The sequence below is a fragment of the Tachypleus tridentatus genome, chromosome 3 (assembly GCF_004210375.1).
Source record: "Tachypleus tridentatus isolate NWPU-2018 chromosome 3, ASM421037v1, whole genome shotgun sequence".
Lineage (NCBI taxonomy): Eukaryota > Metazoa > Arthropoda > Merostomata > Xiphosura > Limulidae > Tachypleus > Tachypleus tridentatus.
This window is the reverse complement of record NC_134827.1, coordinates 107,610,712-107,754,890: the sequence shown is the minus strand read 5'-3', so window position 1 is coordinate 107,754,890 and position 144,179 is coordinate 107,610,712. Positions and strand designations below refer to the sequence as shown.

The 144,179-nt window shown below is 34.9% G+C and overlaps 2 protein-coding genes and 1 long non-coding RNA gene across 10 annotated transcripts; 1 reads left to right on the top strand and 2 right to left on the bottom strand.

Moving 5' to 3' along the window:
* Positions 1–32,229: 32,229 nt before the first annotated feature.
* LOC143247697 (uncharacterized) lies at positions 32,230–49,385 on the bottom strand. 5 transcript variants are annotated; one of them, XM_076496099.1, is made up of 7 exons: positions 49,338–49,385; positions 48,728–48,789; positions 47,271–47,359; positions 42,688–42,771; positions 39,869–40,052; positions 33,437–34,061; positions 32,230–32,376 (listed from the first exon to the last, which is right to left on the bottom strand). In XM_076496099.1, the coding sequence occupies exons 3-7, from the start codon at positions 47,355–47,357 to the stop codon at positions 32,364–32,366; spliced, it is 993 nt and encodes a 330-aa protein (XP_076352214.1). In that variant the 5' UTR covers positions 47,358–47,359; positions 48,728–48,789; positions 49,338–49,385; the 3' UTR covers positions 32,230–32,363. The 5 variants fall into 5 exon arrangements, with proteins under 5 accessions (XP_076352214.1, XP_076352215.1, XP_076352216.1 ...); XM_076496100.1 differs by lacking the exon at positions 48,728–48,789 and having other exon boundaries at positions 47,271–47,357; positions 49,338–49,375; XM_076496101.1 differs by lacking the exon at positions 48,728–48,789 and having other exon boundaries at positions 47,271–47,357; positions 49,212–49,341.
* Positions 49,386–55,001: 5,616 nt separating this feature from the next.
* On the bottom strand, positions 55,002–93,012 carry LOC143247699 (transforming growth factor-beta-induced protein ig-h3-like). 3 transcript variants are annotated; one of them, XR_013026668.1, is made up of 11 exons: positions 92,570–92,944; positions 75,221–75,319; positions 72,490–72,554; positions 72,027–72,175; positions 70,706–70,882; positions 67,763–68,063; positions 62,614–62,823; positions 60,567–60,877; positions 57,751–57,887; positions 56,639–56,821; positions 55,002–56,180 (listed from the first exon to the last, which is right to left on the bottom strand). XR_013026668.1 is itself a non-coding variant. In XM_076496104.1 (11 exons), exons 1-11 carry the CDS (start codon positions 92,686–92,688, stop codon positions 55,947–55,949), a joined length of 1,974 nt encoding a protein of 657 aa, XP_076352219.1. In that variant the 5' UTR covers positions 92,689–93,012; the 3' UTR covers positions 55,002–55,946. The 3 variants fall into 3 exon arrangements, 2 of the variants coding, with proteins under 2 accessions (XP_076352219.1, XP_076352221.1); XM_076496104.1 differs by having other exon boundaries at positions 56,639–56,810; positions 92,570–93,012; XM_076496106.1 differs by lacking the exon at positions 70,706–70,882 and having other exon boundaries at positions 56,639–56,810.
* A 14,720-nt stretch (positions 93,013–107,732) lies between these two features.
* Positions 107,733–119,863, top strand: LOC143247700 (uncharacterized). 2 transcript variants are annotated; one of them, XR_013026669.1, is made up of 3 exons: positions 107,733–108,601; positions 118,383–118,459; positions 119,391–119,863. It is a non-coding gene; the product is annotated as an uncharacterized LOC143247700 (long non-coding RNA). The 2 variants fall into 2 exon arrangements; XR_013026670.1 differs by lacking the exon at positions 107,733–108,601 and adding an exon at positions 111,977–112,113.
* The last annotated feature ends 24,316 nt before the right edge of the window (positions 119,864–144,179 follow it).

The window sequence follows — 144,179 nt, the reverse complement described above, 5'->3', positions numbered from 1 at the left end:
TCAACAGGTATCGAAATCCGAATTTTTGGCGTCTTAATCCTGCAGATTTACTGTTGAGTCACTAGAGGTTGCCTGTAGAAGCAGTGTGGTTTTTGAACAGTTAGAATGAAACTGGTACAAATATTATAGTTTTCTCACAGTTAATCTGCAATGAGAAATAGGTACATTAAACCGACAGGTGGTCTTTCGACCGATCGAAAGTACATTATGCAGTTTCGGTCTAGAGAAAGTGTAGCTGCTCGAAGTAGCAGCGGCAATCTGAACTCCACTGTCTTCTCGTTGGAGGTCAACAACCCTAGAGATGTTGAGAAACCACATATTTGAAACTTTCACGTCATCTATTTATAGATATGATGTACCCGATAGTTTCATGATTCCAAAGCAAGTCCAACAAGCAGTAGATAAAGGACATAATTCTTGGTTAAATGTAGAAGTTCAAATAAAACACGACCATCTCCTAACAACGTTAATCACAGGTCAATGTAAATCGAACCTAAGAAAGAAAACTACAACTTGAAAACACATCCTTAAGACGTTACGTCACGACCAATAGTGTCCGATACTAGATTTTTATTAATTCTGATCTTGTAGCAATAGGTTCTCCTTCACTTCGATTAAGGAGTAATGGTATATAATACGAGATATTAATTCACTGTGATTGAGGTCATCCTGAGGAGAACTCAGGAATCCATGAACTACATTCGAGCATTTCAGGTCAATAACCCATTGACCAGCGATGCAGGTCTTGTACTGAAGCGTTCGTGAACATGCAGACAAATTAACCACGTGGCAAATATGAGTAAAACACAGGGTTGCATAGATTGTGTTATAAACACTAAAAGCATGCGTAACAAACGTATACGTAAGTATAACAATTATCTCTGTGTTTATACGTATATATGACCACTAAGAAGAGGCTAAATTAAGGCTTACTGCTATAATATTTCCAAGGTTTGGTTACTTATCTGAAATAATCTGCTGTCAGGCTGGGCCAATCAGACTACACGATTGTATTAATTTATTTATTTATCTTTTGTTTGAAGTTATTTATTGTCAGGCCGGGACAATTAAAATTATACGTTTTGTTTTTCAACCTATCTGAAGGTATTTATTATCAGGACGGAGCCAAATATATTATATTGTACGATTTATTTAGACACGTTCAGTGTTGCTTCACGTAATATATTGAAGACATTTATAGAAATCCAAGGTCATACGTTTCGCAGACTCTGACACCACTGTCAAGTTTGGAACATAGTAAGAGCCAGAAGGCCATCCTCTCTCTTGCTTTTCTTATGTTAAAGAAACAATGAATCGTACACCTAACACATTATGCAAAACACTTCCATTCCGAAAATATTCATGAATTGTAAATTTAAAAACCACTAAATTTTACCAATGTATACTGAACTTAAAAGTTGCTTTGAACCTTCTGTGGATGTCTGATTTAAGACATCACAGCCTCATTTAATATAGGAGTTTATTATGTGTTTATTTAATAAAATAAATTTTGGACTTAAAATATGTTTTCCAACTCTTTTCATCCTTTCTTTGTTATGTAGAGACAAAATAACAACCAAATCCAGACACTGGGTACAGTGAAAACCATCAGTGTTATAAAGTATTCTTCCTGTGTGAAAATACAACAACCTGTGTTTTATTTGTAGAAGCAGCCCGGCATGGCTAAGTATGTTGAGGCGTTCGACTCGAAATCCGAGGGTCGCGGGTTCGAATCCCGCTCGCACCAAACATGCTCGCCCTTTCAGCCGTGGAGACGTTATTATGTGACAATCAATCCCACTAATCGTTGGTAAAAGAGAAGCCCTAGAGTTGGCGGTGGGTGGTGATGACTAGTTGCCTTCCCTCTAGTCTTACACTGCTAAATTAGGAACGGCTAGCACTGATAGCACTCGAGTAGCTTTGTGCGAAATTCAAAACAAACAAACAAACAAACAATTTGTAGAAACAATGAGGCAAATACTGTCCTCGCGACTATCTATTGACGACAGACTAATATTACTTATTCCTAATATATATAAAGGCAAACAGAGGTCGCCTAAAATAATTGAAACGTTGTGTTTGACATTAGGCCTATATTTAGCTATGGAGTTAGTGTTGAACAGTTTTTCTTTTTGTATCTTTAGTCCTACAACTCGTGTCAACGTGAACGTAGTCTGCTGTAGATATTTTATAGAAGAAAAAACAATCTAACAACTCTTATCAGCATTCTGTAACATTCAAGATCTAAGTCTGAACAAGTAAACTACCAAGTAAGAAACTTCCATTTAAGTTGGGTTGGTTTTGGTCGAGCTGCTTAAATATACATCTGTGTGAAACGCTGTACAATTAACTGTCATAACTAACACTATACACTACCTTGCATTTTAGTTTCTACGAAAAACATGTTTTCAGAAAATAATATGTATGTCGATAGTTTATACACGTATTTATGTGCAAGCTATGCTTTTAATGTTTTAATTTAAATGTTCGCTAGAGGGCAATCTACAATTATATAGCTTTCATTATTTTACAGATAGCAGTTGAGTTTGGATAAATGATTTATTTGACGAGGAGATACTAGAATGGTTCTGTGTTATCCAATTCTTTAACGAGATGCTGTTTATCAATTAGTATTATCTACATTAAGTTGTACTTAACGTTAGGCCTACGTTTAGCTATGGAGTTAATGTTGAAACGCTTTGTTTTTGCACATTTTAGGCCTACAACTTACGTCAACGTGAATGTAGCCTGCTGTAGAAACGGACGTTGATACTCAATCTTTATGTTTACGTAGACTGATTATCGCAATACTTTCACGAAATAATTTAAAATAATTCGTCCCAAGAAATAACATGTTACAAATGTACATGTCTTGTCAAAAGAATTAAGACAATTAATAAAATATTAATATTATGACATATCAACACAGGGCCTACAAACATTATATTTGTGGTTTAATTTATAAATAGTCCAGTTCATCATAAACAAAAACTGACCTGAAGGAAGGCGTCTCAACCATCTTACGTACAGTTTCTTTTATTAAAATAAGGTCAACCAGCTGTAACGCAAATTTCTCCTTTTTAAAATTAAAAGTGACTGATTTCACCTGCAAAATATGACAACACGGAAGTCGTTGGAGCTTCGACTATTTAAAACGGAAAAAAAAGAATCACCCAATCATGATGCGCGTACACAGCATGACCTTGAAAACTTTGCTTAATCACGTGAGAACTTGGCTCACGTACGCACCGACCTTGAAACGATGACCAAGACTTCGGTCTTGCAAAAGCGAAAACTAAATGCTCAAGTATTGTGTTTGAAATATTAGAATTCTGTTTAAACGCAGTTCTATCTTTTTCAAACATTGTTCTTACAAGAACAATGGATTATACGGAGCAACTGTCAAACAGACAGAAAGTTTGACGTTTGAATAGACTTGAAGAAAACAAAAAACATGAGATGGCTTTACTTTTCAGTTTCGTAACCTGTAAAATTAACCCATGATTTAGCGTAGTAGGCTACTACACATATCAACTTGGAAACTTAATCCAGGATTTAGTGAGGCTAATTTATTCACCAGTTGGGTGCTCCGCTGTTCGGTCATCACTTTAAAACAGGAGTTTCAACCGTTGTCCTTTAGTTAGCTGTGAAGCGGTGGTTACGAGGTTCGCTTCCCTTTACTATTAAAAATAAACGAGAAATTGCACTCAGCATTTTAGGGCCACGAGTACATTACAAGAGAGTTTTTTAAATCCCACTGGTTGGTGGTGTTCATTAACTGCCTTCCCTCTTGTCTTTCAAAACTAGACACGGCTAGCTTAGGTAGTCCTAGTGGAGCTTTGTACGAAATCCTACAAATAATAAAATAAACACAAACTATATTCTCATTAACCCTAAAACTATGAATAGGATATGGAGCGCAAAAGGACTTTGTTTTTTAACACGCATTTTATCAAACAATTTGTCACCAAACTGCTTGTGGGTACATGGCTTTCTTGAATGAATCATACACATAACGTAAACAACATGGTCAGGTATTCTTATTGTTTAGAATCCCAATTATTTACACCAAATATTGTAAATATATGAATATTGATTTAATATCATGTGATATGTGAGCTCTTCTATTAGTGAATGATTTATAAGGGAATCAATAATTGAAGGCATAAGGAAGTTACCGAAATAATGATTAAATTCCCTATTTAGGGTCGCGGGTTCGAATCCCCGTTGCACCAGACATGCTCGTCCTTTTAGCTGTGGGGGCGTTATATGTTATGATCAATCCCACTATTCGTTGGTAAAAGAGAAGCCCAAGAGTTGGCGGTGGGTGGTGATGACTAGCTGCCTTCCTTCTAGCCCTACACTGCTAAATTAGAGACGGCTAGCGCAGATAGCCCTCGTGTAGCTTTGCGCGAAATTCAAAAAACAAACAAACAAACAAACAAAATCTTACTGGGAAGATATGAGTCGGTTGTTTAATGGCGGGATATTTGTTTTCTGCTGAGTGTATTTAATCGTTATAAGCCTCAAAAATACCGCTTTAGCAATAGAGTATATGGTATTAGTAGCAGTAATGTGTGTATAGTATATAACGTCATTAGAAATATACATGAGCATCAGCTGGGGGATGGAGAAGTAAGATAATACCCCCTACAAAACATATTTAAAACATCTGATATCCCCACAATGCACCAAGTGAAACCTACGCATATTTCCGAACCCCACGTGTGGCTTCACCACACGTTTACTCTTCCTTCGAATAATAGTAAAAAAAAGAGCGCTCTGCGCTTTGGGGCTGTGCGTGTGTTATAAGGGTAACGGTCAAATCCCAATAGTCGGTCTGACAACAGTAACCTAAAAGTTGGTTTTTGTTAACTGTCTTTTCACTACTTTATCAGTTCAACATAAGGGTCGGCAGATAGCGCAGGCAGACAACTTTCGAGTAGCTTTGTGTGAAAACCAGAAAGACAAACACGCCACCTTTACACAAACAAATCCTGATTGACCTGTATCGAACTAGTTCGAGATTTTCACCCAACAAATCAGATTCGCTATTTTAAGCAACCTGACGGATACTACGTTTAAATACCTAGTAAACCTAAGTATCTAAACATATCTTTCATAAATATTATTATTAAAGATAATAAGATTATTTACTGATTCTATGAAGACTCTAGACCATGTTTTGGGATATAGTCTGTGTTTGTTTGTCATTAGTGCTTCCAAAACAGTAGACACGTTTGTTTCTTGTTTTCACTTATTCTTCATACTGTGTATTATTTTAGAAGGAGAACCTCTCATTGTCCACAGAATAATCTCCAAGAACTTTCAGCGAATGGTATGACTTTAAATGTAAGGGCTGGAAGTTTGCTGGTAATTCGGTAACGGTAGCTTTACATAATAATTACTTGTACAGACTACGTTTTGTCATTCGTTCGCCGCAGGGTTTACCTGTAATCCACTCTCCTATTAACTTTGTAAATTACTTACAGAATACAGAGAAAACTAAATCGCATTCCACATGTAAGCACAGCCTGTGTTCTCCGGGTTGTTCCTTTCTTAATGACAACAAATAAAGGATTTAATAAGATAAACCTTTTACATCGTAACTCAAAAGGCAAACTGCTTATATTTCCCGACATTGAACTAATTGTCTGCTGAGGTTTCACATTTCCATAATATCGTTTTCAAAATATTTATCAGATTAATACGTACAGTTGGCATTCAAAATGTGCTGGTGCACTACAGTAGACCAGAATATCGCAAAAAAAAGAAAAGATAACAACAAGCGTTTGTGTGTTTTTTTTATATCAAAGCCACACCGGGCTATCTGCTGAGCCCACCGAGGGGAATCGAACCCCTGATTTTAGCGTTGTAAATCCGTAGACACACCGCTGTTCTAGCGGGGGGCGGATAACAACAGAAAGAAAGTTATAAATTTTCCACTGTCTTCAAAGAACTATAATACATTCAAAATTAATATAAAATATGCAAAGTTTATAACTCTAACATTTTAAGTAGTTATAATAAACTTTATTTGATGGGTGGTAAACTTCTGGTAGAATCAGGTTGTTCTACAATTTTTCTTCAAAAGTAACTAAGGTGACACTGGTTGCAAGATTTTGCATCTGGAAAAAGAGGCCCAGTGATGTGTGTCCTCGCAGACTCAGTACTAAAATGGGACCCGAACCATCACTTCAACTACTGTAGGGAACTCAGTTATTTTTTATGCGGGTGATAATCTTCTGTTGTCATACCAATGGATCAGGATACGAGTTCATGAACATACAGCCAACGTGTAAGTCTTAACTAACTCTTAACTGTAAAATCAAGTGTATAATCACTGCTGTGAAACTGCTAACAAGAGAAATGTCGTTTCATTAAAACAGAAAATATTTATTTTCAAGTTTCGTCTGCTTAATTACAAATTTTCTAGATTCTTTGAAAAACAAACAAAGGAGATTCTGATCCCATGTATCTTTTAAGGTTTTATATAAAAAAAACAACAAATAAATAATTAACTTTCTTTCAAAACGCTGTCATCATATATTTTCATTATTACCTTCGCTGCTTTCTTCTGATTGTGATGGCCCTACTACTGCTGGGCTTAGTTTTACCAAAACTATTATTTAATTCGATTAATCCGCTGGATGCTATTCTTTTTAACATTTGGCGTGTGCACGCGCTGACCAGTTCTACGACCATCATTTATATGGCATTTGGTCAACTCTTTCTTCTATTCTTACGGTTAGGTGAACGACTGACCCGGCGAGAGCACGCAGACATCAAATAGCCCGAAGGAACATAAACGTTACTTAGGCTGCGAAAGTATGGAAGAACCAGCAACGGGTTCAACGAACTTCGCAAACTCAATCAACCAGTCAGTTCAGAAGACACGGGTTTTACACATTTAGAAACATCGCAGCCTGTGTATCTACAAACGGTTTACAAACATCGCACGAGTTAAAAAGAGAGAATTAAGTAAAAACTTCCTAAATCTAACGTCATCACCCATAAACGTGGATTGAAGTGACCACAAATTGCCAGTTTTATAGATAAAGATGTTTCTGTTACCAAAACCCAAGCACAGATAACCCATTGTGTATCTTTGAGCTTAATTCAAAACAAGAACAACAAAACCCAACACACAATATTTTCCAGCAATTAATTTTTACCCGAGGAAAGAAAACCCAGCGCAGTAAAGTTCAAACATCCATAAAATTCTATTGATAAATTAGTTTAACCGATTTGCCATAAACTGTGGCAAGTGCACTGACTTTGATGACACATATTCCGAATTTAATACATGGTTTGGTTGTTGTTAAACGCAAAGCTATATAGTGGGCTATCTGGGTTCTTCTCACCACGGGTATTGCAACTCGATTTTTTAATAGATATCTTAAACATTCTGCTAACAAGTAATTATTTGAACAACATTTAAAAACAATTAAAAGGAGCGAATAACTCGCTGACGTCTCAAACATTTCAGTTCTGTCGGAACGTCTGTGAAACAACACAATATTCGTTTCCACTTCTACATGCTGCCCTCTGGACTTATAATCTGCACTTAACAACAAGTAAACAATTTCACATCTTCTCTAATAACAGTTTTAATACCTCACTAATAAACTCAGATCTAAGTTGCATGTCATGATTTAGTCTCAAATACCACTCATGAAAATCGGAATCATGATGAATTATGTCACTAATGACTCCAATGATTTGTCTGTCTGTCTGTTTTTGTTGTTTCTTTTTTTAATTTCGCGCAAAGGCACATGGGGCCTATCTGCGCTGGCCGTCCATAATTTAAGTAATAGAATAGAGGGAGAGGCAGCTGGAAAACACCACCCACTGTCAACTCTTGAGCCACTCTTACACTAACAAAAAGTGGGATAAACCGGTACATAATAGCTTCCTCACAGTCGAATGGGCGATCAAGGCCGATGACTAGTTTCGAACTCGCGACTGCAAATTATAAACAAATAAATTCACTTCTGTTCGATTAACATTAATGCGCTATTTTCACCAGAATTTTGGTAAAGGTTATATTACTTTACGTATCATTTTATTTTAGTGACAAAAAAACTACATTGATTACGTATCAAATCGAATTATTAGAAAAAAAAGCTGAAATTATCTTGATAATTCTATTTTTCTGCGGTACGTTATTTTCAAAATGGTGTCTTTCAAAACAGTGCGGTTCCAACGTTCTCGAAACTATTTTCATCGTTTACATATCTCTGAATATTATTATAAACGCATATTTTCCCTTAAATGTGTAAAGGAAAGATGGCGACGTTGCTCACATGGCACAAATTGGGAGAACGCTTTTTTATATCAAGTTTTTAATTTACCACTGAGCAGTTAGGAATGTATACACTTTACACATCAAATATTATTCCCATATACAGAAATAGGTTTACATTACGAAGCAAGTCAATAATAATAACTTATTCTTACCTTGTAAGGAATTTGTCTAAAAATATATCTTAAAAATATCGTGGCTTTCACGACTAATACAAATGTCTTGGATCGGATTTGGAATTTCGGAGTGAAAGACCTCCCTCCAAGAACAGAAATCGAATTCCTTTTCATCCATCTTCAGAATTTATTTGAAGCGGAGGGTGTGAATTTTCCGATTTGTCAGAACCAATCACAGTGGGAATAAAAACATCATACACAGAGATGTAGGCCCGGCATGGCCAGATGGATAAAGCACTCGACTCGTAATCTGAGGGTCGCGGATTCGAATCCCCTTCACACCAAACATGCTCGCCCTTTCAGCCGTGAGGACGTTATAATGTGACGGTCAATCCTACTACTCGTTGGTAAAAGAAGCCCAAGAGCTAACGATGGGTGGTGATGACTAGCTGCCTTCCCTCTAGCCTTGCACTGCTAAATTAGAGGCAGTTAGCACAGATGGACCTTCGTGTAGTTTTATGCGAAATAAAAAAACAACAACCAACAAACACGCAGATACGATAGAACAGCCAGTTTCGAATTGTATAAATCTATTAAAAAACGTCCGATAAAATCAGCATTGTTCGATTACGTGCTATGAAAAATATCCCTAGCAGAGACTCTAGTAATTATTTTTGACATAATTTTTGATTTAATTAATAATGTTTGAAATTAAAACGATGCTATCTGGAGGCATATTAGGTTCCACCCAATTTATTGAGTGGGAGGACGGTAGAAGATAAAAATAGTAACTCCCCCTTATGGGCCTGACATGGCCTAGCGCGTAAGGCGTGCGACTCGTAATCCGAGGGTCGCGGGTTCGCGCCCGCGTCGTGCCAAAACATGCTCGCCCTCCCAGCCGTAGGGGCGTTATAATGTTACGGTCAATCCCACTATTCGTTGGTACAAGAGTAGCCCAAGAGTTGGCGGTGGGTGGTGATGACTAGCTGCTTTCCCTCTAGTCTTATACTGCTAAATTAGGGACGGCTAGCGCAGATAGCCCTCGAGTAGCTTTGTGCGAAATTCCAAAAACCAACCATCCCCCTTATGACCCCTTCCTGGAGATAATTTTTAAAATGCTCTTTTGTTCCCCCTCATCCAATTCTTAGAAAAAATACGATGACGGCAGACACTTCTTTATAAGGTCATTGACGCTAAAAAAACCCCAACAAAAACTCACCTTCAATAATACTTGTTTACCTCGCCACGTCGAATTTTTGATCCTAAACTAACAGACATCCTGATAAGTGGACAGTGAGATACGTTGTGGAAGTTACCCGTGGACGTATTATGACAACATCTTGTACACAGTTGACGTATTTTTCAAGCATTGATTGCGATATGTTAAATATATATACATAAACAAATGCTTTAAAACTCGCCACCAATACTTGTAATAACAATTTCGCTCTTTTTACCGACCTGAATCGTTCGTTTCATATCACGAATTTTGAAGGTGGAGTTTGCCCTATGACGTACAACTACGTCATGACAATATTATGCGCATGCCTAAACTCTTGACCAGGAATGCACTCAGTGATTGTATTACGCGGATCACATGCCAGTATTCAAATTATAAATTTGATTTCAACACTGCTTGTACTTATTTTTAATTAATGTTGCTTAAATTTTATTATTTGACAGTAAACTTTTGTCTTTATTAAAAGGATTAAATGCGTGAAATTTTCTGAAAGAAATTCTAAAATATAACAGTAATCCTGTGTAATAGAACGTAAGCAATTGCAAAATATTGACGTACAACCTTATGGATTAGAATGTAGATTTCTTGTTTATAGGATTTCACGCCAAGCCACTAGAGGGACACGTGCGTTTGCCTCTCCAGCGATACACTGAAGAAAAAGTAGCTAGTCAATAACCAATCACCGCCAACTCTTGAGCTACCCTACAAAACGTTCAAAGTTATAACAGTGAGATTTTCATGTGTTTAAAATACGTAGAAAGATCGCAACACTTTTTAGCCGCGGCATAATGGTTCGTAGAACGGCTCTGAGTTTGTTTATCCAAGGACAAACCTTTTGCTCGTACCTTCGTCGTATCTTGGCCGATCTCAGAGCTAATTACAGTTTTGGACTCGGGAGGTCAAACCATTTCGATTTTTTGTATTTGACCATACCGAAAGTCTTGTAGATTAATTTGTTCTAATCCTGTCCAAGAGCGTTTCAATTTGAGGGTAGGTTGGTAGAGATCCTGATGATTAGTAAAACTAATTCAGGTATAAGCACTCCCCACACTTGATGCTTCTGATGCACAAAACTATGGCTAATAAATATGTCAGATTAATTTGTTCTAATCCTGCCTAAAATAATTTCAAGTGCCGCAGCACTAAAGAATTTCTGTTCGTAAAGTAACATCAGACCGCGAAGACATTCAACCAGAAAGATGAGATTTCGTGAGGCCTTTTTCAAAGATATAAAATAAATAGATATATATATTAATCATGTTAAATTTGATTTTCAAGCACAAGGTAACTCTGTGGTATATCTACTCTCTTTCCACCGTGGGTTAAATGAACTCTTAGATTGTAACGATTTAAGTCAACAAACTTTCCGATGACCCACCGTCAAGTTCATTGTAATTGAAATTATTTTACTGACACGTGATTTAACGTTTCGTGTTAGGCTTCTGTTGCACTTTTTCACTCTGTCTGTTTCCCCCCCCCCCTCTATATCTTTTTAATCCGAAAATTTCTTTTCCGAATAACGTATTTCTGATTTCGGTAACTTCTAGATTGTTTACAGTGAATTATGTTTGAATTTATAGTTCTCTAAAAATAATTGTTGTTTCCAAGACTCCTGGTCAATGTTTGTTTGTTTGTTTTGGAATTTCGCACAAAGCTACTCGAGGGCTATCTGTGCTAGCCGTCCCTAATTTAGTAGTGTAAGACTAGAGGGAAGACAGCTAGTCATCACCACCCACCGCCAACTCTTGGGCTACTCTTTTACCAACGAATAGTGGGATTGACCGTCACATTATACGCCCCCACGGCTGGGAGGGCGAGCATGTTTAGCGCGACGCGGGCGCGAACCCGCGACCCTCGGATTACGAGTCACACGCCTTACGCACTTGGCCATGCCAGGCCCCTGGACAATGATTTCCTTAAAAAGCAGCCCTTTACCATGAACATAATACAACACGTTGACACCAGGCGGCCTGAAAACAAAACCTTCTTCAGATTGTCTGTTTGTAGATAACCACAAAACTACACTATGGGATATCTGTGCTCTAGCCAATCACGGGTATCGAAATCCGGTGATGACTAGTTGCCTTCCCTCTAGTCTTACACTGCTACGTTTAGGGCAGCTAGTGCAAATAGCCCTCGAGTAGCTTTGCGCGAAACTAAAACAAACAAACAAACAAACAAAGTCTTAAAACGCTCCCTAGTGGCACAGTTGTATGTTTACGGACTTACAACGCTAGAAACTGGGTTTCGATTCCCGGGTAGAATGGTGTTTAACTGCGACCAAACCCTTCTCTCAAAAGTTATGTATAATTTGGTTAAGATCTTACAGTCCACCAGTACGTCCCACCAGATTTAGGTTGGTTTTGATTGTTTCATTTATTACACATCTTGTATGGTTTAATTTCTGTCAACGTAAAAATATTACACATTCCCGTGGAAAATACCACGTGCAACTCGAAGTTCTGCAACTCCAGTCGTGTGGAACAGTTCGGTGACTCAGCGTTAAGTCTGAGGAATTTTCAAACTTCTTAAGAAATGGGGTTTCGACACACTCGACGGGTTTTGTTTGTTTTTGAATTTCGCACAAAGCTACTCGAGGACTATCTGTCCCTAATTTAGCAGTGTAAGACTAGAGGGAAGGCAGCTAGTCATCACCACCCACCGCCAACTTTTGGGCTATTCTTTTACCAACGAATAGTGGGATTGACCGTAACATAATAACACACCTAGAGCTAAAAGGACGAGCATGTTTGGTGTGATAGAGGTTCCAACTCGCGACCCTCAAATTACGAGTCGCACGCCTTAACACGCTTGGCCATGCCGGGCCTCACTTTACGGGTAGAGCACAGATAGTCCATTACGTAGCTTTGCGTTTAACAAACGAATCGCGTCTTATCCGACGCATTGCAAGAACGGTCTGATGATAAAGGTATTGATTTGTCATCCTCCGTTCTGTAAGTAGATTATTAAAATTACAGTGAAATTTTCTTATTATATATAAAGGTCATTTAACACGAGATGTGACGCTGTTTTACCTACAGCTAAACGAATTGTATTCAGAGAAGTTGCTTTTCATATCAGTAGCAACGCAACAGTTTGGAAAAATACCAGATGCTTGTCTATCTGACTTGAAAATGGCTGACGAAGCAGGTTTGGTTTGTTTCGAATTTCGCGCATAGTTACAAGAGAGCTATCTGCACTAGCCGTTCCTAATTTATCAGTGTAAGAAATAGATGGAAAGCAGCTAAGTCATCATTACCCACCCTTAACCCTTGGGCTTTTCGTTTTACCAACAAATAGTGGGATTGCCCATGAGATTATAACGCCCCTTTCCCCCACGGCTAAAAGGGGGAACTTCTTTGGTGAGGCTTAGCGTACAAGAAGAAGAGGTTTTTTTATATGTCTGTAGCTTTGGCTGTATCCTACGTATCAGGGAAATTCAATTTTTTTTACGCAAGTTATTCCAGTTTTATGATTGCTCCATTCGCGAGTTGTCACTCAAAAAAAAAAATCGCACAAAATAAAATAAAATAAGCGAATCGCTCTGTCCTCCTGTGGAACAGCGATTATTCTTTGAATTTACAACGCTAAATTCAGGGAGTTCGATGCCCCTTGTTGAACACAAGAGATCGTCCGATCTGGCTTAGCTCGCTCTAAGAAACCACACACACACACACACTCCAGTGTCCTTCTGACATCAGTTGTAGTTTTGCTTCGCGTGGGGTGCCAGAATCCAAATAATGACCGATTTTTTCAAACGCATGCTGACCTCTGGAAAGCAGTCTTAACCACAGATTGTAAATTTTAAGGTCCTCACAGAAGGGTTTCGAAAACTGCGCCGAAAATAACGAACGAACTGGACCAACTGCGCATGTGCAGTTTGTTTCTGCTGTTCATCATGTAATTCCACAGCCAATCGTAATTACAGAGTCGTGTGACGTCATTATTAAAGTGTCGTATTTACCGTATCAAACGCCATCTTCAGAGGTGATTTTCGCTTTAGCTTACGTTTGATTGTTACATTTTTCTGCTTTAGTAATTTATGAAATTTACGTTTCGCAACAAGTAATGTTTATCGAAAACATTCTTTACCTTTCGTGTTTATTTATTCGTTCTTTATAACACTGTGATCTGCAAATCAACATTTTGAGCGAATTTGAGCGAATGATATCCATCACGTGCAGGTTTTACAAAAGTGAATCATTTTCATTGAAACCGAGATACACTTTATTTCTGCATGACAACCACTGGCTATAGGTTTCTCTGGACCAATCGCGACGTGAGAGTCTTATCGATTGTTCTATATAGCCCACGAGAAACTCACCGCTAGTATACTAGTGGTCAATTGGCCACATGACGTGCCATTTCTAGATAGTGTTTGTTTGCGCGTGACCTTTGACATTAGTCTTTTCTTTCCAATATTATGCAATTGTCGCTTTGGCAACAAAGATTGCGTAAGTGATCTGAACATATTCTGTTATATTTGTGGCAAAGTTGTCGTAAAGAAACAAAGGCAAAACATTACTGGATTCATCAATAAAACGTATTACGCATGTTTTGGATAAAATTTAGGGGCAAATCATGAACTTCGCACGAAATTTGGACCATCGAAGAATTGAGACATTAGACTAAAGGTAAGAAAAAGTCTTTGCCTTTTGGACTTCAGTGGTCTGGTGTGAATCTAGAAACTACAGAGATGACTGCTGTTTTTGTAACGCACAAGTCTACAACACTCGACATATAAAAGACATTTCTTATCCGAAACTTCAGTCTGCTATAAGACCTGATATACCTCCACCTGATCCACCAGAGACATGTGGTACAGTTTCATCTGATGCCAATAGATATGATGATAGTGACTGTTTTCAACCTGAAACTCCAGGAAATACTTCATCAAAACATCAAGTGAAATGAAGAGAATGTATCAGAGAAGGTGGAACACCAGAAAAAAACTGATTACTGGAAGGTGGAACACCACTATAATGGCTGATTACAGGAAGGTGGAACACCAGTATACTGGCTGTTTACAGGTAGGTGGAACAGCAGTATACTGGCTGTTTACAGGACGGTGAAACACCAGTATAATGGCTGATTACTGGAAGGTGGAACACCTGTATAATGACTTATTACTGGTAGGTGGAACACCTGTATAATGACGGGTTACTGAAAGGTGGAACACCTGTATAATTACTGATTACTGGAAGGTGGAACACCTGTATAATGACTGATTACTGGAATGTGGAACACCTGTATAATGACTGGTTACTGAAAGGTGGAACACCTGTATAATGACTGGTTACTGAAAGGTGGAACACCTGTATAATGACTGATTACTGGAAGGTGGAACACCTGTATAATGACTGGTTACTGAAAGGTGGAACACCTGTATAATGACTGGTTACTGAAAGGTGGAACACCTTTATAATGACTGATTACTGGAAGGTGAAACACCTGTATAATGACTGATTACTGGAAGGTGGAACACCTTTATAATGACTGATTACTGAAAGGTGAAACACCTGTATAATGACTGGTTACTGAAAGGTGGAACACCTGTATAATGACTGATTACTGAAAGGTGGAACACCTTTATAATTACTGATTACTGGAAGGTGAAACACCTGTATAATGACTGATTACTGGAAGGTGGAACACCTGTATAATGACTGGTTACTGAAAGGTGGAACACCTGTATAATGACTGGTTACTGCAAGGTGGAACACCTGTATAATGACTGGTTACTGAAAGGAGGAACATCTGTATAATGACTGGTTACTGAAAGGTGGAACACCACTATAATGACTGGTTACTGAAAGGAGGAACACCTGTATAATGACTGGTTACTGAAATGTGGAATATCTGTATAATGACTGGTTACTGAAAGGTGGAACACCTGTATAATTACTGATTACTGCAAGGTGGAACACCTGTATAATGACTGGTTACTGAAAGGTGGAACACCACTGTAATGACTGGTTACTGAAAGGAGGAACACCTGTATAATGACTGGTTACTGCAAGGTGGAACACCTGTATAATGACTGGTTACTGAAAGGTGGAACACCACTATACTGACTGGTTACTGCAAGGTGGAACACCTGTATAATGACGGGTTACTGAAAGGTGGAACACCTGTATAATTACTGATTACTGGAAGGTGGAACACCTGTATAATGACTGATTACTGGAATGTGGAACACCTGTATAATGACTGGTTACTGAAAGGTGGAACACCTGTATAATGACTGATTACTGGAAGGTGGAACACCTGTATAATGACTGATTACTGGAAGGTGGAACACCTGTATAATGACGGGTTACTGAAAGGAGGAACACCTGTATAATTACTGATTACTGCAAGGTGGAACACCTGTATAATGACTGGTTACTGGAAGGTGGAACATCTGTATAATTACTGATTACTGCAAGGTGGAACACCTGTATAATGACTGGTTACTGGAAGGTGGAACATCTGTATAATGACTGATTACTGGACAGTTGAACACCAGTACAATGGCTGATTACTGGACAGTTGAACACCAGTACAATGGCTGATTACTGGAAGGTGGAACACCAGTACAATGGCTGATTACTGGACAGTGGAACACCAGTATAATGACTGAATACTACTGGTCATTGAAACATGATGCTAGAGACATAAAATAAATACAACAACACGTAGTTTTGAGACTACAAGACGTAGATTCCACAAAACAAACCAAGATAAATGAAGATAAGTATTTGTTTAACATCAATGTTCTTCCCTTCAGTTTGTTTGTACTTTTGTTAAGAAATATAAAAATAAAAAATGTTCATTATTGGAAAGAAGATAATAATTTGATCTATGCACGAGTGTTTTACTTCCCAATTTGTAAAATATCCTTACGTGACAGAAATTTTTTTTTTCGATTGTTTGTTTTTGAATTTTGCGCAAAGCTACACGAGGACTATCTGCAATAGCCGTCCATACTTTTACAGCATAACTTCTCTGTGAATACTCAGACTTTTACTCAATAACCAATACATGCGTGTAGACAACAGCATTCATAGTTTGTTTGGTTCATTTTGAATTTCGCGCAAAGCTACTCGAGGGCTATCTGCGCTCGCCGTCCATAATTTAGCAGTGTAAAACAAGAGGAAAGGCAGCTAGTCATCACCACCCACCGCCAACTCTCCGGCTACTCTTTTACCAACAAATAGTGGTATTAACCGTCACATTATAACGCCCTCACGGCTGAAAGTGAAAGCATGTTTGGTATGAAAGGGATTCGAACCCGAGATCCTCACATTACGATTATTTTCAAAATCTGTGTAGTTGAATTATGGAAAGTCCATTATTAAAACGAAAACAACTTTTTATGAGGTTGAAATTCGCAGGCCTGTGAATTAAGTTGACACAGAATTAATATGCTAACGTTAACACTAGAGGGTTATATTGTGTCTGTTAAGCCTCTGTGACGTAGAAAGTGACATATATCGACAGTAACACCATTTCTTCAGAATACGTTCCATGATATTTAAACCAGCACATGATCTGTACAACATCTTCAGCACTATAGTATATTAAATAAACACTGGTGTCGGCGGAGTGTTTACGTGCTTAACAACTGTTGTGCACTAAAAAAATAAAAAAAATGCTACCTGTGTGTCGCTCTTTCTAATATTAAACTTATAGGTTAAGGAGGAAGGAGGCAGATAATCACTAGCATTCCCGGCCAACTATAACCGTTTCTAATCAGACAGTGCAATTTGACCTCATATCTGGTCACTGATATTGTTGTGACATATTCTATCGTTGTGCTGATTCTTTGTGGGCATTTGGTGAAACTAATGAGAAGTCTAGTAGACGTGACAATAATAAGTTACTTATATAGTAACGTATAAATAGGCTATAGGCTATGTTCACTGCTACCGTGGTATGGCTAATTTCAAACACGAAAACTGTTCCACGCGTAATTTACTTATAAAACTGATTGTAAAATTCCTGTTTTAAATTATTGATAACAAACACACTGACTAAAGAATTACGGAAAAACAGACACTGGTTAAGTGACACTTATATGAATAATTTATTAACTCATCAAACTGAAAAAAGAACACAATTAAATAATCTACCGAGTCTGTTATTTATGTCCTAACCCTATTTCTGAGTGACGGATCGTGATTTTATGACTAGCTCCCTCTAGTAGGCAAACATCGAAAATATATATATAATTTAACAAACTAAAATTTTCCTTTTCTTCACACTCTAAACAACAATTCCCGTAAATAAGTGAATCTGTGGTAAAAATGACGTTTTCTGATGATACCAGTCCATTTTCTATATGTGCAAGGGGCTAACGTCTGTCTGTCCAAAACGTTTCTCAAGTTTTAAGTCCAATTTGGACGAAACTCCGGACAATTTTTCAACATCATAAGGGGTGGTACCTAACAAAGGTTCACCACAACTGAGTTTCTGATAATGAAAAACAAATATTATTTAGTGCATAAGACACAATAATGTAACAGCACCTTTATATCGCACCAAAATGAAGAATGTTTTAAAACGGACTCTCACTAAAATTAAACAAATTACACGATCTTACTTTATAACCATTTTATCGGAATGGTACTTTTCCTTTTTAATAATATATATTAATTTTTTACCTTTAATAATTTCTTATTAAAACTTCTAACATCGTAAGTTCCCCTAGTGGAGAATTATTGTAATATTTCAGAATGTAAATGACTTTTTATGCTGAAGAATCCGACCGTTCGTCTTGAATGGAATCGTTTTGTGACTAAATAAATCTATCTCCTTCAGTTGGTTTGTTTTGGAATTTCGCACAAAGCTACTCGAGGGCTGTCTGCGCTAGCCGTCCCTAATTTAGCAGTGTAAAACTAGAGAGAAGGCAGCTAGTCACCACCACCCACCGCCAACTCTTGGGCTACTCTTTTACCAACGAATAGTGGGATTGACTTTCACCTTATAACGCCCCCACGGCTGAAATGGCGAGCATGTTTGGTGCGACTGGGATTGCTCACCGTGTTACGAGGCAACATCCAGTGAGAAGCCGACGAGAGAAAAAAACTCGAAATACACATGCATATGATTTTTTTTCTTTCCAAGATGCAGTTAAAATGAGATAGAAACAATTTTGTAGCCAAAAAACACACAGAACAGTTCACTATTTTCTGGTGGGTAACGATAAAAGGACCACGCGTTGAATCGATTTGCATTAAATCAGGGTGGACATACGTGTCCAAGAAGAAAACGAATTCGATTCAGATAAAATCCCCTCGAAATTTCATTACACATCATCTCTGGTATTTCTTATGAAGACCGCAATAGAAATAGATTAAAATTAAACAATAATCTATCAGCCATTTTTATTATAATAAGTTTAACTGTAGCATTACCACGTGACAACACTGGTGCGGTCGTCATAGTTACGCCTTGAAAATGTAATAGGACATCTTTCTCCGTATCGTTTTTGGAACAATGAAATTCTACCACAAATAACTTTGAGAAAATAAAATAGAAAGACTCGGGCTGCATGTTTCCTAATTTCTGGTTCTCTTTGGATAGACATTGATTAAAGTACCAATGTTTTACAGAAGTGTCATCGGTTTCCGTGAAAACATGGGAGAAGTAATCTTCTTGTACTCAAACACATAATTTCAGGGTTTTCTGTACCCGTAACAAGACCACAGCATATTAAATATATTAAAGGAAGTAATCTAAACCAATGTTGTTAATTTATTTCTTATATTCCAACCTTTATGTCCTGAAAAAGAGACACATCATGAATAAGGAAATATAAAGAAAAAAAATTAATATCGTCGGTGCTGCCATCTACCGTTACTTTTATTACTTAAACAGTAACGACGAATTGTCACGTGACAATCAGTCAAACTTCGAATAAACATCCGTTAATAAATAGTACACTTTTGGGTGACCTTGAAAAACAGTCGCCTAGTGATTCTTGCTTATAGTTGCTTAGTAACTTATTCACAAAATAATGTTGTCGGTCGACCAGGTGTTTTGGACAGAAAAATAACAAGCTGATGTACCATAAACCAAGAAGTGGGGCAAGTGATCATTTGTTTTCTACTGTCCCCACCTCACAAAATAATGTAACATTTGGGATTTTTAATTTTACTTTCTTTCACGAGTATGACAAAAGCGTAGTACTACTTACCGATTTAAACACTAGATGACGCTTTTAAAAGGCAATTTTCACCACTGATAATAAAATACTTGCTCCATGCAAGTTTAGTGTTTAAAGGGTTATTTGGTCGGTACTTCGAAGCGTACGTTTCGTAACCGGTTAGTGCGGTAAATTTATGGTTCAGTTCCAATTAACAGTACGAGCAGTTTTTAATATAAAAGGCGAATGGTCACGTAACCAACAGTAAAGCTTCGAATAAACGTCTGTTAATAACCACTGCTCTCTTGGTGACCTTGCAAACAGTTGCCCAGTAGCCAATCAAATGCAATAAAAAAAACATTTTCCGCCTCTTAAATTTCAAAAGGCAATTACATAACACAGCCATATTTATGTTCGTTTGTTGTTAAACACAAAGCCACACAATTAGCTAGCTACTTGTACCTTGCCCACAGCGAGTATCTAAACCCACTTTTTAGCGTTATAAGCTCTTAGACATACTGCTGAACCACCAGAGGGTACTTTATACTTGCGATAAAGCCAATAAATAATACGTTTTTGAAACAAATAGCTGCCGAGGGCACATGTATTTATGTGTATTTACTACACAATTAATCAACGTATATCCACATGTCACATTCAGAAATGGGGCTGTACTGGTATATCTAACAGTCGGTGACGAATATTTGACCATCAAGTTCTTGATGGAAGAACAATTCATCACCAGCACCTTCCCACTAATAATGTTACACAAGTAAAATAATCACCAAAACGTAACACTAATTAAATAAAGCCATGTTTCCGATTGTTTTGCATAATATTACAGCACTTGTCTCACGGATACGGGAACCTTTAATCGACTGTAGTGGTTTCAAGATAGGGTCTTTCATAAGTTGCAGTATCAGACGGAGATCCTAATAACTGTTGTTTGGTGTCCAACAAATGGTGCTGTGTCAGGTAGGCCCCTGAGTTAGCCGCCCAGCCTATATGTACTCCACAACCCATGAGTGTCCACAGATATTTTTCAGGGAAAGCAAAACAGTTTGAAGTTATGAAGTGAATTAGAAATTCATACACAGTTTTGATTTGTAACTTACAATAAACTCACCTCTTTCTAATACAATAATGTGATAATCCAGTCTGTTGTTAAGTGCAAATCTAAACAATGGGTAATCTGTGCTTTGCCCACTATAAGTAGGAAAACTGTTATAAGCCTATAGACTTACTGTTGAGCCATGGAGAAATAACTCAGTTGTGTGTTACCACACAGTACAAAACAATCATCAACTGAGTTATATTAGCATGTTACTACACAAAGCTACTCCAATACACTTATTTAAAATAACCGGGCTGTTCTCTGTTGGAGAGATACTAGCACCTACTTCATATCAAAATCTTGAATTTATTGTGAAATAAGAAAGAAAGCTGCATCTTTTCATATATTTTACTTGATCTATGTTAACCACACACTTAATACAGAGAAAAACACAGAATCTTACAGAATGTGTAAATTTTTTATACTGTCCACACACTTAATACAGAGCAAAACAAAAATCTTACAGAATGTGTAAATTTTTTATACTGTCCACACACTTAATACAGAGCAAAACAAAGAATCTTACAGAATGTGTGGATTTTTTATACTGTCCACAAGCTTAATACAGAGCAAAACACAGAATCTTACAGAATGTGTGGATTTTTTATACTGTCCACACACTTAATACAGAGCAAAACACAGAATCTTACAAAATGTGTGAATTTTTTATACTGTCCACAAGCTTATTACAGAGCAAAACACAGAATCTTACAAAATGTGTGAATTTTTTATACTGTCCACAAGCTTATTACAGAGCAAAACACAGAATCTTACAGAATATGTAAATTTTTTATACTGTCCACACACTTAATACAGAGCAAAACACAAAATCTTACAGAATGTGTGGATTTTTTATACTGTCCACACACTTAATACAGAGCAAAACACAGGAATCTTACAGAATGTGTGGATTTTTTATACTGTCCACACACTTAATACAGAGCAAAACACGGAATCTTACAGAATGTGTGGATTTTTTATACTGTCCACACACTTAATACAGAGCAAAACACGGAATCTTACAGAATGTGTGGATTTTTTATACTGCCCAGAAGTTTCATGTAGAGCAAAACACAGATTCTTACAGAATGTGTGGATTTTTTATTCTGTCCACACATTTAATACAGAGCAAAACACAGAATCTTACAGAATGTGTGGATTTTTATACTGTCCTCAAGTTTAATGTAGAGTAAAATACAGAATCTTACAGAATGTGTGGATTTCTTATTCTGTCCACAAGGTCAATGCACAGGAGAACACAGAATCTTAGAGAAAGTTGTAAATATTTTATGCTTTGAATTTCACCTGTTTTCAGCTAATGAGTGCTAGTGCTGGGTGTAAGATCCACAGAGACACCTGGTGTCAATAATGTTGAAATAAAAATGCTGTAAGTGAAATCTTTTTGGGTAGTTTACAACTCCAGTGGAACCCCTCTAAAGCAGCTACCTTCTGGACTGAGACAAACTGGCCTGATTAGAGGGGTTCCTCTGTACATAATTAGGGATTATGTAAACAACAAGGGACTGTGATTGAATGACCACACATTCACCAAGGGGTGACCAAATCTGAGGCATAGCTGCTTAGAGTGGTTCCACTGTAGAGTCAAATGCATGTGTTGTAAGAAATTCACTCATGAGAATGAACAAAACAGTTTCACTGCACAAAATCAAAGAAAGATTTTATAATGAAGTAGGGCACATACTTATTTCTATAATATGACAGTTGGCTCTTTGAAAGATGCCTTTTTCAAGTAACAGAAGTGTGAGAGAACAGAGGCAGAACTATCATTTATAATGGCTAGGACTGTGCTGAAACTAATAAAAACAGTTGTATCGAAACACTATGAACTGTATAGAATATCCTAAGGGATATATGAACATAATACTGTTTCATTTTTGTAAAGCCTGCTCGGTAATCATTCCAAGCCTACTGAGTCAATATCAAACAATCTTGTCAGTTTGATAGTTTAGACTGTGTTGAAAGAGATTCAAGGTCAAAGTATGAAAGTCCTGGACTGTTTCTCCAACAATCATAGTTTTCTCATGGTTAATGACATGCAGGTTTGGTTCACCTCCAAATCTTTACTTGTTGGTAGATAGAAAGCAAATTGTAAATGTTATTATATATCTTTTAAATATATTATTGGTGTTAATCTTACATTGTTTTAATTAAATATAAATAAATCCCATCAGTTGATGGTTACTTCAACTTGTATCTAATAAATATGGCAGAATTACTGATCTCTATCTAGTTAATGAACCCAATTAAAATAGAAGTAACTTTAACAAATCTGTTGGACCCAAAATTACTCATTTTTAACATGTCCATTGGCTAAAGTGACCTATCTTCAGTAAATGAATCTAATCAGAAAGAAAAACATGTAAGAGATGTCCAACAAGCAAGCACTAATCTTGAACGATTGTTCCCAATAAAAAAATGACCAACCCTTTAAAAGTATGCCCAATAAAAACTGATCAATTTTGAATAAGCGTGTCCAGTCAAAGATGGATTACCTTCTGACAAATGAGGTAATAAGTTCTTGTGTTAAGTGAAGCTCTACTGGTTCAAATGAAGAACAGTCTCAGACAAACAGAATTTTCCATCTCCTTCTTTAAAACTCCAGACACATACATTGCTAATCCAGTCAAGAAGTCCATTATGGAAATTATTTTATTCACTCTTGAAAGCAGTTAAATTTGTAGAAAATTTTAAAATTCATATCAAACTTAGCAATTTCCTTTTCTTTTAAAATGAATTTCCAGTATTTAGTATTTTGATTGGTTGTGTTTTGAATTCCAATAAACAATATTACATTTTGCTTCCATAAATGAGTTAGGCTGAGTATTCACAAAAAACAAACAGTGGTGAATGGGTGCCAGCTGCCTTGTTTAGAGAGACACTTGTAATGAGTCCTGAAGGACTAACACACAATAGTAGTTCAGAAAGAAAGGGTGATATGTTTCAAAAAGCTTCCATCTTCTGAAGAAGGATGACTTTCAAAACATCCTTTATTCCTATGTTCAAATAATTTATGATATAAATAGCATTTAATCACAACTGTGTCTGCCGTATCCTGATCTATCCGATATGTCTTGGTGTTGGGTGATCTTTTAAACATTACATATAAATATACAGTGTGGCTGATGGTTCATTATTTTCAGTTACAAGTTATTATAATTGATACCATGCTGCCATTAGTAACAATTCTCCTAAATCGTAATGTGTCGTACATGAGATATAATTTTAAAGCAGCTTTATCATTTAAAAACACAAACTGATGTTTATATACGATACTGATGACCAAAAGCACGATTATACGTACACTGAATTCATATACAAACAAGTAAAACTTTTCAAAAAGGAAGTTAATAAAAGGTTGGCTGATATCAATCCTTGAAAAACAATGTAACATAATAGTACAGGTAATAATTAACATATACATATATAACTATCCAATCACACCAGAGTTTTATCTATCAACATTCTACTACACTGTGTGTCTGTCCTATTATGTAGGGATAACAAATGTTACCCATACGATCTTGTTTGCACTGTTTTTGATGGATTGATATCAGCCATCCCTTTACTTACCATATAGAAAAACGTCTTTAATTATTTCCTTGTATTTTTGATGCAGTGTTTCAACAGACATAGGAAGATTGTATTTATAACCAAGTTCTAAGGTTGCAACTGTATTATTTATTGTTTATCTACTTACTGACTTGTAAATTCTGTTTCACCCTCTACTAAAGTTTTTCTAAAGGAACACCACCTATCTGTAAGAAAGCTATCTTCAAGGGTTAAATGATAACATGATTTACACTAGTGTTACGATTTTTTTAAAAAATGAATACCAGTTATTAATAATACTTATAAAATATGATACTGTAAAAATAATTCATCTCATGAAAACTGACCGATAGCATTGTTTTGGTTTTTAAGTTATAGTGATAAAAACAAAGAAATTCAAAAGTTTTGCTATAATATTTACAGACCTCCCCAGAACTTGTAATTCAGTTATTTAGGTAGATATTGTTATAAAACAAATCGTGTATCATATTATAATGTTCTGATGACCTATTGAGGAGATATTTAAAATAGTATTCTGATCCATCCTTATATAGTTGTACAACTACTATCTGTCTGATAATGCAACTTTTGGTAAGCCTACTTACCTAATCAATGTAACATTTCTGTTTGTAGGCTTAGAATACTATTTATTGAAAACTATGTACATCTAAACTAATATGTTCTTCACATAGATATTAAGGTGTTGGAATAATTTTATAATAATGTGTGATGCATTATCCTTTACTTACACTTTAAAACATTTATGCCTGATGTATTGTGTACATAAGCATACACTGTATTTTAATCTCTGAACTGCCAAGTAAAATGAGTTAAGTTTGTTTGGGTAATATTACTGACCACTACTGACCACTACATTACACTTCGACTAATACTGACCACTACATTACACTTCGACTAATATGGACTGATTATATATCAAATAATTGTATACATTTATTTCAAAATAGTAATTTGAACAATAAAATCGTTTGACATTAAACTTGTTTAAAATGAATAAACTGAAACATCATTTTCTGTGTAAGCATTATTTATTTATTCAAAGTGGCACATTTTTCAACAAAAGCACAAGAAATAGGAAAGTATATGTTAAAGAGTACAAAACATGGTATTTTTACTAAATCAACCTTTACAGTTGTTCTAGAATGAAAAAAACTAAGCGCACTTTTATCAAGAGAAACTGGTTTTATCAAACTTTCATATATAAAACCCATAAACCATTGGCTGTCTAGTTGACACTATTAGAAACTAACTCAAACTGTTTGAATATATCTTATCAATATTTTGAGGATGGCAACTCTTAGAATTTCAAAGAAAAAAAGAAATTCATTGATTAAAACTTAAAACATTGATCGATTTTTGTAAATATATTTTAGATTTTTTCTTCTTCCTTTTAAGAATTTTTTTCTCTAATAGCATATGCAAATGAGTCAATACTTAATAGTCTCATGACTGTTACGCCTGACCATCATAGTTGATTGGATTTATTACAGTCCTCAGAGAACACATATCACAAAAAAAATTCAAAACATTTTCTACAAACGAAATACTCGAAGTCCTGACAATAAAAACATTGTGAATGGAACTTCGTAAAGTCCCTGCAGTCCTTTTTAACAATAATAATGTTACCAATATTGTAAATAAAATTATACAACACACTTCTATAAAATAGTAATTAAAATACAACAAACACACACGTTCATTTCAAATCAAACAAAAAATGTCACAATCACGTTACCCAGTTTTCATAAGCTGGCTTACTAGATGAAATTACAAGTAAACTCCGTCTCGGATATTTAGCAGTTCTTGTCGAGACAAAACAAAAGGGCAAACACACTGAACACAAAATATTCAGTGTAGACACTTCTAAATTATTTAAAATAGTAATACATATCTTCTATATATTTTGGGCACCGACACTGAATGGTAGCTGAACATATACCAAAAGAGGGATGTTGAGTAGATTTTTTAAAGTTGCCACTGTACCAAAGTTATGACTAGCTGACAAATATTTCTTATTCTGTAACAAAATACAATTTATTGAAATATGGATATCGGTACTATTAGCTTAAACAAAATGCTCATTACGTCAGAATCACAAGATAAAGGATTGAGAAAAAAAAGACATTTTGTTTCATAAAAAACATTTAATCATCCTGGAAAGACATATCTTGTGTCTACAGTGATGACGTTACGCTAGTAAGAATTTTCAAAGGAAAAAAACAACAAACAAAAACCAGTAACACATAGGAACAAATTGTGTTGGTGCACATGAAGTATATACAAGTCAGTATACTTTTTATAATAAACTATCTACAGAATAACTGACAAAACAAATCTGATAAAACACCTCAAAGCCAAAGGTAAAATTAATAAATATTGGTGTAAAAACAGTAAAACCTATGTTGAGATTAGGGCCTCAAAGTACAAATTAACAACAACACAAAACTAGAAGTTATCACAGCAGTGGATGCATTTTAAGAGGTAATATAGTTAGTTCACTGGAACACAACACCAAGAGCTGAAAACACATCAAGAAATAAATATATTTCAATAGTTACAACATCTTCAAAAAGTTGCTAATCTGACAATAATGACCTAATTTCGAGATAGCACACTAAAGATGCAACAGAACATATGGATTACCGAGACTTAACTGAGAGCCATTTTCACCTTAAATGTTTTATCATAACTACTGAATAGACGGTTATATGGTTTACCATACACGGTGCACATAAAGGATTAGATGGTTTATCATAACCAGTGAACACAAAATGTTACATATTTTGGCCATCAAGTTCAGTCTAAGATTCTAAGACATAAGTACTTCTTTCACAGCTTTACACATAGAACTATTCAAAGCAACTACAGGATTTTATATATACATAAGTATCTCTGCATGGTTGTATAATATTCTGAAGTTTCTTCATCTCTTTCATCTGTTCAAACATTCTCTTATTTTCTTTCTATTTTTAGGAGATACTTTAAAACATAAATAACTTTACATAAGCCTAAATATGTTATACAAGCTAAACCTTCTAACTGTTTACAGACTCGGTTTTCATGAACGACACGGTAAAACGTACATATTATTTATGTTTTTCCTTTACCAATTATGGTGGCAGAGAAAAATAAAACCAATCGCTCCACTTAAAGACAAGAAATACAAGTTCAAGTCATTTTAAAATCTACAACATTTAAATAAATATTAAAGCAAATCATAGATTAGCAGAAAACAATCAAACCATTTACATTTTTAGGTTTGAGCATAAAGCTTCCCAATAAACTACTTTAAGCTGCTCTCACCTTTGGGATCAAACCCTGAATTTTACCATTACAGGTTCTCAAGCCAGTGTGGGACTCAGAAGGAGAAGAAACAGTTTTATTATACCATTTTTCAATATAATTTACTATTCATGCAAACAGAAACGTTTTTATCGTTGACAAGAATTTCTTTTGAGTTCTGTGTTGTTGAAAAAGAGGATTCCTTACACAGGTGTGCGGATCGTGTTGTAGGATATAAGAGGATCGACAATAACCATAAATACGTAAAACACATTATGGTACATATATATATATATAAAAAACAACATATTTTGTATGATATAAACTTTTTTTTAAATATATTAGTTCAACACTGAATTTCATGAAGTGATTATTTATATTTTCATACAACATTTATCTTCATTACTATAAAATGTCTGAAGTTGAAACTAACAAAAGAGTTACTATAACTTAATGTATCAGTGTTAACTACATCAGTAATATGCAAATGACTGTTATAACTTTTAAGTACCGCATAACGTACAGAAGATGGAAATTATAGAAAAACATAAAAACAGAAGTAAAACACTGTATTACTTAAACATATGTTAGTTATATTTTGTTATTTCCAGGTAAGGTTACCAACGTTCTGGAATTTCTTAGGACTGTATGGATTTTACTTCCAGTCCAAAGGACAGAAAATATTGTTTTTAAAGTCAGACACGAAGCTACACAATAGATTATCTTTGTTGTGCTTGCTTCGGGTATTGAAGACTAGTTTTTAGTATTACAAGTCCATGAACTTATTACTGTGCCACTGGAGGGCAAAATGGAAAAATGAATACCACTCAGTGTTATGTTAGGAAATATAAGAGAAATATATTTATTGTTATTTATGGAAAGCTGAGTTGTTAGGGTAAAAATAAACAACTACTTTCATTCTAACAATTTCACACTCCTAAACACAGACCCAAACAAAACCTCTAACACCAATGTTAAATCCTTGTGGAAGAACAGCAAAAGCCTTCTAAATGAGCTCCATTAGGGGTTATGAGCACTTACCTGCCATGTCTGTATGGACTTATTACACTGCACAAAAAAACATCTCCACCAGAGTTCTATTTTTCTATACTAACCAATTATCGCTGAAAGTCCATAATAGTTTCTAAAATCTAATTGGTTTTAAAACCTAAGTTTAGAATAAAAACACTCTGGAGCTTGTAGAAAAAATGAAAAATGTCAAAACTGTTTCCTTTGTCCGTGATGTAGCGGATAGAGGAACCATGTTCAAACACAGAATTTAAAAACAGCCACTTGCTCAGATCAGAACTTGTGACGACCACACGCATAAACAAAATGATGGGTTAGCTGTGGACGCCCCTCCTTTGCTTGCAGAAGTTTTCATGGATAATTTAGAGACAGGATTGTTCACTGATGGAAATAATATAAAACACAAAATATTGGTACAGATATCCTGATGACATGACTTGTCTTTGGACAGGATCCAAATGTCAGCTAATACATTCTTCTAAATTCACCAAATTTACCATGAAGTTTGGTGAAAATGGATGAACTATACAGAAGAAAGCTTCTCATATTACACATTGAACAAAGAAACCTCTCGGATAGGCTTACTTGTACTGTAAAAACAACTTAGGAAATACAATGTGCAACATAACCAAAGGCAGAGCAACACTGGTGTTTACCAATTAACTGTAACAGTCTACACCTAGGTCAAACATAATGTTCCACAGAAACAAGGGTTAAAGTCTACACATAGGTCGAACATAATGTTCAACAGAAACAAGGGTTAAAGTCTACACATAGGTCGAACATAATGTTCCACAGAAACAAGGGTTTAAGTCTACACATAGATCGAACATAATGTTCCACAGAAACAAGGATTTAAGTCTACACATAGATCGAACATAATGTTCCACAGAAACAAGGGTTAAAGTCTACACATAGGTTAAACATAATGTTCCACAGAAACAAGGGTTAAAGTCTACACATAGGTCGAACATAATGTTCCACAGAAACAAGGGTTAAAGTCTACACATAGGTCGAACATAATGTTCCACAGAAACAAGGGTTAAAGTCTACACATAGGTCGAACATAATGTTCCACAGAAACAAGGGTTGAAGAAGATTACAAAAGCTGGAAATTAAGGTTTATTTTGAATTTTGTACAAAGCTACTCAAAGGCTATCTGTGCTAGCCGTCCCTAATTTAGTAGTGTAAGACTAGAGGGAAGGCAGCTAGTCATCACCACCCACCGCCAACTCTTGGGCTACTCTTTTACCAACGAATAGTGGGATTGACCGTCACAATATAACGCCTCCACGGCTAAAAGGGCGAGCATGTTTGGTGCGACAGGGATTCGAACCCGAGACCCTCAGATTACGAGTCGCACGCCTTAACACGCTTGGCCATGCCGGGTCTGGAAATTTAAACACCAATTTCATAAAAGAAAAAACTGCCAAATTTTAAAGATCTGTGGAAAAAATGAAATATTCTTGAAAATTTATAAATACCTAGGTATCTCAAAAAAATTTATAAAAAGTTCAGAATGTCCAACCTAACGTAACTTCCTCCCTACTTGTCTCAAAGTGAATGTCAGGGTTACTTTAAAAGTCTTTGGTTGAACATATGTCTGCTAACAAATTATTTCAATGTGTACCTGATGCTCCAGTTGTTAATAAATAAAGTATTTGTAAGACGTACAACTGTCGAAAGGTAGTTGCCATTACTGCAGTCTTCACTAGGAGCCCTCCTTTGTTGAACTTCCATTTTATTTCATTTAACTGTTACAAAACAGTGTACTTTATCACCACTCACTATGCCAACTTTAGGCTTACTGACTGATGAAAATTATAGAATTAATTAGTAACTAGTTTTAGTTAAGCCACATATTGTAATTATAAAACAAAAATATAACTGAATTATTAAGGGGGTCTGGAGAGATTCCCTCCCATCAATCATCCCCACCAACCCTAAAATACCAGTTTTAAGTTGGTAACCTTCTGCACCAGGAATAATATACAAGTATATTGTATTTTGTAAAACAGTAAGACAAGAAAACCTTAAAAATACATTTTGTTGTAAATTATACTGTACTACCCTGAATAAACTTCAACACTATCCAACTGTCAAAATAACTTTTGACCACTTTTCATTCACATCATGTTAACTAAAACATGTATGGAAGGATGCAAATTGACATGAAAAAATTCTGATGTAAATCAGGCTAGTTAAATTTGCTTTCAAGACTATTTACTAAGCCTAAATCAGGCTAGTAAATTTGCTTTTGAGTCTATTTACTAAGCCTAAATTAGGCTAGTAAATTTGCTTTGAGTCTATTTACTAAGCCTAAATCAGGCTAGTAAATTTGCTTTTGAGTTTATTTACTAAGCCTAACAGACTACTTGAGAGAACACTATTACTCAAATACAGACACCATTCAAGGTTTGTACGACTTACAAACACGTGACAAACAACAGTAAAAATAGCTCTCCATCTACTACACTGCACCAGCAATAAAAAGAAATGCAAGCTTATATTTCTCATATTCAAAGCTATAATGCTTTAAAATGTTTTCTTCCTATCACCTCAGTTTTCTGTATGCAGATGCATCAAGTTTTCTTGTTTTATATTAATCAAGTAATAACAGTAAAGCAGTATACTGAAATTGTGTCTTCTTCACTATTTGCATGGCCTTACATGAACAGTTCTTTTACAACCACTGTGCAAAAAAAAAAAAATAATAAAGGTACGTATTAACAGAAACTTAATAATAACAAATGAATTTCCCCATGCACAAACTGTCACGTTTGTGATAAACTTCTGACAGTCTTACAGGAACCTTGGGTGAATTTGACCAAAACAGGAATGTCTACACAACATTTTTTTCAACCTTCTAATACCCACATCCAGACAATTTTTTTACGATTTTTTGTAAACTGTTCAATCTTTCGACAGAAAATTAGGAACGTTAACACTTTGTTAACCTTCCCAGGAGTCGAAATTTACAGCTAGACTGTGACCTGTATAAATACTTTCTCGTAACAACTGCGATACTTACCATCTACTTCCAAAATGTTTTGTTGAAAATCATTTACGCCAGTGAAACACAAGAAAAATACGGTGTATAACTTTTTTTTAAGAAACAAAAACTGAGATTTGTTTTTCACCATATTCTCAACAATTGGCCATAATGAGAGAGAGAGGAAAAAAAACCCAAAAAAACCTGAACTGGAAGCACATTTTTTTCTTTTCCTTTTGTGGTACAATTTCTTGGTAATACTGTGGAAAGTAAGGCTATTCAGAACTTCTTCAGGTTAAGAAAAAAAATATGAAAACTTCACGAAAACTTGCAACACTGGTGATCTCTCCTCTCTTGAGATTCGTTTAACGTTGACGGAACTTCGGTAGAGCAGCCATTGTAGTGAGAACTTGTCATTACTGCTTCACGGGTAAGTTGAGTGGCTATTTCCATGAACAGTTTGTCTACATTGTCAGCTTCCTTTGCTGATGTTTCAACGAAGTACATGTCGTTAGCTGTTGCAAAATCTTCTCCTACGAGACTCGGCACTTCTCGGTCTTCTCTGTCAATTTTGTTTCCTGAAAATATTGTGAAATTAATGTTGCACGTCTTGCACAGTTAACAGCTGTTAAAAACAACAAATCTCTGCACTGGTAAAAAATAAATTAAGGGACAAACAATTCTTTTGTATACATATTCTTCTCGGACCGTTGTCAAATTCTAATTACTTAATACTGACACATTTTATCTTTTACTTAATTTCAAAACTCAGAGAGTATTTTATTATTGCTGCAACATTGTTTTATCACCTGGAAGTTCTTTTAAATTATCTAGTGAAAATAATTCAATGTAACAAAGACAAGTTTATTTTTCTTTAAACATTAGAACTAAGTTAACAAATAACATTCATATGGAAATACCTCACTAATAATTGTAATTTTTTGTTTACCTCAAGTTGACATTAGAAGGTCAAAACTTTGTTCTCTGCTTTATCAATAAAAATGCTAATACCCATACCAGCCTTTTTGAGATACATTTTTATTTCAAGTGGGTTTCTACTAATTAAGAAACCCCTCACCAACTGGTACTACAATAACAAAAATAAACTTCTACACTTTCATGACTCAATGAATGAATTCAATAAGTAATAATTCCGATAATATATTAAATGCTTCATGGAACTAAATGACCACTGTGTACTGATCCTCATACTGATAACCTAGTCTCATCTCTCAGTACCTCTTAAAGTTACTAGATTTTTATGACATCAAATTTACAAGTTTCTAGACTTACTAAAACCTACTTGGTCTTAATATCGTGGACCACCTCTTGTTAACATTTGAATTAAAACATTAAAAACACTGCTTATAATAGTGTATTTTAATAAATACTATTAAGAATAGCTTATTTAAAGTTATAAATATTAATAAAGAAGAGGAAAAAATATTAAAATAAATACTGTGATCTTCCACACCATCACAGATTTTCTAATGGGATAAAAAATGGTTCCTCGTGCATCACAATGTTACACTTGTGCTATAACTCTGTTATCAGTGTGTAATTCTTTTTCTTGTTTATTATTCAGACAGGAGAAGTTATGTCTGGTCTTCGATTATCTACTTGTTATGGAATAGTTACTGGTCGATGATGTCTGTGGATGGTTCCTGGTCGATGATGTCCGTGGATGGTTCCTGGTCGATGATGTCCGTGGTTGGTTCCTGGTCGATGATGGCCGTGGTTGGTTCCTGGTCGATGATGGCCGTGGTTGGTTCCTGGTCGATGATGGCCGTGGTTGGTTCCTGGTCGATGATGGCCGTGGATGGTTCCTGGTCGATGATGGCCGTGGTTGGTTCCTGGTCGATGATGTCCGTGGTTGGTTCCTGGTCGATGATGGCCGTGGATAGTTCCTGGTCAATGATGTCTGTGGATAGTTCCTGGTCAATGATGTCTGTGGATAGTTCCTGGTCAATGATGTCTGTGGATAGTTCCTGGTCTATGATGTCCGTGGATAGTTCCTGGTCAATGATGTCTGTGGATAGTTCCTGGTCAATGATGTCTGTTAGTAGTTCCTGGTCAATGATGTCTGTTAGTAGTTCCTGGTCAATGATGTCTGTGGATAGTTCCTGGTCAATGATGTCTATGGATAGTTCCTGGTCAATAATGTCTGTGGATAGTTCATGGTAAATGTCTGTGGATAGTTCCTGGTCAATGATGTCTATGGATAGTTCCTGGTAAATGTCTATGGATAGATCCTGGTCAATGCCTAAAGAGCACACACTGTGATCTTGAAATTTTTAACACTAGTTTTAACAAACGTGCACTTCATGATCATTGGCATGAAGAAATACAGAATAAACGTGTTATTACACTACACATTTTAAAAAGTTGCTAAATATGCAAGTTCAAAGTGAATTGGTAAAAGCAATGCTACCAAAGATCTTTTAAAATAAATATAATTAGTTTCAGTAAATTCAGTGCAAAAAGTGAGAAACTCAACTGATAAGTGAAGACACTGGGAAATGTAAACTTTACAATCTGCAGTGTTAGGCTACAACATTACAGTTTATTTATTTTACAATTAATGCAATATTAGTTGTATCATCAGGACAAAACTATTTATAAAAAAGACCAGTTCAGAAACTACATCTTTAAGATCTTTATCTCCTTGACATAAAATCTCAGTCCTCACCAAAACATAATTCTTACATAACTGACACCTTTCTAAACCAAGTTCTGTTCATTTTTTACAAGCCAAATGTGTTTTGGATGCGACAAGTTTTGATTGAGACTTTAATTTCAAAATTAAAATTGATAACTATGGAACATTTTCTTGATAAATTGGACATTGAACAAATCAGTTGTCAATTACTGTGGATACTTAACTAGCCAACAAATCTGTCAAACCTATCCATTTATTATAAACTTCCAGAACAGAAGTTTATACTGCAAGTTGTACAAAAACAATACTGTCAGTCTCATAAGTGTGTCTCGAGAAGAGCACTACACCATGCCAGCTCTGAACCTCAGGACTGACTGGTTAGGCTTAATGTGTTCTAATTACAAAAACAATACTGTCAGTCTCATAAGTGTGTCTCGAGAAGAGCACTACACCATGCCAGCTCTGAACCTCAGGACTGACTGGTTAGGCTTAATGTGTTCTAATTACAAAAACAATACTGTCAGTCTCATAAGTGTGTCTGGAGAAGAGCACTACACCATGCCAGCTCTGAACCTCAGGACTGACTGGTTAGGCTTAATGTGTTCTAATTACAAAAACAATACTGTCAGTCTCATAAGTGTGTCTCGAGAAGAGCACTACACCATGCCAGCTCTGAACCTCAGGGCTGACTGGTTAGGCTTAATGTGATCTAATTAGTTTTTTGGAGGACTATATTCCCATAACTATTTTATCATAAACGTAATTTTAAATGCAGTTAAATACCTGTTTAACTCTTTGATTATTCAGCCTCAACTGTACAAATATTATATTTACTGAATGATCAGTTCTTTCAATAAACATGTTAATTAAGCAAGTTAATATTCTTCATTATTCGTTTACTCAACAAAAATTAGTAATGAAAAAAAATTAGTAATGAAAACTAACTTGTTTTATGTGTATAGAGGTACAGTACCTTACCTACTAAAACCTGAAAACTGTAACTTGTTTTTATGTGTCTAGAGGTACAGTACCTTACCTACTAAAACCTGAAAACTGTAACTTGTTTTTATGTGTCTAGAGGTACAGTACCTTACCTACTAAAACCTGAAAACTGTAACTTGTTTTTATGTGTATAGAGGTACAGTACCTTACCTACTAAAACCTGTAACTTGTTTTTTATGTATAGAGGTACAGTACCTTACTTGTTTTTATGTGTATAGAGGTACAGTACCTTACCTACTAAAACCTGTAACTTGTTTTTATATGTATAGAGGTACAGTACCTTACCTACTAAAACCTGTAACTTGTTTTTATGTGTATAGAGGTACAGTACCTTACCTACTAAAACCTGTAACTTGTTTTTATGTGTATAGAGGTACAGTACCTTACCTACTAAAACCTGTAACTTGTTTTTATGTGTATAGAGGTACAGTACCTTACCCACTAAAACCTGTAACTTGTTTTTGTGTATAGAGGTACAGTACCTTACCTACTAAAACCTGTAACTTGTTTTATGTGTATAGAGGTACAGTACCTTACCTACTAAAACCTGTAACTTGTTTTTATGTGTATAGAGGTACAGTACCTTACCTACTAAAACCTGAAAACTAACTTGTTTTATGTGTATAGAGGTACAGTACCTTACCTACTAAAACCTGAAAACTAACTTGTTTTTATGTGTCTAGAGGTACAGTACCTTACCTACTAAAACCTGTAACTTGTTTTTATGTGTATAGAGGTACAGTACCTTACCTACTAAAACCTGAAAACTGTAACTTGTTTTTATGTGTATAGAGGTACAGTACCTTACCTACTAAAACCTGTAACTTGTTTTATGTATAGAGGTACAGTACCTTACTTGTTTTTATGTGTATAGAGGTACAGTACCTTACCTACTAAAACCTGTAACTTGTTTTTATGTGTATAGAGGTACAGTACCTTACCTACTAAAACCTGTAACTTGTTTTTATATGTATAGAGGTACAGTACCTTACCTACTAAAACCTGTAACTTGTTTTTTGTATAGAGGTGTACCTTACCTACTAAAACCTGATGTGTATACAGGTACAGTACCTTACCTACTAAAACCTGTAACTTGTTTTTTATGTGTATAGAGGTACAGTACCTTACCTACTAAAACCTGTAACTTGTTTTTATGTGTATAGAGGTACAGTACCTTACCTACTAAAACCTGTAACTTGTTTTTATGTGTATAGAGGTACAGTACCTTACCTACTAAAACCTGTAACTTGTTTTTATGTGTATAGAGGTACAGTACCTTACCTACTAAAACCTGTAACTTGTTTTATGTGTATAGAGGTACAGTACCTTACCTACTAAAACCTGAAAACTAACTTGTTTTTATGTGTATAGAGGTACAGTACCTTACCTACTAAAACCTGTAACTTGTTTTTATGTGTATAGAGGTACAGTACCTTACCTACTAAAACCTGTAACTTGTTTTTTATGTGTATAGAGGTACAGTACCTTACCTACTAAAACCTGTAACTTACCTTTTTATGTGTATAGAGGTACAGTACCTTACCTACTAAAACCTGTAACTTGTTTTTTATGTGTATAGAGGTACAGTACCTTACCTACTAAAACCTGAAAACTGTAACTTGTTTTATAGAGGTGTACCTACTAGGTACAGTACCTTACCTACTAAAACCTGTAACTTGTTTTTATGTGTATAGAGGTACAGTACCTTACCTACTAAAACCTGTAACTTGTTTTTTATGTGTATAGAGGTACAGTACAGTACCTTACCTACTAAAACCTGTAACTTGTTTTTATGTGTATAGAGGTACAGTACCTTACCTACTAAAACCTGTAACTTGTTTTTATGTGTATAGAGGTACAGTACCTTACCTACTAAAACCTGTAACTTGTTTTTATGTGTATAGAGGTACAGTACCTTACCTACTAAAACCTGTAACTTGTTTTTATGTGTATAGAGGTACAGTACCTTACCTACTAAAACCTGTAACTTGTTTTTATGTGTATAGAGGTACAGTACCTTACCTACTAAAACCTGAAAACTAACTTGTTTTTATGTGTATAGAGGTACAGTACCTTACCTACTAAAACCTGAAAACTGTAACTTGTTTTATGTGTATAGAGGTACAGTACCTTACCTACTAAAACCTGTAACTTGTTTTTATGTGTATAGAGGTACAGTACCTTACCTACTAAAACCTGTAACTTGTTTTTATGTGTATAGAGGTACAGTACCTTACCTACTAAAACCTGAAAACTAACTTGTTTTTATGTGTATAGAGGTACAGTACCTTACCTACTAAAACCTGTAACTTGTTTTTATATGTATAGAGGTACAGTACCTTACCTACTAAAACCTGAAAACTGTAACTTGTTTTTATGTGTATAGAGGTACAGTACCTTACCTACTAAAACCTGAAAACTAACTTGTTTTTATGTGTATAGAGGTACAGTACCTTACCTACTAAAACCTGAAAACTAACTTGTTTTTATGTGTATAGAGGTACAGTACCTTACCTACTAAAACCTGTAACTTGTTTTTATGTGTATAGAGGTACAGTACCTTACCTACTAAAACCTGTAACTTGTTTTTATGTGTATAGAGGTACAGTACCTTACCTACTAAAACCTGTAACTTGTTTTTATGTGTATAGAGGTACAGTACCTTACCTACTAAAACCTGTAACTTGTTTTTATGTGTATAGAGGTACAGTACCTTACCTACTAAAACCTGTAACTTGTTTTTATGTGTATAGAGGTACAGTAACCTTACCTACCTACTAAAAAACCTGAAAACTGTAACTTAACTTTTTTATGTATATAGAGGTACAGTACCTTACCTACTAAAACCTGAAAACTGTAACTTACTAAAACCTGTAACTTTTTATATGTATAGAGGTACAGTACCTTACCTACTAAAACCTGAAAACTAACTTGTTTTTATGTGTATAGAGGTACAGTACCTTACCTACTAAAACCTGTAACTTGTTTTTATGTGTATAGAGGTACAGTACCTTACCTACTAAAACCTGAAAACTAACTTGTTTTTATGTGTATAGAGGTACAGTACCTTACCTACTAAAACCTGTAACTTGTTTTATGTGTATAGAGGTACAGTACCTTACTTGTTTTATGTGTATAGAGGTACAGTACCTTACCTACTAAAACCTGTAACTTGTTTTATGTGTATAGAGGTACAGTACCTTACCTACTAAAACCTGTAACTTGTTTTTATGTGTATAGAGGTACAGTACCTTACCTACTAAAACCTGTAACTTGTTTTATGTGTATAGAGGTACAGTACCTTACCTACTAAAACCTGTAACTTGTTTTTATGTGTATAGAGGTACAGTACCTTACCTACTAAAACCTGTAACTTGTTTTTATGTGTATAGAGGTACAGTACCTTACCTACTAAAACCTGTAACTTGTTTTTATGTGTATAGAGGTACAGTACCTTACCTACTAAAACCTGTAACTTGTTTTTATATGTATAGGAGGTACAGTACAGTACCTTACCTACTAAAACCTGTAACTTGTTTTTATGTGTATAGAGGTACAGTACCTTACCTACTAAAACCTGTAACTTGTTTTATGTGTATAGAGGTACAGTACCTTACCTACTAAAACCTGAAATATGTAACTTGTTTTTATGTGTATAGAGGTACAGTACCTTACTTGTTTTTATGTGTATAGAGGTACAGTACCTTACCTACTAAAACCTGTTACTTGTTTTTATGTGTATAGAGGTACAGTACCTTACCTACTAAAACCTGTAACTTGTTTTTATATGTATAGAGGTACAGTACCTTACTTGTTTTTATGTGTATAGAGGTACAGTACCTTACCTACTAAAACCTGTAACTTGTTTTTTTATATAGAGGTATATAGAGGTACAGTACCTTACCTACTAAAACCTGTAACTTGTTTTATATACCTATAGTATAGGTACAGTACCTTACCTACTAAAACCTGTAACTTGTTTTATGTATAGAGGTACAGTACCTTACTTGTTTTATGTGTATAGAGGTACAGTACCTTACTTGTTTTATGTGTATAGAGGTACAGTACCTTACTTGTTTTTATGTGTATAGAGGTACAGTACCTTAACTTGTTTTTATGTATAGAGGTACAGAGGTACAGTACCTTACTTGTTTTTATGTGTATAGAGGTACAGTACCTTACCTACTAAAACCTGAAAACTAACTTGTTTTTATGTGTATAGAGGTACAGTACCTTACCTACTAAAACCTGAAAACTGTAACTTGTTTTATGTGTATAGAGGTACAGTACCTTACCTACTAAAACCTGAAAACTAACTTGTTTTTATGTGTATAGAGGTACAGTACCTTACCTACTAAAACCTGAAAACTGTAACTTGTTTTTATGTGTATAGAGGTACAGTACCTTACCTACTAAAACTCGCAGGACTCTTGGATTCGCATATTGCTCGATCTCTCTCAGCCATCCAGGTAAACAATCAAAAGTTGGCTGTGTGCTAATGTCGTAGACTAGGATTAGTGCATGGGCACTACGGTAGTAGCTCTGAGTGATGGAACGAAATCTTTCCTGTCCTGCAGTGTCCCAGATCTGGAGCTGAAACAGAGTTATTTCCATGAACTTGTAGGTTATTAAATAACAAGTAGTTGCTATTTTGGTTATTATTTAAAAGTTTCTCGTATCTGAGAATCAAATATTTTTATTATTGTGTGTGTCTATATATATGTATGTTTTGTTTTTCCCATAATGTGTACCACATAACAACTCCAGCATATATTTTATGGGTCTATCACGGGTTAAACTTCAAACACAAGAAGATACACTACTGAAGTTTTAGATTCTGAAACTTTATTCATGTACTTGAAAACCTGTAAGCTTTGATTTCAGAAATTACTTTTACTTATCAGGACTCAAAATCTGTGTGGTTTATTTGAAATTCCCTGCAATGCTACACAAGGACTATCTGTACTAGCCATCCGTAATTTAGAAATGTAAGACAAGAGGAGAGGCAGCTAGTTACAACCACCTACCACCAACTCTTGGGTTACTCTTTCATAAACTAATAGTGAGATTCAACATCACATTATAATGCCCCCCATGGCTGAAAAAGCTAGCACGTTTCGTGAGACAGGGATTTGAATGTGAGCCGGTGACCATCAGGTCACCAATTGGGCACCATAACAACTTGGCCATGAACTCAAACTTTACAATCAAGTAACTGACTGTCAAATGTTAGCTGTACCAACATCAGGCCTGAAGACATCATGTATCAAAATATAATGACTGTAGTTGTATACTGAATTGTTATAGACAGAGCAAAGGTAGGAACATCATTATAAAACAAAAAAATGTATATTTATTATAAAACAGAAACTAAAGTTTTATGTAAATATAATGTAGTTCCATTCAATGACTAGGAAGTGATGAGACAGTAGTACAGACTCATCCAAAAGAGGATATCCTACCAAGGAAGACCGACAGTACATCTTTCAATCTTATTTTTATTCGCACATTGTATTTACGTTTTCTTGTGCATCATTCAAACCTTACGACAACAGTTTGTTTAGGTTTTATATAAGTGATAACTAGATAATAGCATACAATTAACAAAACTAACAATGTCACCATACAACCATTTGATGTTAAGAAACATATGATTGTAATGAATGGTATCACTGGTGACTTGAGATCTTGAAATCATAGAATGACAATGAAAATTAACTTCTTTTATTACTATAAATCATATTTTGATCCAACCATGATCGTGGATAAATCTTTCGCTCTGATATCAATAAAACACTTTTTATCTGTCTCCTTGACAATGTGAACATATCCAACAAAATAATTATACAAAACAGACGAGCAAAGCTTGAACCATTTTGTACAGAGGCTGTGATATAAAAACAATGAATTCATTCTTAGAGGGTAATGTATTATACATGTCAGTATTCATTTATAGTTTACTGTATTGTACATGTTGGTATTTATTTATAGTGCACTGTATTATACATGTTGGTATTCATTTATAGCGTACTGTATTATACCTGTTGGCATTCATTTATAGTGCACTGTATTATACATGTTGGTATTCATTTATAGTGCACTATATTATACATCTTGGTATTCATTTATAGTGTACTGTAGTCAACAGGATGTCAGAATTCATTCTTAAAGTGTACTGTAGCAAACAGTATGTCAGTATTCATTCTTAGAGTGTACTGTATTAAATAATGTCAGTGTTCATTCTTAAAGTGTACTGTAGTAAACAATGTCTTTGAATGACATTTAATCTCACAGCTGGCTCGATTCTGATTCCTTCAGTACTTTCTGTATTTCTCATCTCATGACTGAATCAAGAGAGTGATAAAAGAAATACAACACTGTCAGTGTTGCACTCTTAGCCTAACCAACATCATGCGTTGCACTCTTAGCCTAACAAAAGTCATGCCAGTAAAGATACATAGCATAAATTAAGATATTTTGTTTTTCACATTTTGTATTTATAGTTTCAAAGGTAATCTAAACAGTTAGTCTGGTTTTTAACTAAATTCTAAGTAATGGTGTAAAATTACCAAAATGTTTTATACTTTGCTGAAATCAAATGTTATGGTTTGATATTAAATTACTCAAAACAAAGACGGACTTTTGGTCCACTGTTCTTCTCACCGTTATTCTGAAATTGTCCAGTTTTTTCTCTGTTGTTGACTTAGTTTTTAGTAAATTTATATGGGCTTTCATCCCATTTTATTACAGTACCTTAGAAACTACAGATGTCTTCTGAAGAGTATTAAAACTTACAAATAAAATGCTCCCATAGTTAAAACAGATTTATTTCTAATATTTCAATAGAGATGACATAATTCTAATTCCAATGTTTGTTTTTTCAGACTGAGTCATTAGGACATGAGAAACTAAGAAATTATGCTTGTAGAATCCAGGGTAACCTCAATTTCACTGTTTACAACTATGAACTTTATAAGCCCTACCTAGGGACCGAGGACTTTATTTCACAATCATCACCATTCAAAGTCTCCATCTAAATAACAAATACCAGGAAATATTGCTTGAGAACCAACAGTGTTGCTCTTGTATCTCAACCCATTCACTGCAGCTGAGAAGTACGTGTCTCTCACCTACCAGAGAAGTACCTACGGACTACTAGGTGGAGTTACATATTCTTTAAAGTATTTCCACCCACTTTCCACCCACCAAATGTGTAAAATTAACTTACTTTTACTTTCTCTCCCTCAACTTCGACAGTTTTTATTAAGAAATCCACTCCGATTGTCGCTCCCTGGCATGGAGGAAATAAACCCTAAAATAAATATATCAAACGTATTCAAAAACATCGTTCAACCTCCGACGTTTCTTTACAAACCTCGCACGTAATTATTTGTGCAGGTATACACACTGAAACTGTAAAAACACAGGCTAAAAATTATTTATAAAATATCTGGTTATTTAGGGGGGATACAAAACTTAAAGTTTAGTCCTGGTTTACTACTATGTCACAGTAACGATTAATTTTTCTCGTAATGGAAAAAATTGACAGATGGAAACTTGTGCTTTCTACGTTATTTCTAAACAGGAAAATTGAGAGAACGATAGATAATTTAACATAAAAAATTAAAAGGTTTGCAAAATACGTTTTCCAACGGCTGATGCCTTCTTACACGTGTATAAATTTTTTATTCGACTGTCGTGCATGCTGTTATTTACTAAGAGTTTCATGCCACAAACATAGTTTGTGTGCTGTTATTTACCAAGAGTTTCATGCCACGAACATAGTTTGTGTGCTGTTATTTACCAAGAGTTTCATGCCACGAACATAGTTTGTGTGCTGTTATTTACTAAGAGTTTCATGCCACGAACATAGTTTGTGTGCTGTTATTTACTAAGAGTTTCATGCCACGAACATAGTTTGTGTGCTGTTATTTACTAAGAGTTTCATGTCACGAACATAGTTTGTGTGCTGTTATTTACTAAGAGTTTCATGCCACGAACATAGTTTGTGTGCTGTTATTTACTAAGAGTTTCATGCCACGAACATAGTTTGTGTGCTGTTATTTACTAAGAGTTTCATGCCACCTAACATAGTTTGTGTGCTGTTATTTACTAAGAGTTTCATGCCACGAACATAGTTTGTGTGCTGTTATTTACTAAGAGTTTCATACCACCTAACATAGTTTGTGTGTTGTTATTTACTAAGAGTTTCATACCACGAACATAGTTTGTGTGCTGTTATTTACTAAGAGTTTCATACCATAAACATAGTTTGTGTGCTGTTATTTACTAAGAGTTTCATGCCACGAACATAGTTTGTGTGCTGTTATTTACTAAGAGTTTCATGCCACGAACATAGTTTGTGTGCTGTTATTTACTAAGAGTTTCATGCCACGAACATAGTTTGTGTGCTGTTATTTACTAAGAGTTTCATGCCACGAACATAGTTTGTGTGCTGTTATTTACTAAGAGTTTCATGCCACGAACATAGTTTGTGTGCTGTTATTTACTAAGAGTTTCATGCCACGAACATAGTTTGTGTGCTGTTATTTACTAAGAGTTTCATGCCACGAACATAGTTTGTGTGCTGTTATTTACTAAGAGTTTCATACCACGAACATAGTTTGTGTGTTGTTATTTACTAAGAGTTTCATACCACGAACATAGTTTGTGTGCTGTTATTTACTAAGAGTTTCATACCATAAACATAGTTTGTGTGCTGTTATTTACTAAGAGTTTCATGCCACGAACATAGTTTGTGTGCTGTTATTTACTAAGTTTCATGTCACGAACATAGTTTGTGTGCTGTTATTTACTAAGAGTTTCATGCCACGAACATAGTTTGTGTGCTGTTATTTACTAAGAGTTTCATGCCACGAACATAGTTTGTGTGCTGTTATTTACTAAGAGTTTCATGCCACGAACATAGTTTGTGTGCTGTTATTTACTAAGAGTTTCATGCCACGAACATAGTTTGTGTGCTGTTATTTACTAAGAGTTTCATGCCACCTAACATAGTTTGTGTGCTGTTATTTACTAAGAGTTTCATGCCACCGAACATAGTTTGTGTGCTGTTATTTACTAAGAGTTTCATGCCACCTAACATAGTTTGTGTGCTGTTATTTACTAAGAGTTTCATGCCACCTAACATAGTTTGTGTGCTGTTATTTACTAAGAGTTTCATACCACGAACATAGTTTGTGTGTTGTTATTTACTAAGAGTTTCATACCACCGAACATAGTTTGTGTGCTGTTATTTACTAAGAGTTTCATACCATAAACATAGTTTGTGTGCTGTTATTTACTAAGAGTTTCATGCCACCTAACATAGTTTGTGTGCTGTTATTTACTAAGAGTTTCATGCCACCTAACATAGTTTGTGTGCTGTTATTTACTAAGAGTTTCATGCCACCTAACATAGTTTGTGTGCTGTTATTTACTAAGAGTTTCATGCCACGAACATAGTTTGTGTGCTGTTATTTACTAAGAGTTTCATGCCACGAACATAGTTTGTGTGCTGTTATTTACTAAGAGTTTCATGCCACGAACATAGTTTGTGTGCTGTTATTTACTAAGAGTTTCATGCCACCTAACATAGTTTGTGTGCTGTTATTTACTAAGAGTTTCATACCACGAACATAGTTTGTGTGTTGTTATTTACTAAGAGTTTCATACCACGAACATAGTTTGTGTGCTGTTATTTACTAAGAGTTTCATACCATAAACATAGTTTGTGTGCTGTTATTTACTAAGAGTTTCATGCCACGAACATAGTTTGTGTGTTTTTACTGTCTCTACTTTTCCTCAAAAACAATTCCACTCTAACTTAAATTTATTATGTAATTTGCATTAAATTATGATCAGCAAACTTTGTATTGTACCCATAAAATATTTTACTACTGTTAAAGCAAACAGTTACAAGAAGATAATTCTGATTCGTTTCAATTTCATTCTGAAATACAACGGACAAGTAAGAAGAAATGACTGTTGTGACTTATTTTTACTACGATGAACTCACACAAACTAGTCAAGATAACTATGTTTAATTACACAATAAAAAACAAAAATTATGCCCTTACATCACAGAATCTCAGTTGTTTTATAATTTGCCACCAACATATTTTGTTGTTATCTGTTACGCCTGAACCATATTTCAATGAACATTATGCTCTGGTACAACCAAATGATATGTAAATTAGGCTATTTACATTCAAATAAGAAACTCCCTAGTTCTAACAACATATCTTAATTAACACCAATAATGAAACGTACTGAACTTTTGATGACCTTTCCTAGTAAAGTGAATAAAGTTAAACCTACGACAAAGGTCTTATATGGTCGGTCACTCATTCATCATTTACATTTAGAGTCAATGAAATAACTGAATCTGACACTTTATCTAGAATAAAGGAAACATTACTGTGAACTAATCTATACATTTCTATCACTAAATGTATGATACGTCCCGAGGTATACTGCAGAACGTTGTGACATCAGCCTCAAAGAGCTGCTCTCACTTAACAGTAATAAGATTTTTCTCACAGCTGACACAGACATTTCTTATACACTTGAAAAAATAAACATTATTTTTCACGTGCATAAAAAATAATTTCATCATTTCTCTGTTCCAGCTCATGATGAACTGAGAAAGAGTGTTATTTGTAGCCAGACAACCGACAACACACATCCTTTATTATCTCCAATTCAGTCAAGTAAACCGGAAAAAATAGAATAACATCACTTTCAAAATCAGTACATAGCTCTAACCATACCAGATCAAATTATTCTGCTTTTATTGACAGCTTCAAGTTTTATGTACGATTTTTATGGAACTTAACGATCATGTAAAGATTCCTTTAAAATGAGTTAACGTGAATGTTAAGGTAGGGTATAAAAGAATTGTCACATAACGTGTCATTAAACAATGTCAGATCCCTCTTGATGACAGTATGTCATTCACTCCAATGTAAAAAAAATACTTTTCTGTCTTACCCACACAAATTTGATAACTTTTAAAAATATATAAATAAATACATACATACATGTACATAAATATGGATTTTATTTCTATAATAAATGTTCATAATAAATTTCTAAAAATTTATTAACAAGGATTGTACTCGTACAGTAAAAACTGACCAGAACAGTACTGAAAACAGTAGTGACAAATAATAGTGATTGTTTATTACAGTACTAACATTTTGCTTTTCTAATTTGGGGGATAATTTACAGTTTTCTATTTTTCTCATAATGCTTATTTTTAATCCAGATATCTTAGTTTTATTACACCGTTTACATAAATACAGACTGACAGTGATTGACAAGATATAGAATCCACCACAGATGTTGGGTTGTATCAACCAGTTAACATTTATAACTTTCGCCTATAACAACAACCACCTTTTCATAATTAGCTGCAGAAAGTGAATTGCAGATTTACATAAGAGATAATACAGACAAAGTGGAGCTTTAACCTCTCTCCAAGTCTTGTAAACAGACTAAACCTGACAAATAATAGTTACTAATACATATTTCACCTTCCTCGCACTGTTTCTGGTATCCCTGCTTTTGTTTATTAATAAACGGCCTTTATTTCAACATTGCTGTCTGTTTAAAGTTATATAAATATACACACTCATTCAAAAGGTAAAAGTGAGTTTTAACCTTTATCTAGCTTGAAATATCAAATGTTTACTGTGTTTAATAGTTGCTATTTAGTTATAGTAACAACAGTCACTGGCTTTTCCAACCTTCAGCTTAGCAAAGTTACTTTTCAAAGACACCAGTGTAGTAAAATGGTAGACAACTTACCTGTGTAAAACGTCGAACCAGGCAGGTTTTTCCAACTCCAGCATTTCCCACTAACACAACCTTAAACAGGAACTTGTAATCCTCCATCTTTAAAACAGGTGCAATAAGAGAATAAGTTAATTTAACAAGATTTTAAACTTTTCCCAAAAGAACAGTTTTCTTTCTCATGCAAAATGACCAAACCTCTACACAGTATTTTGAGTGAAGCCTAATTAGTGCTCTTGTTGGTTGTTTTTCATTTTCTCTTATAAGATGGCCAAATCTATACACAGTGAAACCTACTAGTGCATGGATTAGTTTATTTCATTTTTATATAAGATTACAAACCCTATGCTCAGTGAAGCCTAATTAGTGCTTTGATTAGTTGGTTGGTTTTCATTTTTTTTACAAAAGATGACCAAATCTATACACAGTGAAACCTACTAGAACATGGATTAGTTTATTTCATTTTTTATTCAAGATTACAAAACCTATACCCAGTGAAGCCTAATTAGTGCTTTGGTTGGTTGATTTCAATTTTTTATATAAGATGACCAAACCTATATACAGTGAAGCCTAATTAGTGCTTTGAATAATTAGCTCTTTTTGTAATCCATACACTTATATTAACACTCTGAAATGCTACAAGGAACAAAACACTGTTTGGATGGCTTGACCAACTTATCCAAAACTACAAAATCCTTTCTTCAGTCACACAATTGAGTAGGCTTTCATCTATATTAAGTGTGTAGCCTAAACTATGATAATCCAAGTGTATTAACTTGCAAAATACAAGTAGTAATAAAATCAGTTGTGAAACATCTGTCCAACTTGAGAACTGGTCCAAATCCTCCTGTAACAGCATAACATCTTTAACACAGCTAGAAATACCCACGAAACTGTCATCAGCAAACTTTATTAGTTCACTAATTACAACAATATCGTAAGTTAGCTGAACATCATAAGATATTACTGGAATTATGGCCCAAACTGTCATTAATAGCATGGGTATTCCACTGATGAAAAAATTCATTCTAATCTTTATACATGAAATTGACTGCCAGACTGATTGTGTTTCATTCTAAATATATAACTTGTTCTGATCTTGATATTAAATACAAATATAATATATATGGACCCAAGAAATATATCTGCTGCTAACAAGAGTCTAGTCTCACTGGCCTTCACTAATAGCAACCGTTTTTCTTTTAACCATCCAAAAATACTATTAAGTAATCTTTCTCCTTGCCTCTACTGAAGTGATATTTTTAGCTAATTGTTTTGTTTTTTTTCCTGTATGAAACTGTATCAAAAGCTTCTTGAAAATCTAAGTAAACCAAGTTCACAATCTTTCCATCATCCATAAAAGAAATAGTAACATACTGAAAATAAAAACAGTTGTAAGACAATAATTTATTCTTAAAAAATACATATTTTTATTTTACGAAATCATATTACATTAAATTATTAACCTATCTCATAGGCAGGAGAAATTTGATCAACTTTCTGATCCTCAGTCACCAACTCGTTTTCTATTGATCTACCAAAACAAGATTTTAAAATTATTTGGGGAGGGAGGGGGTTGTAGAGGGACTTGTCTAAGCCTCTGATTGAATGTATGTGAAGGAGGGTGTGCTAATTATTATATTTTATAAAGTGAGAAACAATATGTAGCCAGGCATTAGATTGTAACAGTAACTCTTTCAAGTCTAAGACAGTAACAGCCATGGAGATCTCCCGATAGTGAAAACAAAACTTACCCACACATACTACGCTACGCTGTCACTGTCAATCGCGTAAATAAACGCCATTAGTTCACACTAATTTTACTTTGTAAATTGAAACACAGTTCAAGTAACATAATACAATTTATAAAATCACGTTCGTTATTAAAAAATAAATATAACATTTAATCACAAATACCCCAATAACTTTAAAGTAACAAAACTCTTCACAACTTACATACAGCAGTTTTTTAATCGAATTATGTTTAGTGCACAAACAAAATGATAACGTTAAAATTTGTTTTTTAAATTTACAAACTAACCTAGACAATAAAATGTATATATAAAAATGAATAGACTTAACCTTCGAAATCACACAGTCATGTATGATGTTAGTGTTAAACGTACCTTTGCGCTGCGCATTTTCAGTCGCTCCCTCTAGCCATAATATATCGAATCACAACAGCATCTTCCTCTCTCCAAACAATTTAATTCAGCAGTTTGTGTAAGATAAAATTTATGTGCTATTTTTTCTTGTAAATACTAATGTACAAATCTGTTTCATAGTAAATTAAAAAATATTAGCGTAATAGAAAAGTATCACTTATGGATAACAGCGTTAAAAATCAAGATTTCCATGGATGGACGCAACTTTTTCTTTGTTTGTTTGTTGTCAAGCGCATTGGCCTTATCTTTGCGCTAGCCATAATACGTATCAAATCTCGGTTTTTAATGTTATAAACCTACAGGTTTACAATTGAGATTTCTTTTATTGATTCGAAAACTTTTGATACATGATGCAGCATTTATTTTCTCAGATACTCAAAACGCATAAAAATTATTATCGTGTCTTTAAACAGTTTCTGTTCTAGATTTGTTATGACAATAAGCACATCTTCTGTATAACGAATCTGTGTTTTGGATATGCTGATGCGATGACAATATCCACGCTTTAACCAATCTCTGTTTAATTGGTGTTATGATGATAAGAATATCTACTGTTTAACCAATCTCTGTTTAATTAGTGTTATTATGATAAGAATATCTACTGTTTAACCAATCTCTGTTTAACTAGTGTCATGATGGGAGTAATATTTTCTCTTTGAGATGTTTTCGTAATAACTTTTGTTTACATCAAAAGTGAGTTTTCTTTTCACTTTCCTCTTGTTCAAACAATTATTGATGAAAATAGAAGTAAAAATGCAAAGTAAATGATAATTTTATTGTAGAAGACGCAGATGAATAATAAATGGCGAGATAAAAAAAATCATAGAAAATTGAAAATGGAATAACGTAATTTGGATTAATCATTAGTTTGAATTAAATTGATGAAAGTAATCACATTTTTAGTTATTTTTACACTCTCCCTCTGTTATTCAAAAGATAAACAGAAAATGAAGCAGTGTAATGAAGAATAACGTCATGCTTTATATTAATTGTAATGAAACTTGGAACAATATCACATTTATAAGTATATTTTCAAATTATTTTGTTTCAACGTATTTATTTCTGAGCAACGTATCTCTTTATAGGAAAATCAGTTTGTTCCACATTTAATTATGAAATACAAAAGAAAATTACAACGAAACACATTAATTAATTTCCCCCAAAAGAATTTGTTTGGGGAGAAGGAAGAGATAACAGTGGACGATATCTATTAACGTAGTATACATTACCACCACGAGATGGCTTTTATGCATAATGTATATTTAAAGTCATAAACTGTACACGACATCGCGAGAAGATATTAAATTGGAATATTAACAATTTTTCGAGACAAATTTTTCTTATTTTCTTTTATAAAATTAGAAATTGTAAATTCTTATATTCAATGTATAAAATTGCGATAATAAACATAAATTAACTATTGAGTTTTTATCAGCCTCATTTTTAGCCGCGGTATAATGGTTCTTACATAGAATGGCTCCGAGTTTTCCCAAGAACAAACTATTAGCTTATAGTTTCACCTTTTGACCGATTGAAGATCTAACTACAGCCGCGGCTATTCAGTATTCCCTCTTGTTTTTTATCATCAGAAGTTAACAAAGCAGAAAACATCTCTGTATTATAACAAATAGATAGTATATCTATCTATATCATTTAATAGGTAAGTTAATAAAGATAATACTCATAACACAGATAATTTTCTTCTTTAATAATAAGGTTGGACACTTCAATTCCATTTAATAAAAACGATGTAGCATGGTTTAAATCGTCAACACTGAATAATAGTTTGTGCTGATACTTGTACGACCACATATTCTTTGTTGTTCACGCTTAACTTTAAAATAAAATGTTTACCTCTATACTGAACCAAAATAATAATTGTTTAAAAGATACCTTCTTAATCTACATAGTATCATGTGGAATGTTATAATTCTTTGTTTTCGAATTTCGCGCAAAGCTACACGAGGGCTATCTGTTCTAGCCCTCCCTAACTTAGCAGTGTAAGACTAGAGGGAAGGCAGCTGGTTATTACCGCCCACCGCCAACTCTTGGGCTGCTCTTTTATCAACGAATAGTGGGATTGACCGTCACATTATAAAGCCCCCATGGCTGAAATGGGCGAGCATGTTTGGCGCGACGGGGATGCGAACCTGCGACCCTCAAATTACGAGTCGCACGCCTTAACACGGTTGGCCTTGCCGGGCCAAGTTTTACTGAAACAAACCTATTCATTAAGTAGTTCACTGTATAGTTGTTTAAGTTGTTTATTTGTGGAATGTTTTTGTATATAACAATGTTAGAAATTATTTGTTTTTATTATCATACGAATCTGTGTTCAATAACTTATAAAAATCAGCTACCTGATTTACAAATGAAAAATTCCCGTTAATTTGAAGACATTTTCATTCACGAACTTAACTCGTGCTAAACATGCGAGTCGTTTTTTTGTATACAATATTTCTTATCTGTATGCTGGTAATTTTCTTAAATAGATACGTACATAGATCATTCGCGGGAATATTCTTTGAACTCTCAAGACATGTCTAAATAATCGAAGTATGGTTACTTCCTGTAAAAATAAAGGACTTTGACAACTTGTAATTAAGTTATTTATTTTTATGCTGACACACAAGTTTCTCATGTTAAATATAATATTTATGATATTAATTTCTGTTTGTTCCAGTTATGAAGATTTGTCACGTTGATCAAAGTTATTTCTACGTTAGCGCCCTCTCTTGGATTTGCTTGGAGTTTTGGTAGACGATTTTCCATGCTGATATACTGGTTATCTTCATTATTATTTCCATACATCGTGAGGTAAAAACAAAATTTTATTTGCATAAACAATAAAAAATGTTATATATATATAAACAAAATCGTAAAATATATGTTTTCTTTATCCGTATTACGTTGATGTATTTTCCCCACAAATTTAAGTAACATAAGCAGATCAGATTTACTAAATAACGCGTTTATTACGTTTGATTTTTTCTGATATAAAATCCATGCTGAAAAACACGACAAAGCAAAAATATATTGCATACAACACAAACAATTCTCAAAACTTGAGACAGAGGATGCTAAGCAGTTTCATAACTTCCGTAACACTGAAACTGGCATCAAACGTGCGTGGATTATTGACTTTTATCAAATAATAAATCTTGGAAAATATTAAATACGATCCAGTAAAGATATTGTTTATATCATAGTTTTATTCAGTGATATAAAGGCCAGATTATTGAATCCATCCAAAAATAAAAATAGTGATGCGTAGTTAAATAGTAAATATGGAGTAACCTTTTCTGTTGGAACTTGTAAGACCACATGCTATTGGTTGTTCACGCTCAATATTAAATTATTCACAAATACGTCATTACTTTATATTATTTTTATTATTAGCTAATCTTATTAATTCGTGATGACGAGATGAGAAACCCATTTGAGGTAAAAAATATATTCCCAAGACAGCTGGTTGGTCCGAAATGGCGGGGTGGGTTAAGGCGTGCGACTCTTAATCTGAGTGTCGCGGGTTCGCATCCCCGTCGCGCCAAATATGCTCGCCCTTTCAGCCGTGGGGTCGTTATAATGTGACGTTCAATCTCACTGTTCGTTGATGAAAGAGTAGCCCAAGAGTTGGCGGTGGGTGGTGATGAATAGTTGCTTTCCCTCTTGTCTTATACTGCTAAATTAGGAACGGTTAGCGCAGATAGCCCTCGTGAAATTCAAATTCATCGTGAAATTGCGCGAAATTAAAAAGCAAACAAATACTTCGTCCATTTGAGAGGGAAGTGAAAGATGAAAAATACGTACAGTTCAACGTAATTACCACAACTATTATGTTTAATGGTTTCTAATCATTTTAGAGCTAAAAAGAAAATAATTTCCGAGTGTTTTTGTTTTTTATTTAGCTATAATCATTTTTTGTAAATATTAATATGTTGTTGTTTGTTTTTAAATTTCGCACAAAGCTACTCGAGGGCTATCTGTGCTAGCCGTCCCTAATTTATAATCAGTGATGTCGAGAAACCCACTTGTTGAGAAATTTATATGCGTCCCTAATTTAGCAGTGTAAGACTAGAGGGAAGGCAACTAGTCATCACCACCCACCGCCAACTCTTGGGCTACTCTTTCATCAACGAACAGTGAGATTGAACGTCACATTATAACGACCCCACGGCTGAAAGGGCGAGCATGTTTGGCGCGACGGGGATGCGAACCCGCGACACTCAGATTACGAGTCGCACGCCTTAACTCGCTTGGCCATGCCGGGCCAAATATTAATTTAACTAAGTTTATTTGGTAAGAAGAAGTGTGCACTCTAGTGGCACAGCGGTATGACTCACACTGCTAGAAACCGAGTTTTGATATCCCTGGTGGGCAGAGCACAAACAGCCTTGTGCTTAACTCCAAACAGTCAGTCATAAAGAAGTGGCAAGTTGACACACGTCTAATCAGCGTAAGTCTGCTAGCTAATACTAAAATCGGGTTTTGATACCTGTCATAGGCAGAGCACAAATGGTCAATTTGGCAGCTTTGCGCTTAACAGTAAATATACAGTTAGCAGTTGTCATAAAAAGTGTCACGGAACAACTAAAATAAACATATACATTTCTAAGATATTAAGGGTTAGCTCAATGTTTCTCAAACGGGAGTCGTCTGGCAAATCTGGTTGAGTTAGAATATATTTCGTAAATATAAATATTGAAGAGAAATTTGATCAGAGCTTTCTAATTAGAACCAGTGCATCCTTATATTATAAGTTTTTGTTTTATAGTACAACATAACCTCAGTTAGGCCTATAAAAAATAGTTACAATATGTAAAAAGTTTTATTATTATTATTACCTATGCAATTGGCGAATTCCTTTCACCAAAACTTCACTTGTTCTGTTTTCGCATAAAGCTACATAATTGGCTATCTGCGCCGAGTCCGCCGCAGGGATAGAATCCCAAACTATAGAAAGTCAAGCCTTGAACCTTACTAATGATTCAACAGTGGATTTAGTCAGAAGTTACTGATAACAAAATATAATTAGTTGAGAAAATCACCGGTACATAAACATAATTTCATTTCACCGTTAGGGGAATTATCACTTTTAATTGATACAATCACAATTTATTAAAAGTTGGCTTTAATTTTTTGGACTTGATGGATTTCGCTGTTCGAGGATTATTTACACTAACAGTCATTGATTTCGAAGAAACAAACTAATTAGAACGGAGCTAGTTAACACCATCCACCAACTTCTGGGATATTCTTGTTAGATCGAGTAGTGGGATTTGTCATTTATTCCTATAACGCACTTAGAGACCAAAGGTGTAGAGAGCATTTTATTTTCTCTCAACAACAGGACGCGAACTAATGGAATTTCCACTTCACAGATCTGCACATTAGCGGTTAGATCACGTTCGGTTTATTAACGTTAGTCTTCTATGACTTCCAAGAAGCCACTATTTCAATGATGGATAGTTTCTAGTCGCCATATTGTTTTCAAGTTACTGACACTTTGTACCAGGACGTGAAGTGGCGTCACCTGTTGACAAATATATTTAATAAAACAAATGCTGCCCTTGCCAAGAAATGAAGTTATGAAATTTAATAAAACATACCAAACAATCATACATGAACACAATTTCTATTACAAAACACGAATCTTGAAATTAAATATTAAAAGAAACATAATCAAGTGTGGTTTTGTACCGAACACAAAACCACACACATGTTTGTAAATAAAGCACGGTAAACAGCCTTTAAATTCAAAACACCAATAAAAAATGTTCTTCTACAGTTAGTTGATGACGTAGAGTGCTGAACCTTCCAATTAACTGACACTTCACAAAACCAATCTTATCAGTTTCTTTGAAAGATAATGACACAGTAAAGCCTTTACGAAAAACACTTCTGTTAAAAATCAATATTTATTACGCTATAACACCAGATATCTACTGACATTTATCAGGTAATTTATAATAACATCAGCACAGCATTAGTTTGCAATAGCATATTTAAAGTGATTTACGCACTTATTGTTCAAATGCTTGAAAGTTAGATGTTTTGGCGGATGGGTCATTTCGATTTTAAATGACAAGGAGTTGTGGTAATTCAAGTGTATGTGGTTTGACCTCATATTAATTAAAGACCCACACTACAAAGTTCATTCCCGTACACGGACTCAGTTACAGTAAATACGCTTTGTAATATTTAAGTCTGTTTTGTTGTTACAAACAAAAATCTCAAAGGGTTATTTTATTTTAAAATGCCTTAGTACACGACACGTATCAAAATTATCAGACACGAAGCCCTTACTCGTAACGTAGTCCAATACGAAAAGCAACTGTACATATTATAAAAATACGTTTTTATAAGTAGATGTTATTTCTTCCAGAATAAAATTATTTATATGATTCTATAATTCTCTTTAATCCAAACAAGTATGAAGCAGTGTTGTGTGGATGAATGACTTAGAGGAATTATGATTGGCTGAGGTTATTAAAAACAATAGTTTACCAGTCCCTGATTGGTTACATTAAACTGCTTGCACGTGACGTCGTTGTTTTGGCATTAAAACCTTGTCTATACAATGAACAATTCCGTCTTTAGTTATTAGGTCTGGTTCGACGATGTGGGCGCTGTTGACCATCAAGTGACCTCTCTTTTTACGAACTTTGACCATGTCATATTCCGTATGGATGTCGTAGGTGAGTTTTGGCCGAAAAAAATGGGATGAAATCATATCGTCCACAACATGATTCTGTACAAACTAAAACAAAATGAGAGAGAGAGAGTAGAAAATCAACATATGTAGGGTTTCCAGATAGAACGATAAATATTAAGTAATGTAGTGTTTATTCATTTGAAATAACTTATTCTACGGATATAGAAAACAAGTTTGTTCATCCAATGGATGATCTTACAGACCTGAGGTTCTTAAGGTGCTCTTACACTAAACGTTTTAACCATTAAAATCCATTATCTATCAATTCAAGTTATGAATTTCCACTAAAATAACCACATTATTTACAACAGATTAAAGTTATATAGAACCCCATGGACGGATTATTCATGGTCAAACAATTGTATTGTATTTGTGACACAGCCATCTACTGCCATTCACAACGTACAGTTTAAAATATGTTGCAGTATTATAAGGGTTCGAACCTGGCTGTCTTGTTATGAATTCTATAGCTCAACATTATTAGAAATAAAGCTGTTTATCACCTTCTTAAGAGATTTCTCGTCTTTCATTATGGATTTCATGTCTTTGTGTCTCATACGTTTGAAGGCCTGGTTTGTGGGAGCGAATACGGTAAAGGAAATGTGGGAAGGTGACCGACTGGACAAGAACTGGGGCTCAACTTTCCGGACTCTTTGGACAGCGTCAGTGAAGATGCTTCAAGAAAACTGACCGTATTATCACATGATCTATTTAAATACGTACACGTGACTGTATTTCACAAAATAAAACGTATTTCCGTTTTCCTGACGTTTCGCTATGCATACGATTATACTTCAAAAACAAAAGTAATTTGATTTTAGTTTTCCCGACGTTTCGCTATGTGCACGACTATACTTCGGAAAATGAAACGTACTTTATTTTACGTTTCACAACGTTTCTTCATTACTACTTCATCAGCGTAACACAAATTAACAAATCAGTTATGCATGAATTCAGATTCGTGTTCTCCTGATTAAACCACAATATCGAAACGTTGTAAAACGTAAAATAAAGTACGTTTCATTTTCTGAAGTATAGTCATGTACACATGGCGAAACTTCGGGAAGACTAAAATAACGTTAGCTTTATCTTCCAAAGCATAGTCATGTATATATATTAAAACACAACTGAAGCCTCAGTGTGTATTATAATATTTAATATTAAAATATCACATAATTATGTCTTAATTATATAGATAAACATATCACATAAACCACTATCTTCCTGGCATATTGTAACAATATCGTGTATTATCCCCCAGACATATTTTAACAATATAATGTATTATTCCCCTGACATATTTTAACAATATAATGTATTATCCCCCTGACATATTTTAACAATATAATGTATTATCCCCCTTACATATTTTAACAATATAATGTATTATCCCCCTTACATATTTTAACAATATAATGTATTTTAATATTTTAAATATAATGTATTATCCCCCTTACATATTTTAACAATATAATGTATTATCCCCCTTACATATTTTAACAATATAATGTATTATCCCCCTTACATATTTTAACAATATAATGTATTATCGTCCTGACATATTTTAATGTGTTATCTCCCTGTACTACTATATAAAACACTGACTTTTACTTACCTGAAATTATCATTGTTTTCCAACAGTTCCAGGGTGTTACGTTGAGGGGGCGTTAGGACCTTATTAATGACGTGTATAACACCATTCTGACCTTCTTTGTCACCTTCCGAAACCATAGCGGATTCTACCCCCACAGACTACATGCACGGTGGAAAAAAACAAACACAATATTATTGTTTCTTTACAAAATAGACCATTCACTGATGTCACGTTTCAATAACGAAAACATAGACAAAAATATTTACAATAAATTTTATTATCCGTGTTTTTATAATTTTATTTTTTATTTTAATACCTTTTAGGGTCTACAAGAAATGATTGTTTTTGAATATCGCGCAAAGCTACACGAGCGCTATCTGCGCTAGCCGTCCGTAATTTAGCAGTGTAAGACTAGAGGGAAGGTAGCTAGTCATCAACACCCACCGCCAACTCTTCGGCTACTCTTTTAACCAACGAATAGTGGGATTTACCATCACATCACACACCCCACGGATAAAAAAGCATGTTTGGTGCCAAAGAAATGGCTAATGCGCGTGAGCAATTGGATATTAGTTAAGATATAATAACTTTAGAATTAGGCTGGTTTTTCGAAAATAGATTAAAAACATTTTATTTTGCTTTTATCAATACTTTTATATTTATATATTACTAAAATTAAAGTGTTTTAATGATGCTATATTTCTACATAAATATACTGCATAAGTAAATGCAATATATCTGGATCTATACGTGATATATATTATTATAATGAAATAACAAACACTAAACAATTAGTATATTTTTTCAATGTTTATAATACTTTACTTAACATTTTTACTGCCATCTAGGGTGCACTGATTGTAATACATGATAAAATAGGATTAAATTCAGGCAAATAATTACAAATACGGGTTAGAAATGGTTTGCCCGATTTAACCGGCAAATATTTTTTGACATTTAGAGGACGTCCGACTTACATCTGGAAAGTAAATTCAAGTACCTTCTATCACAAAAACCAAAGTTTGTTTTCTAGCCTTACAAAACAAAGAACAAGGAAAAACGTGGTTTCATAGTTTACTCTATCGTAAATAAATACTTTAAATTCGAACCATGCTCACAGAGATTACGTCATCGTTACACTTATGGTATTGAATGGTCGTTACCCACAGAGCGATTTCTTACACTTTAAACAAGTGGGAAGATATTCATACATTTGTTTTTACAGTTTACATGGCCCGGCATGGCCAAGCGCGTTAAGGCGTGCAACTCGTAATCTGAGGGTCGCGGGTTCGCGCCAAACATGCTCGCCCTCCTAGCCGTGGGGGGCGTTATAATGTGACGGTGAATCCCACTATTCGTTGGTAAAAAGAGTAACCCAAGAGTTGGCGGTGGGTGGTGATGACTAGCTGCCTTCCCTCTAGTCTTACACTGCTAAATTACGGACGGCTAGCACAGATAGCCCTCGAGTAGCTTTGTGCGAAATTCCAAAACAAACAAACAATACAGTTTACACAAATTATAATGTATCCACAGTCACCTTCTGGAATAATAATTACATTTAATACTTTTGATTTCACTTGAGCCCAGAGCTACACAATTGGCTGCGTGCACTATGCCCACTACGAATATTGAAACTCGGTTTCTAGCGTTGTAAGTCCGCAGACATGATGTTGCGCCACTGGGGGTGGGACATATTTTTACTCCTCTCAAGTGTTTGGAGAAGTTTAGGTTATTAGTTTTCTTAAAGTTTGAGCTAATTATGGTTCATAATTAAATGGAACGCCCTGGGCTGCACAACGTCTAACTGAAATGGAGTTATCAATATTCTCGAGACAAGGTATTGATTGAATCATCCTCTTGGTTGGTTCAGTTACGGTTTCAAAGAAGTCCAACTTTGGATTATTTAGATATAAATGCTGTAACGTATCATCACCCTGAATATCCTAAATCCGAAACTTTGTTTGTTCTTGAATTTCATGTAAAGCTTCTCGAGGGCTATCTGCAGCAGCCGTCCTTAAGTCAGCAGTTTAAGACTAGAATGAGAGTAACTGGTCGTAACCACACACCGCCAACTCTTAGACTACTCTTTTACCAATGAATAGTGAGACTGATCGTACCATTATAACGCCCCTACGGCTGAAAGGGTGAATTTGTTTGGTGTGACGGGGATTCGAACCCTCGACCCTAAGATTACGAGTTGATCGCCCTAACCACCTAGTTATACCTGGGCCTAATTCCAAATGATTTACAAAATACAAAGACTCGCTTTTTTGTTTCAACAATCGCAAAAAATTACATAAATAAGTGTATATTTAATTATATATACAAGTTTATCAGCATAAAAACATATTTTTAACCAGGGTACCCAAAACATGGGGTTTTACAAAAAAAACGTATTTTGTTGCCTTCAGAAGGGTATTGCAGTCAGGTTCGCGCGCGTGTGCGCGCGCGTGCCCATGTGTCAGTATGTCTGCATTTTCGCGTGCGTATCTCCAAAACGAATAAACTAATGTATACAAAAATTTCTTGCAGGATGGGAGGCCACTATGGATCAGTCCTCCTAAAATTTGGTCTTCCAGATCCTTATTTTGGGTGACTTCGAAGCATGTTTTTTTTTTTTTTTTAAAATGGGTATTAGGGTATTTTCGCGGTTTTGGGTTCACAACTCTGTAAAGTGTGGTCAGATTTGTACTACATTTCATGGACATATTAGGACTGAGATTTCTTATTACACTATATAAAAACAACAACAACAAATACGGACTTTCATACGACATTATCCAATCACGCAACCTTGAAAAAGAACGCCGTCTCTGAGTGGACGTCTTCAACCCTACCTTTCTGTAGACCTTTAACCGAATCTGGTTTCCACCTATCGTCTCCAACCTCTGACTGTCCGAGAAGGTGTTCGTTTTCACTCTTCCTTTGATGATGTGATAGTTCAACACATTCCGAGCTTCGTCAGCGTTTTCCTTTAGCCAATAGCGTCGTTCCTCAGGCAGTGCCTCAAAAGCGTTATCAGACGGAGCAAACACTGTGATGGTAATGTTAGGCCTAACTAATTCCTTTTCCATGTCGGCGGAGTGCACTAATGCCGAGAAAGTTTTAAGGTTGTTCGATCTATGTGCCAAATCCAAGACACTTCGTGCTAGGCAGAGAAACAAACAAATATGTTCCAAAATGAATATAAGAACTATTGGTTATTATTGTCTAAGTTAAGCGACTATTTACGGCTGTTTTCTTAGGGCAAAGTCACACAATGGATTATCGGCACTTTGCAATCGATTGATTCTTTGTTTGGAATTAAACACAAAACTACACAATGGTCAGTGCGAGTCCACAGGGGTGGTTTTGGAATCCAGTGTGTTTCTGTGTGTGTTTTATTATAGCAAAACTACATCAAGTTATCTGCTGTGTCCACCGAGGGGAAACGAGCCCTTAGTTTTAGAAATGTAAATCCGAAGACTTACCGCTTTCTCACCACGAGACCTTTGGAATCGAGTCCCGGTTTTAGAAATGTGAGCCAGTAATCTTATCGAGAATTTACGTGAGCTCCTGTTTCGATAAAATAGCATCACTGACAGTGATCTGTTTTGTTTTATCATCTTTATTATTAAGTTCTGTAACAGAAAATATTTTACAAGATTCTTGTAACTTATTTATCATTAATTTTTTTTAAAGAAACTATGGCTATTTTTTTGTTAATTGTGTTTACGCCATTGATTCAAAAAACCAAAAGCTTCTCCATAAGAGACTTGATAGGACCTAAGTTTTTAATAAAAATTTTGCTTAATATATTTGACGCTAGGTGTCGTGATAACCAGTATGGTTTGTTTTGAATTTCGCACAAAGCTACTCCAGGGCTATCTGCGCTAGCCGTCCCTAGTTTAGCACCGTAAGACTAGAGGGAAATGGAAGTTAGTCCTCACCACCCACCGCCAACTCTTGAGCTACTCTTTATCAACGAATAGGGGGATTGATTGTGGCATTATAATGCTCCTCACGGCTGAAAAGGTGAGCATATTTGGTGTGACGGGGATTTGAACCTTCGACCATTGGATTCCGAGTCGAGTGCCTTAATCACCTGGTCGTGCCGGACTTTTTTCTTCGATGAGATCACAGTGGTTCAAGTGAGGCATAACTAATTATTTGTACTGATAACGACCTCTTTTGATCTGCAATTTTCGTACATTAAAATTAAAAAGATAAAATAAGAAGGGTTAGCTGCCATTGTGTCTTCTAGGGTAATTAAAAAATAAAATAAGAAAGGATAGCTGCTATTGTGTCGTCAAGGGTAATCTTCTTTTGCAAGGGCACGACAAAGAAACAAACTTATTGCAATAACATATTTTATCTGGGTGTAGTTCTTAAGAAACAAACACATTGACTTTCTGATTAGAGATTCCTGTTAAAATGATGTCCAAAAATAATACGGATGAAGTCCACAGGAATTTTTAATCTTGAGAGAATGTGAAAGATTGTGCGTGGTTTAAGATTTCTGTGGTCTATATCTGTCCTAATGTCCGGCCGGGTAGTCAGGGGCATTGGACTCGCAATCTGAGAGTCACTGGTTCGAATCCCCCTCATATCAAACATGCTCGCACTTTCAGCCGTGGGGGCGTTATAATGTTACAATGAATCATACTATTCGTTGGTAAAAAGTAGCCCAAGAGATGGCGGTGGGTGGTGATGACTAGCTGCCTTCCCTCTAGTATCACACCGCTAAATTACGGGCAGCTAGCGCAGGTGGTTCTCTCGTAGATTTGCGCGAAATCAAAAACAAACATATAAACACTGTTTAAAACTTCGGGGAACTGAATCATCTAAAATACCCTAGAATAAACTGTTGTGAAACCATTGGAAATTCGACAAGACAAGATTTACCTCTTTCTGGAACAAGTACGTCTGAGATTGGGTTAATGACTCCGTTCTTGCTCATTATGGTCTCAGGGGATATCTTGACGTCATTGACGAAAGTTCCCGATTGGTTACAGTGAAATTCAATGTGATCTCCTCCTATCGTCCGAAGTTTATGTTCGCCTGTTATACCTGGCACACAGACAGTATGTGGAATCACATGTTGTTTCAACAGTGCTAGAAAATCAACACAGATTCAGTAATTACACGTTACAATTATAGTAAAATTAGCACAGATTTAGTAAGCACAATATGAAACAGTAATAGTTCTGTGAAGTTTGAAAACAATACCATTAGAATATTTTTATTCGTACTGCAGTTAACCCTAAAATAAGTAAAACATATAATTTCTGTAACAAACCTTAAAATTGAAATTAATATCGTTATATGAGATAAAACTGAAACGTCAAGTATTTAAAACACATTTTCTGGAGTCAATGTCCCTATATGTATTACACCCCAGTAAGCATTACGTATCCTAAAAATATAAAATTATATATATTTATTTATTTCTGATTTTTTTTTATTTTTTCATAAAAAGGCCCGGTATGGCCAGGCGTCTTAAGGTGTTCGACTCGTAATATGAGGATCGTGGGTTCGAATCCCCATCTCACCGAAAATGCTCGCCTTTTCAGCTGTAGGGGCATTACAATGTGACGGTTAATCCCACTCTTCATTGGTAAAAGAGTGGTCCAATAATTAGTGGTGGGTGGTGATGACTAGCTGCCTTCCCTCTAGTCTTACACTGCTAAATTAGGGACAGTTAGCGCAGATAGCTCTCGTGTAGTTTTGCGCGAAATTCAAAAACAAACAAACATATGTTCATGAAAACACAAACTTCAGTGAATAAATGAGCGAGGCCTAATATATTCCCTGATTTACTACTTAAAGGGTTCTACATAAAAAATAATCAGTGAATTATGTAAGGTGTAGTTCATAAGCAAAGTATTACTGGTCGTTTCTGTGTTTCTTAATGGTTCTAAGCAAGAATTCGAATCTATGATAGGTTGTTGTTTTTTATTTTGCCCACATTGTATTAAGTAATAATGAATCGTTTTTGTTTTTTTGGTTCAAAGTTCTTGTCTGAAACTTTAAGGAATGGTAGAACTCATTTTTATCGCGGTATAAACGCCATGTTGTCTTGTTTCGTAACAATATTTAAATGCGGTCAGTACATTACAATATTGTAGCCGAAAGAAAAACTGGCTAATAAACCACTGTGGTACGAAAAGATCGTAGATGAAAATGGGAAAATCTTATACCACGAAAAATACGTAATGTAAAATATATGTTGTAATGTTCATAACACTTCGAGCTAGGACGCCCTCTTTATGATGGTTTTATAATGTGAATATTAAAACACCCTATTCGCATTAGCTATTTCTCAAGGTATAAAGTTTTTTTTTCAGTTTTTGTTTTCCACAGTACTGCTGTACGTCAGTTAGCGCAGACACTATTCATTAGTTAGTAAAGTTGACACCAGACTGTCTTATTCCGTCGTCCGACTTTTAGACTAATCATAAATAACTACATTGTATATTTTAAGAAACAAATTCATTTATTTGTGTTACATCACATAATCTTCCACTCAAGCAATTAGATAACGAATGTTTTAATAAAATTATTTTTCAAAAATCGTTAATTTTAGCGCTACCTAGTGAGATGATTACTCATGCAAGGTTAAAAACAAAACGTGTAATGTATATCTTCAGGCACATACGAGGCTTCTCTGCCCTAGTTACACATATAGATAGTTTTAACTACCATGCCATTTGTGTTCCAGAATCTCAGTCACTTAACAGAAGAAGCGTTATCAAGACTTTTATAGCAACAATAACAAACTTTTTTGGCACCATGACAACCCTTTTCTCACATCACAACCCCTTCACTACAGAAATCAGCTTTTGGATTTCTTGTAAGCTTTAGTTTGGCACAAGTTCAGAAACAGGTTTTCTTCCAAGAACTAGAGTTTACCTTGAAACTTATAAAAATAGACTTTATATTACAATTTTGGAGATTATTTTCTAGGTTGAACGTTTGTTTGCGTATTTTGTTTGAACGCAAAGCTGCATTTGTGTTGTAGCAACCATAGGGATCAAACATTTAATATTTAGCTTTACAAGACTTCTAGCTTACCGTTCAGTGATACCATATTTTGAATGTTGAACAATATGTGGATTCAATTACATACAGTTACAACAGAAAGTGTTCGTACCCTTGCGTCCCGAGTGGTTTTTTTTGCTCATAACTTAAAAAGTATCATGAGTAGGCTGATAGATTTGTGGTATATTATAAATATTGTACTAACACACATCTACATAAATTTTTATGTAAATTAAACGACAAATAAACTGTTTATAAACAAATAACCAAAAATAGGAGGAGCAGAAAGTGTTCGTACAGTTCAGAACGTGCGAAAAAACTGATATTCACGTTAAAAGTTTGTTTAGTTTGTTGAATAAACTACATTATACCATTCCCAGAACTAGAAACTACATTATACCATTCCAGAACTAGACACTGAGTTCATAATTATTGGAATATAGCCAGCAGAAAATGTACTTCCGGCAATTTAGCGCCGTCTCCGTCATTACTTGCTTGGTCATTATGGCGAACAGGAAACAACTGTCCAGTTTAAAAAACCGAATTATTGTAAAATAAAAGTCTCGTGTGTCTCTTTCCGGTATTGCTACACAACTTAATGTGCCGACATCTACTGTTCAAAGCATAATTGCCAAGTTTAAGCTTACAGGATTAACTGCTAACCTCCCTCGTTCCGGTCGCCCCACCAAAATTCCAGAGAGAACGAAGAGGAAGGTTCTCAGAGAAGTTAGTAGGAACTCTCGTTCAACACGTAATGAAGTAACTGTTAAGGGAAACTGGGGTTGAAGTAAGCACCTCTTCAGTTACGAACGTGTTACGCTCTTCTGGGTTCAAAGCATGCCGTCCTCGTAGAACTCCATATTTAAAGCCTGTTCATTTAGAAGCACGATTGAGGTATGCAAGAAAGTATGTAGATAAACCCATTACCTATTGGAAAAGTATTCTTTGGTCAGACGAGACTAAAATCGAGCTTTTCGGCCACAATGATGTTGACAATATTTTCCGTAAGAAGGGGGGAACGAAATCTTTCAAAGAACACCGTCCCTACAGTTAAACACAGAGGTAACTCGATCATGCTATGGGGTTTCTTCAGCTCTTCTGGTGTAGGCAGCCTTCACCGCGTCAACGGAATCATGTAAAAAAAGAAGAGTACGTTGATATATTAGGCACTTATATCAAGAATGATGTTCGGAACTTGCGGTTTGGGCGTCGTTGGATCTTCCAGCACGACAATGACCCTAAGCACACATCGAAATATGTGCAATCCTGGTTGCAGAGGAACCATATAAGCGTTTTGGAGTGGCCATCGCAGTCGCCCGATCTCAACCGAATTGAAAACGTTTGGCATATGTTGAAGACCAGGGTTCATCAGCGTCATCCGAAAAACTTGCAAGAGTTGGAGGCCTTTTGTAAAGAAGAATGAAAGAAAATACCAGTCGAGTACAGTCATGATCATGGAGGGCCATGAGGAGAGATTGAACCAAGTAATTCATCTGATAGGCTACACAACTGACCATTAAAGTAGACGCACGAACACTTTCTGCCCCTCCTATGTTTGGTTATTTGTTTATAAATAGTTTATTTGTCGTTCAATTTACATAAAAAATCTATGTAGATGTGTATTAGTATAATATTTATAATATACAATACTTTCATTATCCTAATCATGATACTTTTTAAGTTACGAGGAAAAAACTATTCACGACGCAGGGGTACGAACACTTTCTGTCGTAACTGTGTGTCATTTTATATGAAGATGATTTGAAAAAAATACAACAACAAAAACCAACAAAAACATAACCATAATTTAGTTTTTATCGTGCATACTGGTATACAGAAGAAATTTTAATACTGGAAATAAACGACATTACAACACAATGTCAGATATAAAAGATTATTTTCTGTAGGTAGTATTATTAATTGATTCATTGATGTCGAGGCTATGGAGATTTCTGAAAGACAGAAGAGAATAGAGAAAATGTAAAGTCACGTGAAAGAGAAGTAAGGTCAGGGGGAAAGTTAAACATAAAGTTAACCCTCGTGCAAGTGAATGGTCTAACGGTTGATAGGTTAGAGTGAAATTAAGAGTTACGGAGGATAATTTGTCTCGTCAAAGGGAGTTCTAGACAAACTGAACTCGCCAATGTAGACTTTGACAGAAAGGCAGACGATTATTGGAAGTGCAAAGAGCAGACGATTGTTGAAAGTTTAGAATGCAACTGCGGTAACTCTGGCGAAAGTATAAGTGAATTATACACGGATACTACTGTGATTAAAATTGTTCGTTTGTCAACTGAATTCTAAAGCAATTGAACTGACCGAAGTTGGCTTTCGACAAGAAGAAGAGAACTGTTTAAGATACAACGATGATCTTCAGAGTGTTAATAATTTTTGTACATACATTTAACTTGTTTCAAAAATACATAGTTTAAAAACAAGTGTAGTACGGGCTGTTTGTTTGTTGTCGAATTAATCGCCAAAAAATCACATACACCTACTGTAGAAGAATATGTTTCTATTACTATACATACTACTAAAAGCTAAGTTTCTGAAATACCAAAATGTTATTTTTATTTAACAAGTATAAAGCTTCAAATGGTTTATACTGTCAGTTTCGGTTTGGGTTTTAGTGAACACTCAAGAAGAAAATGTAAATCGAAATGTTGCGAGTCTATTTAAATATAAACAACATTTTACTGTTATAAGATTATTTGTCTAGTATTAAAAATAGTATCATAATTTGTCAATAAAATAAGTGTTAAGTCCCTCTAAAAAAGAATGATTTTGTTAGACAGATTTTTCTTGAATATTCATTTGAGGAGAATCAAATCTTTTTGTTTACGCTTTTTTTAAAAAAAAGATATTACTTGTAAGTTATGTTTACATACTTTAAACATTGTTCACAGCAGAGATGTTGCTAGGTGCTTAAAAGATTTAGGGCAAGGGCCCCGTGTGTCAGCGCATGCATTACGACGCCTATGGTTTTTAAGAAAAGTTAAGCCTAACAACTGACCAAGCCTAGCTTCCGGATCATTCGTCATACGGGCTCTTTCGGCGGATGGAATTTTCTGGAAAGATTCGTCAGAGGGCGCTAACAAAGTATAAGGACCTCCATAATTGAGTTCGCTGGCAAGATTAGACCGAAACAACGTTCTGGCCAAACTTCGAAATCTCTCGTCTTTCTCGAGAATTTCCGGGATGCTCGGGATTCCTGTTCGTCCAGGAGGAACAAGAACTCGATCAATCAGGTGGACGATACCATTTTTGGCTTCTTGGTCTTTTCTTACCACAGGACCACAGTTCACCGTCATCATCTTTATAAAAAAATAAATAAAAATCTAAATATTATATTTTAAGTAAATCTTGAAAACACCTAGCCAGCAGACGATATTTCTTTATTAAAAAATAAAAATCTAAATATTAAATTTTAAGTAAATCTTGAAAATACCTAGCTAGCAGACGATATTTCTTTATTAAAAAATAAAAATCTAAATATTAAATTTTAAGTAAATCTTGAAAATATCCAGCTAACAGACGAAATTTCTTTATTAAAAAATAAAAATCTAAATATTATATTTTAAGTAAATCTTGAAAATACCTAGCTAGCAGACGATATTTCTTTATTAAAAAATAAAAATCTAAATATTAAATTTTAAGTAAATCTTGAAAATATCCAGCTAACAGACGAAATTTCTTTATTAAAAAATTAAAATCTAAATATTATATTTTAAGTAAATCTTGAAAATACCTAGCCAGCAGACGAAATTTCTTTATGAAAATAAAAAAATTAAATAATATATTTTAAGTAAGTTTTTCAAATGCCAAACAGACGAAATTTATATAAGTAACTATCATAGTGTCGCCACTGAAGTTCCTAAATAAAACATTAATAAATTTTATCAAATGTTCCTCGTGTAGAAAGTAATAACAACATGCGAGTTCGAATTATTTTACTTTTTTCCAGGTTACACTAAGACTTCTCGTAATGTATTTTTTATTCCACACCTTCTCTTCTAGAATTGTGAACAAAACGAAAGAAGTTTCGGTTTAAACCATAGCCACTGAGATTTGGTTTATTTGAGACCAAAGCCACATCAAGCTATCTGCTGTGTCAAACCTCGGATTTTACCGTTGTAAGGCCGTAGACTTACTGCTTGTCTATGTTATATGTATGGTTTTTGGAGATTTTTTTTAATCGCACAGTAATCTTATGTTTATACAGTAATTATGCAGGATTGTTGCTACTAATTTGATTTTGTGAATTATTAACTGCATATCAGCTGATAAGCTGTTTAAAATATTAAAAAAATAAATAACCGGGAAGCACAGTATCACTCCTCTGAGAGTTACATTTTGGGGAATTGCTCTCGTTACACAGGTTTACTGTTTAAGTTCAAAATGCCTTACATATAATATACTGCACCGCTATGTACAATGTGGTCTTATTTATTCAATATGTCCTTGTTCAAAGTTACTGATGAAAGGTGGAATCCCCGAAACCTCTATAACTCAGTGACAAATGGCAGACTGTGCTTTACGTTTGTCTTCAATATTTAAATTGTTGAGTTTCTTTGGATAATTGTTTTGTCCGATAAAGGTCATTGAATAGAAATTTGTACGTTTCTTGGTCCGTATTTGATAATTTCAAACTGAACGGCACATCGGTCAAGCATTAGCCATCCATTACTGACGAGAGAGAAGGATGGTATTAAGTCACCAGCACCTGCCGCCTATGTGGTTGGTTACCCTTAGATGAATAGCGAGATTGACTAGCACAAATATAACGGAATATCGCAGCTTAAACCTTGGACCTTCAGAGCTCTGGCCAAGTTACAAAGATGTTAAAAAGTTGAAAACAGAGGAAATTTGATGTCAACTCAAATGAAGTCACAAATTTTAGACCGCGGTAATGGACCATTTGTGATGGACCAAATTAACCATCTGAGAATAAAATAATATTGGTTTGAATTTCTTTGGTTTTCGAGGGCAACTTGGGATGAATTTAGTGTGTACCTCAGTGTGCCTCACCTGCCATGAGAAAATATCTATTTTGTAAAAGAAGAAAAGGAATATTTTATTTTCGGTTAAAATTCATTTCAGTAATAAAGTCGCTGAAAAAAAGAAAGAGTTTTATTCTGTCCCGAGAAGCTTTAATATATATTTTGCTTAATATATTTGACGCTAGGTGTCGTGATAACCAGTTTTGTTTGTTTTGAATTTCACGCAAAGTTACACGAGGGCTATCTGTGCTAGCCGTCCCTAATTTAGCAGTGTAAGACTAGAAGGAAGGCAGCTAGTCATCACCACTCACTGTCAACTCTTAGGCTACTCTTTTACCTACGAATAGTGTGATTGACCGTCACATTATAACGCCCCTATCGCCGAAAAGGCGAGCATGTTTGGTCCGACGGGGATTCAAGCCCACAACCCTCAGATTACGAGTCAAGTGCCTTAACCACCTGGTCATGCTGGGCCTGGTTTGGGGTTATAAGGTATTTATTTATATATATTATTGTTGTTATTATATTTATTTATATTATTTTTGCAGTGGGGAAAATAAAAGAATTAATTGATTTCAAATGATTAAAAAACGCTTTAAAAACTCACCTTCCCTACTAATTATTCTTATCTTAGTAAGCCACGTAACGTCTAAAGCAACTATGAAAACAACATTTTGTTTTATTTGGCGACACGCCACAGCAATAAATCTGTCACAAGAAGTGAGTCAAGATAACACCATCTAAAATAGGATCTGTAGTAAAAAACATAGTGTGACAAAGATATGAGTTAGTTTTTAAATTAGAAATAAAATTATGAAACTTCGTTACATCACTGGTTTCCCCCCCGCTCAGTGAGACAGAGGTAAGTCTGTGGTTTTACAACGCTGCAATCCGGGGTTTGATTCCTGCAGTGCACGAAGCAGATACCTTATTGTGGCTTGGCTCCACAAACTCACCCCATTGGAGTATCGATTGATACGAAGTTTTTGTCCATCGAATAGACTTTCGATCTCCAAGTCTGCTCTAAACTCACTGGTATGGAGCTTCCTGCCCACCATGTGGTAAAGAAGGTGTGAAGATTCGGGCTGCTGGACACTCTCCAGAAATGTCCTTCTTTCTGTGGAATCCATTGCCTGTAGAGTAAACCATACAAAACGGAAACTAACATAACATGTTTTACACTTAACTTTTGTTTTTTGAATTTCCTGCGAAGCTACACGAGAGCTATCTGCGCTAGCCGTCCCTAACTTAGCGGTGTAAGATTAGAGGGAAGGCAGCTAGTCATCACCGCCCACCACCAACTCTTGGGTTACTCTCTTATCAACAAATAGTGGGATTGACCGTAACATTATAACGCCATCACGGCTGAAAGGGGAAGCATGTTTGGTGTGAAAGGGATTCGAACCAGCTACCTTCAGATTACGAGTCAAGCGCCTTAACCACCTGGCCATGTCGGGCCCGTTTTACACTTAAAACACGCACGTGCATGTTAATTTTCACATTATTCTCGAATGATAAGTGTTGAAACAGTCCGTCAACATAAGATTCGAGTGTAACATGATGTTTGATAGCAATTATTTCCATACCTGGACTTCGAGTCCTTAAAGAACTAAACACCAAACCTTAAGAGAAAGAGATATAACAAAATATGAAGATATATTCAAATGAGAAAGTCCAGAACGTTTTCTTTTTGTAATGGCGATAAGTAATAATAAAAACTAATATGTTGATTTGTCGTTAAGCGCATAGCTACACAATAGACTGCCTGAAACGGGCACGAAAGACAGGTATCGAAACTTGGATTCCAGTGTGTTAGAATAGAAGTCTTTAGGCTAACAACTGAGCCAATGTGGCAAAGCTAAGTAACTCGCTTATCATATCCAACACATTCAGATATGTGGTTCCTGATCACAGTTAACATATGTAACACATACAGGTATGTGGTTACTAATCAGTAAAGTGTTTTAATAAGTACATCGAATTTCCTTGTAACTTTACCAACTTCTTCTCCGATGTGAGACATCTTGAAGTAAGAAATTAACTTTCAAGCAATCGTTTCGAATAATCCCTGATGGAGGCTGGTTAGGGTTTATATTTATTTACAGACTATTTGTAAGTCTGTAGTTTCACTATGCCCCCAGATCCAAACTGTGTCCCATTTCTTTCTTAAAACGCTACTAATCCAGAGAAACCGGGTTTCGATACCCACGGTGAGCAGAGCACTTTTGTGTCGCTTTGTGCTTAACTTCAAACCACAAAACAAGTTTCAACACTTACATCAAAAGCTTCATTTGTGGGTGCAAAGAGGGTGACAGCAGAACCAGCATGACGTAAACTCTCTGCCAATCCAGCCTTGGTCAAGTAGTCTACAAATTGTGTTGCACCCAAGCTTTTAGCCGTGTCAAGCACATTGGTCATCGGTTTCACTGCCACATAACGAGAAAGAATGTTCGTACCAATGTCAACATCCATTCATCTTTTAACATTTGACACTGATTATGTACTATAAAGGATTTTAAGAGCTTGATTGTTTCTTTATGTCATACAATTAAAAGATTTATTACAAATCCGTCCGTTCTTCTTTTGTGTGTGTGTGAAAAATCCATGTTCATAAAGTATTTTAAGTCGTTTATATGTACATCTGTGGAACGAACTGTTTAACTACTAGCTAGTCCATCTACTTGTAGAGACAATACTGATTCTAAAAATAATTTAAATTTAAAATTCACAACACACTAACCTCCCATACATCCTGGTTTGTGCTTAATTAGGTGAAATCCTTCACAGCATTCATATCGTATCACCCTGAAAATAATCAGAAAACAATGCATGCCTAATAATTCAGCTGCAAGGTTTATCTGTTTCTAAAGTAAACTGGACTTTCTTTTATGTTTAAAGGCATGTAAATTATATGCCACCATCTGCAATTTTGAATTATTGACCAGAGGGAAGTTACCAGTTAAAATGTACCCTATCACTCACCATTCACGATATGAGTTTGACTGTTACTCTTGTAATCTTCCCATAACTTAAAGTGCTTAGAATAGTTTGTGACATTGTACGGATTTTAATCCATCTTGTTAGCTAACAAATCCAAAGTTCTTCCACATCACTAAACTGGTCCTCTCTTCCCTCTAACAAACCCAATAATCCAGAGCTGTACCTTAGGGTCAAACAATAATCTGGATCTGTATTTCAGGGTCAAACAATGCTTCTTTTCTCTCTTAAAAACCCACCAATACAGAGCTCTACCTCAGAGCAAAATTGTGTTAATTTTCTCTCTTAAAAACACACTAACCGAGATCGATACCTCAGATCCAAACTGTGTCCCATTTCTTTCTTAAAAACCTACTAATCCAGAGCACTACCTCATGACCAAACTTTGTCAATTTTGTTTCTCTTATAAACCAACTAAAATATATTTAAAGTGATAACTCCAGGATCGAAACTATTCCAATGAGGGCTGTCTTCGTTATGTATCCAATACAATCACTGTTCCAATGAGGCCCTTCATTATGTATCCAATACAATCACTGTTCCAATGAGGGCCGTCTTCATTATGTATCCATTACAATAACTGTTCCAATGAGGGCGTCTTCATTATGTATCCATTACAATCACTGTTCCAATGAGGGCCGTCTTGATCATGTATCCATTACAATCACTGTTCCAATGAGGGCCGTCTTGATTATGTATCCATTACAATCACTGTTCCAATGAGGGCCGTCTTGATTATGTATCCATTACAATCACTGTTCCAATGAGGGCCGTCTTGATTATGTATCCATTACAATCACTGTTCCAATGAGGGCCGTCTTTATCATGTATCCATTACAATCACTGTTCCAATGAGGGCCGTCTTGATTATGTATCCATTAATCACTGTTCCAATGAGGGCCGTCTTGATTATGTATCAATTACAATCACTGTTCCAATGAGGGCCGTCTTGATTATGTATCCATTACAATCACTGTTCCAATGAGGGCCGTCTTCATTATGTATCCATTACAATAACTGTTCCAATGAGGGCCGTCTTCATTATGTATCCATTACAATCACTGTTCCAATGAGGGCCGTCTTCATTATGTATCCATTACAATCACTGTTCCAATGATGGCCGTCTTGATCATGTATCCATTACAATCACTGTTCCAATGAGGGCCGTCTTCATTATGTATCCATTACAATCACTGTTCCAATGAGGGCCGTCTTCATTATGTATCCATTACAATCACTGTTCCAATGATGGCCGTCTTGATCATGTATCCATTACAATCACTGTTCCAATGAGGGCCGTCTTGATCTTGTATCCATTACAATCACTGTTCCAATGAGGGCCGTCTTGATCATGTATCCATTACAATCACTGTTTCAATGAGGGCCGTCTTCATTATGTATCCATTACAATCACTGTTCCAATGAGGGCCGTCTTGATCATGTATCCATTACAATAACTGTTCCAATGAGGGCCGTCTTGATCATGTATCCATTACAATCATTGTTTCAATGAGGGCCGTCTTCATTATGTATCCATTACAATCACTGTTCCAATGAGGGCCGTCTTGATCATGTATCCATTACAATAACTGTTCCAATGAGGGCCGTATTGATCATGTATCCATTACAATCACTGTTTCAATGAGGGCCGTCTTCATTATGTATCCATTACAATAACTGTTCCAATGAGGGCCGTCTTGATCATGTATCCATTACAATCACTGTTTCAATGAGGGCCGTCTTGATTATGTATCCATTACAATCACTGTTTCAATGAGGGCCGTCTTGAGTATGTATCCATTACAATCACTGTTCTAATGATGGCCGTCTTAATTATGTATCCATTACAATCACTGTTCCAATGAGGGCCGTCTTGATTATGTATCCATTACAATCACTGTTCTAATGAGGGCCGTCTTGATTATGTATCCATTACAATCACTGTTCTAATGAGGGCCGTCTTGATTATGTGTCCATTACAATCATCTTTATTTATATTTTTATTCTGATTAAACTCAGTAAACAAATGTCCACTCTTATGGTCAGTGTACCGGGTACGAACATAACAAACACAAGAATTTTAACTCATCACATTGGTATTGCTCATATGTTTATAACAGTTCATAACACTCTTGATTTTAGCCTAACTTGCATACATAGTATCACTGGATACAACAGAAAACGAAAAGCTAACAACAAATATAGAAATATTATAAACTGTATATACAGAACAAAACAAATCAATGAAACCACTGTTAGTCTTAGCTTGGATTCATAAATATGGTAATTTACATTAAATATGAATCTTCAAAGGAGAATAATGACAAATAATTTATTTAATCTACAAATATTATAAGAAACAATAACTTGTATTTACATAACTGGCTATAAAGTTACCAAAAGAAATGTACTGAAAACTTTACATCACTGCGCCGTCTAGTGATTTTACATTAAATATTTTAATTATAGCTTACGTTTGAACACCACATATTTCTCTGTTCATCCAATACTTGCATTCTGTCCAATACTTCTTGTTTGTGCCTGGGACCTCTTCCACAGCACAGGTATTAGGCCTAATACCAAAATATTCACCAATAGCACTTAATTATGACAGTCATTTTCCCCATAAACATAGAACATATGCATAAAAACATGAATTTAAAGATTAGTTGAAATCATATAAACACAGTATTTTATTTTGTAGTTTTCCTATTATTTCGTACAAAAAAATAAATACGAATAATTATTGCTCTAGTTTTTGAATTTCGTGCGAAACTACACGAGGGCTATTTGCACGAGCCGTCCCTAATTTAGCAGCATAAGACAAGAGGGAAGGCAGTTTGTCATCATCACCCACCGCCAACTCTTGGGCTAATCTTTCACCAAAGAATAGTGTGATTGACCGTCACATTATAATGTACTCACGGCTGAAAAGGGCGAGCATGTTTGGTGAAACGGGGAATTCGAACCCGCGATCCTCAGGTTACGAGTCGAGTGCCTTAACCACCTGGCCCTGCTGGTCCTCTTTTGATAATTACCCTGTTTTAGCGGTAAACAGATGTTTAATATGGAAAATTAAGAATATGTATATATATATATATATGACGTTCATTATTCAATGGCAAGGTGGGTTAAGGCGGTCAATCTCACTATTCGTTGGTAAAAGAGTAGCCCAAGAGTTGGCAGTGGGTGGTGATGACTAGCTGCCTTCCCTCTAGTCTTACACTGCAAAATTAGGGACGGCTAGCACAGACAGTCCTTTTGTAGCTTTGCGCGAAATTTAATAACAAACAAACACTTGCTCGCGAGAGGCCTGTTTTAACTGAATTTAAAATAATAAATTTAAAGACGTTGAAAGGTGCCATTTCTTTAAAGAATTTCTAACGTAAGCAGTTTTCTGTAACACGTTCTAGTATTTGTTCAAATGGCACGGGTTTAATTTATAAACATTTTCATGAAAAGTATTATTTATCTCTAAAAACTATCGTAAGTTTCGTTCGTGTAAAATATTCAAGTTTATGTGGCGTAAATAAATTCAATTTCGTTTTTAGTTTTGTTTGTAAGTGAAGAAAACATAGATGTATTTATTAAGGATAAATATAGATATAATTAAACTTTTTCCAAAGGCACAATCTAGTGTTCAACGTTCCGAGCTGCAAACCGAAATGTACACGATTCGCGTTGTGACGTCGCTAAGCGTGCTCTACGCTTTCAGTTGTCGGTGCGTCATAAGAGTAATAATCAATTTCATTATTCGGTTTTCCAAACCTAGACAAACTCTTCTGACGGCGGGTGCTACTGTTTGGCTGCAATTTGCTCTCTAATCACAAGGACGAAGTTAGGGACAACTACTCTTGATCACTGTGGACCGCTGTCCTGTTTAACCCACGTGAAATCAGGTTTACTCTTGGTTATGGTTTAAAATTGCTCAGGAACATTAGAAAACGAAATAGAACACGTGTTATTTAAAAGCCACTACAGAAAACTATATAAAATAAACATTTAAAACCACTTTGTCTAACACACGTCAAAGCGACATCTGTGACCATTCAAACAGCACCTATATTGAAGCCATTCACGTATTTTTTTTACTTCATTTCCAGCAGTAGAAATCCTAAGCCTAAATTATGTAAAGGCCGTCTTAAGCGAACTGCATGAACGATTCTAACAAATTCTCAAGTTCTCGAAAGTCGGTTATCAAAGTAGGGATTTTTTTTTCAGAGTCGAGATGTTCTTTATCCCAAAATGGCGTAGTTTCGTTTTTCTCATTTCTGGGAGAAGCAGCGATGTAAATAAAAAACCGGATATTCTTTCCCTTAGCGCACTCTGCGATACAATAACACCTCAAGAGGTAAGGTGTATAATGTTTCAATGTTCAAGGAAGACATTATTCATTATTTCTAACAATGAAGCTTTCATGTGTGATGAAAGTACGTCACAGAAAACTCACAGCTAATCTTCATAAGTCCTGGCAGTTTTGTGACGCACGTAACACTATACAACAACTTCGACTTTTGTCCTTGGTCAGTCGAGTATACCCTAATGTAACACTTTCGCGTTGATTAATTTAGCGGCTACAAACAATGCTTAATTTAAAGCGAATCCACATTGGTCCCAGAAGTGGTATTGATTTGATGTTACTTGATAGAGTTACAACTGATGAAAAAAATCACTGAAGGTATGAAGACAAAAGAAACGACACCATCGATTCTACAAGTAACATAATACAGACACAGATGTTCCGAAGTAAATATTTTTATAAAATATGCAACGTCCTGAAGTTTGGAAAACATTACATTTACGCATTCGTGAATGTAAGTAGTAATTAATATTGCGCTATTTGCTTTGTCCACTGTGGAGATTCGAGCCCTGATTTTTAGCATTGTAAATCCGTAAATTTATCGCTATCCGTGGGTACAGACAACTAAGATTTAAGCCTAACTATTCCAACTTTAGAACTGCTGACCAAAGAATGGGAAAATTGTAAATACCGCACTTAATGCCTACACGACTAATCCTGACCAAATAGTAGGTTTGAACCTTGGACCTTCCGAATAGTTGGATTGACCGTCACACTATAACGCCCCCACGGCTTAAAGGGCAAGCATGTTTGGTCCAACAGGGATTCGAACACAATTAGACCTTCAAAGTCCTTTACATCGATGGACATCTGGTACTAGACAAGCCTGTGGTTAAATACACAAATAGTTTTATGTAAAGAAAAATGACTTCATCTAATGACTTCATATAAGTGTGTTCGTATGTACTTGTAAGAGTAAGGCTTTGTGCTCGAATAAACAATTTAAAATGAAATTTTGAACGTAAAAGGGAAGAAAAGTCCTGGTTTCCATCATTGGACATGGATGACGAAACGGTTTTTTGCGTGGGCGGACAGTAGAGGGAGGAAGAGGTCCAGCGTGGACCAAGTAATCATCCGGGTTGCTGGATACAGACGTGTTTATTTTTGATTATGAAAAGAATACAGTAATAAAACTTTATATGTTGTATTTTTATTATTCAGTACTATGTGTATTCGGTAAGAGATGGAGGTAGACACGACTGCGGATTAAGAAAATGTTAGGCCTACAAAACGCTCTCTTTAGCTGGAGGGAAAAACCAATTAATTTCATAATATTTAAATTGAACGAAGAACAAAGCTAGAGGCCCGGCATGACCAAGTGCGTTAAGGCGTGCGACTCGTAATCCGAGAGTCGCGGGTTCGCATCCCCGTCGCGCTAAACATGCTCGCCCTTTCAGCCGTGAGGGCGTTATAAGGTGATGGTCAATCCCACTATTCGTTGGTAAAAGAGTAGCCCAAGAGTTGGCGGTGGGTGGTGATGACTAGCTGCCTTCCCTCTAGTCTTACACTGCAAAATTAGGGACGGCTAGCACAGATAGCCCTCGAGTAGCTTTGTGCGAAATTCAAAAAAACAAACAAACAAACAAAGCTGGAACACTGATAAACTATTTGAATTGAAATCCAAAAGCAAGTGGTATCAGTGTGCTCGATATACTTACTACTTTGCTATACCACCTGACTCAGGGTTCTCAAACTGGGAACCACCTACTACCAGGAAGTAGCTGCCAATAAACAAAGTAAATAATTCTGTTAAGGTAGGGACGGGATGGCCAGGTGGTTAAGGCACTCGACTCGTAATCTGAGGATCGCGGGTTCGAATCCCAAACATGCTCACTCCTTCCAGCCGTGAGAGCCTTATAATGTTACAGTCAATTCCACTGATCGTTGGTAAAAGAGTAGCGCAAGAGTTGGCGGTGGGTGGTGATGACTAGCGCAGATAGCCCTCGTGTAATTTTGTGCGAAATTCAAAACAAACAAACAAATAAACTGATAAGGTACACAGTATCTATAGGTTCATTGGGGTTGGAGACCTCTGTCAGAATGCGGTGAGATCCGTGATCAAAATTACATAGAGTTTGTAAATAAAACCTCACATTTCAATGGTTATATATTAAACGCTACTTGGGAAATTTGGTTTCTCCAGGGCTACAATGAGAGCCATAATAAAAACAAGACGAAGGGTGTTACAAAGAGTTTGTTTTTGTTTTGTGAATTTGCCCCAAAGCTACACGAGGACTATCTTCGCTAGTTGTCCCTAACTTAGCAGTGTAAGAGTAGAGGGAAGGTAGCTAGTCATCACCACCCACCGCCAACTGTTGGACTAATCTTTTACCAACGATCAGTAGAATTGACCGTAACATATAACGTCCCCACGGCTGAAAGGGCGAGCATGTGTGGTGTGATAAGGATTCGAACCCTCGACGCTCAGATTACGAGTCGAGCGCCCTGACCACCTGGCCATGTGGAGCCAAAAGTGTCGTCGAAGGTTTTTCGTACGCTTCTATTATTCAGACCTAACCCTAAATAAAGCCCTTGTTCAGGACAGTATTATCTAAATCTGCAATATACTCAACAGATTTCACTCTGATTTGCTGAGCTTCTACTGTTGTAGCAAGAAGCAGAAAAAGAGATATAAAACCAATTGTTTTTTCGAGAAAAGCAGTTTAGGTATGCAGTAACGTTTTGAAACGCCCTCTCACCATCTAGAGTTTTCCGAATATATTTTAAGATTTTTAATAGGCCTAGAGTGAGCTTTTTATGTCTTCAAATGTAACAGACGATCCACTGTGATTACTTTGAAAAAAATATTAGGTTGTTTTTTGTATGCTTGTGTAGTTTTAAAATAAAACGATAAACATTAAAAGTCCATCTGGTTTGATCGAACTTTGTGTCATCTCAGAAATTCCTAATTGATAAATAAACTTTTCCGTTTAATCACAAAGCTACGCAACGGACTATCTTCGCTCTGTCCATGCGACTATGAAAACCCGATTTTTTGGCAATATAAACTTTCAGACTTAGTCCTGAACAACCATGAGGGCAGCTAAATAAAAAACAAAACTAATTAATATTTTTTGTACGTCCTTGTAAAATAACTGTAGCAGATGACAAGAGTTTTTGGCGGGAGATGAAGTGAAGGTTCTCGTTGCTAGGACGACCAACTGCACAATTGTAAACCACGAATTTAACAGGATGTTAACAACAGGATACACGAACGGTGCGCTTTATTATTACTTGATTAACATAAATGTTACTGAACCACAGTCTCTGGACGAATGACCTTATAGAAATAATTGTCTCGTGTAGCACGAACGGAATGCACGAGCAATGTAAAGTTAAATTGACTTGAAAATTGAAACCGTAACTGACTGTTCTTTGATAAAACGCGATACAGTTATTATAATTTTCTAGTTTCATCGTTGTAGTAACATTTAGAGAACTTTGTCCCGGGGGTGTTGTGTGGTGTAGTGTTATTCTAACTGGAGTTTTGTTAAGTTACTTGTTAAATAAAAATAACAAAGACCGAAACATTGCATACACTAATGAGAACTTTATGCTTATCTGTGTCACACGACGGAAAAGAAAAAACGTTGCTGTCAAGGTTGCTAGCCCTAAGACTGAAACGAAACTGAAACCCAAACCAAGAATGCTTGTTTGTTTGTTTTTGAATTACGCGCAAAGCTACACGAAAGCTATTTGCGCTAGCTGTCCATAATTTAGCAGTTTAAGACCAGAGGGAAAGCAGTTAGTCATCACCACCCAATGCCAACTCTTGGGCTAATCTTTTACCAATAAATAATGAGATTGACTATCACATTATAACGTACACACGGCTGAAAGGACGAGCATGTTTGGTGCGATGGGGATTTGAACCCAACATCCTCAGATTACGAGTCGAGCATCTTAACCATCTGGCCATGCCGGGACCTGGCTTAATATAACACAATGACACGAATAAAATATTAAACACAGACACACACGTGTATTGGGAAATTATTATTTTCAATCCAGGTGTCGTTCAGTACTGAAGGTTTAACCCTCGTTCTCAGCTGTCATAGCGAAGACTTTTTTCTTGTCAAATTATTAATCATCCTAATTATTATATAAACATATTTACTAGAAACTAACTTTACGTCCAATTAGACTAATCAACTCGTCTTAGAGTGCCCTCTAGGTTAATGACAAAACTTGGTAGGTTTGTCTTTTCTTCCTTATTAGTATAAGACAAAGATGTTGCCTTTATGAGTACAAAATTGTCATGAGAAATGCTGAAAACTGAATGGTGAAAAGCAATGAAACTAATAAGAAACGACGGTTATGAGACTTGTCTTGTCCAATCCGATAAGATCAGTTATCAAACGTACTTTCTAACACGTTGCATGACTTCTAGGGAATTTGTTTTAAGGTTACGTACAGCTAAACTGGCCATGAGACAAATAATTAATTGCCAAGAACGTGATGTCATCTCTTCCTTTACAAAAACAACAATAAAAACATGAAGAACCCTAAAAGCTCTTTTGGCATCTTCAATGGCTAACAATAGAGCAGGCGGATTTTGTGTTCTTCTGTCTGTCTGTCTGTTTGGCTTCCTACTATATTAAAAAGGTCAAGATAACAAGTTGTATTTTGTACTTATAACAAAGTTATTAAAATTAGTTTCGTTTGTACAAAAGTTTGAACTGTTGACCGTAAGAAAGGCACTTCAGTCACCAGTGCCCTGTCATTTATTCTAAAGCATTGGCTGTCACTCTTATAACGCACCTTCAGCTTAAAGTGTGAATAAAATTGTGTGTTGTTTCATGGAGCCGAACCTGGGCCACCAGCTACAAAGTTCAGAGCTCTACAACAAAGCCAACCCACACTTCAAATAAATAATTCCACACAATACCTACATTACAGTCCCCCTGGTGTCTCGAAAGTAAGTCTACGGACTTACACAGTTGATTACTGTATTAATTCCGAGGCTGTTAAAAATTGGTAAGTTAAAAATCAATGAGGTTTCTGGGCCAGATAATATTTCCCCAAGAGTTCTGATGAAGGTTAAAGATTGGATATGCAAGTCACTTGCTGCCGTTTTTTGTCAGTTCTTGGACAATGGACAGGATTGGAAGTTAGCTAATGTGACTCCTCTTTTCATGGCAGGTAATAAAAAAATGTTCCCGTGACTACACACCCATTAGTCTTACATCACTTGTGGGAAAAGGTTTGGAAAGTCTGTTAAAAGATTCTTTGGAAGTCATTTAACAAAGTTTAGAATTTTATCGGATGGACAACATGGTTTGACCAAGGGAGACTCGTGCCTTACAAATATTGTGATATTTTTTTGATAAAGTTACTGTTTAAGTTGATGAAGGTAAGTTTTGGTGTAGATTTAGTGTACCTGGATTTTCAGAAAGGTATTTGACAAGATGTCACATAAAGAGCTTGTAAAAAATTATAGGTGTAGGAAGTAAGTTAGCTAATTGGATTGAAGGATGGCTGGATGTAAAAAAAGTTTGGATAGAAGGATGACTGGATGTAAAAACGTTTGGATGGAAGGATGGCTGCATGGAAGAAAACAAGTTTGGATAGAAGGATGGCTGGATGGAAAAAAGTTTGGATAGAAGGATGGCTGCATGGAAGAAAAGTATGGATAGAAGGATGGCTGGATGGAAGAAAAGTTTGGATAGAAGGATGGCTGGATGGAAGAAAACAAGTTTGGATAGAAGGATGGCTGAATGGAAGAAAAGTATGGATAGATGGATGGCTGGATAGAAGATAATGAAGTACAAGTGGGGTACCTTAGGGCTCAGTCTTAGGACTTTTTTTTTTAGTCACATCAATGATGAAGATGAAGGAATGGTCGATAAAGTACTTAAATTACTGATGACATTAACATCTAGGGTGTTACTGGCTGTGAAGAGAATGTTACTGATTTACAAAAAAACATTTACATCATTTAGTGAGTTTGGTAAATAAATAGCAGATGGGTTTTAATTATAATAAATATAAGATCATGTATGTGGGTAATCACAATTTGAATTATAATTTGTTTGAACATAATCTTAAAGTCATGAAAGAAAGGGATCTCAGTGGATCAGTGTCTAAAGTCATCCAAACAGCTAGTTGTGGGGCAAATAGGATTTTAGGTTGTATTTACAGAAGGACTGAACACAAGTCTGAAGAGGTTATAATTTCATTGTACAGGTCACTGGTTAGGACACATTTGGAGTATTGTGTTCAGTCTTGGGCTCCTTACTTTAGGTAAAACATTGAATTATTGGAAAGGGTATAAAAAGACTGATAGAATGGTGTCTGGGATGGACGGGTTGTGTTGGATGGATGTTGTCATATTAGGAGAGGTTGAAACCTCTGAAATTGTTTTCTCTTGAAAACAAGAAAAGTTAGGAAGGATCTGATTGAAGTGTTTAAGAATTGATTCATCAACATCTTCCATGTGTTTCAGTGAGAATAGTAGGACCATGGAACACAAATACAACGTTCGCTATTCATCTTCAGCTCCGACAGTTTTATTTTAATAACAGGGTGGAGTGGGTTGTCTTCATATCTTCTAGAGACAGTAAATTTAAGTGACTTAAAGAGAAAACTCGATGGATATATCAATGACAAGGGTTGACTTTAATGTTTGTTAAATTATTTACTGAATAGTTTTAGTTTAGTTTAGAGGATGGGACAGCCGAGAAGGACCAATAGGTCCTTTGTTGTCCCTACAAATTATGTTTATTTAGAGGATAATTGCTACTGGAAAAATATCATAATCAAACATCTTTTTCCTAATTGTTATGTTTGGAAAAGGGAGCTTCTAATAGTGATGACGTAATTCTTATTTGTTTGAAAGTTAAGCACAAAGCTACACAATGGACTATATGTGTTCTGCCCACCACAGGTATCGAAACACGGTTTCTAGCGTTGTAAGTCCGCTGTGCCACTGAAGGACAATGACGTAATGACTGGGAGACTGAGAAATATCAGTACATAAAAACAAAATTGTAAGTACGAATTAGCAGTTAGCGATAAAGAGAGTCAGTACAGTTAGCGATAAAGAGAGTCAGTACAGTTAGCGATAAAGAGAGTCAGTACAGTTAGCGATGAACAGAGTCAGTATAGTTAGTGATGAAGAGAGTCAGTATAGTTAGCGATGAAGAGAGTCAGTATAGTTAGCGATGAAGAGAGTCAGTATAGTTAGTGATGAAGAGAGTCAGTATAGTTAGTGATGAAGAGAGTCAGTATAGTTAGCGATGAAGAGAGTCAGTATAGTTAGCTTGATAAAGAGAGTCAAAGTATAGTTAGTGATGAAGAAGTCAAGTACAGTTAGCGATGAAGAAGAGTCAGTATAGTTAGTGATGAAGAGAGTCAGTATAGTTAGTGATGAAAGAAGTCAGCATATAGTTAGCGATGAAAAGAGTCAGTATAGTTAGCGATGAAGAGAGTCAGTATAGTTAGCGATAAAAGAGTCAGTATAGTTAGCGATGAAAGAGAGTCAGTATAGTTAGCGATAAAGAGAGTCAAAATATAGTTAGTGATGAAAGAGAGTCAGTATAGTTAGCGATAAAGAGAGTCAGTATAGTTAGCGATGAACAGAGTCAGTATAGTTAGTGATAAGAGAGAGTCAGTATAGTTAGTGATAGTGAAGAGAAAGTCAGTATAGTTAGCGATGACAAAGAGAGTCAGTATAGTTAGCGATAAAGAGAAGTCAGTATAGTGCTTGATAAAGAGAGTCAGTATAGTTAGCGATAAAAAGAAGTCAGTATAGTTAGCGATCAGTATAACGATGAACAGAGTCAGTATAGTTAGTGATAAAGAGAGTCAGTATAGTTAGTGATAAAGAGAGTCAGTATAGTTAGTGATGAAGAGAGTCAGTATAGTTAGTGATGGACAGAGTCAGTATAGTTAGCGATAAAGAGAGTCAGTATAGTTAGCGATAAAGAGAGTCAGTATAGTTAGCGATAAAGAAGTCAGTATAGTTAGCGATGAACAGAGTCAGTATAGTTAGCGATGAACAGAGTCAGTATAGTTAGCGATGAACAGAGTCAGTATAGTTAGCGATGAACAGAGTCAGTATAGTTAGCGATAAAGAGAGTCAGTATAGTTAGTGATGAAGAGAGTCAGTATAGTTAGCGATGAACAGAGTCAGTATAGTTAGTGATGAACAGAGTCAGTATAGTTAGTGATAAAGAGAGTCAGTATAGTTAGTGATAAAGAGAGTCAGTATAGTTAGTGATGAACAGAGTCAGTATAGTTAGTTGATGAACAAGTCAGTATAGTTAGTGATAAGAAGTCAGTATAGATTAGTGATAAAAGAGAGTCAGTATAGTTAGTGATGAGAAGAGAGTCAGTATAGTTAGTGATGACAGAGAGTCAGTATAGTTAGTTGATGAAGAGAGTCAGTATAGTTAGCGATAAAAGAAGTCAGTATAGTTAGCAATGAACAGAGTCAGTATAGTTAGTGATGAACAGAGTCAGTATAGTTAGTGATAAAGAGAGTCAGTATAGTTAGTGATGAAGAAGAGTCAGTATAGTTATCGATAAAAGAGTCAGTATAGATTAGTGATAGAACAAAGTCAGTATAGTTAGTGATGAACAGAGTCAGTATAGTTAGTGATAAAGACAGAAGTCAGTATAGTTAGTGATGAACAGAAGTCAGTATAGTTAGCTTGATAAAGAAGTCAAGTATAGTTAGCGATAAAGAAAGTCAGTATAGTTAGCGATGAACAGAGTCAGTATAGTTAGAAGAAGATAAAGAGAAGTCAGTATAGTTAGCGATGAACAGAGTCAGTATAGTTAGCGATAGACACAGAGTCAGTATAGTTAGCGATGAACAGAGTCAGTATAGTTAGTGATAAAGAGAGTCAGTATAGTTAGTGATAAAGAGAGTCAGTATAGTTAGTGATGAAGAGAGTCAGTATAGTTAGCGATAAAGAGAGTCAGTATAGTTAGCGATAAAGAGAGTCAGTATAGTTAGCGATGAACAGAGTCAGTATAGTTAGCGATGAACAGAGTCAGTATAGTTAGTGATGAAGAGTCAGTATAGTTAGTGATAAAGAGAGTCAAGTATAGTGATTAGTGAAATAGTATAGCTGAAGTGAAGAAAGTCAGTATAGTTAGTGATGACAGAGTCAGTATAGTTAGTGATAAAAAGTCAGTATAGTCAGTATAGTTAGTTACGAAAAGAAGTCAGTATAGTTAGCGATAAAGAGTCAGTATAGTTAGCGATGAAGAAGTAGTATAGTGCTTGATAAAAGAAGTCAGTATAGTTGCTTGATGAACAGAAGTCAGTATAGTTAGTGATGAACAGAGTCAGTATAGTTAGTGATAAAAGAAGTCAGTATAGTTAGTGATGAACAGAGTCAGTATAGTTAGTGATGAAACAGAGTCAGTATAGTTAGTGATAAAAAGAAGTCAGTATAGTTAGCGATAAAGAAGTCAGTATAGTTAGCGATAAAGAGAAGTCAGTATAGTTAGTGATGAACAGAGTCAGTATAGTTAGTGATGAACAGAGTCAGTATAGTTATGATAAAGAAAAGTCAGTATAGTTAGTGATGGACAGAGTCAGTATAGTTAGTGATGAGAAGTAAGTCAAGTATAGTTAGTGATGAAGAGAGTCAGTATAGTTAGTGATAGACAGAAGTCAGTATAGTTAGCGATGAAAAAGAAGTCAGTATAGTTAGTGATAAAGAGAAGTCAAGTATAGAATTAGTGATGAAGAGAGTCCAGTATAATTAGTGATGGACAGAGTCAGTATAGTTAGTGATAAAAAGAGAAGTCAGTATAGTTAGCTTGATAAGACAGTCAGTATAGTTAGCGATAAAGAGAAGTCAGTATAGTTAGTGATGAACAGAGTCAGTATAGTTAGTGATGAACAGAGTCAGTATAGTTAGCTGATAAAAGAAAAGTCAGTATAGTTAGTGATAGACAGAGTCAGTATAGTTAGTGATAGACAAGAGTCAGTATAGTTAGTAATGAACAGAAGTCAGTATAGTTAGTGATGAAAAGAAAGTCAGTATAGTTAGTATAGTTAGTGAGACAGAGTCAGTATAGTTAGTGATAGACAGAATCAGAAAGAAGAGAGTCAGTATAGTTAGTGATGAACAGAGAGTCAGTATAGTTAGTGATGAACAGAAGTCAGTATAGTTATCGATAAAAGAGAGTCAGTATAGTTAGTGATGGACAGAGTCAGTATAGTTAGTGATAGACAGAAGTCAGTATAGTTAGTGATGGACAGAAGTCAGTATAGTTATCGATAAACAGAGTCAGTATAGTTAGTGATGAACAGAGTCAGTATAGTTAGTGATAAAAGAAGTCAGTATAGTTAGTGATGGACAGAGTCAGTATAGTTAGTAATGAAGAGAGTCAGTATAGTTAGTGATGAACAGAGTCAGTATAGTTAGTGATGGACAGAGTCAGTATAGTTAGTGATGAACAGAGTCAGTATAGTTTGTGATAAACAGAGTCAGTATAGTTAGTGATGAACAGAGTCAGTATAGTTAGTGATGAGTGAAGAGAGTCAGTATAGTTAGTGATAAACAGAGTCAGTATAGTTAGTGATAGAAGAGAGTCAGTATAGTTAGTGATGAAAAGAAGTCAGTATAGTTAGTGATAAAGATGAAGAAGTCAGTATAGTTAGTGATAGACAGAAGTCAGTATAGTTAGTGATGGACAGAGTCAGTATAGTTAGTGATAGACAGAAGTCAGTATAGTTAGTGATGGACAGAAGTCAGTATAGTTATCGATAAAGAGAGTCAGTATAGTTAGTGATGAACAGAGTCAGTATAGTTAGTGATGAACAGAGTCAGTATAGTTAGTGATGGACAGAGTCAGTATAGTTAGTGATGGACAGAGTCAGTATAGTTATCGATAAAGAGAGTCAGTATAGTTATCGATAAAGAGAGTCAGTATAGTTATCGATAAAGAGAGTCAGTATAGTTATCGATAAAGAGAGTCAGTATAGTTAGTGATGGACAGAGTCAGTATAGTTAGTGATAAAGAGAGTCAGTATAGTTAGTGATGGACAGAGTCAGTATAGTTAGTGATGGACAGAAGTCAGTATAGTTAGTGATAGACAGAAGTCAGTCAGTATAGTTAGTGATAGACAGAAGTCAGTATAGTTATCGATAAACAGAAGTCAGTATAGTTATCGATAAGAGAAGTCCAGTATAGTTAGTGATAGACAGAGTCAGTATAGTTAGTGATGGACAGAGTCAGTACAGTTAGTGATAAAGAGAGTCAGTACAGTTATCGATAAACAGAGTCAGTATAGTTATCGATGGACAGAGTCAGTATAGTTATCGATGGACAGAGTCAGTACAGTTAGTGATGGACAGAGTCAGTATAGTTATCGATAAAGAGAGTCAGTATAGTTAGTGATGGACAGAGTCAGTATAGTTAGTGATGGACAGAGTCAGTACAGTTAGTGATAAAGAGAGTCAGTATAGTTATCGATAAACAGAGTCAGTATAGTTAGTGATGAAGAGAGTCAGTATAGTTAGTGATAAACAGAGTCAGTATAGTTAGTGATGAACAGAGTCAGTATAGTTATCGATAAAGAGAGTCAGTATAGTTAGTGATGAACAGAGTCAGTATAGTTAGTGATGAACAGAGTCAGTATAGTTAGTGATAGACAGAAGTCAGTATAGTTAGTGATAGACAGAGTCAGTATAGTTAGTGATGACAGAAGTCAGTATAGTTAGTGATAGACAGAGTCAGTATAGTTAGTGATAGACAGAAGTCAGTATAGTTAGTGATGAACAGAGTCAGTATAGTTAGTGATGGACAGAAGTCAGTATAGTTAGTGATGAACAGAGTCAGTATACTTAGTGATAAACAGAGTCAGTATAGTTAGTGATGAAGAGAGTCAGTATAGTTAGTGATGGACAGAGTCAGTATAGTTATCGATAAAGAGAGTCAGTATAGTTAGTGATGAAGAGAGTCAGTATAGTTAGTGATGAACAGAGTCAGTATAGTTAGTGATAGAACAGAAGTCAGTATAGTTAGTGATGGACAGAAGTCAGTATAGTTATCGATAAAAGAGTCAGTATAGTTATCGATAAAGAGAGTCAGTATAGTTAGTGATGGACAGAGTCAGTATAGTTATCGATAAAAGAGAGTCAGTATAGTTAGTGATAGACAGAAGTCAGTATAGTTAGTGATAAACAGAAGTCAGTATAGTTAGTGATGGACAGAGTCAGTATAGTTAGTGATAAAGAGAGTCAGTATAGTTATCGATAAACAGAGTCAGTATAGTTATCGATGGACAGAGTCAGTATAGTTATCGATGGACAGAGTCAGTATAGTTAGTGATGAACAGAGTCAGTATAGTTAGTGATGGACAGAGTCAGTATAGTTAGTGATGGACAGAGTCAGTATAGTTAGTGATGGACAGAGTCAGTATAGTTAGTGATGGACAGAGTCAGTATAGTTAGTGATAAAGAGAGTCAGTATAGTTATCGATAAAGAGAGTCAGTATAGTTAGTGATGGACAGAGTCAGTATAGTTAGTGATGGACAGAGTCAGTATAGTTATCGATAAAGAGAGTCAGTATAGTTAGTGATGGACAGAGTCAGTATAGTTATCGATAAACAGAGTCAGTACAGCTATCGATGAACAGAGTCAGTATAGTTAGTGATAAAGAGAGTCAGTATAGTTAGTGATGAACAGAGTCAGTATAGTTATCGATAAAGAGAGTCAGTATAGTTAGTGATGAACAGAGTCAGTATAGTTAGTGATGGACAGAGTCAGTATAGTTAGTGATGGACAGAGTCAGTACAGTTAGTGATGGACAGAGTCAGTATAGTTATCGATAAAGAGAGTCAGTACAGTTAGTGATGGACAGAGTCAGTATAGTTATCGATAAAGAGAGTCAGTACAGTTAGTGATGGACAGAGTCAGTATAGTTATCGATAAAGAGAGTCAGTATAGTTAGTGATAAAGAGAGTCAGTATAGTTATCGATAAAGAGAGTCAGTATAGTTATCGATAAAGAGAGTCAGTATAGTTAGTGATGGACAGAGTCAGTATAGTTAGTGATAAAGAGAGTCAGTATAGTTATCGATAAAGAGAGTCAGTATAGTTATCGATAAAGAGAGTCAGTATAGTTAGTGATGAACAGAGTCAGTATAGTTAGTGATGAACAGAGTCAGTATAGTTAGTGATGAACAGAGTCAGTATAGTTAGTGATGAACAGAGTCAGTATAGTTAGTGATGGACAGAGTCAGTATAGTTATCGATAAAGAGAGTCAGTATAGTTATCGATAAAGAGAGTCAGTATAGTTAGTGATAAAGAGAGTCAGTACAGTTAGTGATAAACAGAGTCAGTATAGTTAGTGATGAACAGAGTCAGTATAGTTAGTGATGGACAGAGTCAGTATAGTTAGTGATGGACAGAGTCAGTACAGTTAGTGATGGACAGAGTCAGTATAGTTATCGATAAAGAGAGTCAGTACAGTTAGTGATGGACAGAGTCAGTATAGTTATCGATAAAAGAGAGTCAGTATAGTTAGTGATAAAGAGAGTCAGTACAGTTATCGATAAAGAGAGTCAGTATAGTTAGTGATAAAGAGAGTCAGTATAGTTAGTGATGAACAGAGTCAGTATAGTTATCGATAAAGAGAGTCAGTATAGTTAGTGATGAACAGAGTCAGTATAGTTATCGATAAAGAGAGTCAGTATAGTTAGTGATGAACAGAGTCAGTATAGTTAGTGATGGACAGAGTCAGTATAGTTAGTGATGGACAGAGTCAGTATAGTTAGTGATGGACAGAGTCAGTATAGTTATCGATAAAGAGAGTCAGTATAGTTAGTGATGAACAGAGTCAGTACAGTTATCGATAAAGAGAGTCAGTATAGTTAGTGATGAACAGAGTCAGTATAGTTAGTGATGGACAGAGTCAGTATAGTTATCGATAAAGAGAGTCAGTATAGTTAGTGATGGACAGAGTCAGTATAGTTAGTGATGGACAGAGTCAGTATAGTTAGTGATGGACAGAGTCAGTATAGTTAGTGATGGACAGAGTCAGTATAGTTATCGATAAAGAGAGTCAGTATAGTTAGTGATGAACAGAGTCAGTATAGTTAGTGATGAACAGAGTCAGTATAGTTAGTGATGGACAGAGTCAGTATAGTTAGTGATAAAGAGAGTCAGTATAGTTAGTGATGGACAGAGTCAGAGTATAGTATAGTTATCGATAAAGAGAGTCAGTATAGTTAGTGATGGACAGAGTCAGTATAGTTATCGATAAAGAGAGTCAGTATAGTTAGTGATGGACAGAGTCAGTATAGTTAGTGATAAACAGAGTCAGTATAGTTAGTGATAAAGAGAGTCAGTATAGTTAGTGATGGACAGAGTCAGTATAGTTAGTGATGAACAGAGTCAGTATAGTTATCGATAAAGAGAGTCAATATAGTTAGTGATGAAAGAAGTCAGTATAGTTAGTGATGAACAGAGTCAGTATAGTTAGTGATGGACAGAGTCAGTATAGTTAGTGATGAACAGAGTCAGTATAGTTATCGATAAAGAGAGTCAGTATAGTTAGTGATGAACAGAGTCAGTATAGTTATCGATAAAGAGAGTCAGTATAGTTAGTGATGAAGAGAGTCAGTATAGTTAGTGATGAACAGAGTCAGTATAGTTAGTGATGGACAGAGTCAGTATAGTTAGTGATGAACAGAGTCAGTATAGTTATCGATAAAGAGAGTCAGTATAGTTAGTGATGAACAGAGTCAGTATAGTTAGTGATTAACAGAGTCAGTATAGTTATCGATAAAGAGAGTCAGTATAGTTAGTGATGAACAGAGTCAGTATAGTTAGTGATGGACAGAGTCAGTATAGTTATCGATAAAGAGAGTCAGTAATTAAGTGAATTGCTTATTTTTGAAATCGATTCAGTGATTGAAAAGTTGGTGAACGTAAGTCAAGTAACCATCAGCTCGTGAATTGTGTTGAACGTAAAAACGTTGCTCGTGAACTTAGGCCTACATGAGCATACGAGTTATAGCAGTCTGTAAATCAAGAAGTAAACTGATCTGTTAACTGTCACGTAATTGAAAAGAAACATCCAATTATAGAACATGTTACAACAATGTACCTGGTAGCGTGTCTTTTAAATACCAAACCATTATTTATACTTTGCTACAACTGATTAATTCAGTCTGGTCTAACATCAAGGTTTATTTTTTATTACTCAGAATAATGTCATTTAAGATTCATCGTTTCATATTGTTTATCTCGTGAGACCCAATTTAAGACTTTGCCCAACGCGTTATTAAGAATAATTCTTACAATACTTAAATAAGAGAGCGGGTTCGAATTGTTAAACAACAATAAAACAAAAGAACAATACGTGTAATACTGGCTGGTCTTCTCACAACCAGCCACATAATATAAAAATATTTAACCAGCAGCATTCCATTTAACAAACATTACAACACAAAAGTACCAAATTAGTTGCAAGAGAAATGAAACGACATACCCTTGTCTCTGTGCGATTTTGATGTGCCACCAAGGAATCCGTCTGCATTGGAAGGTTGGACAAAGAACAAAGATAAGAAACAGGAAAACAAGCGAGTTTCTGTGTAGCACATACTCCATTGTTGTCCACGTGGTTCAAAATAAAGCTTTGTTTTCTCTTTAAACGAAACTTACGATACAATAATATTACTGTCTCCTCGTGCAACGCTGAAAGATGACATAAGATGTCGTATCACCTGTAATACTTACTGTTATGAAACAATACTCTGGCTGGAAACAGTACCTACGCGGACTCCGCGAGCGATTCAGCTGATGTGCTCCACTTCCAGCCAGCGCTCTTTTCGAACTACAAACGAGTCTTCCCACAGCTTTGTTTCGTATGACGTTTTTTGTGCGGTTATTTCTTAACGTACCTATATTCTCTCGCGCGCCCTGCTGTTAGATTCGAGAGAGGACCTATGAAGTGATAATGTACATTACTTCCCAAACAATAAAACTCCGTTTAAAATATAATCTTATTTTAATCATTGGTTTTTTTTTAACAAGACCGAGAGAAGTCACATTGGAGACTCGAACCCAGTATTTTAGTGCTGTAAGTGTAGTATTATCGTTGGCTTATCGGGGAACGAAATCCCCCTCCAAAAAGACAACAACAACAACAAGACATATAATTGATAAATAGAATGCAAATTACGAATTTATTAATTCAAAGTAACACAAATTACCAGGAAGTACCTGAACTGATTTAACATTCAGAAACAATGATAGATTTAGGTTTAAGCAGTTTAATAACTAATATAAGTTAGACACACCTGTTTGTAACGTACCGAACCAAAAAGACAACAAAAAACAAAAATGTCTCATGCGACACGTGAAGTCTATGATCTCCTGCAACGTTTGTGGGAGGTTACACAAAGATTAGTTGGAAAAGTGAAAAGAAACTGTTCTTTTAAAGTTTCGGTAATGAGTTCATCCTACCATTCTAATAACAATGGTCGCACTGTCTCATAAATCAATTAACAACTGGTGGTATTATTTATTAACAATTACTAACTGGTGGTATTACTTATTAACAATTATTAACTGGTGGTATTACTTATTAACAATTATTAACTGGTGGTATTAAATATTAACAATTATTAACTGGTGGTATTATTTATTAACAATTATTAACTGGTGGTATTAAATATTAACAATTATTAACTGGTGGTATTATTTATTAACAATTATTAACTGGTGGTATTATATATTAACAATTATTAACTGGTGGTATTATATATTAACAATTATTAACTGGTGGTATTATTTATTAACAATTATTAACTGGTGGTATTATTTATTAACAATTATTAACTGGTGGTATTAAATATTAACAATTATTAACTGGTGGTATTATTTATTAACAATTATTAACTGGTGGTATTATATATTAACAATTATTAACTGGTGGTATTATATATTAACAATTATTAACTGGTGGTATTATTTATTAACAATTATTAACTGGTGGTATTACTTATTAACAATTATTAACTGGTGGTATTAAATATTAACAATTATTAACTGGTGGTATTATTTATTAACAATTATTAACTGGTGGTATTATTTATTAACAATTATTAACTGGTGGTATTATTTATTAACAATTATTAACTGGTGGTATTAAATATTAACAATTATTAACTGGTGGTATTAAATATTAACAATTATTAACTGGTGGTATTATTTATTAACAATTATTAACTGGTGGTATTAAATATTAACAATTATTAACTGGTGGTATTATTTATTAACAATTATTAACTGGTGGTATTATATATTAACAATTATTAACTGGTGGTATTATATATTAACAATTATTAACTGGTGGTATTATTTATTAACAATTATTAACTGGTGGTATTACTTATTAACAATTATTAACTGGTGGTATTAAATATTAACAATTATTAACTGGTGGTATTAAATATTAACAATTATTAACTGGTGGTATTATTTATTAACAATTATTAACTGGTGGTATTACTTATTAACAATTATTAACTGGTGGTATTAAATATTAACAATTATTAACTGGTGGTATTAAATATTAACAATTATTAACTGGTGGTATTATTTATTAACAATTATTAACTGGTGGTATTAAATATTAACAATTATTAACTGGTGGTATTATTTATTAACAATTATTAACTGGTGGTATTAAATATTAACAATTATTAACTGGTGGTATTAAATATTAACAATTATTAACTGGTGGTATTATTTATTAACAATTATTAACTGGTGGTATTATTTATTAACAATTATTAACTGGTGGTATTATATATTAACAATTATTAACTGGTGGTATTAAATATTAACAATTATTAACTGGTGGTATTATATATTAACAATTATTAACTGGTGGTATTATTTATTAACAATTATTAACTGGTGGTATTATTTATTAACAATTATTAACTGGTGGTATTAAATATTAACAATTATTAACTGGTGGTATTAAATATTAACAATTATTAACTGGTGGTATTATTTATTAACAATTATTAACTGGTGGTATTATTTATTAACAATTATTAACTGGTGGTATTATTAACAATCGTTAACTGGTGGTGAAACACAAATTTTGTTCCTGGATAATACGTGTTATTTCCTAACTGCTTATGTTGTAAAGGTACAGAAAATGACCATTATTCACTTCAAATTTTGCTTTTGTGACCTGGATAATAACATTAAGAAATTAACCTATTTTATATGTAAAAACAGGCAAATTTGCACATTTTCATTTACATAAGGTCTGAATAAAACAACATATGAATCAAGATTTACATGTATTTATACAAAAATGTTTAGAAGTGGGTAGTTTTTCGAGATTTGCGACAGTAATGGAAATCACTTTCATGTATCAGCACCCAAATATAGTCTCCCACCACGTTTTCGTTACACGCTCCTTGGTAGCGGCGTTCAAAGTCCAGTATATCTTAGTGGAAGCGCTTGAATTGCTCCTGTGGGTATGCTCCCATGTTCTCCTTGAATTTATCAAGATGAGCATCAAGGATATGGACTTTCAGGGACATCCTGCAGCCCATTTTGTCGTAGTTCTTCACCAGAGCCTCAACCAGTTCCACATAATTTTCGGCCTTGTGATTGCCGAAGAAGCCCCGAACCACTGCGATAAAGCTGCCTCAAGCGTTTTTTGTCCTTCCTACTGAGTTTCTTGGGGAATTCTGTGCACTCCAGGATCTTCTTTATTTGTGGTCCAACGAAGACACCAGTTTTGATCTTTGCCTCAGACAGCTTAGGAAAGAAGTCTCGAAGGTACTTGAAGGCTGCAGACTCCATATCAAGAGGTTCAGATACATGATAGCAGATGCATTCTTGCCAGCCCGACGTTTGTAAAGGTCCACCATGCAGAAGTAGCAATTGCTTGAGTGGTCAGTGGGTTCACACCAAATTCTTAGAATAGCGAGCTTCGTGGCTCTCTTTTCCCCTCTGTACCATCCTGCAAAAAGAGTAAAATAAAATTGTTAGTATAAAGAATAAACTTATTTCATCCACAACTAATGTGTAAGAGGTTCATACAAAATATTTTATATGTGATATTTTTCTATACTATTAGAAATTTAAAAAATATAAATTAAAATATATTTAAATTTTAAAAGGTCTAAAATTTGTATAATATAAAATATTACTATTCAAGCCAGCAGAAATCGTTCGTCTTACCTTCTAGAGTTTTTTTGCACGTGCCCAGGGTTTGTCTTGATACCCGACAGGCATGTCGAAATATGACTTGTAGGCTTCACACATTTTAACAGATGCTGTCACAGAGTACTTTTTCACTTTTGTCTTGATAAATTGGCTACATACATAGCAGAATGCTTGTAGCTTCTTGGTGCTATCTCTGATAAAATCAGATAGGTCTATGTGTTTACTTAGGCAGCTCGAACTAAACTGATGTGGTGAGTGGTGAGCCCCTGTACATATATTACTATGGAGAGTTCTAGAAAATTCTAAAAGGTTCTTGAAAATTATCTTAAGTTCGAGAATGTTCTCTATCAGCTACTCAACACTGAATCTACTTTGAATGTTCTGGAAAATGGGTAAATTTGAAAATTTCATTATTCAGGTCACAAAAGCAAAGTTTGAAGAGAAAAATAGGTCTTTTTTATTTACTTTAGACATAAGCAATTGGGAAATAACACTTTCTGTCCAGGAACAATAAGAATGAACGAGTTATGAATTTTAGATTAATTACAGTCACTTCACATAAAGTGCTGACCAGGATCTCGTGAAGATAAATTAAAAATTACATTCAAATTTCAAATACAGTAATTATTCGTACTCTCGGAGCAATGTAGTTGATGTAAGATATCCCAAAATAACGTTTAAGTACTTGAATTATAGGAGTAACAAGTTAGAAACATGTTACTTTATTAGAACATAACTAGCAGGCAAAATATTCAAGTCAACATGTCTGTGAAGCTGCTTGCAGACCATCAAATAAGTGTACAAATATCCATTGAAGACAAATTAGTGCACGTCACTAGCCCTCTCTCGACAGACAAACGAGTTATCATAATATTTCGTGACACTTGCATCATTTTTAGATCTCCCTAACCCATACGTTATCACCGCTCTGATAGAATGAACACGTGAAATATGAAAGAAATATTCGCTGATTTCCAACGTTTCAAACGATGATTAGGTTTAAAACAACCGAGTTCAGTTTGAGTTTAATCAACGCTTGTTTCGTGTTTTTTATCTTAGATGTTACACCCCTACCCCAGTGGCAGAGCGTCTGGGGACTTACAACGCTAGAGTCCGGGTTTCGATACCCGTGATACTAATTTGTACTTGTTTAAGAACAAACGTGTACTGTAGTAACTGAAATAACCAGTGGCTCAGCGGGAAGTCTGAAACTTAAAACGCTAAAACCCGGCTTTCGATACCCGTTGTGGGCAGTGTGCAGACAGCTTCCTGTCCAACTGCTTGCAGACAACCAAAGCAAAACTCACACACACACACACACACACACAAACAATCCAATCAAATTGATCTTCGTGTTTACTGAACAGAATATCGTGTCACGTTTGATTTCGAACTATTTTGCTCAGACCTCTATAGAATGGTAACTACAGTTTTGAGAAACGGTTTCATCTACTATAAAAACTACCTAATTGTGAGAACCAAAAGTTGGAGAATTTCAAACACGTCGACCGTCGGTCTGCAGGGAGCAAAAACAAAAACAATAACTACACAGACAAACGTAAGAAAATTACTTCATCCCACTTCTATCTGTAAAATAACCAACCACCACAGGGGGGTCTACACAACTCGAGTAGCTCACAAGTCTTTAATGAAAAAAAAGAAATTACCAGTCTTCGATGAAACCGGAAGTGTGATAACTCACTTCATTCAACACGAGCGACTCTTTAATACGGTTCATTATTCTCAAGTTCCGTTATTATCTTTCCATTACTTGAGCTGTTATTATATGAAATTCATTTATTACCACGTTTCCCGATGCATGCACTCACTCCTGTAGGGTGTGGTTCTTGTTAAGCACCACCCGACTTTATGGGCTATCTGTACTGCACGGATATAGAATAAAACTACTTTTATTTTTTTTAGCGTCTTAAGCCTGCAGACTTGCTGCTGAGCCATTGGGGTGGGGGTTGTTGGAAACTGAAACAAACGTCAACTTTTAAAGATGGTTCTGAAATATGCTGGTACCATTCGCCAGTGAAAGATTTCACGTGCTTGACGTTTAGATAATGTGATATGACTCATTGTTACCCTTATTAGCCTATACTATTAGCTAAGCCTAACTATAATTATTTAATTTTTTTATATTTAAGTGAAATTATAATTACTTAATAATTTTTATATATTTTCTTTGTTTATTTGTAATTAAGCACAAAGATACACAAAAGGCTGCCTGTGCTCTGTCCGTCACAGGTATCGAAACCCGGTTTCTAGCGTTGCAAAGTCTACAGGCATACTGTTGTACCAATTGGATTTTTTTTAATATTTAAATCTAATTATAATTGGTTAATAACCTATATCTAAGTTTAATTATAATTAGTTAATATTTTTATATCTAAGTAAAATCATAGTTAATTACTAATTGTTTACTACAAGATGTAATTTTATGTTACCAGGTGTTCGTTCTAAAATTTGTCCCGTCTCAGTTCAAGACTACACAATGCTGTTCACCTCGGGGAAATCGAATCCCGGATTTTAGAGTTGGCATTCCATAAGCATATCCCTGATTCATTGGTATAGACTATTAGATAGGAACTATTAAATAATTCTGATCCTCAGTTTCGGCTACTACTCTACAGCCTTCTTTAGAGAAGTCCTGAAAAGGACCATATAGAGAGTCATCTTGTCAGATTTTACGTTTATCAACTTTAAAAAATATAGGTAATTCATTGTTCCTGGCCACCACCTCTTTTGTGTTACGCTTACTCTAACTTTACATAGTCTCGAGTTTCGGCATAAATGTATAAAAATACACACTATATCCACAAGGTGGCACATCGGTATGTCTGCAGACCCACCCTGGTAAAAACAGGGCTTCAATACCAATGGTGGGCAGAGCTCAGGTAGCCCATTGTGTAGCTTTGCGTTTAATTACAAACAAAGTAGTTTTTACCTTCTCTTACTCACCTTATTCGTTTCACATGCTCCCGTTTCCTGTCCATCTTTGTGTTTTTGTCTGTTTCCAGCCTTCCTTATTTCAGCTTCCTCTTCTAATTTCCCTTATATTTGTGTTTTTATCACTTTCTTTACTGACCATCGGCCTTTGTTCACTTTTCATTCTCGTCTTCTCTTTATCTTAAAGAGTATTCTAGATTTCCTTTCTGTTAGTGGGCCCCGGCATGGTCAGGTGGTTAAGAAACTCGACTCGTAATCTGAGAATCGCGGTTCCGAATCCCCGTCACACCAAACACGCTCACCCTTTCAGCCGTGTGGGCGTTATAATTTGACTGTCAATCCCACTATTCGTTGGTAAAATAGTAGCCCAAGAGTTGGCGGTGGATGACGATGACTAGTTGCCTTCCCTCTAGTCTTACACTGCTAAATTAGAGATGGCTAGCGCAGATTGCCCTCGTGTTGTTTCGCGCGAAATTCGGAACAAACCAAAACCAAACCTTTCTCTTGTATTCTTTCTTACCGATTCTATTCTGTGTTCGCAGGTTTCCAAGTCGTCGTTTTGTGTAATGTATTCAGAACTGTACTGTTATAAAGATGTTTTCTTTTGTTTGTTTTTGAATTTCGCGCAAAGCTACACGAGGGCTATTTGCATTCGCCGTTCCTAATTTAGCAGTGTAAGACTAGAGGGAAAGCAGCTAGTCATCACCACCCACTGTTAACTCTTGGGCTACTCTTTTTCAATGAATAGTGGAATTAACCGTCACATTATAAAAGTCACAGGGCTGGAAGAGCAAGCGTGTTTTGTGTGACAGGGTTTCGAATCCGCGACCCTTAGATTATGAGTCGAGCGCCCTAATCAGCTGGCCATGCCGAGCCTTTAACTTTACTTTTCGTAAATTTTGAATAGAAAATAAAAGAGATTCGAGAGCTACAATTTTCAGCGTTTATGAATTGTTACATCTATTCTATTATATCTAGCTTGAGTGTTGTCTAGAGGCTTTGAGATCCATGGTTCGAGACGTGGTAATATCAAATACGCTTCGTACAGTAACTGTTAGAGTTACAAAGGCACAAATAACAGTAAATTCCGCAATTCGGTTAATGGTATCCGTTTCAAACACCCGTGACTGGTTTCTTTCTTCCCGCTTCCCTCTGGCGGGTAGTTCAAAAATCAGAAAAAAAATTGCCTAAATCACTGGAATCTAAGACTTGGCCTTTTAGAACATTGTACGTATAACATGTCGTTCAGATATACGAATAGAAAAGGTAGAATCCCACGAAATATTTAGGGGGGGATTATAAGTGATAAAAATCACGTGGTTAAAACAATTCTTTCAAAAGAAATCAAAATTAAAAAAGTTTATATTAACATACCACGTGTTAATCAAAATTAGATGTTAAAATTTTAAATAAAAAATAGGCTATTTTGTGAAGGGAAACTTTTGTTTGTTTGCCCAAAGACACATTAGGCTATCTGTGTTGTGCCCACGGGTGTGTCACTTTTCAAACTGTGAACTGTTACACACACTAAGAGGGTGGGATGTCCTAAAGAGCTTTGTTTTCGGTTAGGGATCCACTCTTGGGTTAGTTACAGACGTAACTGGGGGTAAAGGAGAATGTAGATTGGTGGTGGTGAGGGGTTAACTAGAAAAATCCATTAAACTAAAATAACTTCATAACAAACTTATGTAAGTGTGAACACTAACGAACGGCCCCTGCCAACAAAAGACCTTTCACCCGTCTATCTTAGCTCGTGACTAACACGTGCCAGTTACAACTTCCTGTGAAAAAAAAACGCTCTTCATGTAGGAACTCAAAATCGTAAAAAAAAACACAAATAATAATAACAATACAAGTCTGAACATTCTAATCATGTTCACTTGTATTTATAAATAAATGATTTAGGGGTAAAAACAGGAATCCATCCACTACCCAGACGGTGACGATAAAACCGCCAAACAGCACGTGCTTGTAGTAAGAGAACTGTATAATTAATATTCTACTTACATAATACTTATAAAGAAGTTCTGTACAGAACATGTGAATAGTTTAAGCAGGTAGACTGTTTGTCGATCAGGTAGACTATTGAATGATATGGGTAGATAAATAGATAAATAAAAAAACAAATCCAGAAAACACAAATAAAAGATGTGGGTATATACACTTTTAAATATGGAGAGAGGGTTTATGCACACAAATATATACATATTTATATAGCGAAATGATCCATTTTGTATGTTACCATCCATCAACTAGGGTTGGCTGTATGGTAACTGGAAACTGCTCCTTATGTCTGTTAAAACATTGCATTAAAAACACTAGTGAAGAAAAACTTTTATAAAATGGAAGTAAACACAGGGATAGCTAACACCAGTCCTTCAAAAACAACGTAAACAAGACATTAGGGATACCATTTGGTAACATTGCATGTAATGTGCGCTTCCTCAGTTCGTTTAATTAGAGGTTTAAAAGACGTTTCATGATATACAAGTGCTGTTTACTTTTTACGGAAGAGACATAGATCATTTCTATGTCTCTTCCGTAAAAAATAAAGAACATATATCATAAAACGTCTTTTACTATAAGTTTAACTTATTCATTCATTCATTCACCTCTCGATTCCATCTGGGAACATAGGGGCGCAATCGCTTGTGGATTCTTCAACAAGTATTTAAGTGAGTAGGTTGTTAGCCCACTGCACCGAGCCGTCCCTAATTTAACAGTGTAAGACTAGAGGGAAGGCAGCTAGTCATCACCCCCCACCGCCAACTCTTGGGCTACTCTTTTACCACCGAATAGTGGGATTGACCGTAACATTATAACGCCCCCACGGCTGGGAGGGCGAGCATGTTTGGCGCGACGCGGGCTCGAACCCGCGACCCTCGGATTACGAGTCGCACGCCTTACGCGCTTGGCCATGCCGGGTTTTTAACTTATACATGCGAATATATATTTCTACTTCTGTGTTATTAATTAAATGATTTTTGTATCTTGTGGTGTCTGTAAAAGATTGGTTTTACATCACCAACCAATGGAAGAGCTATTTAAGTTTGCTCTTTTATCGTCTTCATATGCAAAAATCACAGTTTAAAAAAAAATGTTCGAGTTTCCCACTAGGAGCGCTACTTGCGTATATTCGATCAGCTGGAAGATGAGATCAGTAAAAACTACCATCACGAGAGGAAGGGGCCTCTGAAGAATGGGGTAAACCAAACTAAAGACCCTGCAGAGACGGCTCTTATGAAATGATAACACAGGATTGTGCCAGTTACTTAGGGTTAAGTTTTACTGTGAACAGTTACTTAGGGTTAAGTTTATACTGTGACCATTTACTTAGGGTTAAGTTTATACTGTGACCATTTACTTAGGGTTAAGTTTATACTGTGACCATTTACTTAGGGTTAAGTTTATACTGTGACATATTAAGGGAAAAACAAACAAAGTGACCTGAAAGCACCGAGATTGGTGTACAGAGAGGGAGAAAACCAGATACAAAATTTAGATGAAAATAACAGAGAATTTGTTTGTTTTAGATTCATAGCGAAAAGCCACACAAAGGGCTATATATTCATATCTAACCCTAATTTTGAACCGATAGATTACAGAGAAGTTAAACACAACTACCAATAACACTTAAACTGTCGTTGTCTGGATTACTAATGTGATCTGATGGTCACACTTGTGGATGATCCACGGGGGTAAGGAGTTTTTACGCCACAGAGATGCAAATCTTTGTATTTAGAGTTTGGGCACGTTATCCACCAGGCTTCGCCCGTTCCTACACAGAATAAAATGGAATATTAATATAGAATACCAGTGGAAGTAGAAAATAAATAAAAGAAACTAGAAAATATACATATAAACATAAGAGTTGTTAGCTCTAGCACAATTTGATAGCCAAAGTTAGTAGAATACAGTTTCTTATATATTTAGTTTGAATATTCTCTAAGGGTATCTATATGACAACTTGTTCGTGATAAAGAGATTGTTGGAGGTTACAAAACTGTGCTTGTTTTGGTAGTTATTGTTATAACATTTGTTATTCTTTCACACCGTACGTGTCTGTTCTTTGTTTCTGGAATACATATAAAATCTGGAAGTACAAAACGGAAAGTATTTCCTTTGGCAAAATATTGTTAAATACCTATTAAATCGATTCATTAATCAAAGGCCAAAGTTAAGCCTTGTTGTACGAATTTTTTGAAGAGAGCCATGTAGTGTCAGAGGGTGTATTACCTAATTGTTATGCATACATCCATTTCCATACCAAATGCCTCCTCAGTGGCACAGCGGCATGTCTGCAAACGTACAACTCTAGAAACCGAGTTTCGATACCTGTGATGGACAGAATACAGATAGCCCATTGAGTAGCGTTGTGTTTAATTACCGTCTAAAGTAATGACTGAGCATCCTTCTCTAGGCAATTCCATGACAATGTTCTCGCCTCAAAAAAAATTAGATTACACATGTTTTTATTAATGTTGCTATGGTTGCTAGGCAATAGATGTATTTTAAAATTCTCCTGCTCTTCTCACAAATTCTCCAGTTTAAATAATGGAGACCAGATGTTATAATATGAATTTAGTTAGCTGTATCACTTTACTTAAACAGAAGCGTCATACATGACACATTTAAACTATTAAGTGGAGATGTTTTCATAGTTTTAATTTAACTATAATAATAAATCATGTGATTAAAAAACGTTCATGGCTTTTAAACTTAATATCGACGGAGAAAACAAAATAGATTATAAGTAATTAAAAAAATTAAACCTTAAAGAAGAGGAATTAGGCCTAGTTATATCTACGTAAATTAACACAGGAACACGAAACATGAATTAGCGAGTTCAAAGTAGGCTTAGTGTGAGTTAAGCCTAACCTGTATTCATTTCTGAGTAATAATGATTTCGAAATTCGTCACGTTCAATAGTAAAGATATACCACTTCCATAAGAGTATGCGTGTTTCGTGTAACAGGATTATTTCACTCACTTGACTAAAGATTCATGGTTCTTAATACTTGGTAATCTTCCAAGTAACAAAACGTAAGAGTTAAAAACTTTGACTATGTATTAAGATGCCAGTAATGCTGAAAATAGAAGCATCACAGTAATAAGAAAATTAGGTTAACATTCCACAAAACCACATGTTCTATCCTTGCTGGATTGGTAAATATGTTGTTTCACATCCAACACCTCAAGTATGATTCTCCATTTAGAAATTATCCATTTTTCATCCATCTATCGTACAAACACATTCAGCCATATGTATGGTATTTTGAGACTTCTTGGCTTTTCTTTTGTTCGAAACGTTCGAAGAAGGCTACACAAGAATTATCTCCGCTAACCGTCTATAATTTTGAGTTCGTACAGTAAAGGAAACCGCCAGCTATGCTAGTAGAACAGATGTGTTTAACAGTAATTTTTATGGTACATAAAAGGCTTTATAATATGAAATTTTTTAATGATAATGGGATACGAACCTTGAATTAGAGAAGATAATAAGGATAACAAAAGAAGGGAACACCGAACATGGATAATAGAATTAGAAAATGACAAATTATCGGCGGGGTAAGCACATACAACTAGAATAATGGATGTAGCTAATATTGATGTGGTGTTATGATCAGGTTGATATCCATCGACTAAAACTGAAATATAAACCTTTCTTTTGCCTTATAAGTGCTTGAGTATTAAGGAATATGAAATAATATTAAACATACCTTCACATTGTAACAATACCAAAACATCTGTCAGTATCGAAACAATATTAAACATATCTCCACATTGTAACAATACCAAAACATCTGTCAGTGTCAAAACTGTATCAAATATACCTCTGCATCGAAACAATACCAAAACATCTGTCAGTATCGAAACAGTATCAAACATACCTCCACATCGAAACAATGCCAAAACATCTGTCAGTATCGAAACAGTATCAAACATATCTCCACATCGAAACAATACCAAAACATCTGTCAGTGTCAAAACAGTATCAAATATACCTCCACATCGAAACAATACCAAAACATCTGTCAGTATCGAAACAGTATCAAACATACCTCCACATCGAAACAATACCAAAACATCTGTCAGTGTCAAAACAGTATCAAACAAACCTCCACATCGAAACAATACCAAAACATCTGTCAGTGTCAAAACAGTATCAAATATACCTCCACATCGAAACAATACCAAAACATCTGTCAGTGTCAAAACAGTATCAAATATACCTCCACATCGAAACAATACCAAAACATCTGTCAGTGTCAAAACAGTATCAAATATACCTCCACATCGAAACAATACCAAAACATCTGTCAGTATCGAAACAGTATCAAACACACCTCCACATCGAAACAATACCAAAACATCTGTCAGTATCGAAACAGTATCAAACATACCTCCACATCGAAACAATACCAAAACATCTGTCAGTGTCAAAACAGTATCAAACATACCTCCACATCGAAACAATACCAAAACATCTGTCAGTGTCAAAACAGTATCAAATATACCTCCACATCGAAACAATACCAAAACATCTGTCAGTGTCAAAACAGTATCAAATATACCTCTGCATCGAAACAATACCAAAACATCTGTCAGTATCGAAACAGTATCAAACATACCTCCACATCGAACAATACCAAAACATCTGTCGGTATCGAACAGTATCAAACATACCTCCACATCGAAACAATGCCAAAACATCTGTCGGTGTCAAAACAATATCAAACATACCTCCACATCGAACAATGCCAAAAACATCTGTCGGTATCGAGGCAGTTATCAAATATACCTCTGCAACGAAACAATACCAAAACATCTGTCGGTATCGAACAGTATCAAACATACCTCCACATCGAAACAATACCAAAACATCTGTCAGTATCGAAACAGTATCAAACATACCTCCACATCGAAACAATACCAAAACATCTGTCAGTGTCAAAACAATATCAAACATACCTCCACATCGAAACAATACCAAAACATCTGTCAATATCGAAACAGTATCAAATATACCTCTGCATCGAAACAATACCAAAACATCTGTCAGTATCGAAACAGTATCAAACATACCTCCACATCGAAACAATACCAAAACATCTGTCAGTATCGAAACAGTATCAAACATACCTCCACATCGAAACAATACCAAAACATTTGTCAGTGTCAAAACAATATCAAACATACCTCCACATCGAAACAATACCAAAACATCTGTCAGTATCGAAACAATACCGGAATATTCCTCAGGTTATGATAATTTGGAAATAACAATAGCTCTTAAAATAAAAAAAAATTACAAAAAGACCCCGAGTGAAATAATTTTTGAAAAGTCAAGTTTTAAAAACGTAAAAAAGAGTTAAAACCTTTCTATTGAAGGAGACAGTTTAGATAACATAATGCACCTGACGAAGACGGAATAAACTAGTTTTCATAAGTATGACGAAACATACACTGGTAAACCATGGACGGCTAGCGCAGACAGCCCTCGTGTAGCTTTGCGCGAAATTCCAAACAAGCAAACAAAAGAAAAGGTATATTAAGAAAAAAAAAAAACGTTTATTGTTAGTTACATCCGGTAGGCTATAGATATTAGTCCTAATGATGGTAACTCTTGTCGAACCCGATTTTCGTTTTTTCACTCTTCACGTGCTTGAAAGTTATGTTTGAGTTTTAAATATTCTGGAAAAACAAAACGAAACGTTGATGAAATTGAACGTATAATAAAAAGAGAACGCAAAATAATGTTTACTAATTAAAACTGATTTTAGTGTCTTGATCAGCCGAAGTGGCGTGGAGGTTTACGTGTTGGGCTGCGGATCGAACGATCTAACGTTCGATACTTGACGCCGTAGAAGTCGCATACACTTTTTGTTGTGGACACATTATAAGCGTGATATTCTTTTATTTAGCTAAAATTATCAAACAGTACAAATTAATTATTCTTAGGATAAAGAACAGTATATCTGTGACTTTATACCGGTCCAGTTTGACTGGTTCTACGTTAACAGAGATTAACATCGACGTTAACAGAGATTAACAGTTGCTCTATTTCTTGAAGCTGAAAAATCTTTCAGGTGTTATCTACATGTGTTTAGTGACGTCATTTTACGCCCTCATCCGGCAGTAGACGCCCTTCTAATCTGTAGGTGCATAAGCTAGGAAAACAAATACAACAAAATTTAAACTATTTCTTGTAGGATTACTCGTAGGAGTGAAGTATTCCTACAGGACTAAAGGTTAATTCACTACGAGTTGTTGTACACCAAACACGTTCATTAGTTTTACGGCCCCCGTACACACTTTAAATGCTGTGCACACCGATGAAAGTTGAAACCAGAGAGACACAGCTGTCACTGTCTTGACTAAGCCTATCTGGGAATAATTTTAAGTCATTGCTGTGCTACGCGGTTTTTAAGTTTCCCACGTTACGTTTCAGAACTGTTACTATGTATAAATACATGGCATAGGAAACACAGTAGACGCTGTGCATCTATCAACGAGTAACAAAAGAGTGCAGTTATTGTGCTTTATTTGTTTTTGAACTTCGCTCAAAGCTACACAAGGGCTATCTGTGCTAGCCGTTCCTAATTTAGCAGCATAAGACTAGAGGGAAGGCAGCAAGTCATCACCACCACCCCGCCAACTCTTGGGCGAATATTTTACCAATGCATAGTGGGATTGACCGGCACAGTATAACGCCCCCACAGCTGAAAGGGTGGGCATGTTTGGTGCGACGGAGATTCGAACAAACTTGGTAAAACTACACAGTAAGTTCTGGAGAACTGAACCCCCGAGTTTATTGTTATAAGTCTGAATATTTACCACCGGGGATGCTACGAGTGTATTAACAAATTATAATATACACTGTGGACTAGGAAATTAATAAAACAAGCAAAACATTTAATTTTTCGAACTGCTTCTGTTCTCTTAAATCATTAGAATCGAAAAGAGAGAATTATGTCTTAATATTTATAAAACACTGCAATATAAACTCTTGAAAATACGTTCGAAGGAAAATGTTTTGGTTGTTTAGAATTAAACACAAAGCTACACAATGGACCGCCTGTGCTCTGCTCACCACGGGTATCGAAACCCGGTTTCCAGGGTTGTGAGTCTGCAGACATTCCGCTCTGTCACTAGGGGTCAAAACAAAAAGTAAAACTGTATTTGTTTGTTTTTTAATTTCGCGTAAAGCTACATGAGGGCTATCTGCGCTAGCCGTCCTTACTTTAGCAGTGTAAGAATAGAGGAAAGGCAGCTAGTTATCACCACCCACCGCCAACTTTTGGGCTACTCTTTTATCAACGAATAGTGGCATTGACCGTCACTTATAACGCCCCCACGGCTGAAAGCGGTGAGTATGTTTTGATTCGAACCCGCGACCTTCAGAATAAGTAAAACTATTAAAACTTAGGTGGTATTTAAATCTATTCATTTTTTACATATTATAAAATGTGTTCTTACCGATTCTATATAATTTATACCTGTATTTGTAGTTAATATACGTTTTCTCTATTACCACGCTAACTGTGACGTTCACATGGTTGTAGATTACAGATTCTTACAATGATTAAAGTAGTTCGTTCTCACAGTGTTATTTCATCTAACCATAAATATTTAAAAAATATAATATTTGCTTTGTGTCAAGAATTAGCTATCGCAACTATTTGAAATATATTTATTTAAGAGTTAATTTGAACAAATATTTTCACAATACGACACGGATTTTAATTTTCTAAATATGCCCTGCCATCTAGTGAATATGTTTAAAAGCAGATATTTTTTTCTCAAAAAACATGTATTGTAGGAGTCAAAAGAAGAACAGTACTTATTTCAAACCGATCCAAAACGTTAATAATTACATTATTATATCAAGCAATAAGAATATTATGAGATAACAATATACACATGTTTAATTATCGACACAACAAATTAATTAGAATACGTTGTTTTAAAAATATATCATTTCTTCACGGTCACTTGCAAACGTTTCAAAAATACGAAACAAATCTGTATGAATACGTGTGTTAATGTTAGTAGTGGACAAAGGTCAAATGTTGGGAGTGGCTAATACAAATGCTCCTCGTGCCAGTTCGCGCAAAATCGAACAAAATAAACAGTAGTTCAATGAAGTGGTGATAGAAATATAAAATTGGTCACTGTAGAAATATGTTCATGTTTCAGTAAGAACTAGGAACTGGACGTTGCAAAAAACAATAATAATTATTTTTATATTAATAACAGTAACTGATTATTGTGCGAAAAACAACTAAATATCTGTATTTAGTTGACAGTAGTCTAGAGCACACAGTTATGTATGTATCTATAGGGAGATGAAACATGATCCCCCCCTCCCCACAAATATATCCTCGTACAGTTTACAGTAAGTTTGTTTGAAGTTAAGCACAAAGTTACACAATGGGCTATCAATGATGTGCTGACCACAGATGTCGAGACTCGGCTTATAGGGTTGTCAGCCCACAAACATTTTTTAAATTACTAAAAGTAAATACAAATCCCAGTATATCATTCGATTTATCAGTGAAATATATTGATATCAGTAATTGTTAATCTTTTAGATAATTCTATGCAGGCAAATCGAAAGATGAAGACAGGTTCTTTGATAACGTATGTTATTGGTGGAATGTGTATTACGCGTATGAAGTTTTGATTTATATTTTATAACTTTGAACCAATATTCAAGTAAAACTGAAGAACACACAGCACAGTTACCATGAATTTATTCTATTCTCGCGAAATATTTAGGACACAAACCGTTTTTTAAAGTACTAAGAATGAATTAGTAACAATGGTGCTACAGGTGTTACATATTATTAAAACCACATGCGAGTTCGTTGTATTAATTAAAGTATAACCCATACAAACTCCACATGCGAGTTCGTTGTATTAATTAAAATATAACCCATACAAAACTCCACATGCGAGTTTGCTGTATTAATTAAAATACAACCCATACAAAACTCCACATGCGAGTTCTTTGTATTAATTAAAATACAACCCATACAAAACTCCATATGCGAGTTTGCTGTATTAATTAAAATACAACCCATACAAAACTCCACATGCGAGTTTGCTGTATTAATTAAAATACAACCCACACAAAACTCCACATGCGAGTTTACTGTATTAATTAAAATACAACCCACACAAAACTCCACATGCGAGTTTGCTGTATTAATTAAAATACAACCCATACAAAACTCCACATGCGAGTTTGCTGTATTAATTAAAATACAACCCATACAAAACTCCACATGCGAGGTTGCTGTATTAATTAAAATACAACCCATACAAAACTCCACATGCGAGTTTGCTGTATTAATTAAAATACAACCCATACAAAACTCCACATGCGAGTTTGCTGTATTAATTAAAATACAACCCATACAAAACTCCACATGCGAGTTTGCTGTATTAATTAAAATACAACCCATACAAAACTCCACATGCGAGTTTGCTGTATTAATTAAAATACAACCCATACAAAACTCCACATGCGAGATTGCTGTATTAATTAAAATACAACCCACACAAAACTCCACATGCGAGTTTGCTGTATTAATTAAAATACAACCCACACAAAACTCCACATGCGAGTTTGCTGTATTAATTAAAATACAACCCATACAAAACAGCACATGCGAGTTTGCTGTATTAATTAAAATACAACCCATACAAAACTCCACATGCGAGATTGCTGTATTAATTAAAATACAACCCATACAAAACTCCACATGCGAGTTTGCTGTATTAATTAAAATACAACCCATACAAAACTCGACATGCGAGTTTGCTGTATTAATTAAAATACAACCCATACAAAACTCCACATGCGAGTTTGCTGTATTAATTAAAATACAACCCATACAAAACTCCACATGCGAGTTTGCTGTATTAATTAAAATACAACCCATACAAAACTCCACATGCGAGTTTGCTGTATTAATTAAAATACAACCCATACAAAACTCCACATGCGAGTTTGCTGTATTAATTAAAATACAACCCATAGAAAACTTGTAGAGTTTTTATCACATTGCACGTTCCATTTGAAAATGTCTCACTCATCAATACGAAGGTTCGAAGACTTGCAAAACAGTCTTGGTCAAAATGTTTGTATACTGTTCTCTGTGAATGCTAGCCCGGCATGGCCAGGTGGTTAAGACACTCGACTCGTAATCTGAGGGTTGCGAGTTCGAATCTCCATCGCACCAAATATGCTTGCCCTTTCAGCCGTGGGGTCGTTATAATGTTACAGTCAATCTCACTGTTCGTTGATGAAGGAGTAGCCCAAGAGTTGGCGGTGGGTGGTGATAACTCGCTGTTTTTCCTCTAGTCTTACACTGCTGAATTAGGGACGGCGAGCGCAGATAGCCCTCGAGTATCTTTGCGCGAAATTCGAAATGAACCAAACAAACTATGAACGCTGTTGTCTACACGCATGTATTGGCTATTGAGTAAAAGTCCGAGTAGTCACAGAGAAGTTAGCGTATCACGGGACAAACACGTGCATGTTGTTCTGCTATGCGTAAGTTGTTTTGAGCATATGTTTATCAAATAACACATACACATCTGTTTGGTATTAGAAAAGCTAGTTTTTGAAATTCAAACTTAGAATTTCAGGAAATCAATACTCGAGTTCATTTGAATGTTCTTTACTTGTTTGAAAACCTTTTCACTTCAAACTAATTTTTTACCCTGGAGCAAAGTTTGGTTCAGAGCGAAGGCACATCGGGCTATTTGTCCAGTGCGGGATTATCGAACCCCGAATTTTAGCTTTGTAAGTCAGTAAGTGTTCCACTATTCTTCAACTGGAGATTGTGTAGTAATCTTAGAAACATATCAGTAAGTGTTCCACCATTCTTCAACTGGAGATTGTGTAGTAATCTTAGAAACATATCAGTAAGTGTTCCACCATTCTTCAACTGGAGATTGTGTAGTAATCTTAGAAACATATCAGTAAGTGTTCCACTATTCTTCAACTGGAGATTGTGTAGTAATCTTAGAAACATATCAGTAAGTGTTCCACTATTCTTCAACTGGAGATTGTGTAGTAATCTTAGAAACATATCAGTAAGTGTTCCACCATTCTTCAACTGGAGATTGTGTAGTAATCTTAGAAACATATCAGTAAGTGTTCCACTATTCTTCAACTGGAGATTGTGTAGTAATCTTAGAAACATATCAGTAAGTGTTCCACCATTCTTCAACTGAGATTGTGTAGTAATCTTAGAAACATATCAGTAAGTGTTCCACCATTCTTCAACTGGAGATTGTGTAGTAATCTTAGAAACATATCAGTAAGTGTTCCACCATTCTTCAACTGGAGATTGTGTGGTAATCTTAGAAACATAATGAGTTCAAGAAACAGATTGTTTCAGAATAATCTTGTATGATTTCATTTTGAGTGTCGAAAACAAGCAGAAAAGTAAAACATTCCAAGGTTTATCAGTTAGCTACAGCTATTCTCAGAGTAGACGGTAGGGGCTGTTAACTGGATGCCTTTCTTTTAGTCTCCAAGTTCAAAATTCGGAACGCCCTCTTGTGTAGCTTTTTGCAAATAACCGGAACAAACAACTCTTAAGTTTTATTGTTTATGTGTGTGTTTTCTTAAAGCAAAGCCACATCGGTTTATCTGCTGAGTCCACCGAGGGGAATCGAACCCCTAATTTTAGCGTTTTAATTCCGTATGCTTGCAGCTGTACTAGCGGGGACCTCAACAATTCTTGATCACCTTATTTTAACTTATTCTATGAATAGTTAATTCTACTATAGTTTTGTAAGTCTATCAAAAATAACTTCCTTTCGAACCTAAGTAAAAAACTTCATTCTACACCTGAAGAAAGGGAAAAACAAATGTTCGAAAAGAAAGCACGAGACATAATTTCCAAGTTCCTAATCTCCCACCAATCAGGAATCACATGAGAAACCGCTCATACGAACAAAGAGTGGAACCGCTACTTTCATAAGAAGTGCCAGAAAAGATTTGAAAGACTAGCTGACCCCGGCATGGCCAGGTGGGTTAAGGCGTTCGACTCTAATTTGAGGGCAGAGGTTCGAATCCCTGTCGCATCAAACATCCGTGCCCTATCAGCCGTGGGGCGTTATAATTTTACGGTGAATCCCACTATTCGTTGATAAAGAGTAGTCAAGAGTTGGCGGTGGGTGGTGATAACTAGCTTCCTTTCTTCCAGTCTTACACTGCTAACTAAGGGACGGCTAGCGCAGACAGTCCTTGTGTAGCTTTACGTGAAATTCCAAAACAAACAAACAAACAAAAGACTAGACTAGCTTGGTATAATGGACATCGTCAGATAAAACATCTGTACAAAATAGTTATTATTTTTAATTAAGTACAAAGCTTCACAACTAACTATCTGTGTTCTGCTCACCACGGGTATCAAAACCCGGTTCTTTAAGTTTGCAGACATGCCGCTGTGCCACTAGGGGGCTCTGTGCGAAGCAAACACGTTCCGTCCCACAATTCCTCAGGCTGATATTTATTCTGTTCTGTGAACCTGACGATGACCGAAGAAGGTCGAAACGTTGTTCACTCCTCTACGTAAAAAAAAATGTTCTCAACCCAAACGAGCCGTTTTTAAATGTATTATTTCTGTTCCATTGTTGACTCATTGTTCAACAGTTTTCATAAAATTTTGTCACGTTTTCGCTTTATGTTTCGTAGTTACCTTTCTGTCGACGTTAAGTGTCCAATAATTTCGACTAAAAGAAACTGTTTGTTTGAAATTTTGCGCAAAGCTACACGAGGGCTATCTGCGCTAGCCGTCTCTAATTTAATAGTGTAAGACTAGAGGAAAGGCAGCTAGTCAGCACCACCCATCGCCAACTCTTGAGCTACTCTTTTACAAACGAGTAGTGCGATTGACCGTAACATTATAACGTATCCACGGCTAAAAGGACGAGCAAGGTTGGTGTGACGGGAATTCGAACCTCCGCCTTCATATTAGGAGTCAAACGCCTTAACCAACCTGGCCACGCTGGGGCCAGCTAGTCTTTTAAGTGCCTTAACCACCTGGCCATGCCGAGGCCCACTAACAGAAACGTTTAACATCTACGAAACTCATGGAGAAGAATATGATATTTGTTGTGTTTTCTTTGCATTTCTCTTCAAAAGTCTATTAAGGATTTAAAGTTCGACGTAAGGCAGACAAAGTGAATTTAAAACTTTTTTACGCGTAACGGAATTTCTATGACAAATGTGACATAAAATAGCATTTGAAAGGCGTATTGATTTCAGTGTTCTGCATTTAAACCCTTAATAATATATATAAATAATACGCTTGAGTTTGTCTGTTCGGAATCTTTCACGCAAATTTCCAGATCAAACTTCACAAATATCATGTTGCTATATAGCCTTTTGTTCGAGAAGTCCAGGTTGCATACTGGATTTTCGATAAGTTTTGGTTTTGCCAAACTTTTCAGTGCAGCGAATATCGTACACCATAGCATAATGTCGTTGTGATCACGCGACAACTCATTTCATTTTCAACTTCAGTTTTTATTTGCAAAGTGTTTTACACTGTTAACCCCGAGTATAATTTCGTAAAAAAATAACATTACATTAAATATAATTTATATCGGTTTTCTTGATTTAATTAGGTGTGAAATACGCATGCGTAGTTTGTTCAAAACAAAATGTTTACCACTTTAAGAACCTTCTTTCAGACGTTTCTGCGTTATCAGCTGAGTTTGCTTTCATTAAAACTTTAGATTTACTTTATATTGCAATAATTTAAGCTTCATAAATTGCTATAGACAGCTTTAACTATCATTTCCTTTACTACAGTTTTTATTCTTTGTTTTATGATTTTATTTGTTTCAACTTCTAAAACTGAAAAAAATTCATCTTTTCAGAATGTTAAAAAGTATTTTAGAGTCAACAGCTATCACCTTTCGTGATTGTTTAGCTTTCTTCTAACAGTTACAGAAAAATAAGGATATTCAGTTTAAAGTTGTGTATATGGTAGATATTTCGATGAAAGTACAAAGTGTGTGCAAAACCACATTGAGCTTTCTGTACCGAGAGGAATCGAACCCTGATTGTAGCGTTGTAAATCCATAGACTTACCGCCGTTCCACCAGGGGACTACACTTGAACAATGTGGGTGTGGGTGTTTTCTTATAGCAAAGCCACAATGGGCTTTCTGCTGTGTCCACCGAGGGGGAATTGAACCCCTGATTTTAGCGTTCTAAATCCATAGACTCACCGCTGCCCCACCAGGGGAGGGAAACAAGTGGAAAGTGAAATCGTTTTAAAGCAATAAACGTATACGTAGAAATAACTGTATGTTAAAATACGTTTTTAACTTTATTTGCAACCTGAAGATGTTGTATTTGGATGTCTACAAATGCACTAAACAACTTCATTCGGTCAAAGATGACGAGAGAACGTTTTTTTTATCGAATAACCTTTTTATCTATTACAAATATCAATTTTGTCACATTTTAAACAAATATGTCACAAAATTCTAGAAGGTTTGTGATGATTATTTTCTTCTCAAAATAAAACTAAAACGAAGTACACAAGTTTTAATAAAGTAATCACCAATCGGAGTTCGCAAAATCGAGAAATATTGACCTCTCGTCCAATCTGTTCTATTGCTTCCTAATTAGTCAAATCACGAAGAAAAACATTACTGAAGGAAGGGCGTGTCCCCCTGTTGAGATTTATCAGAAATTACAAAGGGTGAAGGACTCTTTTCAATGTATTAAATTAATCATTTTTAGCCTAACAAGCATATTTAACCAGTAACAGACGGGTAGCGTCCTCGTACTTTAAATTCAAGTAATCCATTCGAGTCTCTGTTGTCAACGGACTTTAATATTATAAAAGGAAACTCGTTTTTATAAATCAGTTTGCTCGCTACGTTTATTCGACAATGTCTTCTTTGATATTTCGGTTATACAAAGTTTTGAATTAAAAAAAAATATTCTCGTGCAATTAGTAGTGTTTCGAATTTCGTTATTTGTTAACTAAAGATTAAGTTTAATGGTTACAATCACTGAAGTGACTGGAACCCAATGCTTACCTTTCACTTTACCTGAAGTTTTGCTTTGTAACAGCAGAAGGATTGTGAATTGTATATTTATTAGACGTAAACATTACCAATACATTTCTTTTGATAGACCATTCCTTCTTAATGATCTCCAATACGACAGGATCACCGGGTTCTTTTCCAATCTGAAATTTTATTTGGCGTTTGTGTGTGTGTGTGTTTTTTTAAATAGCAACGGTTTGTTTTGAACTTCGCACAAAGCTACACGAGGGCTACCTATCCCAAATTTAGCAGTGTAAGACTAGAGGGAAGGAAGCTAGTCATCACCATCCACTGCCAACTCTTGGGCTACTTTTTAACAACGAATAGTGAGATTGACCGTCGAATTATAACGCCCCAAGGGCTGAGAGGATGAGCATGTGTGTTTGTTTGTTGTTTTTTTTATAACAAAGCCACATCGGACTATCTGCTAAGTCCACCGAGGAGAATCGAACCCCTGATTTTAGCGTTGTAAATCCGTACACTTACCGCTGTACCAGCGAGGGACGAGTTAAGTATTCACTCGTTCGCGGGAAGAGTTGAAATATGAGACCTTGCAAATATTTATCTGCAAAAACATCTCGAATCCGGAGTTTGGAGGGTCGATTTGATGCAAGCTGTCGGCTATGTTTGGTTGGGTCAGTAATGAGGTGGTAGATTCTTTAACATTTAGAAAAAATGTAATACGTTGCTGGGGATCAGCCCAGGAGTTGTGTAACTCCCCTTTACTTAAAAACGTGATTCAACTGGGTATCGCTTCCTCTCCACACCATCTTAATTATCAGTATCTGTTTGATGACAGTCTTACATTTTAAACAGTGAGGTTTTGTCGGTTTCTTTAAGAAATACGTACAAGATTTGGGTACTGATGAAAATATATACAAGGACGAGGGTTAACCACCCAAATGATTATACAATTGTCCTTATAAGTAGCAACGGTTTATTTTAAATTTCGCACAAAGCTACTCAAGGGCTATCTACACTAGCCGTCCCAAATTTAGCAGTGTAAGACTAGAGGGAAGGCAGCTAGTCATCACCATCCACTGCCAACTCTTGGGCTACTCTTTTATCAACGAATAGTGAGATTGACCGTCGAATTATAACGCCCCAAGGTCTGAAAGGACGAGCATGTTTGGTGTGACGGGGATTCGAACATGCGACCCTCGGGTTACGAGTCGAGTGCTTTAATCACCTGGCCATGCTGGATCAAATAGCAACGGAAAAAATATGTTTAATTATCTACACTGGTGGACAGGTTGAGTTTTCGTATAAGTACATAGATGGCTCTCATCAGACGTTTTTTATTATCTGTGTAATGTTTTCTTAAGGACACAGTCACGTTCTCAGAACTGGGTGGGTAAGTATTAATTCTACGTACTTATAATGCAAACATCCGAGGTTCGATTCTCCGCGACGAACAGAGTGCATTCCATTAAGATAACAAATAATATAGAAATACATGGTCCCCAGATGAGACAACTCTAAGATATGAGGTTCGATTCCATCGGTGGACGTAGAAAATAACCTAATATGCTTTTTTTTTTTTAAAAGCAACCATGGTATTATATTCTATTTGAAACAATTAGATTGCAATAGTATTCAACAATTAATAGCTATACAAAAGTGTTTCTGTAAACACTGGAACAGACAAGATCCCAAGCTCCACACCGCGTGGAGGTCTCAATAACTGATCATTAAAAAATAGCAAAACTTTACTCGTATTGTTACAGTTTAAAATAGTTTTATTTCGTTTGGATGACTTAAATTATATATATTGTCCTATTAAGTCAATTATGTTGTGTTTAAGTAACTTCATTTGTAAATTAACGATCTTCTGGTGGTTTAAGAAAATCTTATGTGATTAGTGATAACCAACAGTTTTGAGTTTTTCAACAATGTGTTTATAGTAGTTTTAACGAACCTGTCTAAACTATAAGGTAGTTATTGAGTCTTCATGTACAAATGTACCGTTTAATGATAAATTAATTGTTCAAAATTGTGATGTTATTAGAGGTACAACTAAACTGATTTTATTAAGTCATTATAAATTGTCACCAGAGTCCAACTGACGTGTCTGCGGGTTCATGGACTGCACCAAGTTTGGCGAATTTACGTTGACGAAATGACGGAAAGAGGTGAGTGGAAGATTGTTCTTTTCAGGTTAAACCTTTATACTACAGTAGACATGTTGACGATACAATTGTAGTTTTTATAAATACATTACTTAAACAATCAACACAACAATATTAAATTTACAATAGAAGAACAACCTATTTCTTTATATACCACAAAGAGTTAACTTTGGTCGAAGGTTTAACACTGAATGTTATCACAAACCAATGTTTACCGAGCAATATTTTTATCCTGAAAGTGATTTTGTTTTTACCTTTTGAGTTCAAGAATAATTCGGTTAAAAATGTAGTTCATCGACTCTAATGTAGTTCGCTCTATTTCTGGATTCCATGAAGTACAATATATAAAGATTTGTCTTCACAAACAGTAGTTTCTCGTGTATAATTAATTGTTAGTGTTATTAAACAGTTAATTACATTTCTAAATTCGGTGGATATGTTGAAAGTAAAGAAAGAGTTTCTTGCAATCTACCTTTCACTGGTAATTATAAATTAACTTAGTGAATAACAAACCACATGTTTCGCATATGTAATTATTTCAAATATAAAAGACAGGATCCCTAAAACGCATCGCTCTTGTATTATCTACAAATTTACATGTTCAAGGTGTAGCCTAGTCTGTGTGGATGCTATAATTCTTTCTTTGGACTCAAGAATCAAAGAGCATGCGTAAAAAACAGTGTACAACCAGTCGGCCATACAATGTCTCGGTTTGTATGACTGACATCTGTGCTGAACCCAAAGGATTCGACACCTTGGGAAGAACGACTGATAAAGCGAGATATTAATGAGAGGCTGTGAATTTTCAAGAAATTATATCGTAACATGTTTGAAAGCCCTACGTTTTCCTCTGTAGGAGATAATCAACCCTTTGCTGACTAGCGAAACGAAATTCTCACTAATAATAATACGATCGTGTGTCTTTTTTCAACAGGTAGAAACAATTATTAACATATGATGGTCATTTACAAAACTGTACATCATCGGAGACCCACGGGGATCATTTAAACAGCGAGTTCATATCACGTTCCAAGTCCATGGGATCATTACGAAACAGTCGCACCTCCAGAAAAGGACCACATTATCAGAAACCCACGGGATCATTTCAACAGCTAGTCCATATCACGTTCCAAGTCCATGGGATCATTACAAAACAGAAGTATCTCCAGAAAAGGACCACATCATCAGAAACCCACGGGATCATTTTAATATGGTAATTGCCTTTTTGGAAAAGGGTCACATTTGGAGATTTACAGAATTATTTCGGCGTAACAGTCATTTCCAGAAAGAAAATCACATACGAAACTCAATAGGGAAACAAATAAATAAATAGAAGAAATAAACACTACGCTTATTAGGCTTAATAACGGTTAGAGTGTACGAGAGAATTAATAATTATTAATTATCGATTATATCGATGTTTTAAAACAGATACCTTTCCCCCCCCTTCCGGGGGCCTTATGATTAACATGCTTCATTCGCAGTTAGCAGGTTGAGATCTCGAATCATCGTTCCCCTGGCCCGGAATGGCAAAGTGGTTCAGGCACTCGACTCGTAATCCGAGGATCGCGGGTTCGAATCCCCGTCACGCCAAATACGCTCATCCTTTCAGCCGTGGGGCGCTATAATGCAGCTGTCAATCCCATTATTCATTGGTAAAATATTATGTCAAGAATAAGCGATGGATGGTGATGATTAGCTGCCTTCTCTCTAGTCTTATACTGCTAAGTTAGGGACGGCTAGCGCAGATAGCCCTTGTGTAGCTTTGCGCAAAATTCAAAATAAATAAAATCACAGTTACCCAACACATCAACTCTTTCAGCCGTGGGAACGTTATAAAGTGACAGTTAATTCCACTTTTAATTGTTAAAATAACATCCCAAGAACTGGCAATGATTGGTGTTGACAAGTGGCCTTTCCTCTAGTCTAGCACTAATAAGTTAGAGATGGCTGGTGCAGATAGCCCCAAGTAGCCTCGCAGAAAATGTAAAGTTACCCCTTCCCCATTAACTCCCTCTAAAGACCTCTGGGATGCGTAATATAGTCTTAAAAAACGTGAAAACCGTATTCGATACTACAAGCACGACTTAGCTAAAGGGTCCCCTGGCGGGATAATGGTAAATTTACTAACTTACAACGCTAAAACCCGAGTTTCGATTCCTTGGGGTGGACACAGCAAATAATCGAACGTAGCTTTCCTATAAACAACAACAACTATTTGAATTGTAGCGGTATTAGCGTGACAAATGTTAAAAATATATTAATACCTTACGTTGCGACAAAGTCTAACGAATGTTTTAACGTGTTTGTTTTAAAGTGCTACCTAAAATTCAGGTTTTCAGAATAATGCGAAAAGAAACACCGAGAATAAGAAAAGGGGAGATTTATAGAACAGAGAATAGAATATTTACTGACATTTCTGAAAAAAAAAACACATGAAAACACAAAGATTCAGTCAGGCCTAATGCATAAGGCTGTACTTTCAAGACACGAAGCAGTCGAGTTATTTTTGGTTTAAATATGTATTCACTTTAAAGAAATTCATAGAGCTCTCTCGAGTGACCTTTGCGGATATCAGTTTACATTGGTGAAAACCAATACAAAACGTATTCAGGTCACATAAAAGTAGATGTTTTTTAGTAGGAACTGTTGCGCGAAACGGCTGTTTTTGCAATCGAAGAGTCTACACATTATTTTTAGATACAAAAATAGATTAAATAAATACGTTTCAAGAACCGTCAGTTAAATACGTTTATAAGGGCTGTTGGAAATGTTTTACGCGTTAGAGATTGAAAGTGAACCAAACTACTGTTTACAACGATACAAGTTATTTAAAAGTTGTTCCCCAAGCCGAAATCACAATCACGAGTTATGACGTTTGGCGGAAAAAAAACAACCTGTTTCACTGGTTGTTTTCTGACCATATTCATAGAGGTTACTTTTATAAATATACATGTTGCTTTTGAACAAATATGTTCTACTTTATCGCCGAGAGAGGGCCACTAAAAAAAACAACAAACCATTAAAACGTGATTTATGAAACGCATTAAGTCAAGTTTCATTCCCTTTATAAGGCTTCTGCTATTGCCTACAGAGCCATCAGGTTTCGTAATAAGATCAAAATAAGGAAATGGAAAATATCGGAACATTTCGAACTGTACTTTCACCTTTCAACAGATGTTTTGTATCAGCTTTTAAAATCTATAACATGTTTAAACAGCAGAGGGCAGTGACTAGGTAGGGAACTAAAGTTACCTCAAAAGGCTTATTGTTAAAGCTGGTTTTCCCCCCTAAATGCTTGCATATTTGTATACTTAAGGGGGAGAGTGCAGTTTCCCCCTAAATGTTGTCATATTTGTATACTTAAGGGGAAGAGTGCAGATCCCCCAGTTTTCTTTATCTGACTCAATTCCACCCCCCCTTACCAAACAGTAAATTTCTCACTACTTGTACGAGTACAGTTACAATCGTAACACGTTTCTAGCTTTAAATAAACTAATAAAACACGCGTCACAAAACTAACACCAAACGAGTACAGAATGTTTGAAACTAGTAATGTGATATTAACCTAGGGCTACACACACACACACACATATATATATATATAACAGTACTGCCCGTTGTCTGTCCGTGTAACTATATCACAGTATGTGGAAAGATCTTCACCAAACTCAGTATGGAAGTTCATGCAGGTCTACATAACAAATTTTCAGTGTTTTTTTTTTTTCGCCATTTCTTACCACTGCTTTGCCCCCTGTTGACGGATCTTCACAAAATTATATATAAAGGTTTCTTGGATCCACGAGGTGGCGCATGTGCAGTTTCATATTTCGCAGCTTTTATGGATGTTGCTTTGTACAATAACATAAAAGGAGCAACTTTTCATTTCTTACGAATAACCTTTAATTAATTATAAACTTACATATCTCCTGTCCAGAGAAAGGGAACTCTAGTAACTCGATTTGAAACGACCTTTCATGTGTTACTTATATTTCCTTCAATCATTTCAACATTTTCTTATCATATTATTTATTACAATGATAAATAAGTCAAGGTTAACACAAACAGAGGGCAGGACACAACAAAAATGTTTGTTCCTATGCTTTAAAGTACGTGCCCGGCTTGGGTGGACATACCATATCATAATTAGTTTACAGAGGTGATCATGTGGGATTATAATAATTTATATTCCCTATAATTTATAAAAAATCTCGAGCACTGTCAAATGCTACACAAAATTATAAAAAACATATTAATTTCAGCTTTTATTTTAAATAGAAAACATTATTTCTTTGAGAGATACGAAAACTTAAGAACCGATGTTACTATAGTAATTTCATTCCTATTATGTGTTTCTTACCTGTGGGGTATCTGTTTTTTTTTTTAACGCTATATTTTGCTCATGGTACATTTCAGAAACACGTTGTCACGAAGGTGAAAAATAGCTCTGTATAATAAACAGCTGAACCTTTGGGAGGTGTATCCATTGTTGCTTCTGTCCGAGCACGTTACGAACTGCGCATGTACAGATGACGCAAGAATCGGATGGTAAAATTACCGACTTGTCAGGGGGTGGAAGAATATTTGATCGCAATTTAAATTGTTAAATTAATATTCTAATAAATTTCAGTTAAGTTTCATGATCGAATATTAATTATTCGCATTAGTGTCGATTTTCACTTGAGCAATTAGGACAAATTGGTTCCCTCTTCGAGTTACCTTCCCCCTCGGTTTAAGACAGTGGTTCTTAACCGTGTTGGAGGTACTGAACCCCGGAAGTTTTGTACTTGCATTCACTGAACCCTTCGTAATTGGAAAAATAAAATATGATTTTTTCAAATTCAAAACATAAGTAGATATTTTATTAGTCCACAATATGAACCATGCATCAGTTGCACACAATATCACTGTGTTCAAAGAACAAAATTAACAAAACATGAATTTCACACAAAAACAAAACTCAATGAATATTTACTGCAAATCAATGTGACTTTTGCTGTTGCCTTTCAGAGACAAGTTCAGAAATGCGCGGCTTCACCTTGGTAAGTGCCACTCTCATATCATTTTAACAACAAAGTCTGTTCCTTTTCTTCGTTTTTATATCTACCATCCTCAAAAAGGATTGCTCGCAAAGATACGTTGTAACAAACAGTATGAGTATCTCAAGGGGTTTCTTAGCAATAAGAGGATACGCTACGATTTGGTGACACCAAAACGTTGAGAACGTTGTTGTTCTGAAAAGTTGCTGTTGAACCTGGCTCTGCTGAAGTTCAATGATTTCGTCGAGGTATTCATCATTGACATCTGTTGTCACAACACTAAACGTTAACGGCTGTCTCACCCATGCTGAATATGACTCTCTGGTGGGGAAGTATCCGTCGAAAGACTTTACGAGCTCATCTAAGTAAATGGCAATTACTTGCTTCTGTTCCCCGGGTAAGAAATGTCTCCGATTTCAGACACACCTTCGATCTTACTTACACAGTCGTCCAGCAGGGTAAAGTTTGCGAAGTTATCATTCTCTGTTCGTCGTTTCCATAATGGTAGCTTTGTTTGAAAAACCTTCAGGTTTTCTTCTGCTTCGATGATGTTGACTTCACTGCTCTGCATCTGTTGATTGAGAGTATTGAAGATATCGGCGATGTACGCCAAAATGAGAATGAACTCAGATTTTTCGAAGCAATCTGCATGACAATGTTGTTGCTCTCGCAGAAACAGGACTAATTCCACACGCATGACAAAAACACGATTCAGCACCTTTCCCCGGGATAACCACTGAACGTTAGAATGGTACAGAAGTACCTCGAATTCAGAGCCCATTTCATTACACAGCTCTTTGAAGATGCGGTGCTTCAGGGCACTATTTCACACAAAGTTCACACATTCCACTACAATTTTTAATACTGTTTTGTTTGTTTTGGAATTTCGCACAAAGCTTCTCGAGGGCTATCTGTGCTAGCCGTCCTTAATTTAGCAGTGTAAGACTAGAGAGAAGGCAGCTAGTCATCACCACCCACCGCCAACTCTTGGGCTACTCTTTTACCAACGAATAGTAGGATTGACCGTAACATTATAACGCCCCCATGGCTGAAAGGGCGAGCATGTTTGGCATGACCGGGATGCGAACCCACGACCCTTAGATTACGAGTCGCACGCCTTAACACGCTTGGCCATGCCAGGCCCATTTTTAATACTTCTGTCAGTTTTGAAGGCAAGGTTTCTGTTGCCAACGCATGCCTGTGCAGAACACAGTGCGTTACAATGATGTGTGGTGCATCGGCTTTCACCAGCGCACCAAAACCAGAGTTTCGTCCCAGCATGACTGGAGCTCCGTCCGAACAAACTGCAGAAACCATATCTCACGAAAGATCGTTGTCTCTGAAGAAGTCATCCACAAGTTACTTCACGTCGGCTGCCTTAGTTGTTGTTGTAAGAGGCTTACAAAATAAAAAAAATCTTCTTTTATCTCGTCGTTCTTCACACAGCGCACGAATACAACAAGTTGGCTTAGATTGGAAACGTCGATGGTCTCGTCGAGTTGAAGGCTCAATTTTGCTGGGCTTGAAATCAGATCTGCAACTACTTGAGCCAAGATGTCATCGCTCATGTCATCTATTCTGCTGCTGATGGTATCATTTGAAAGAGGAAGAGCAGCTTTTCTCAGCATGATATTCGCCATTTCAAACGCAGCTGGTTTTACGAGTGCTTCACCAATGGTGTGTGGTTTGCCCTGCTTTGCAATCAAGCACACAACTTCGTACGATGCTGTGAGGATCGGTTTGTCTATGGGTACAAAGCCGAGAATAGGCAAGGTAGCCTTTTCATCGAACCTGGCTCTCTTTACCTTGTATTCAGGAAGCGTTGTGTTCTTGTATCTCCCATCTCCATGCATCTTTAGGGAGTGTTCTCTTAGTTTTGCCGGTGCTACACTAGAATTGCTCAACTTGGCATTGCAAATCATGCATTGAGGACGCTGACTCCCATCATGTACCGTTATACATTAGAATCCATATTGTACGTATTCGTCCGACCACTTTTTGCTTGACATAGTTAGTATGAAGGGATTGAAAGACTAGGAAAAAAATCACAAATGACGCACGATTACTACAGTCACAAGTCGACTGCTAAACGCACGAAGTTTCCTGCAGCACAGATATTAAGGTCAAATGATGTGACGTGATCAGCCGCAGCCAATGATGGCCAAGTGGAGCATGACGTCACGAATTATACGAGTAGGGTGAACTGAACGGACACACACACAGTGCGTGTGTCTTGACCTCCGCCGAACCCCTGGGGTTCCTTTGAACCCTAGTTAAGAACCACTGGTTTAAGAGAATCGTCGGGTGAAAACAATCTACCTTTTGAACGTTAAGTACATTTCAATGGCTAAAAAAGATTCAATTTCGCGCTGCACAAAAACTGCCAAAAGTGACGTTGTAATTTTATGTTCAAAAACTCTTTATTTTACCAATACATTTCTTCACTCGAAGAGGCCTGGCATGGCCAAGCGCGTAAGGCGTGCGACTCGTAATCCGAGGGTCGCGGGTTCGCACCCGCGTCGCGCTAAACATGCTCGCCCTCCCAGCCGTGGGGGTGTATAATGTGACGGTCAATCCCACTATTCGTTGGTAAAAGAATAGCCCAAGAGTTGGCGGTGGGTGGTGATGACTAGCTGCCTTCCCTCTAGTCTTACACTGCAAAATTAGGGATGGCTAGCACAGATAGCCCTCGAGTAGCTTTGTGCGAAATTCCAAAACAACCAACAACCAACCAACCACTCGAAGAACCAGGTACCGAAGTGATACTGACTCGAGGGTTACTTAACCCTACACGTTTATTGATTACAAAACGTTGTTGCAAAAATAATTTTGCATCGCTTATGTTTTGTAAAGCAAGAGCTGATACTGTGAAAATATTATTTGTTTTGTAGAGCAAGAGCTAATACTGTGAAAATATCATTGTTTTGTAGAGCAAGAGCTAATACTGTGAAAATATTATTTGTTTTGTAGAGCAAGAGCTAATACTGTGAAAATATTATTTGTTTTGTAGAGCAAGAGCTGATACTGTGAAAATATCATGTTTTGTAAAGCTAGAGCTGATACTGTAAAAATATTTGTTTTGTAGAGCAAGAGCTGATACTGTGAAAATATTATTTGTTTTGTAGAGCAAGAGCTAATACTGTGAAAATATTATACCAGAGATATAGGTTTCTTTCTTTCCCGATTTATCCAAGTTTTAACAAAATAAAAAAATTGTATTAATAACTTAGAAAAATAAATGTTATAACAGCCATATATAAATATTATTGTTGGCTGTGTGGACTTTGTATTCGGTGCCTCTCACCTTGTAAAACTGACAAGAATACACGTGGCCTACCACAATGGTAGGCCTCACAGACAGTCTGGTTGCTTGGGTATTGTTGCTATAGTATACATGTATTGAATATATTTTAGAAGACAGTTGAGTTGTTAGGGTATTGTTACTTTAACATTATTGTACGTAATTTATTTTAGAAGACAGCAGAATTGCTATGGTATTGTTTTTGTTCTATTATTTTATTGAATCTATGTTAGATAACAGTTGAGTTACTAGGGTATTGCGTTGGACAAAGTATCACAAGCCATGAATTATCAACGTTTTACAACGGTAATACTAAATACTAGGTCACTTTTAAATAGAACATTCTATTTACAATGTACGCACCAGAACAATAAAGTCTTTTTCTCACTATTAAACTAATATTTTTATAGATACACACTTTATCTTTGCCCCCTAAAAAAACAAACGATTTGAAAAAAAAACTAGAATAATCCTTCCTACGTCAATTCATTTTTCAGAAACTAAACTTTAACTGTTTTATTTTTTTTACGCTAACGCGTCTTCTGAGAATCAAAATGTATATAAAATTCGATTTAAATAACGTCGAGAATTTTTTTTAAATAGTCGAATCACTTTTATTCACCGCTATAGTATTCAGCTTAAGAGTCGTGATTTAAACCGCACGAAAAAATAGGCTTAAGATACTGTCTGAGTAAAGAAAAGCTTTAGAATAGGTCATTAGGAAGTTATCGTTTGCTAACTTCTGCAAGTCAATATAACCTACAAATCATATACCAGGTCACTGCAAAGATGGGCGTGGATGATTTGTATGTATAATATTGAAATCCATCCCGATGGTTAAGTAATAAGTATTCCTATGATGGTGAAGAAAAAAATTATCCTATTAACAGAAATCGACGCTCAATTATAAAAATGAGGACGTTTATTTAAGAGGTCTTGAGCCATTGGTGATGATGAGATGTCAAAATAGAAAGAGAAAGAAATCATGAAATCAGTTTTATTGAAGAAATATTTATTCCAACTAACATATGAGAAAGAATATAATGATTCATGCTAGGCTTAGGCAAAACGAAACTCGTTTTTCTTAAACACTTTTAGGCTTATGGGCTGTTTAGGCGTTATTAGAGTGACTGTCAAATCTATCTGCGGTAAAAGAGGAGTATCTTCAGGGTTGGCGGTGGGTGCTTTGACTAACTGCCTTTCCTCTAGTCTATAACTTCAAAATTAGGGACGGATAGTTCGAAACCTTTTGAAGTTTTATGTGAAAATTCTCGAAAAAAAACAAACATCTTGATGCTTAATACATTACAAATGGAAATGTATATATATGTTTAGGCTTCGCATTTCACATACCGAAATAATTACAGCCCCATTACAACTGAAAATAAATGACAGAATGCGACAGTAAAAAAACTACCCTTTTGGAAAAGTGGAAAACGTTGATTAGTGGTGTGACCAATAGGATGTTCATTTCTAGTTTGGTTTGAATTTCCTGTAAAGCGACTCGAGGGCGAACAGTTTCTTCTGCAGTAAAAGATGTGTGGATAAATCACGTGATGATAGTTTAAGGTTTGGTTGGAAAAATAATTATAACTCCACACCTTACTTTATAAATTTAATGAGTGACCTATTGTTTGTTTTTATAAATTTCGCACAAATTTACTCGAAGGCTATTTGCACTAACTATCCCTAATTTAGCAGTTTAAAACTAGACGGATGGTAGTTATTCACCACCACCCACCGTCTACTCTTGAACTACTCTTTTACCAACGAATAATGGGATTGACCGTCACTTTATAACGCTCCAAAGGATGAAAGGGCGAGCATGTTTCGTGTGACGGGTGTTTGAACCCGAGACCCTTAGATTACAAGTCGAGTGCTTTAACCACCTGGCTATGCCGGGCCTGTTTATTTCTAGATCAACTTTATTCAAAGTTATGCAAATAGATAAAAAGAAAAATACGTGGTTTACAATATACTTGCCAAACAATGGTATATTTGTAATTCATATACTTGATGTTACTAAATTATAAAAAGTAAGATTGTTTTATAAATTACAAGTGACATTGTTTTTTCAAAACATGTGCAACGTTTCAATCCTGGTGTGATCGTTTTTACAGGTGCAACGTTTCGATCCTGGTGTGATCGTTTTTACAGGTGCAACGTTTCAATCCTGGTGTGATCATTTTTAAATTTTAAAAGTAAAGAAGATTTTTGTATTTATGTCAACGTATCAAGTACCCAAGTTTCACAATTGACACTGGTTATCTAACAAAGTATCCAAGTTTTATAACTGACAGTGGTTATCTAACAAAGTATCCAAGTTTTCTATCTGACACTGGTTATCTAACAAAGTATCCAAGTTTCATAATTGACAGTGGTTATCTACCAAAGTATCCAAGTTTTATATCTGACACTGGTTATCTAACAGTGTATCCAAGTTTCATAATTGACACTGGTTATCTACCAAAGTATCCATGTTTCATAATTGACAGTGGTTATCTAACAAAGTATCCAAGTTTTCTATCTGACACTGGTTATCTACCAAAGTATCCAAGTTTTCTATCTGACACTGGTTATCTACCAAAGTATCCAAGTTTTCTATCTGACACTGGTTATCTAACAAAGTATCCATGTTTCATAATTGACAGTTGTTATCTAACAAAGTATCCAAGTTTTATATCTGACACTGGTTATCTAACAAAGTATCCAAGTTTTATATCTGACACTGGTTATCTAACAAAGTATCCATGTTTCATAATTGACAGTTGTTATCTAACAGTGTATCCAAGTTTCATAATTGACACTGGTTATCTACCAAAGTATCCATGTTTCATAATTGACAGTTGTTATCTAACAAAGTATCCAAGTTTTATATCAGACACTGGTTATCTACCAAAGTATCCATGTTTCATAATTGACAGTTGTTATCTAACAAAGTATCCAAGTTTTATATCTGACACTGGTTATCTAACAAAGTATCCATGTTTCATAATTGACAGTGGATATCTAACAAAGTATCCAAGTTTTATATCTGACACTGGTTATCTAACAAAGTATCCAAGTTTTATATCTGACACTGGTTATCTAACAAAGTATCCAAGTTTCACAACTGACACTGGTTATCTAACAAAGTATCCATGTTTCATAATTGACAGTTGTTATCTAACAAAGTATCCAAGTTTCATAATTGACAGTTGTTATCTAACAAAGTATCCAAGTTTTATATCTGACACTGGTTATCTAACAAAGTATCCAAGTTTCATAATTGACAGTTGTTATCTAACAAAGTATCCAAGTTTCATAATTGACAGTGGTTATCTAACAAAGTATCCATGTTTCATAATTGACAGTTGTTATCTAACAAAGTATCCATGTTTCATAATTGACAGTTGTTATCTAACAAAGTATCCATGTTTCATAATTGACAGTTGTTATCTAACAAAGTATCCATGTTTCATAATTGACAGTTGTTATCTAACAAAGTATCCAAGTTTTATATCTGACACTGGTTATCTAACAAAGTATCCATGTTTCATAATTGACAGTTGTTATCTAACAAAGTATCCAAGTTTTATATCTGACACTGGTTATCTAACAAAGTATCCATGTTTCATAATTGACAGTTGTTATCTAACAAAGTATCCAAGTTTCATAATTGACAGTTGTTATCTAACAAAGTATCCAAGTTTTATATCTGACACTGGTTATCTAACAAAGTATCCATGTTTCATAATTGACAGTTGTTATCTAACAAAGTATCCAAGTTTTATATCTGACACTGGTTATCTAACAAAGTATCCAAGTTTCATAATTGACAGTTGTTATCTAACAAAGTATCCAAGTTTTATATCTGACACTGGTTATCTAACAAAGTATCCATGTTTCATAATTGACAGTTGTTATCTAACAAAGTATCCAAGTTTTATATCTGACACTGGTTATCTAACAAAGTATCCATGTTTCATAATTGACAGTTGTTATCTAACAAAGTATCCAAGTTTCATATGACAGTTGTTATCTAACAAAGTATCCAAGTTTTATATGACACTGGTTATCTAACAAAGTATCCATGTTTCATAATTGACAGTTGTTATCTAACAAAGTATCCAAGTTTTATATCTGACACTGGTTATCTAACAAAGTATCCATGTTTCATAATTGACAGTTGTTATCTAACAAAGTATCCAAGTTTTATATCTGACACTGGTTATCTAACAAAGTATCCATGTTTCATAATTGACAGTTGTTATCTAACAAAGTATCCAAGTTTTATATCTGACACTGGTTATCTAACAAAGTATCCATGTTTCATAATTGACAGTTGTTATCTAACAAAGTATCCAAGTTTTATATCTGACACTGGTTATCTAACAAAGTATCCATGTTTCATAATTGACAGTTGTTATCTAACAAAGTATCCAAGTTTTATATCTGACACTGGTTATCTAACAAAGTATCCAAGTTTTATAATTGACAGTTGTTATCTAACAAAGTATCCAAGTTTTATATCTGACACTGGTTATCTAACAAAGTATCCAAGTTTTATATCTGACACTGGTTATCTAACAAAGTATCCAAGTTTTATATCTGACACTGGTTATCTAACAAAGTATCCATGTTTCATAATTGACAGTTGTTATCTAACAAAGTATCCATGTTTCATAATTGACAGTTGTTATCTAACAAAGTATCCAAGTTTTATATCTGACACTGGTTATCTAACAAAGTATCCAAGTTTTATAATTGACAGTTGTTATCTAACAAAGTATCCAAGTTTTATATCTGACACTGGTTATCTAACAAAGTATCCAAGTTTTATAATTGACAGTTGTTATCTAACAAAGTATCCAAGTTTTATATCTGACACTGGTTATCTAACAAAGTATCCAAGTTTTATATCTGACACTGGTTATCTAACAAAGTATCCAAGTTTTATATCTGACACTGGTTATCTAACAAAGTATCCATGTTTCATAATTGACAGTTGTTATCTAACAAAGTATCCATGTTTCATAATTGACAGTTGTTATCTAACAAAGTATCCAAGTTTTATATCTGACACTGGTTATCTAACAAAGTATCCAAGTTTTATAATTGACAGTTGTTATCTAACAAAGTATCCATGTTTTATATCTGACACTGGTTATCTAACAAAGTATCCATGTTTCATAATTGACAGTGGTTATCTAACAAAGTATCCAAGTTTTATATCTGACACTGGTTATCTAACAAAGTATCCATGTTTCATAATTGACAGTTGTTATCTAACAAAGTATCCAAGTTTTATATCTGACACTGGTTATCTAACAAAGTATCCAAGTTTTATAATTGACAGTTGTTATCTAACAAAGTATCCAAGTTTTATATCTGACACTGGTTATCTAACAAAGTATCCATGTTTCATAATTGACAGTTGTTATCTAACAAAGTATCCAAGTTTTATATCTGACACTGGTTATCTAACAAAGTATCCAAGTTTTATAATTGACAGTTGTTATCTAACAAAGTATCCAAGTTTTATATCTGACACTGGTTATCTAACAAAGTATCCATGTTTCATAATTGACAGTGGTTATCTAACAAAGTATCCAAGTTTCATAATTGACAGTTGTTATCTAACAAAGTATCCAAGTTTTATATCTGACACTGGTTATCTAACAAAGTATCCATGTTTCATAATTGACAGTTGTTATCTAACAAAGTATCCATGTTTCATAATTGACAGTTGTTATCTAACAAAGTATCCAAGTTTTATATCTGACACTGGTTATCTAACAAAGTATCCAAGTTTTATATCTGACAGTTGTTATCTAACAAAGTATCCATGTTTCATAATTGACAGTTGTTATCTAACAAAGTATCCAAGTTTTATATCTGACACTGGTTATCTAACAAAGTATCCAAGTTTTATAATTGACAGTTGTTATCTAACAAAGTATCCAAGTTTTATATCTGACACTGGTTATCTAACAAAGTATCCATGTTTCATAATTGACAGTTGTTATCTAACAAAGTATCCATGTTTCATAATTGACAGTTGTTATCTAACAAAGTATCCAAGTTTTATATCTGACACTGGTTATCTAACAAAGTATCCAAGTTTTATAATTGACAGTTGTTATCTAACAAAGTATCCAAGTTTTATAATTGACAGTGGTTATCTAACAAAGTATCCATGTTTCATAATTGACAGTTGTTATCTAACAAAGTATCCAAGTTTTATATCTGACACTGGTTATCTAACAAAGTATCCATGTTTCATAATTGACAGTTGTTATCTAACAAAGTATCCAAATTTCATAATTGACAGTTGTTATCTAACAAAGTATCCAAGTTTTATATCTGACACTGGTTATCTAACAAAGTATCCATGTTTCATAATTGACAGTTGTTATCTAACAAAGTATCCAAGTTTTATATCTGACACTGGTTATCTAACAAAGTATCCAAGTTTCATAATTGACAGTTGTTATCTAACAAAGTATCCAAGTTTTATATCTGACACTGGTTATCTAACAAAGTATCCATGTTTCATAATTGACAGTTGTTATCTAACAAAGTATCCATGTTTCATAATTGACAGTTGTTATCTAACAAAGTATCCAAGTTTTATATCTGACACTGGTTATCTAACAAAGTATCCAAGTTTTATATCTGACACTGGTTATCTAACAAAGTATCCAAGTTTTATATCTGACACTGGTTATCTAACAAAGTATCCATGTTTCATAATTGACAGTTGTTATCTAACAAAGTATCCAAGTTTTATATCTGACACTGGTTATCTAACAAAGTATCCATGTTTCATAATTGACAGTTGTTATCTAACAAAGTATCCAAGTTTTATATCTGACAGTGGTTATCTAACAAAGTATCCAAGTTTCATAATTGACAGTGGTTATCTAACAAAGTATCCATGTTTCATAATTGACAGTTGTTATCTAACAAAGTATCCAAGTTTTATATCTGACACTGGTTATCTAACAAAGTATCCATGTTTCATAATTGACAGTTGTTATCTAACAAAGTATCCAAGTTTTATATCTGACACTGGTTATCTAACAAAGTATCCATGTTTCATAATTGACAGTTGTTATCTAACAAAGTATCCAAGTTTTATATCTGACAGTGGTTATCTAACAAAGTATCCAAGTTTCATAATTGACAGTTGTTATCTAACAAAGTATCCAAGTTTTATATCTGACAGTGGTTATCTAACAAAGTATCCATGTTTCATAATTGACAGTTGTTATCTAACAAAGTATCCAAGTTTTATATCTGACACTGGTTATCTAACAAAGTATCCATGTTTCATAATTGACAGTTGTTATCTAACAAAGTATCCAAGTTTTATATCTGACACTGGTTATCTACCAAAGTATCCAAGTTTTATAATTGACAGTTGTTATCTAACAAAGTATCCAAGTTTTATATCTGACACTGGTTATCTAACAAAGTATCCAAGTTTTATATCTGACACTGGTTATCTAACAAAGTATCCAAGTTTTATATCTGACACTGGTTATCTAACAAAGTATCCATGTTTCATAATTGACAGTTGTTATCTAACAAAGTATCCATGTTTCATAATTGACAGTTGTTATCTAACAAAGTATCCAAGTTTTATATCTGACACTGGTTATCTAACAAAGTATCCAAGTTTTATAATTGACAGTTGTTATCTAACAAAGTATCCATGTTTTATATCTGACACTGGTTATCTACCAAAGTATCCAAGTTTTATAATTGACAGTTGTTATCTAACAAAGTATCCAAGTTTTATATCTGACACTGGTTATCTAACAAAGTATCCAAGTTTTATATCTGACACTGGTTATCTAACAAAGTATCCAAGTTTTATATCTGACACTGGTTATCTAACAAAGTATCCATGTTTCATAATTGACAGTTGTTATCTAACAAAGTATCCATGTTTCATAATTGACAGTTGTTATCTAACAAAGTATCCAAGTTTTATATCTGACACTGGTTATCTAACAAAGTATCCAAGTTTTATATCTGACACTGGTTATCTAACAAAGTATCCATGTTTCATAATTGACAGTTGTTATCTAACAAAGTATCCAAGTTTTATAATTGACAGTTGTTATCTAACAAAGTATCCATGTTTTATATCTGACACTGGTTATCTAACAAAGTATCCATGTTTCATAATTGACAGTGGTTATCTAACAAAGTATCCAAGTTTTATATCTGACACTGGTTATCTAACAAAGTATCCATGTTTCATAATTGACAGTTGTTATCTAACAAAGTATCCAAGTTTTATATCTGACACTGGTTATCTAACAAAGTATCCAAGTTTTATAATCGACAGTTGTTATCTAACAAAGTATCCAAGTTTTATATCTGACACTGGTTATCTAACAAAGTATCCATGTTTCATAATTGACAGTTGTTATCTAACAAAGTATCCAAGTTTTATATCTGACACTGGTTATCTAACAAAGTATCCAAGTTTTATATCTGACACTGGTTATCTAACAAAGTATCCAAGTTTTATATCTGACACTGGTTATCTAACAAAGTATCCATGTTTCATAATTGACAGTTGTTATCTAACAAAGTATCCATGTTTCATAATTGACAGTTGTTATCTAACAAAGTATCCAAGTTTTATATCTGACACTGGTTATCTAACAAAGTATCCAAGTTTTATAATTGACAGTTGTTATCTAACAAAGTATCCAAGTTTTATATCTGACACTGGTTATCTAACAAAGTATCCATGTTTCATAATTGACAGTTGTTATCTAACAAAGTATCCATGTTTCATAATTGACAGTTGTTATCTAACAAAGTATCCAAGTTTTATATCTGACACTGGTTATCTAACAAAGTATCCAAGTTTTATAATTGACAGTTGTTATCTAACAAAGTATCCAAGTTTTATAATTGACAGTGGTTATCTAACAAAGTATCCATGTTTCATAATTGACAGTTGTTATCTAACAAAGTATCCAAGTTTCATAATTGACACTGGTTATCTAACAAAGTATCCAAGTTTTATAATTGACAGTGGTTATCTAACAAAGTATCCATGTTTCATAATTGACAGTTGTTATCTAACAAAGTATCCAAGTTTTATATCTGACACTGGTTATCTAACAAAGTATCCATGTTTCATAATTGACAGTTGTTATCTAACAAAGTATCCAAGTTTTCTATCTGACACTGGTTATCTAACAAAGTATCCAAGTTTCATAATTGACACTGGTTATCTACCAAAGTATCCATGTTTCATAATTGACAGTGGTTATCTTACAAAGTATCCAAGTTTTATATCTGACACTGGTTATCTAACAAAGTATCCAAGTTTCATAATTGACAGTTGTTATCTAACAAAGTATCCAAATTTTATATCTGACACTGGTTATCTAACAAAGTATCCATGTTTCATAATTGACAGTTGTTATCTAACAAAGTATCCAAGTTTTATATCTGACACTGGTTATCTAACAAAGTATCCAAGTTTTATATCTGACACTGGTTATCTAACAAAGTATCCAAGTTTTATATCTGACACTGGTTATCTAACAAAGTATCCATGTTTCATAATTGACAGTTGTTATCTAACAAAGTATCCAAGTTTTATATCTGACACTGGTTATCTAACAAAGTATCCATGTTTCATAATTGACAGTTGTTATCTAACAAAGTATCCAAGTTTTATATCTGACAGTGGTTATCTAACAAAGTATCCAAGTTTCATAATTGACAGTGGTTATCTAACAAAGTATCCATGTTTCATAATTGACAGTTGTTATCTAACAAAGTATCCAAGTTTTATATCTGACACTGGTTATCTAACAAAGTATCCATGTTTCATAATTGACAGTTGTTATCTAACAAAGTATCCAAGTTTTATATCTGACACTGGTTATCTAACAAAGTATCCATGTTTCATAATTGACAGTTGTTATCTAACAAAGTATCCAAGTTTTATATCTGACAGTGGTTATCTAACAAAGTATCCAAGTTTCATAATTGACAGTTGTTATCTAACAAAGTATCCAAGTTTTATATCTGACAGTGGTTATCTAACAAAGTATCCATGTTTCATAATTGACAGTTGTTATCTAACAAAGTATCCAAGTTTTATATCTGACACTGGTTATCTAACAAAGTATCCAAGTTTTATATCTGACACTGGTTATCTAACAAAGTATCCAAGTTTTATATTTGACACTGGTTATCTAACAAAGTATCCATGTTTCATAATTGACAGTTGTTATCTAACAAAGTATCCAAGTTTTATATCTGACACTGGTTATCTAACAAGGTATCCATGTTTCATAATTGACAGTTGTTATCTAACAAAGTATCCAAGTTTTATATCTGACAGTGGTTATCTAACAAAGTATCCATGTTTCATAATTGACAGTTGTTATCTAACAAAGTATCCAAGTTTTATATCTGACACTGGTTATCTAACAAAGTATCCAAGTTTTATATCTGACACTGGTTATCTAACAAAGTATCCAAGTTTTATATCTGACACTGGTTATCTACCAAAGTATCCATGTTTCATAATTGACAGTTGTTATCTAACAAAGTATCCAAGTTTTATATCTGACACTGGTTATCTAACAAAGTATCCATGTTTCATAATTGACAGTTGTTATCTAACAAAGTATCCAAGTTTTATATCTGACACTGGTTATCTAACAAAGTATCCAAGTTTTATAATTGACAGTTGTTATCTAACAAAGTATCCAAGTTTTATATCTGACACTGGTTATCTAACAAAGTATCCATGTTTCATAATTGACAGTTGTTATCTAACAAAGTATCCAAGTTTTATATCTGACACTGGTTATCTAACAAAGTATCCAAGTTTTATAATTGACAGTTGTTATCTAACAAAGTATCCAAGTTTTATATCTGACACTGGTTATCTAACAAAGTATCCATGTTTCATAATTGACAGTGGTTATCTAACAAAGTATCCAAGTTTCATAATTGACAGTTGTTATCTAACAAAGTATCCAAGTTTTATATCTGACACTGGTTATCTAACAAAGTATCCATGTTTCATAATTGACAGTTGTTATCTAACAAAGTATCCATGTTTCATAATTGACAGTTGTTATCTAACAAAGTATCCAAGTTTTATATCTGACACTGGTTATCTAACAAAGTATCCAAGTTTTATATCTGACAGTTGTTATCTAACAAAGTATCCATGTTTCATAATTGACAGTTGTTATCTAACAAAGTATCCAAGTTTTATATCTGACACTGGTTATCTAACAAAGTATCCAAGTTTTATAATTGACAGTTGTTATCTAACAAAGTATCCAAGTTTTATATCTGACACTGGTTATCTAACAAAGTATCCATGTTTCATAATTGACAGTTGTTATCTAACAAAGTATCCAAGTTTTATATCTGACACTGGTTATCTAACAAAGTATCCAAGTTTTATAATTGACAGTTGTTATCTAACAAAGTATCCAAGTTTTATATCTGACACTGGTTATCTAACAAAGTATCCAAGTTTTATAATTGACAGTGGTTATCTAACAAAGTATCCATGTTTCATAATTGACAGTTGTTATCTAACAAAGTATCCAAGTTTTATATCTGACACTGGTTATCTAACAAAGTATCCATGTTTCATAATTGACAGTTGTTATCTAACAAAGTATCCATGTTTCATAATTGACAGTTGTTATCTAACAAAGTATCCAAGTTTTATATCTGACACTGGTTATCTAACAAAGTATCCATGTTTCATAATTGACAGTTGTTATCTAACAAAGTATCCAAGTTTTATATCTGACACTGGTTATCTAACAAAGTATCCAAGTTTCATAATTGACAGTTGTTATCTAACAAAGTATCCAAGTTTTATATCTGACACTGGTTATCTAACAAAGTATCCATGTTTCATAATTGACAGTTGTTATCTAACAAAGTATCCAAGTTTTATATCTGACACTGGTTATCTAACAAAGTATCCAAGTTTTATATCTGACACTTGTTATCTAACAAAGTATCCAAGTTTTATATCTGACACTGGTTATCTAACAAAGTATCCATGTTTCATAATTGACAGTTGTTATCTAACAAAGTATCCAAGTTTTATATCTGACACTGGTTATCTAACAAAGTATCCATGTTTCATAATTGACAGTTGTTATCTAACAAAGTATCCAAGTTTTATATCTGACAGTGGTTATCTAACAAAGTATCCAAGTTTCATAATTGACAGTGGTTATCTAACAAAGTATCCATGTTTCATAATTGACAGTTGTTATCTAACAAAGTATCCAAGTTTTATATCTGACACTGGTTATCTAACAAAGTATCCATGTTTCATAATTGACAGTTGTTATCTAACAAAGTATCCAAGTTTTATATCTGACACTGGTTATCTACCAAAGTATCCATGTTTCATAATTGACAGTTGTTATCTAACAAAGTATCCAAGTTTTATATCTGACACTGGTTATCTAACAAAGTATCCAAGTTTCATAATTGACAGTTGTTATCTAACAAAGTATCCAAGTTTTATATCTGACACTGGTTATCTAACAAAGTATCCATGTTTCATAATTGACAGTTGTTATCTAACAAAGTATCCAAGTTTTATATCTGACACTGGTTATCTACCAAAGTATCCATGTTTCATAATTGACAGTTGTTATCTAACAAAGTATCCAAGTTTTATATCTGACACTGGTTATCTACCAAAGTATCCATGTTTCATAATTGACAGTTGTTATCTAACAAAGTATCCAAGTTTTATATCTGACACTGGTTATCTAACAAAGTATCCAAGTTTTATAATTGACAGTTGTTATCTAACAAAGTATCCAAGTTTTATATCTGACACTGGTTATCTAACAAAGTATCCATGTTTCATAATTGACATTGTTATCTAACAAAGTATCCATGTTTCATATGACTGTTATCTAACAAAGTATCCAAGTTTTATATCTGACACTGGTTATCTAACAAAGTATCCAAGTTTCATAATTGACAGTTGTTATCTAACAAAGTATCCAAGTTTTATATCTGACACTGGTTATCTACCAAAGTATCCAAGTTTCATAATTGACAGTTGTTATCTAACAAAGTATCCAAGTTTTATATCTGACACTGGTTATCTAACAAAGTATCCAAGTTTCATATCTGACAGTTGTTATCTAACAAAGTATCCAAGTTTTATATCTGACACTGGTTATCTAACAAAGTATCCATGTTTCATAATTGACAGTTGTTATCTAACAAAGTATCCAAGTTTTATATCTGACACTGGTTATCTAACAAAGTATCCAAGTTTCATAATTGACAGTTGTTATCTAACAAAGTATCCAAGTTTTATATCTGACACTGGTTATCTAACAAAGTATCCATGTTTCATAATTGACAGTTGTTATCTAACAAAGTATCCAAGTTTTATAATTGACAGTTGTTATCTAACAAAGTATCCATGTTTTATATCTGACACTGGTTATCTAACAAAGTATCCATGTTTCATAATTGACAGTTGTTATCTAACAAAGTATCCAAGTTTTATATCTGACACTGGTTATCTAACAAAGTATCCAAGTTTCATAATTGACAGTTGTTATCTAACAAAGTATCCAAGTTTTATATCTGACACTGGTTATCTAACAAAGTATCCAAGTTTTACCAAAGTATCCATGTTTCATAATTGACAGTTGTTATCTAACAAAGTATCCAAGTTTTATATCTGACACTGGTTATCTAACAAAGTATCCATGTTTCATAATTGACAGTTGTTATCTAACAAAGTATCCAAGTTTTATATCTGACACTGGTTATCTAACAAAGTATCCAAGTTTTATATCTGACACTGGTTATCTAACAAAGTATCCATGTTTCATAATTGACAGTTGTTATCTAACAAAGTATCCAAGTTTTATATCTGACAGTGGTTATCTAACAAAGTATCCATGTTTCATAATTGACAGTTGTTATCTAACAAAGTATCCAAGTTTTATATCTGACACTGGTTATCTAACAAAGTATCCAAGTTTCATAATTGACAGTTGTTATCTAACAAAGTATCCAAGTTTTATATCTGACACTGGTTATCTAACAAAGTATCCATGTTTCATAATTGACAGTTGTTATCTAACAAAGTATCCATGTTTCATAATTGACAGTTGTTATCTAACAAAGTATCCAAGTTTTATATCTGACACTGGTTATCTAACAAAGTATCCAAGTTTTATAATTGACAGTTGTTATCTAACAAAGTATCCAAGTTTTATAATTGACAGTGGTTATCTAACAAAGTATCCATGTTTCATAATTGACAGTTGTTATCTAACAAAGTATCCAAGTTTCATAATTGACACTGGTTATCTAACAAAGTATCCAAGTTTTATAATTGACAGTGGTTATCTAACAAAGTATCCATGTTTCATAATTGACAGTTGTTATCTAACAAAGTATCCAAGTTTTATATCTGACACTGGTTATCTAACAAAGTATCCATGTTTCATAATTGACAGTTGTTATCTAACAAAGTATCCAAGTTTTCATATCTGACACTGGTTATCTAACAAAGTATCCAAGTTTCATAATTGACACTGGTTATCTAACAAAGTATCCATGTTTCATAATTGACAGTGGTTATCTAACAAAGTATCCAAGTTTTATATCTGACACTGGTTATCTAACAAAGTATCCAAGTTTTATATCTGACACTGGTTATCTAACAAAGTATCCATGTTTCATAATTGACACTGGTTATCTAACAAAGTATCCATGTTTCATAATTGACAGTTGTTATCTAACAAAGTATCCAAGTTTTATATCTGACACTGGTTATCTAACAAAGTATCCATGGTTTCAAATATCCAAGTTTTGACAGTGGTTATCTAACAAAGTATCCAAGTTTTATATCTGACACTGGTTATCTAACAAAGTATCCATGTTTCATAATTGACAGTTGTTATCTAACAAAGTATCCAAGTTTTATATCTGACACTGGTTATCTAACAAAGTATCCATGTTTCATAATTGACAGTTGTTATCTAACAAAGTATCCAAGTTTTATATCTGACACTGGTTATCTAACAAAGTATCCAAGTTTTATAATTGACAGTGGTTATCTAACAAAGTATCCAAGTTTCATAATTGACACTGGTTATCTAACAAAGTATCCAAGTTTCATAATTGACAGTTGTTATCTAACAGTGTATCCAAGTTTTATATCTGACACTGGTTATCTACCAAAGTATCCAAGTTTCATAATTGACAGTTGTTATCTAACAGTGTATCCAAGTTTTATATCTGACACTGGTTATCTAACAAAGTATCCAAGTTTCATAATTGACAGTTGTTATCTAACAAAGTATCCAAGTTTTATATCTGACACTGGTTATCTAACAAAGTATCCATGTTTCATAATTGACAGTTGTTATCTAACAAAGTATCCAAGTTTTATATCTGACAGTGGTTATCTAACAAAGTATCCAAGTTTTATATCTGACACTGGTTATCTAACAAAGTATCCAAGTTTCATAATTGACAGTTGTTATCTAACAAAGTATCCAAGTTTTATATCTGACACTGGTTATCTACCAAAGTATCCATGTTTCATAATTGACACTGGTTATCTACCAAAGTATCCATGTTTCATAATTGACAGTTGTTATCTAACAAAGTATCCAAGTTTTATATCTGACACTGGTTATCTAACAAAGTATCCATGTTTCATAATTGACAGTTGTTATCTAACAAAGTATCCAAGTTTTATATCTGACACTGGTTATCTAACAAAGTATCCAAGTTTTATATCTGACACTGGTTATCTAACAAAGTATCCAAGTTTCATAATTGACACTGGTTATCTAACAAAGTATCCATGTTTCATAATTGACAGTTGTTATCTAACAAAGTATCCAAGTTTTATATCTGACACTGGTTATCTTATCCAATATAATTGACACTGGTTATCTAACAAAGTATCCATGTTTCATAATTGACAGTTGTTATCTAACAAAGTATCCAAGTTTTATATCTGACACTGGTTATCTAACAAAGTTATATCCAAGTTTTTTTATATCTGACATGTTTCATAATTGGTTATCTAACAAAGTATCCAAGTTTCATAATTGACAGTGGTTATCTAACAAAGTATCCATGTTTCATAATTGACAGTTGTTATCTAACAAAGTATCCAAGTTTTATATCTGACACTGGTTATCTAACATTATATCCAAGTTTCATAATTGACACTGGTTATCTACCAAAGTATCCATGTTTCATAATTGACAGTTGTTATCTAACAAAGTATCCAAGTTTTATATCTGACACTGGTTATCTAACAAAGTATCCAAGTTTTATATCTGACACTGGTTATCTACCAAAGTATCCATGTTTCATAATTGACAGTTGTTATCTAACAAAGTATCCAAGTTTTATATCTGACACTGGTTATCTAACAAAGTATCCAAGTTTTCTATCTGACAGTGGTTATCTAACAAAGTATCCAAGTTTCATAATTGACACTGGTTATCTACCAAAGTATCCATGTTTCATAATTGACAGTTGTTATCTAACAAAGTATCCAAGTTTTATATCTGACACTGGTTATCTAACAAAGTATCCAAGTTTTATATCTGACAGTGGTTATCTAACAAAGTATCCAAGTTTTATATCTGACACTGGTTATCTAACAAAGTATCCAAGTTTTCTATCTGACAGTGGTTATCTAACAAAGTATCCAAGTTTTATATCTGACACTGGTTATCTAACAAAGTATCCAAGTTTCATTACTGACACTGGTTATCTAACAAAGTATCCATGTTTCATAATTGACAGTGGTTATCTAACAAAGTATCCAAGTTTTATATCTGACACTGGTTATCTAACAAAGTATCCAAGTTTCATAATTGACACTGGTTATCTAACAAAGTATCCATGTTTCATAATTGACAGTGGTTATCTAACAAAGTATCCAAGTTTTCTATCTGACAGTGGTTATCTAACAAAGTATCCATGTTTCATAATTGACAGTTGTTATCTAACAAAGTATCCAAGTTTCATAATTGACAGTTGTTATCTAACAAAGTATCCATGTTTCATAATTGACAGTGGTTATCTTACAAAGTATCCAAGTTTTCTATCTGACAGTGGTTATCTAACAAAGTATCCATGTTTCATAATTGACAGTTGTTATCTAACAAAGTATCCAAGTCTTCATAATTGACAGTTGTTATCTAACAAAGTATCCAAGTTTTATATCTGACACTGGTTATCTAACAAAGTATCCATGTTTCATAATTGACAGTTGTTATCTAACAAAGTATCCAAGTTATCTAACAAAGTATCCATGTTTCATAATTGACAGTGGTTATCTTACAAAGTATCC

Excerpts from the sequence above, each read along its gene's own strand:
- LOC143247697 (XM_076496099.1), bottom strand. The coding sequence starts at position 47,357 with ATGGAGGATTACAAGTTCCTGTTTAAGGTTGTGTTAGTGGGAAATGCT. Across the intron at positions 42,772-47,270 it reads TGGTTCGACGTTTTACACAG|GGTTTATTTCCTCCATGCCA; the intron begins GTAAGTTGTCTA and ends TATTTATTTTAG. Across the intron at positions 40,053-42,687 it reads TTGAGGGAGAGAAAGTAAAA|CTCCAGATCTGGGACACTGC; the intron begins GTAAGTTAATTT and ends ACTCTGTTTCAG.
- LOC143247699 (XM_076496104.1), bottom strand. The coding sequence starts at position 92,688 with ATGGAGTATGTGCTACACAGAAACTCGCTTGTTTTCCTGTTTCTTATC. Across the intron at positions 68,064-70,705 it reads TCAATCGATACTCCAATGGG|ATGATGACGGTGAACTGTGG; the intron begins GTGAGTTTGTGG and ends TTTTTTATAAAG. Across the intron at positions 57,888-60,566 it reads GGTTAAAGGTCTACAGAAAG|TCTGTGGGGGTAGAATCCGC; the intron begins GTAGGGTTGAAG and ends CCGTGCATGTAG.